Source organism: Monodelphis domestica, chromosome 1 (genome assembly GCF_027887165.1).
Source record: "Monodelphis domestica isolate mMonDom1 chromosome 1, mMonDom1.pri, whole genome shotgun sequence".
In the NCBI taxonomy this organism is placed as follows: domain Eukaryota; kingdom Metazoa; phylum Chordata; class Mammalia; order Didelphimorphia; family Didelphidae; genus Monodelphis; species Monodelphis domestica.
The window spans coordinates 476,797,860-476,942,038 of record NC_077227.1 but is presented as its reverse complement, the minus strand read 5'-3'; the positions used below and the strand labels follow the sequence as shown (position 1 = coordinate 476,942,038).

Sequence of the window (144,179 nt, the reverse complement as noted above, 5' to 3'; positions counted from 1 at the left end):
GGTTTGGGTTTTAAAAGATTACTTTATTACAAAAATTAATAATATGGAAATAGGTTTTATGTGATAATACATGGATAATCCAGTGGAATGGCTTGTCAGTTCCAGGAGAGGGGAGGGAAGAAGGGAGGGAGATAACGTGAATCATAGAACCATGGAAAACTTATGTGAAAATTTGTTACTGGAATAAAGTAAAGAAAAAATTAAAGTTATTTCCCCTCACCAAATGTATGCCCTTGTGCAAAAGATGGAGAAAGTTTCTGGGTCATTAGGGTTAGAGTTGGAGGTAAGACAGCTTCCTAGAGTTTAGAGCCTCCAACAAAGATAGCAAAGCCTGAATGCCAGGTGTGTGGAAGCAGAAAGTTCTCCCTCCATCCAATTTTTAAAGGCAAATTCAGTTGTGAGGGGGATACACTGTGGTGTAACCTTTGGGGAGGAAGAGGGGATAGAGACCCCAGGATAACTCCAGGCTACTTCTGGGAAGATTCTCCCAGAATCCATTTGACCCAATTGATGATTTTAGGATTTTGGCTCCTGCCTACTAAGACTTGTCCCTTTAGGTCAGAGCTTTGGGAAACAGAGATTTGTACTTCCAATGGGTACAAATGACTCGCCTAAGGCCATGAAGGTACTAAGTAGCAGAGCCACTATTTGAAACGAGAAAGTCTTGCTCCAAATTCAATGCTCCTTTTGCTCCAAGAGAGCAAATATACCATGTTTAGTTTAAGGCCAACTCCATCTAGGGATGCTAAAGAAAAACTAGCTGGCCCAAATTCCAGATGATGTTTTCAGTATTCCTCTCTAGCCTAGGTGGTCAAGCCCTGCATCAAAGCATCAGCTCTCTTTCTCTCCTTGCTAGGGTGGGTGAAGCAATTTCCAAGTGTTTGCACTCTTTCCTGAGGACACAGAGTCTCTGAGAGGACCACAAGGCAAGAATAAGGACTCACTCCCACTCCGTGCTGGTTTTATCAGGGTTATGGTCCTGCCTCAGCACAGGGAGAACTTTATGGGTCAGATAAGATGCACAAACATAGTCTGAGCTCTCTCCCTACTTCATTAAACCCTGGAGCCTTTCAAAGTTTATGAATTTCTTAGGATAAGAGGTCCATTGAGTCCAATTTATTGCCAAGTTATCAGACCAGAGCAGCTCAGGGTGGGAGGCTGGGTAGTGAAGCATGACAAGGCTGTCACCATGCCAGACATCCAGCCCAAGCAGCTCCAACTCAGCCTCTGGCCCAAAGACTGAAGGCACCTTGAGAATACAACCAGCCTCAGGCTTGGGATTTAGCCTACTGTTCTCTCTCTCAGTTTCGATTAATTCAATAAAGGATATTTTCCATAGAGTTAGCAGACAACTTTTAAGCATCATAGAACATCATACTGGGCAGCTGGGTGGCTCAGGGGATTGAGAGCCAGGCCTAGAGACAAGAGATCCTGGGTTCAAATGTGACCTCACATACCTCTTAGCTGTGTGACCCTGGGCTAGTCACTTAACCCCCATTTCCTAGCCCATACTGCTTTTCTGCCTTCAAACTAATACTTAGTATATTCTAAAACAGAAGGTAAGGGTTTAAAAAAAAAACAGATCACTCCAGTATCTTGGCCAAGACAACTCTAATAACTCACTTTTATAGTCTCTTTGTCAAAAGTTTTAAAGCAGCAATTTAAGTTTCACAAGACACGTTACTCTGGACAACCCTATAAGAGAGGTAGGATGAGTATTATTATCCTCATTGTATAGATGAGGAAACTGAGGTTCTAATTAAGGCAAAGAACTTGCCCAGGATTATACGGTTACTAAGTGTCTCAGGTAGGATTCAAACCCAGGTCTCCTGATTTTGGGTTCAACAAACCATCCTTTAAGTCTTTCCACAATTCCTGACTTTATAACAGGGTGGAAAGCTGTCAGTAGACAAAAGGCAGGACATTTTCTTTTAGGGTCGTTTTTGCTCAAGTCCTTCCAATACCTGTATGACAAGGAGATAGATGAAAGGCTTTCAAGAAGAAGACCAATCAATGGGCTAGAAAGAAAATCAGAGGATTCCTATTTTTCATCTCTGTGCCTAGAAATACAGAGCCATAACTAAGATCAGAGACTCAGGGCTTTGCCTCAGAGCACTGGAACTTACAGGGTGCTGATAGCATTTGAATTCATTAAACAGGGAAGAAACAACTGAGTTTGGAAAGAGTGATTAGTTAATATAGGAAGCAACCAGATGGTTTGCTCCTCTTCTCCTCCCTCACCTGGGTCTAATAGGCTCCTCCACTCTCTTTCCTTTTTCTGATGCTGGGCATCAACTTCCAAGAGCCTTGAGTGTTCCTGGAATCTCTGATTTCCCCCAAAAGGATGGTGCCTCCGGTTTTCTGTGTCTCAATAGCATTTGTCTTAAAGAGCTGTTTTTCAGAACCCCTGTTTTCTGCTGCTTTTGTTGGTTTGTTGCTGTTTCCAAGCTTGCCCCAGACCCCAGGACTGCTAATTACAGTTCTGCCAAGATGACAGGGCAACATTCAAACTCCGATAAGAGAATTTTTATCTGAAAAGACATTGTTGTGGTTGAGTCGATTTTCAGGTAAGTTGTGACCGTATCTGGGTTTTTGTTTTGTTTTGGTTTTTTGCCATTTGGGATTTTCTTGGCAAAGATCCTAGAGTGGTTTGCCATTTTCCCCTCCAGCTCATTTTACAGATGAGGAAACTGAGGCAAACAGGGTTAAATGATTTGCCCAGGGTCATACCAACCAATAAGTGTCTATGGCCAAATTTGAACTTGGGAAAGTGAGTCTTCCTGACTCCACACCTAAACGTAAAATGGGGACAATAAATAACAGTCACTTCCCAGGGATGTTTGGATCACACGAGATAATATTTGTAAAGAGCTTAGCACAGTGCCTGGCACACAGCAGGTGCTTCATAAATCCTTGTTCCTTCCTTCTTGGCTTAAGGACCTTTGGACTAGATGAACTCTAAGTTCTCTTCCATGTCTCGGTCTAGGATCCTAGGAGCCATAGATCATTCTGAAGATGTGCCTATTGTGGGGCTTAGGACTGAAACAAAACTCATCATCTTCCCAAGACGCGGATCTGGTCCGGTCTGAAACCCCAGCTCCAAAGGAAAAGTTTAGTTCTGAGTAAATTGCAGGTTCATCCCTAGGCAATAGAGGGTGGGGTATTCTCTACCACTTAATAAGGTTAGCCCTCTAAGCCCAGCCCTTTCCAATTTAGGACATTTCTTTCCCAAACTATCCCTGACTGTTCTGGAAACGGTCACCTGACATTCACATGCCTCCTGAGCCCACCCCCCCACCAGCTGTCCCAGAGAGAGGAAGACTCCCTCATCCTTCAATTTGTTCATGGGTTTGGGTCCTGCAGGGCCCAGCAGGCCCAGATGTAGAAACTGGGGAATGTGCTGCCTTTAGGCCAAAGTAAAGAAACTCTACCCTGAGTCTGGCTCTATTTACAGCTCCAGGAGTGAAAATCTGGCTCAGCTGAAGAAGCTGAAAGAGACCGTGGGGATGAGTGGGGTGGGTTCTGACCCCAACACTTAACCTGGATGGCTTTTAGTATACTAAGTCCTGGAGGCCAAGGGATAGAGTGTCTCAGGCCCTGCCCTCATCTGATCCTCTCATAACCCCGATATTATTGTCATACCTTAGAGGAGAGAGGGCTCGGCCTAGAATCAAGAAGAACTAAATTCAAACCATGGGAAAATATTTTAAAATTTCAAAAGTAGAGCTAAAAAAAAAAAAGACCTAAATTCAAATCAGATTCAGTTACTTCCTAGTTATGTGACCCTGGGCAAGTCACTTAACCCTGTTTGCCTCCGTTTCCTCATCTTTAAAATGAACTAGAGAGGGAAATGTCTAACCACTCCAGCATCTTCGTCAAGAAACCCTACACAAAAGGGGTCGCAGAGAATTGGACACGACAGAACAGCCATGTTCTTATGCCAAAGGCTCCAGTGCCTGGTAGGAGAGGACCTATAAGCCAGTTTCTCCCTAGGTTCCAATCTAGAGCCAACCCTAGAAAACTGAGGTTCTGTCTAGCCTTTCTCTTGTCCTTTAGGTCCAAACCCTTTGGGGGTGGGAGGAGGTCATGAAGCTCACATCATTCTCACAGTCGCTATGATGTCTCTGTGGCATCTCCCTAGGATAGAGAGTGAGAAGGGGGCTTTGGTAATGGTCCTCCTGGCGGTGAACAGATCTGAGTCCGGCCCTTCCTTGAGAATCTTGGCTTTGAGCCCTACCACTGTGTTTATTCCTGCATGTCAGGCCTGGAGTCTTTAACTTGCCTTGAAGGACCCAGAAAGAATCCCTGAGCTCTCTCCGTTGTCGCCACATCAGCCATACTCCTCTGGTGCCACACGTCAGTGACATAAAGTGCTTGGATGGCAGCTTTCCCAGAGGGAAGACTATTGGACTTGGAGTCCAGGATAATTTTAAATCTCCGTTTTTCTACTTACCACCTAACCTTGAGTTTATCCACATATTCTCTCTTGCCTCATTTCTTTCTATAAAATAAGACGGTTAGACTAGATGGTCTTTAAGGTTTTAAGTCTAAATCTATGCATCTCTGTGGATGGGTATGTAGTTGGTGCTTATGTTTCAGTCATGTCTGACTTCTTGTGACCTCATTTGAGGTTGTTTGGGCTAAGATATTGGAAAAGTTTGCCATTTCCTTCTCCATTTTATTTATTTGTTTTTTAAATAAATATAAATTTATAAATAAAATTTATAAATATAAATTTTTTATAAATATTTTAATAAATATTGGCATCAATACTGTGTATTGGCTCCAAGGCAGAAGAGTAGTAAGGGCTAGGCAATGGGAGTCAAGTGACTTGCTCAGAGCCATACATCTGGGATGTGTTTGAGGCCAGATTTGACCCAGGACCTCCCATCTCTAGGCCTGACTCTCACTCCACTGAGCCACTCAGCTGCCCCCTCCAACTTATTTTACAGAGGAGGAAACTGAAGCAAACAGTGACTTGCCTGGGGACACACAGCTAGTGTCTTTGGTCAGATTTGAACTTGTGGAGATGTCTTCCTGACTCCAGGCTAGAGCTCTATTCTCTGCCCCACCTTGCTCCCCTGTTGGTACTCAGTGTTTGTTAACTGATTAAGCTAAAATTCCTCAGGGCTCAGCTGGATAAAGTCAAGTTATTAAATAAAGAGTTTTAGGTTTATGGATTTAAAAATTGAATGAATCTTAGAGGTCTTCTAGTCCAACTCTTTCAATTTATACATAAGGAAACTGAGGCCCAGAGAGATTAAGGGACTTGTCCAAAATCACACCAAGAGAAGCAGGTGGGAGAGGTAGACTCAAATCCATGTTTTACAACTAGATTTCTTCTCATCTCCAATGTGGTATGACTCTCAGGCTGGAGAGGAGGAAGGAACATTCAGAGTTTGAGAGCTTGACCAATCATAAGAATGCTGACCAGTTAGTTCTCTTGGCCATCCCCTTTTGTTCCCTCCTTCCTCTACCCATGATCCACACTATGAGTTTGGATATAACTTCTCTTCCAGGAAACTGTATTTATCCATCTATCAATTTGTCCATCTAATTAAAAGATTTGTGGGGGCAGCTGGGTGGCTCAGTGGATTGAGAGTCAGGCCTAGAGATAGGAGGTCCTAGGTTCAAATCTGGCCTCAGACACTTCCCAGCTGTGTGACCCTGGGCAAGTCACTTGACCCCCATTGCCTAGCCCTTACCACTCTTCTGCCTTGGAATCAATACACAGTATTGACTCCAAGACGGAAGGTGAGGGTTAAAAAAAAAAAGATTTCTATTAATCTCTGTTCATGCCTGGGTTTACTGGACACATTCTGCCTTCATCTAAGTGTTTGTTCTTCCTGTCTGAATATCAACTGAAACCACCCCAGTCCACTGGTTAGGTAGCTGAAGGCACCACTTCTTGTCTGCTTTTCATGGTGGCCCATTTGAGGTTTTCTTGGCAAGATACTGGAATGATTGGCTGTTTTCTTCTCCAGCTTATTTTACAGATGAGGAAACTAAGGCAAGCAGGCTTAAGTGACTTGCCCAAGATCCCACAGCTAGGAAGTATATAAGGCCAGACTTGAACTTGGGTCCTCTTGGCTCTAGGGCTGACATCTATGGCATAGCCTATGCTCTATACGACCTCACTGCCCAGAAGACACCTCTCTTAGTGGACACAGAAACATCTGGGACAGGGTCTTGAGTATACATATAAATATATACATATATATACACATATATAATACTTCTGAGGTTTGAAAAGCTCTTTACATTCATCTTATCTGGTGAGGTTCACACTAGAGATATTTTTACCTCCATTTTAAATATAAAGAAACTGAGGCTCAGACACGTTAAAAAAAAACAAACGATCTTAACTCTAAGCCCAGGAGGAATAGACATTTAGGGGCATCTAGGTGCCTCAGTGGATAGAGAGCCAGGCCTGGAGATGGGAGGTCTTGGGTTCAAATCTGTCCTCAGCTGCTTCCTGTGTGACCCTGTGCAAGTCACTTAACCCCAGCTGCTTAACCCTTATTGCCTGTCTGCCTTAAGACAAGAGATAAGGATTTTCTTTTTCTTTCTTTCTTTTTTTTTTTAAGAATTGACATATAACTCATGAGAGGCCAATGGCCGATGGAAGGTGGGTAGACATCGTGCCTCCCTGCCTAGCATCCAGGCAAAGCATATGAAAATTCTCTTTGTGGTATGCCATCTGAGTTGAAAACCATTGCCCCGTCCACACCTTCCTTCTATAGCATGCCCTCTGCCTCTGTACTAGCTCTCTGTCCACCGGCCCCTGGACTAGAGCCGAGGGTGTACAAAGTTACTCCAAACCGGTATCTTTATCCCCTTACTCTACTAACAAGTAAAGCTTGCAGAGCTCCACCTATGGGGTCTGTGTGATGTTAGGGAAGGAGGGCTGTCTGCCTAGGTGTCTTGGAACTAAACCACTTCTCCGGGACTCAGTTTCCCCATCTGTAAAAGGAGAGGGTTGGACAAGATGATCTCTATGGAACCTTCCATTTGTCAATTCTATAATCCTGTGACTCCTCCTGGCCAGCTGGCTAAGGCTGACCGTATGGCCCCCCTCTGGGACATAGGACTACAGTGTTCCCTCCCTCCTGCCTCTAACCCCCTTTCCCTACTTAGCTGACCCAGAGCTCATGAAAACAGACCCACTGATCCTTGATACACTTTTTTTATTCTTCCATTGCTATCAGTTGAAAGGGGGAACAGGTGAGAGGAGTCCCAGGCTGTGGAGTCAGGTAGAGGCTACAAGAAGAGGGAAAGGGGATCGTGCTTGTAAAGAGAGTCGAGAGCGACGGATGGTCAGGGGCCTCCAGTTGGTCGCCGAGAGATGAGTAAAGTAGAAGAAGATCCAATGAACAAGACTGGCAAAGTGAGCCAGGACTTGGACCTGTGGGAAATGTGGTACACAGATGAACTGGACAGACAAAGGGATGGCAATGTGGAGAGGGAGGGTAGAGAGAGAAAGAGACAGAGAATGGAGAGATGATGGAGAGGAGGAGAAGACAGAGGAAAGGAGGTATTGGGAGAGGAAAGGAGACAATGGAAGAGAAGGGAACAGGAGAAAGGAATGGATGAAAGGAGAATAGCTAGAGAGACCGGACAGGGAGAGAGAGAAACAGGGATGAAAAGAGGCAGAAAAGCCCGAGAAATGGGGAGAGACAGAGACATGCACAAAGAGAGAGATGGGAAGACAGAAGGAGAAGAGAGAAACAAAGACAATAAGTGAATCAAAGACAGATAAAAGAATGAGAAATTCAGAGAAAATGGACAAGAATGAAGGAGACAGAAAGAAAAGTAGAAATCAAACCATCAAAGGAAGAGAGGCAGAGACAGAGAAAGGGAAGGGCAGTGGAAATTCAGAGAAATATTCTCACCTTGATATGATCCCTTCCTCCCTGGGAGTAAGGAAGCTGTGTTCAGAGATTCCCAAAAAATAAACAGAATAAAATGGCCTTTATAGCCAACCCAGACTAAGTTTCCCAGCAAGCACCCCAGCCCTCCCCCCGCTTCATTGGTGTTGGCCCATACTCACACCATACTCAGGCCTCATAAATGCACTTATCTGTTGGAAGCAAAATAGAAATAGCTCAGTGGTGGAGGTATATGTGGAGGGAGCAAAATGGGGACCCATGAAGCTATTTTCCCTCTCTATTTTGCCCTATCTGACTGAGAATGTGGGTGGAAGGGGAAATGGAAAGGGGAGAAAGGAGTCTTCTGTGAGGCCTGGAGTTGGTGCCAAAAAGGGATGTATGCTATATCCTTATAAGTCTTCTAGCCTTTGGGGAAAAGGACAAGAGTCCTGAAGAAAATGGCAGGCATTCTGGCTAATAGCCAGGCCAAAGGCCAGCATTTCTTCTTCTATTTGCTCTCCTATAACACTCCCTTTAAAAATCCTTCTCTCTTTCTTTCTCTCATTAACTCTTCCTTTTATTTTTTTGAAAATTTTCTTACTGATTTTTACTGGGAAGACGATGTTTTCATCGGTGAGTCCCAATGACTTGACAAAGTTAGTGAAGTCTTTCTTCAATTCAGGTTGCAGATTATCTCTTCTCCCTATAGTTGAGAGGAAAACCAAATTTTGGTCTCTGAGGACCAACATCCTCCTTGGGTCTTTATTCTGTACCTGTCCAGCCCTTTTGACACTCATTCCAGAGAGTGTCCTACCTTGAGCTCTGGCTAAGCCCTGACCAGATGGTCCTGATGAAATGAAATATCCCCACAGATGCAGGTAGAGCTCTCAGTAGGGTTCCCCCCTCCCCCAGTGCCAGGGACCCCAGGGAGAAGAGCCAGAGTGAGGGAGTGCTATGGTGCTAGGGAACCCCAGTGGCTAGAAACTTGGGGCCAATAATCAGCATGCAGAGGTGGGGCTCAGTAATACAAAGAATTCTTCAGATTGGAAGAGACTTAGCGATCCCTTAGTCCAACTCTTACCTGAAGTTCGAACCCTTCCTTACTGACATCTGGGACAAGTAGATGGCCAGCTCTTAGAACGGCTCCAGTGACTTGCTACTTCCCAAGTTAGACCCCTAAATTTTTGGCCATCTCCAACTGATAGAAAGACCCCTTTAGAATGAGCTGAAACATTTGTCAGCCTGTTTACACTTTGGGTGCCCTCTGGAGCTGAATGGAGCAAATCTAATCTCTCTTCCACATGAAAACCCTGCAGGTATTTGACGATAATCATCACATCCCCTCTCATTCTTCTCCATTCCAGGATAAACAATTTTCTTATCACATGATTCTGAGTCCTCTGACCTGCCTCTCATCAGCATCCTGGTTGACCTCCTTTGGATGTAAATGGAACATAATATTGCAGATGTGGTCTGATCAGTGCAGAGCACCATGGGACTATTACCTCCCTTGTTCTGCACACAATACTTCTATTAATGCAGCCTAAGATTTGGATTAGCTTTTTTGGCTGCCATCTACTCCCCTGGTAGCTCATACGGAGTTTGTCGTCAATTAAAAGCTGCCGGATCTTTTTCACATGAACTATTTGTTGTCACCCAAGTGTGACACTTATCCCTTACATTTCAACTTCTGTTGGATTCATCCTTCCAGTCTTCATCATTCTGTGCCAAGGGATAAGAGCTCAGTGACCAGAGCTCGGGAATCTCTTCCTCCCTTGCTTTCACCACCCTGCCAGGAGTCCTTTGGGGATTCAGGCAGAAGGCCCAGGGGTCTAGCCACAGCGGGGAGAAGAAGGAGACAGAATACCCACCATACAAAGTGATCTTGAAGTAGTCAACGTTATTCACGGTCTTCTTAAAGTACACCACGGCGTAGTTGTTATAATCAGTTTTTACCACTCTGATAAAATAATCCTGCAGACCATAACCTGGGGGGGAGGGGGGGAGGAGGAAGGAATGAGAGAGTTGAAGCTGGCCCTTGGAGATGATGCCAGAAATAGCATCCCTCCCCCTGCTTGCTGGTGGGGTACCTCATCACCCTGCCTCCCATTTTTATTGGTCTGTCCTTTGGACCCGCACACTGGAGTAGCCCCAACCTGACCCAGAGGAACCCATGCTCACTTTTGAGGTTGCCCAAGGTGAACTGGCCCGGTCGATCCTTCTGAACAAAAGTTCTCACAAATCTGTCACATAGATTATCCCTGAGAGGAGAAAATGGGTGAAAGAATGAATGAATGCCATTATATACCCTGGAACTACCATCCGTACCTGCTCTAGCACTCCCTCCACCGATGTCTGCCTTGAACCACACCACCTCCATCTGGGTGCTGGGGTTGGGAAAACGGGACCCTGGGGTTAGAAGAAGCTCTGATACCTTTGCTAGACTCCTGCGTGACCCTTACTAGCCCAAACTCTGAAACTTCTCAGGTCTCTCTGGGAGGACAGGTCGATAGGGCTGGCTTTCTCTTGGTGGTTCTGGAGTTTTGGGGGTACCACCCCAGAAAAACTCCCCAGAGGGAAGTCTAAAGACTTCTAAGCTTCCCTGCTTTAATCCTAGGACCACAAGTCTCCTTAAGAAGTCCCATCCTATCTAAAAGACATTTCCTGAACTTTCTTCCTAAGAGTTTATAAGAAGGGAGATAAAGGGGGAGGCAGTTAGATGGCTCAGTGGGCAGAGGACCAGATCTTGAGGTCCTGGGTTCAAATGTGACCTCAGAGACTTTCCTAGCTGTGTTTCCCAGGGCAAGTCACTTCACCCCAATTACCTAGCACTATACTAACCAATAGTTAGTATTGATTCTAAGACAGAAGGTAAGGGTTTAAAAAAGAAAAAAAATTATAAGGGGCACAAGTTCCTTACCCTGAAAACTGTTTAAGGAAGTTTCAATAGCCCATGAGGGCAAAGACCCTTCTCTTAATGCAAATGGAAAACATTATTGACTTGTGTGTAAGATATTTTTGTTATTGTGAAACTGTAAAGTTAAGATTCAAAGAAATACCCCTAGGGGCCCCTGAAATGCCTTTACCATTCACTTCTTTCCCCCTTCCCCCAAACCTTCAAGCTCACTTCTTTCATTAGGATTTCTCTGATTCAGTCCCAACCTAATCTGTTTCTTTCCTTTACTCTGACCTCTCTTCCCATGTTAAGGACACTAGGCAAACTGATTACAAAGCTGTCACTTGCCCCCCTTACCTGAGGATGGTGGAGGTGACTATGTAGCTATTGTCTTTCTGTAGGTCATAGGCTGTGGTATACATCTTAAACCGTCCCTGCTCTTCGCTTGTGAAGGCATTGCCTGCCACGCCAACAACATACCATTTCCCTTGAAACTGTAGGAAGGATTGATGATTGGTGTTGTGGTATGGGGAGGGAGGTAGAGGATGGAATGCAGGCAGAGGACCCAACTTTGATTCCTCCACAATCTTGAACTCGACTACTTTTCTCTTTCCCTCCTTAACCTCAGAACTAGGAGATTTGAAGTAGGAAACACAGCTTAGTGATGACAATTCTCTATGTCTGTTCTCCATTCCGTTGTATCAGCTGTCCCCCCAAACCCAGAATGCTCTTCCTCCTCCCTTCCTTCCACCTCTTGATTGCGTGGATTTCTTCAAGGATAAATCCCCTCTGAAGCAGGCCTTTCCCCTTCCCCCCAGCTGCTTGTGCCTTCCCCTCTGGGATTACCCTTCATCCATTTGGTATATATTTGGCATATAATTGGTTATTTATAGGTTATAATTAGAAACTGAGCTCCTTGAAGAGAGGGACTATTTTAAAAATGTTTTTGGATCTCCCACATGTAGGATAGTGGCTGCTTTACATATATTATCTCATGGTTGCTACTGTGCAAGTGACTTGAGTTCCTCAGGGCAGGGTTTCTAGGACAGGTGATTCGATGAGGGCAAATGAACCCTTGTGAGGACAGAAACAGAATCTGGGTAGTAGTTTTCTTTCCTAAATTACCTCAGTACTTTCCTTGTATGAGACACCTTAAGTGATGCAAAAAAAAAGACACCAAAAGTGATGCAGACTAACAGAGGTTAAGTTATTTGCCCAGGGTCACACAGCTAGGAAGTATCTGAGATCAGATTTTGAACTCAGACCTTCCTGAATCTGGGCCAGCACTCTTTCTACTATACCGTCTTGTTGCTCCAGGAAGGGGTCCCTCCCCTCAAAGAACTTATAGTCTAGTTTGGGAAATGACACCATCATAGTAACTCTGAAATATAACATTACATGATAAATGTGCTAAAGAATTAGAAACCTGGGGGCAGCTGGGTGGCCCAGTAGATTGAGAGTCAGGCTCAGAGATGGGAGGTCCTAGGTTCAAATCTGACCTCAGATACTTCTTAGCTGTGTGACCCTGGGCAAGTCACTTAACCCCCATTGCCTAGCCCTTATCACTCTTCTGCTTTAGAACCAATACCAAGTATTGATTCTAAGATGGAAGGTAAGGATTTTTAAAAAATTAGAAACCAAAGTGCTCTATGAGTCCGAGGAGACAGGTACAGGAAGGTTAGACATTACCCTCTCTGGGGATCAAGGACAGTTTTTTGGAGAGAGTGGTATTGGAGTCTTTAGATGAGGAATAGTAATTCAGTAGGTGAAAAGAGAAAGAGGGGGGAACTTTAGGAGTAGAAATGGCTTGAGCAACATGTGTAGAGGCAAATGAACTCAATTTATGTTTTGAGCTTAGAGAGTTATCCATTTGGGCTAGAATCATGAGTTATTTGGTTAGAAGTCCTATTAATAGAGACAAGGACAGGATCTGTGATTTCAACAATATATAAGGAACTCTTGGGGAAAAAAAACTCACCTGTGTAGAAATGGAGATTTTGAACCCCAGACTTCAATCCCCAGAAGTCCTTGGTATTTCCCAGAATTCCCTATAATCTTACCTGAGTCTCCACCTGGGTGAGATCACAATTAATATTTAACTGGCAGTAATGCTCCCACACTCTCGTCTCCTTCCTGCCTTTGCAATGATGTAGTAAGTAAGCTAAGCGCGGGGACTATGAATGGGCTAATCAGCCATGGGCATGTGGTTTTATTTTTGTCCCTTTGATTCTAATAATCCTTAATAAACATCATAAATTATAATTTTTTTATTATTAGATACTAATTTAATTTTTACACCTGCAGGTTGGTGCCTTTTCTACAACTTACAGCTTTAGTGAGTTACCTAGAGCCCCAAGAGATTAAGTGGATTTGCCAAGGGCCCCACAGCTAGTATGGGTCAGAGGCAAAATCTGAACTCAGATCTTTGTGGCTCTGAGGCAGCTCTCTATCCATTAGGCAACACCGTTTCTCAATGCTACTATTGCTGCTGGTAACAATAATGATAATAACCACATTTGATGACACATGGTGCCTTTAGGTTTGCAAAGCACTTTATGAACACATTCTGCTACTTGGTCCTCAGAACAATCCTGTGAACTAGGTATTCATGAATGATGTGAAATGAAATTGGAAAGGTGGGATGGTATTGGGTTGTAGAGAGCATTGGATGCCTGGCTGAGGAATCCAGACTTGACTTGGTAGACACAGGGAGCCATTGAAGATTTGGGCACAAGGACCAAATAAACCCCACAGAGTACCCAGCATAGGACTCTATGTCAGAGTTGTTTGGGGAATGTGGACTAGACGTTACCTACTACTATTTGATGGCTAGAATTCTGCATGATTTCATTCATTCAGCAAATATTGATGGTTAAGGCCAATCTTCTAGATATTCCAAAAAAAGGATCTCTCAGAGGTGGGGAGTCTATGAGATTAGGGGTTCCCTGAGGGCCCAGACTTTGTTTTTTTCCTATTAAACCCAAGACTCCATGGCTGTGGAAGTTCTTCCTCATCAGACTAGGGTCTTCCAAAAAGCAGAGATACTTTCTCTACTGTTAAAGGCAGTACTAAGACCAGAAAGTAGATGTCCTAGCTCAGAGGTCAGTGTTCCTCCAGCTGTACCCCATTGCCTTCTGCTATGTGGGTGTCTGTCTCCTTTCCTCTCTCTCTGTTCTCCCATTCCTTTCCCAAACCTTTTTCTAGGAGTCTGACATTCCCCTCTTCTGACCACACCTCAGATTGCATTGTAGGATTCCACTCACCTGGTTTTGTTGGAAGTTATCCTGCAGAGGGACTCTGGACAGGTCTGGGGCAGGGATCTCAGGCGTGGTCTCGGCCTGGGTCTGCAGCACTCCAAGCAGGGACAACCCTATCCATAAGGGACTCACAGCCATCCTTTTTTTCAGGGTGGATTCAACTGATGGTGAGTTGGGCAAGTGATGGGGGAATGAGCTTGGCAAGGAAGGCAGAGGTGGAGTAAGAGAACTGTCCTGAGAACCCATATATATGGACCTGATTTGGCATCCAGACACCCTAGGGAGGATGTTGATTAATTTTATTGCCAAATTCAGGAAGGGTTGGGCAATCCTGGAGACTTCATACAGGAAGACTTGGCAATACTTTGCCCCATTTTTCTTGTTGGGAATGACACAAGATGGAGTAAGGAAAGGGGGGAGGACTTGAACAGGTGGGGGTTGGGGAATAGAAAAAGGACTCTAGAGGAAGATGGATATTCCCCCTCCCTTCACTCAGTCCCTTTTTCATTCTTCTAAGATCATCCTTCTTTCCCCATTTCTTCTCCTTTCCTCACCCTTCCCCAAAGCCAGGCTTTCCTGGTGCCCAAAGTCCTATTCTATCAGGGAGAAGGGGACGTCTGTGTCCAAGCTGAACAGAGAGGTCTGTTCAGAACTGAACTGGCAGCACCAGAAGGAGGACAGAAAGAACTTCATGTTCCTGATAAGATCTGCAAGCTGACAGGATGCCCAGGGTAGGATGAGAGAACTCCTAAACTCTCATTCCCAGATGCCCAACACAGCTGGTATGTGAATGTTCCCCTCTCCAGTGGCAAATGGAAGACCATCAGTCGGGGCTTAAAGAAAAGTTGCCATTTGGGGTCCTTTTCTTATTGAGGAAGAGTCTAGGAGGAAAGACAGTGTCTGAAGGAAGAGAGGGGCGATGGGAACCTTCGCTCCCAACAAGGAGGATGAGAAGGGCCCTTATAATGGAGACCTGGACAGCACCTGTCCTTCCTTCTTTTTCCTTATTCAGACTGTGAACCCCACCAAGCACAGATAGCTGAATGGATTTGTAGCCAGATTCCAGTGAAGCAGAGAAGGGAGAGAGGGAGGCAGAGGGAACAATGAGAAGGTTCTAGGGTAGGGTGAGAGGGGAGGCAGCAGGTAGGCATGTGATGAGGCCACTCTGTAGTCAACATAATGAGGGAGCAGTTTCAGCTAGATAGTCAGAAAACCTTGGGATGGGGGTGGGGAGTGGGTGAAGAGAAGCATCCAGAGCCCTTCCCTCCCCTAAATTCCTAGCTCTCTCCTCCTTACATGCTTTATTCTCGTGGCAAATTCCAATAAAAGAGGCTTCTAGAACCAAAGAGTGCATTTGTGGGTATATATAGTGGGTACTTCATATCCAATGAGATAAGGAATGTAAAAATACTTTTTCATCATAAATAATTCATAATTAGATTCAGTTCAGTTTTTTAAGCCCATGCCTTCTGTTTTAGAATGGATACTAAGGGGAGACTGCTAGGTGACTCAGCAGATTGAGAGCCAGGCCTGGAGGCCAGAGGTCCTGTGTTCAAATGTGGCCCCAGACACTTTCTAGCTATGTAACCCTAGGCAAGTCACTTAACCCCCATTGCCTAGCCCAGTGATGGGCAACCTTTTGAGCTTGGTGTGTCAAAATTTGCCAAAAAACCGAGCATAACTTCAGTAATGTCACTTCAAGGAAAAAAAAAACATAATTTCACAATATTTATAGTTTAAATAACAAAAATGTGTAATTGTAATATATAACTGTATTTAATAAACCCCAAACTAATTATTTAACTTACCTACTTAGTGACTTCTTTGTTCATCTGTCAGTCTGTTTCTTTTGTTGGTCTTTATATTATTTAACTTGTGTGGGATGCCTTGAACTAAGATAAGTGATGGGGAGAGGTAATTCTTTAACTAACCTGCCTATTAGTGACTTTTTTGTTGCTGAATTCCATTGGCTAAATCTTCAAATGAAGGTTGGTATTTTGTACACTTCAAGCCCAAGCAAGCGCCACTAACTTCATCTGTCAATCTTTTTCTTTTGTCGGTTTTGATATTATTTAATGCTGAGAATAAGGTCTCACAAAAGTATGTAGAGGGAAAAATTGTGAGTTAAGCCATTGCTATATTTTTCAGGGTGCTAAAAGTGTCTGGTAACGGGTTCCAGGCACTCTTCTATTGCACATGGGCCATATCCCCAACCAGTCTTCTAGAGGCCAGGCCTCACCCCATCCTGCCCCTCCCCAGCCAGGGGGCCAGCCCCCCCCCCGCCCCCCAGGCCAGACTGGGAAATGGCCACGATTCCAGGCTCCTGGCTCCCTGGGTAGTTCCCAGCCCTGAAGCATGCTGAGCCTGCATGCAGCCATGTGTCATAGAAAATGGCTATGCCTGTCAGTGCTGACACATGTGTCATAGGTTTGCCATCATGGACCTAGCCCTTTCTGCTCTTCTGCCTTAGAACCATACAGTATTGACTCTAAGACAGAAGGTAAAGGTTTAAAAAAAAAAAAAGAATTCATTCTAAGTATCATTCCAAGGCAGAAGAATGGTAAGGGCTAGGCAACAGGGGTTAATGTCTGAAGGCTAGATTTGAAGATATGAAGGCATGTCTTCCTGACTCTAGGCCCAGCCCTTTATCCACCGTGCTACCTAGCTGCCCTGTAGAATTAAGGGTGAGGGAGAAAAGGACAATCAGCTTAATAAGATCACATAACCTTTGGTTGGAGTATGGCATATGAGGAGCACTTTTCTGCAGAGCTAAAATGTATACTCATGCCTTAATAAGAGAACATGGGGAGGGGCAGCTCAGTGGCTTGAGAACAATGTCTGGAGATTGGAGGTCCTGGGTTCGAATCTAATCTTAGACTCTTCCTAGCTGTGTGACCCTGAGCAAGTCACTTAACCTCCATTGTCTAGCCCTTACCACTCTTCTGCCTTGGAACTGATACTTAGTATTGATTCTAAGACAGAAATTAAAAAAATAAAATAAAATAAAAATATAGGAAATTCTTTCAATTGGTCACCAGTGATTACAGGCTGCCTCCAAGATAATGGCTACTAAAGGTGAAGAGGATAGACTTGTCTGAAGAGTCATCCCTTGCTTTGTGGTCCTTATAAAGTGAACTGGCAGGCACACTCTCTTTTTCATCCTAGGACTTATAGACCAGAACCTAGCAGAGTCTAGCTTAGTTCTGAGGGGTGAAGAGAAGATTTCTCTTTTTTCCCTTGGCCCCCCAGAAGTAGTTAGGAACTATTTACAGTAGAAGCACATGGTTTCTCAGGGATTAGTCTGTGGTTCCTGGACTTCAAATACTTGGTGATTTCTGTTTCCGTCAGAGAGTAGCATTCCTGATATTAGATCTCCTTTACCCAAGCATCCAGGGAACTAATAGACTTCCTATTGAAGCTGATGACAGAGACAGATAGGTAGGTCTTTGCATGTAGCCTAAGAGGAGTTATCCTGGAGTGGATTTTCCCAGCCTTGGCCATAATCCTTGCTAATTTATAGTTTGGGCATCAACCTTTGAGAGATTTCCTTAGCAACATGTTTCTTGAAGAAGGAAGGGGATGGCCACTGTAGATCCTATAACTGGAGAACTGGAACCATGTCTTGGGGAAGGTTTGGATTTTGAGGTAGATCTGGACCTAGTCAGCTCTTCTCACTCTTCTCAGTAAATAAATATTTATTAAGTATCTACTATATGTCAGGCACTGTGCCAAGCTATTGCCAGGAGTTGTTCTAATTGGATAGGTCTTATGTGAAGGGGAATGATTTTTAGCAACTCAAAAAATATATTTACCTTCTGGATGATTCTAAAGAGCTAATAAAATGCTTCATGTGTTTCTGTGCAGGAGTTGGGATGTTGATTTTAAGACAGAAAGGTAAGGGTTTAAAAAAATGAGAGAATGGTAGCTGTGGACCCTAGAAAAGTACTGATTATTGGGATTCAGCAGAAATCAATGCCTACAGGGAAATTCATGAGGAATCCACAAAGGGAGAAAAGGATTCCCATTGCCAGACCTTGAGAAGTACCCTTTGCCACACATGTTTCCTGCATGGGTGCCATATTTCTTTTGTGCTAGGGAAACAAGCTAGAGAATGTGTTTGTGCAGGGAAAGAATGTACCACTCTTTGGGGGGGACTGTTTTTGCTGTTATTTCATCTACTTATTAAATACCTTTAACTAAAGTTTGGCTGATTTAATGGGAAGCACATTGCTGGGGATTGGTACATAACAGCACTAGAAACACTAGTTTGTTTAAGGTTACCTCTAGAACCCTGAGAGGAGAAGTAGTCAGCTGCCCTTCAAAGACCAATGTGAGTAAGAATGGGGGAAAGTAGCCCTGTGGAAATTCTCCAGGCCCTGGTCAAATTCAGGCCTCTTTGCCTTTCCTTCCATAAGACTGAGATTGAGTAGACCTCAAAGCCTGTTGTTCTGTCTCAGACTCTTTTGCTTTTTGACCAGAGCCGGAACCTCTGTGGAAGGAACCCTGGAACCCACCTAAGGCAGCACCAACCTGCTGTTTGCCATTGCCCACCTCGCCATACCAACACACCAACTGGAAAACCATGACACTCAAATTCCTTTGCCCAGTTTCTGCTATAAGAGACCCTGCCCTGTTGTAGAGTGGGAAGCAGTTTAATGCTCCAGAGTTAGGCTATCTCCTCTTGTCTAATTCCCTAATGAAGACACCTTGTTTGCTTCTAAATTCTTTTTTTTTTTTAAGTCACCATCCCACAGGGGTGCCATATTGGGAAGATAACTACAGAGGATGTATAGGTAGAAAAAGTTTATGAAAAACCTGACAACATCCTCCAAACCAGGTCAACAATCACTCTGATACTCAATAATTTCAATAGAAAGGTAAGATCAGGGGAGAATTATAAGAAATATACTGGAGAAGAAGGTTTTTATTTGAGAAATGATAGAGACCAAAGACTTGCTGACTATTCATGCCTGCATATCAATTGATCAATAAACATTTATTAAGCACCTACTAAGTGTCTGGTACTGAGCTAAGCCCAGCAGCTGTCATAATCTAATCGTGGAGAGAACATGCAAACATACACAAACTGAGAGAAGGCAATAGAATTAAGAGGGTTGGGGAAGGCTTTCTGTTGAAGGTGGGATTTTAGTTGGGACTTAAAGGAAGTGGATAAGTTTAGTAATCAGAGTGGAGGAGGGAAAGCTTTCCAGGCACAGGGATAACCAGAGAAAATGCCCCTGCTAAGAGCCAGTGTTTTGTTCTTAGAACAGCAAGAAGGACAATGTCATTGGATCCATGGATATGTCAGGGAGAAGGTATTAAAAAAAGATAGGAAGAAGCTAGGTTATGAATCTAAGATCATTGAAGGCCACACAGAGTGTCTTATTTGATCCTCAAGGCAATAGAAAGTTACTGGAGTTTAATGAGTAGGGGTGTGAATTTTAAAAATTCTCAGACCCTACTTCATAAGATTTGGTTAAGACCATTCCCCATTTTAAACAATGAAGGTACTTGATCAGGAATGTGAGAACTCTACTCCACCCATACTTAAGCATACTTTAGGGGAAAATAAAGTTGTAAACTCTTTACTGAACAATGAAAAAGTACTTAAGTCATACTTATAGTGAAGCAAAAGCCTTAAGCTAAGTCTATTTTTAGGAAGGTGCTAAGTACCTATGAAGGTCAGGCAACTTGCAAACTTGTAAGGGACAAGCCTTAACAAAAGAGGTGTGAGGTTTTAGTCTACTCAGGTGTGAATTACTCAAAATTTTAGTCTACTCAGGTGTGAATTAAGAATGGTCAGTCCTTTGGAAAACATCTACTGTGATTGGTAGATGTGAGAACTTAGGGGAGGTGACATAGGAGAAAATTCTCTTTAAAAGGAGAATCAGAAGGCCTCTGAAGAATATTCAACCTTGGAAGCTGAAGTGGAGCTCAGGAGCTGAACTGGTGGGTCTCTCTGAACACTAGAATCTTGCTTGAGACAAATCTTGTGGTGAGTGGATTAAAGACTGACTGATCTCTCTCTTAGGGCTTGGGCCTAGGCTGGCCTAGGCTGGCCTGGGCTGGCCTAGCCCTTTTCTCATTGTTTCCTCTTACTCTCTCCCTTTCATTAATTCCTTATTTGTATTAATTAAAATCTCCATAAAAACCCAGCTGACTTGGGTATATTTCATATTTGGGAATTTTTCCCTGGCGACCACTTTATATTTGATTTAACTCAAGACAATGTCTTGAAACCATACTCTCCAGGTCACAGTTTAAGGCAACCACTCTTTTAATTGTAACAGGGAGGAGGGTAGTAGGAACATGTAAATCACTTTAATGGCTCAATAAAGGATGGATTGGAATGGGAGAGACATGAGGGAGGCAGACCCATCAGCAATTGAAGGCAATAGACTACCCTAAATATGTATAAGGTGATGAAGGCCCACATTAGAGGAGGGGCAGTGTCACAGGAGAGAAGGAGGTTTATTCAAGAGATGTTGCAAATATAAAATCAAAAGGCCTGGGCAGCAGATGGATATGGGGATGAGAGATAGTGAGGAATCCAGGATGATTAGGAGTTTGCGATCCTGAGGGACTGGGAGGAAGGTGTTATGTAAACTTTAAATTACTCCACTCTACTTAAACCTTACTTTAGGGAAAGATAAAGTTGTAATCTCCTGATTGAACAATGAAGGTACTTAGTGCTCACCTTATAGTGAAGTTAGAACTTAAGCTAAGTCTATTTTTAAATCTTAATACAAAAAGGTGTTAAGTAACCCTAAAGGTTAAATTAATCACAAAAAGGTCAAGTATCTTAATACAAAAAGATTTTAAGTAACTATAGAGGTTAAATTAATCACAAAAAGGTCAAGTAACTAACAAAAGGTGAACTTAACAAAGAAGTGTTAAGTAACTCAAAAGATATAATCTATCAAAGAAGGTGAGAACTAAAAGTATGGGTAGTCCTGGAGAAAGCCTTTGATGTGATTGGTAGATGTGAAAGTTTAGAGGAGGAGACACAAGAGTGAAAGATCTATATATTTGGGATTTTTCATCTCTCAAAAAACACTCTCTTTCCCTTATTGGCAGTGGAGAGTTAGCTGAGAGGAGTGTGCTGAGCCTTTTGGCATCTTAGCATGGCTACAAGCTATTGCCCAGTTCAGTGGTGAGTTTCTGGCTGTTTTCCTCCTTTACTTTCCAACTTTATCCTCTTAGAATCCTCTAATCTTCTTCAGAGATCTAGAAGCGGGGATTTTAAACACCCCCTGGCATAGGCCAGGCAAGAGAAATCCTATGTTCTCTTTCCTCCTTCTCCTGAAATTCCTTCCCTCTATGTTAATTAAATTACCATAAAATACCAGGCTAACTTGGGTATTTTATTTGGGATTTCCCCTGGCGACCAATTAAATCTAGATTTTAAGTCACAACTCTAAATTCATCTTTACAGTCAGAGGGGGATAGGATTTAGAAAGAAAGGTCATGAATTCTGTTTTGGACATATTGAGTTTAAGGTGACCATTGGACATCCAGAGATATCTGAAAGGCTGTTGGATATTTGAACTTGATAGTCAGCAGTGAGTTTGGGGAAGGATGGGTTTATATGAGAATCATCAACATAGAGATGGTAATTAAATTCATAGGAGCTGAGGAGATCACCCAGTGAAGTAGTATAGAGGGGGAAGAAAAGAGGGCCAGCCACCCAAGATAGAGCTCTGAGAGACACTTTGGCTTAGAGGATGTGATCTGAAGGAAAAGCCAGCAAAAGATGAAAAAGAGGAGTGGTCATATAGGCAGGTAGAGAAGCAAGGGAGAGTGGTATCTCAAAAACCTAAAGAGAAGGGGGTAGGGGGCAGCTGGGTAGCTCAGTGGATTGAGAGCCAGATCTAGAAATGAGAGGTCCTAGGTTCAAATCTGGCCTTAGACACTTCCCAGCTGTGTGACCCTGGGCAAGTCACTTAACCCCCATTGCCTAGCCCTTACCACTCTTCTGCCTTGGAACCAATACACATTAATCCCAAGATGGAAGGTAAGGGTTTAAAAAAAAAAAGAGAAGGGGGTACCAATGAGGAGAGAATAATCAGCAGTATCCAAGGCTGCAGAGAGGTCAAGGAGAATGAAGACAGAGAAAAGGCCACTGGATATGACAACTAAGAGATCACTACTAACTTTGGAGAGAACAGTTTCCCAGGAAGATAAAGTCAGAAGCTGGACTGTAAGGAGTTAAGAACTGAGTGGAGAGAAAGTGGAGGCACCTAGTATACTCGGCCTTTTTGTGAAGAACTTAGCTACAAAGGGCAGAAGAGAAATAAGACAATAGTCAGTGGGGATTGAAGGATCACGCTGAGGTTTATTGTTTTGGTTTTCAGGTCAGGGGAGACATAGGCATGTTTGTAGGCAGTAGGAAATGAGCCATTAAGCAGGGAGAGATTGAAAATAGCTGAAAGAGGGGGCAGCTAAGTGGCTCAGTGGATAGAGATCCAGGCCTGGAGATGGGAGGACTTGGATTTAAATTTGGTTCCAGACATTTCCTAGTTGTGGGACCCTGGGCAAGTCACTTGACCCCCATTGCCTAGGCCTTACCACTCTTCTATCTTGGAACTAATACTCAGTATTGATTCTAAGACAGAAGGTGAGGGTTTAAAAAAAGAAAGAAAGAAAATAATTGAAAGAATGGGAATGATTGGAGGAGAGTGAAATAGTAAATTGATAAGGAAGGTATGATAGGATTGCCTAGCAGTAGTAAGGGCTCAGTTGAATTGTGTAACATAAATTTGTAATGGACTGTAAGGGTTAAATTTAAGGTTGAGACTGTAAAAATTATTGGTCCCCAAGGATTTAATTTTTTACATCCTAAATGAAACACTCAAATCAGAATGGAACTTTATGGTGATTTAATTACAATAGGAGGAAGAAATTAGGAAAGAGAGAGAGAGAGAGGGAAAGAGTTAATTTAAACTGCTCCGGGTCAGGCTGAGCCAGGCAGGAGTTCAAGGCCTTGGCCAAGGGCGACCTTCCCCTGAGAGCCACGGGAAAAGGGAGTCAGTCTTATAACTCACCGCATGACCGTCTCAAGGAAGCTGCCTAAGGGAGCTCCTCCAGGCTTGAGTTCCAGGATCGAACTGGTGCCCTGCCCTCTCCACAGGAAGTCATGAGAACTCCAAAGGCAGTGCTCTATATCACTTCCTACGTCTCCCATGGGCCAATGGTGGCTCAAGCTTGGCTTAGGACAGCCCAGGAGACAGTTGTTTCTGATTTGTCATTTGCTAGCACATGCCAGTTTAGTGTGGGTGTGTACATCCCTGGGTGCTAGACTAAGCAAGATGGGGAAAATCTAAAAATCATAGGACCCAGTCAGAATATTTGCATGATTTTCTCCACCTTCATTCAGCGGAAAGTGGATAGGAGAAGACTAACACTTGGCCTTTACAACGTGGAGGTTGGCTGGGTCTAATTGGCAGGGCTAGGGATTTAAGAGAGAGAGCTAGTATAGGGTTGAATTGGTTCATCAAGGAGTCAAGGTAGAGAAAAGAGGAGAGAGTAGCTATAGTAGGAAAAAAAATGGCCAGAGAGAATTGAGGGGTTAGACATCATGGTCCAGCTGAAGAGCAGAGTTTGTAAGGGAAGACAAAGGAAACATAGAATGTCGATATATTGTGGAATGTTGCAATGTGGAATGTCAATATATTATCATGGGATAGAGGAATTTCAGAATTCTTGAGCATATAAATAGTACATTTTGTGTGTGATGGCTAGATCGAGAGTATGACCATCTTTATGTGTGGTTGAAGAGTAGCTCTTAAGAGGTGAGTAGGCTGAAGAACTGAGTGGATAGAGTATTTGAGGGACAATTAATATGGATATCGAAGTCCGTCCTCTAGTGTGAGGATAGGAGAAAAAATCTGTGAGCTAAGTACCAAACTTGTTGAGAAAGGAAGGGGAGTGAGTTAGGGGCTTGTATATAACTGCTACAAGGATTTTGATTGGGTGGTGGATGGGAATTTCATGAACCTCAAAGGAAGATAGATTACTGAGGGATGGAGGAAGGGGGAGAACCTGGTAATGGCAGTAGGGAGCAAGGAGTATTCCAATTTACCTGCCTTGATCAGTGAGCCAAGGAGAATGAGTAAAGGTACAGTCAGTACTGGAAAAGGTAGCCAAGGAGACTGTCATCAGTGGGGGAAGTCAGATTTCAGGAAGAGCTGGTAGATGGAAGGATTGGGAAAGGAACAGACTCAAGATGAAAACAAGTTTGTTACTTATGGGACAGGCATTCCAGAAGGCACAATAGGTGGGCTAGGTAGAGTTAAGCTGAACATTGGAGTGGAAGGTTGAGGGGAATGAGAAAGAGAAATTAGGAGGTAGGGGGCCTAGATGAGGTTTGGATGATGAATTTTCAGGAATTCAGACACTAGGATGTGAAGGGTATGATCAGGTGGGAGAATATTCAAATAGAATTCTTTCTTGAATAATTTCATTTTTTAATTCAATTTAGTTTTACTTTGTTCTGAATTGTTCTCCCACTACTTTCTCCCTCACTTATTGAGAAGACAAGAAAAAGAAAATCAATTACAAATACAAATAGTCAAGGAAAATAAAGTTCTACATTTGTCATGCCCAAAACAAAATAAAACAAAGTAGACTTCAAACTGCACTCTGAGTCCAGTGGTGGAGTGCATGTCAATGAAAATTTTCTTCCAGAAGAAAGACAAAACATACTGGGAATGGCAAGCATAGAACAGTATTACAAAAACATGAAGCCGATTACATCTTAATTGACAGGAAATTAATAATTAATCTTGTGGGCAAATCAGCTGTCTGAGTGTAGTGGGGCAAACACTATCGACTAGTCAGAGAGCAAAGCTCAACATTTACATCAACTTTAAAAGACCAGCAAAAAGGAGAAGACTTGCAAATAATCACAACAGCTTCAACCTGATCTCTTCAAAAGAGCTGTCAATGCCAACAAATAGAAATGGAGAAAAGCCAATACTGACTGTATCATCATTTCCCACAAAACCCCAACAGAATGTAAAATAGTTGCCATAAGGTAAAAGTCCAAAGAACCCAGAAACCCTTTAAGACTGCCAACACTGGATCTTTTTGCCCAGCAGAGAGAGGCCACAGCCAAGGGCAACACTGAGTGAAAATACAAACTTATCTTCAAAATACTTCAGAGGCAGATGATGGAAATTTACAAATAACTTTGCCTTATAGAACAATGAAAAGCAGTGGCAAGTGATAAAAAAAGATTAGTAGTAATTTGTATGGGAGTAGGAGTATAGATTTGGTCTACAACTCAAAATGAACCATATCTTCTCAAGAGCATTCATAAATGAAAGTGGCAGGAAAGGCAAAGTGGAACAAATCTATCCATTTCTTCTAGAATGATTTATTTTTATTAGCAAAAAGAGGAACTATTCTATGTAAACACTAACACCCAATCTTTTGACGTAGACTCCTGGTAGGATTCTTGGCCCCTACTATCTGTAGAAAAGACATTTTGGAAACTGAAGTTGGGAAGAGTGACCGGACAAGACCATACCTATACCAGGGAAATCCATTTTGGAAGTGAGAGTCTTGAAAGCTCTGAGGGATTGATTTGTAAACTATCTCAGGGAGAGAAAGGCACCAGAAGAATCGGAAAAAAAATCAGAGACAGTATTAATACCCCAAGAGATCACTACCAACCCATATGCCTTTTCATCTTTATAAAATCTTTATGAGTGATCTACATGCACATTAAGGAAACTCCTAAGTAAAAATATAAGAGAATGATCATGGTTTCACAAATTATTCCTCACAGCAGAGTACATATTTACCATGACACAATTGACTCCAGATGTATGGATGCGTAAAAGTGTATAGAGGTGATGTAGAAAGGCGTATAGATACCAAATCCCACTAGTCTGATTATATATTCATTGTTATTTACCGGCTGTGATGGGGCCAGAGTTCCCCGTTTCCCCTCAATAGAGATTTGCTTTCCCTAAAAGGCAACAAATCTGTCTCTGGGAGCTCTGGCCTAACTCATTTAACACAACTTCCCGATTACCTGAAAGTGTGTAAATCTCTGCTACCCAGACCAATTTCTTAAAAAAAAAAATTTTTTTTTTAACCCTTACCTTCTATCTTGGAGTCAGTACTGTGGGTTGGTTCCAAGGCAGAAGAATGGTAAGAGCTAGGTAATGGGGGTTAAGTGACTTGCCCAGGGTCACACAGCTAGGAAGTGTCTGAGGCCAGATTTGAACCTAGCACCTCCCGTCTCTAGGCCTGACCCTCCATCCACTGAGCCACCCAGCAGCCCGCCAGACCTATTTCCATGTGGAAACAAGGGGTTCAACTCCAGAGAAGTCACCATACCCTTGCTGTATATGTGTTAGAGCAGAAGTAAAACTTCTTTTGATAACTGTCCTCCAGATGCCTTGATTTTTCCCAGCATCTAACTGGGTGCAGGCATTTTGGTGTAGATGGTAACTGGAATGAGGTAAGATGCCCTCCTAGTTAACGTCATCGTCGTCGTCGTGATGGCCTGCAGATCTGTTCAATGAGGTGACTGGGTGGGACCCTGCATGGCTCCTGGTTACAGGATCCCTTCTTACTGTTTTACAGGGAATCCTTTCTGCTTGGGAGCAAGTTCCCAGTGAGGCAGTGGGAGAGAGTAGCTCAATGGATATAAAGGAAGCTGCCTGGGAAGATAAAGAAAACCCCAAGTTTGATATGCTCTGATTGTTGTTGACTGATCTGCAGAAGTTGTAATGTAAATAAGACTGCATCGAACCACCCTGCTACCATATGCAGCCCCTAGAGACAGAGCCCTTGGCTTTCAGGGCCTTTACAGTGAAGGCTATGGGGCTGGGCTTTCTCCTGAAGATAGTGGGACTTACATGCTTCAATTAGAAGCTCATCATATGGTCTCTAAACTGACTGGTTTCCGCTAAGACTGAAATTGTGAGACTAGAGAATAAGAGAGAAAGAGATTGTTCTTGGGAAGAAGGTGACTCTTCCCAGAGAGTCAATCAGTTAGCCAGTCAATAAGCATTTATGAAGCACCTAATATATAACAGAAACTATGCTAAGCACTAGAGATAAAGAAAGGCAAAGGGGACAGTTAGGTAGCTCAGTGGATAGAGTGAAAGGTTTTGGAGATGGGAGGTTCTAGGTATAAATCCAGCCTCAGACATTTCCTAGCTATGTGACCCTGGGCAAGTCACTTAATATCAATTGCCTAGTCCTTACCATTCTTTTGCCTTACAACTGATACTCAGTACCAATTCTACCGTAACTGAGGGTTTAAAAAAAGAAACAGAAAGGAAAAGGCAAAGTTCCTACTTTCAAGAAGTTCAAAGTCTAATGGGAAAACAATACGAAAAAATTATAAACAACATTTCTATCAGACAGATTGGAGATACTCTTATATTTTAGTTCTTTATTTCCCCTTCAGATTGAAACAAATTAGCAATACTAAGTATCAATTCCAAGACAGAAGTGATTAGGGCTAGGCAACTGGGGTTAAGTGACTTGCCCAGGGTCCCATAACTAGGAAGTATCTGAGACCTTATTTGAACTCAGGTCCTCCTGACTCCAGATATGGCAAATTATGACTGTGCTACCTACCTTAAGTGAGGGTTTTTGAGGATAGAGGAGACATGGGCATATTTGTAACAAGTAGGGAAGCAGCCAGTGAACAGGGAAATTTTGCAAATGGAGTAGGAATGATAAGAGAAAGCAATCTGCTGATGAGGATGAAATACAATGGAATCCCATGCATGTAGAGAGGTTTGCCTTGGCAAGGTGAAGGGCTATCCCATTTTATGAGACAGGGGTGAGGGGAAGATGGTAGCAGAAGGCATCTGGGGAATGAGGAGGAGAGAGGAGGATGGGAAATGAGGAGGGGAGAAGAGAGAGCTGTCAGCCTCAATTTTTTCAATAAAATATGAGTCAAGAAGGGGAGGAGAGAAAGAAAACCATGGGAGGTTTAGGAAGGATGAAAAGGTTTGGAAAAGTTCCTGTGGCAAGTCAATTAGGGAAGTATGAAAAGATTGCCCAGCAGTAGGGAAGGCAAAATTGAGGTTATGTTACATATATTTGTAATGTATCTAGCCAACGTGGTCTCATGATTTTTTCCAGTTTTGATCAGCCACAGGTAAGTAGGAACAAAGGCAGTGGATGATGAGAGTAATTCAATGCTTAGAAGTGCAAGATTTAGATAAGGGGGCAAGGGATTGAGAGAGGAATGTGAAGAGTTGAATTGGTTCACCAGAGGGTCAAGATGAAACAGGGAAGCTAGTATAGTGCAGGGGTGATGGCCTGAGAAAGAACTGAGGGGTCAAGGGACTGGGGGTCATGGTATGAATGAAGAACAAGTTTTGAGCAGTAAAGAAGAGAGAGGAGGAATGACAATAGATTGTGATCGGATGAAGAAATTTCAGAGTTCACTCATGTGGAAATGGTGCATTTGTGGGTGATGTCAAGATCTAGGCAATATCCATCATTGTGTGTGGTCGAGGAGTTGCTCTCAAGAGGTGAGTAGGAAATGGCATGGGAAATGAATAAGATGAGGAGCTGTGAGGTTAGGGTATTGGAGAGAATGTCAACATATATGTTGTGGTGCTCTAATATGAGGGTAGGAGCTTGGAGGAGAGAAAGACTATGAAGTAGGCAGTCACTGAGAAAAGATCCTGAAGGTCAGTAGACAATAGCTACGAGATTTTGATTGGGTGGGATATATAGTTAAGCAAACCTCAAAGGAGGAGAGGTTGCTAGAAGATTGAGGTAGAGGAAGAGCCTGGAAGTGGCAGGGGGGAACAAATATTCCAACTCTACCTTGACCAGTGGGTCAGAGGGAATAAGTAAAAGTGCAATTAGTGCTAGTGGCCAAGGAGGCTGTCATCCAGAGGAAGTCAGATCTCAGGGAGTCAAAAATGGAGTTCAACAGAAGAAAAACAACTGCTTAATCACATGGGCTGATGGGAATATCATTGGGGATGTAGACTATAAACGATCACCCGAGTGCAAATATTAATAATATGGAAATAGATCTTGATCAACAACACCTGTAAAACCCAGTGGAATTGCACATCAGCTACTAGGGGAGGGGAGGGAGGGAAGGAAAGAACATGAATCCTGTAACCATGGAAAAATATTCTAAATTCATTAATTAAACAAAATTTTCTAAAACTTGGGGGGGGGGGGGAAATGGAGTACGAAAGAAGGTTTAAGATGAAAGTAAGTTTGTTACCTACTGAGCAGACATGCCAGAGAACAGTGGAAGGAGTTGGTAGCTTTCAAGTGAGACGTTGGATGGTTAGGTTGAGGGGAATGGGAATAAAGAATTGGGCAACAGGGAATGAGGAATGAGGTTTGAATGAGATTCTGAATCACTGGAATGGGAAAGTGGAAGAAGAATTTTCTATAGATGGTGAAATCCTCTAGCTATTTCTCTTTATGGATGATATTCAACTGATTGCATCAAGACGCAGGCATTTCACACTCTCCTCAATAAGATCCATAATTATTCATAACTTAACAATCCACATAGGAAAAAAAGAATGAAAAATGTTTGTAGACAAAGTATGACATACATTAATTACCCTGTGTGTTCTGCCATGGATGCAAGCCCCAACACCTTATACTGGAATTGCAGTCTGAAACTCTTACAACTCTCACCAATAGCTTTGGATTTGTTCAAATTGCCCTCATGGATACCAGGACAAAGACTGAGCAGCTGGCCATGGCCTTGGATGGTACTATTTTCTATTGTAGTAGAAAATGTTTTTCTTAACCAATTAGCAATGCAAAACTGCTACCATTTTACTAGGTTCCTATCTTTTTTTTTTCTGTTACTAATGAAGTTTTTGATGTGGCATGCATAGCTTGGTGATATATAGGAAGGCATATGTCTAGTTATAACAGAACTGACTGCATATGGACATATAAACAGCATTTGTTCATAGATAACAAACTGGGACCAAAATGGAATAATAAGAGTCATGATGAATTATATTTGGGAAAATCCAGATCTCTTAGTAATTCTAAACTTTATTTGGTTATAAAGTCTCATATCTTCAATACATTTATTTTCTTTATACTATATGTTATGAGTCTTAGAAACACAGTCTCTAAGAGATCAAACTGTTGGGTAACTTCAAATGGGCAAAATGGGGCAACTAAATATTTCCACTGATGACTTACAATGAAAAAGTCATGTAAAGTATATCAATGAAGTTATACACTGTCATAAAAGGAGATAGATTAGTCATGTGGTTAGAGTGAGTGAGAATAGAGCCCAATTGCTTGCTCTATTAGTATTGAAAAAGATGGAGAAAGACTTCAACATGTTGAATGGACTCTCCCTAGAGGATTCATGGAGGAAAATGAATCCGACTCTAATAGGATGAGACTGTATAGTTGAGTTGTTATCGGTATTGATGGAGGAAAACTTGTTCCTAATGAGATCTTGGATCCGTTGAAGTATGGAGGCAGCTGAGTGGTACACTGGGACAGAATGCTGAGACTGGACTAAGGAAGACCTGAACTCAAATATAAGCTCAGGCACTAGCAATTCCATAATCGTGGGAGCCTGAAAAAAAATCACTTAATATCTGCCTCAGTTTCCTCATCTGTTAAGTGAGAATAATAAGAGCACCTACCTTATAGGGTTGTTGCATGGATCAAATGAGATAAATTTTATAAAACTTAGCACAGTGCCTAGCCCACAATAGCAATTAATAAATGCTTGTTTTCTTCTTTCCTTTTGCTGAAATAAAAAGAAAGTAGTATAGTATAGCGGAGAAAGCAGTCTATATGGTTCTAGAGATTCGAGAGGTTCTAGTCCCACTTCTACTACTTATTGGCTGCATGACCTTGCCTAAGGAATTTCAAATGTCATAATATGGAAAATCATTTGTGAATCTCAAGATACTATAAATTTTTAGTTATTATTGTCATTGTCATTCCATCTCTCTAGAACTCACAGTCCTTATCTATAAAATTAGCCAGTTGGATTAGAAGATTTTGAAGGTCCTTTTCGCATAGAGTAATGCCTATGCATTGACAGCCAGGATCAGCATTCACTGATTTCAGAATAGACTACCTACAGCTCAGCTCTGCCCCTGCATACTTCTCACAGCCATTTGGCAACTTTTTAGAGGAGAAATTGGCTGAAAGTACAGAGCAACAGGTTTTACAAACTTGCATCAGAACAAATTGTTTCTTCTGGAGAAACAAACACTGTTGCCAGCATGAGACCTTGGTTCCTCCTAGAAAAAGTTTTCGTCTTATTGACTTCACCTTCCTTTCTGCAACTAGGAAAAGATGTTTCAAAATATATGATAAAATTACCCCAGGGTGGAGAGGAAGTTGGGTTTTACTGTTGGCCCTTTGAATACAGAATGAATAAGACCTCTGTCTAAAAGATTCAGACTGAAAAGTGGAAAAGAAATGGGTTGGGAAAAGGAACAATCTTTTTTTATGTGTGCTTTAAAAAAAAAAGTGATGCCCTGTATTTTTCCACCACATTCATTTCTCTCCCTCTTCCCTCCCAGGCAAACCATCCCTCATAGTAAAGATTTTTCAAAGAGTGGGGGAAAGTAGTTCATCAAATCCATTTAAGGATAATGACTTGCATTAGTAGATCTGAAATAAGGTACAATATTCTGCACTCACCCATAGTTCACCATCTCTGCAACAATGAGAGAGATATTCACTTAATTTTGCCATTTCTTTCTCCCAACCAAGACTTATTCTTCCCTCTTGGTTCTGCTCCTGACTCTTTGGATTTTGGCACTTTACTTGTGCATAAGCTTTTCTTTCAGTTCTTCATACCTTTCATCTCCTTTTTCTGTGTTGTCTTGTCCAATTAGAATGTAAACACCTTGAGGGTAAAACTATCTTCTTTTTGCTTGTATTTGTATCTCCAGTGTTTAGCACAATGCCCGACATATCAGAAGCTCTTAGTAAATGCTCTCTCTCTCTGATTTTTCAATCTATCTACCTTTCCATATATGTTGTTGTAGCCTTTGTATGAAAAGAATTGCTTATATTATATAGAAACATTTTAGTTGCTAAAAGGAACACATTTTTGTCAGTAACACTAATAAAATTATTCTTAGAACAAATCTCTCTTAGACAAAATATTGAGGAAAGACACTCTTCTGAGAACCCAAGAGAGAACTGGCCTTTATATGAGGACCTTTTTAAAGACAGTGACTGATGTACAGAGGACTGCAAGGCATTCTAGTCCATCAGCTCATTTGCATGTGACAATTTTCAAATTTTGGAGGACATTGCTGATAAATTATAAATCAAATAACTGGAGACTATGGGAGATTAGATGAGGACTGTTGGGATCTTATTGTATCAAAAGGTAGAATTTTATAGGGTAAATTAGAAATGAGTTATTGCTTACAAGGAAATCCTCATCTGAAGCATTAGAAAGTGGAGAGGAGAGGTGGAATAGGAGATAATCACAAGAATCTAGAAGCAAATGAGGAAATTAAGCTCAGCAGGAGGCAAAAGAGAAAAAGGAAGGCAGAGAGGAGCTGTTTATAGAAGACAAAATCTGTGAAGAAATAGGAACTGATCAAAGTAGGTCATATCTATAGCCATTTTTTTCTGGGAATTGAGCTGATTGGAAGACAGGTATTACATTGCTGAGAGCTGATTGGCTGGAAAAAGACAGGCTTGACCTCTAAAACTATCTACAGCCTGACAAAAAGAAGGTCTCAGGGGTTTTCCCTGTGTTGCTTTTTTTTTTTTAAATAGTATTTAATACAATCTTTCATGCTTAGGTTTTGAAAAAAAAACAGATTGATACAGCTTAGTTTAGGAACTCTTAATTCTGGAAATTTTTTCAATATTTTGATATATTGATTCAATACAAGTCTAATGACTTAATAATGCTGGATTCTTTAGTAATATTTTAATAAGTCATATCTTAATATAATTGGTTTCCTTTGTAATTCTATGTATTTTACTTTATACATTCAACAATATTACTCTAAAAGGAATCCATAGCATCTTCAGACTTGCCAAAGAAGTCCAGGATACAAAAAAGTCCTAAAACCTCATCAGAATAGATGATTGATTATACAATCAAGGGAATTCAGGGCTGATTGATAGTCTGATTCCCAAAAGTAATCACTCACAGTTCAATGCCACTATTAGAATGCTTCAGGGTTCTGTTTTTGATCTATCCCCTTCATTTCAGTTGATAGTGCTTCTCCATGAAAATTACCTTGTATTTATTTTTTACATACATATTTATGTATAATGACAGCAATGGATAGAGCTTAAGGCCTACAGTCAGGAATACTCATCTCCCTGAGTCCCTGTGTTGCTTTTTAATCTCTAGTTTGAGAAAGAAAAATTGGGGGAAAGAAGGGCTTTTTGTTTTCTTTTTTTGTTAGAAGAGGCATGACTTTACTGAAAGCTGATTGAATAAAACCAAAAACTTCTGCTATTTGAAGAGCTCTATCTATAGCTTGAGGGCAACTAAGTAGTACACTGGATAGAGCACTGGGACTGGAAAAAGGAAAGCTCATCTTCTTGAATTCAAATCAGGCCTCAGACACATATTAACTGTGTGACCTTGGGCAAGCTACTTACCCTTGTTTGCTTCCATTTCCACATCTATAAAATGAACTGGAGAAGGAGATAGCAAACTGATCCAGTATCTTTGCCAGGAAAATCCCAAATGGGTTCACAGAGAGTCAGCCACAACTGAAACAACCCAAGAGCAATATATAGCTTGGGGCACCTAGGTTTTGTTTTTTATTTTCTGAAAACAATGGCTAAGTTTTATTCATTTATTTATTTATTTATTTATTTATTTATTTATTTATTTATTTATTTATTTATTTATTTATTCATTCATTCATTTATTTATTTATTTTTTTTTTTAATACCCTTACCTTCTGTCTTGGAGTCAATACTGTGTATTGGCTCCAAGGCAGAAGAGTGGTAAGGGCTAGGCAATGGGGGTCAAGTGACTTGCCCAGGGTCACACAGCTGGGAAGTGTCTTGAGGTCAGATTCAAACCTAGGACCTCCTGTCTCTAGGCCTGGCTCTCAGTCCACTGAGCTACCCAGCTGCCCCCTTATTTATTTTTTAACATAAATACTGTACACTCTCCTTTTAAACTCTAATGTGTAATGGAAACATTTGGTGTAAAGAGTGTTAGACCTGGAGTCAGGAAAACTTATCTTCGTAAATTCAAATCTGGTCTTAGACAATTGCAAGTGTGACAGTTGGGCAAGTCACTAAACTCTGTTTGCCTCAGTTTCCTCACCTTTAAAATAAGTTGGGGAAGGAAATGGCAAACCACTCCAGTATCTTTGCCAAGAAAACTCCAAATAGGGCAAGAACAAAGAACAGGACAAGACTGAAATGACTAAACAACATTATAGTAGAAACTACTAAGATTTCCTGAGCAGCTCTGAAAGAGCTCTACAAATTTCCAATACAGGGTAATGATTTGCCCCTGAAAGAGTGTTACACTTTCTTAGGGCCCTGGCAAGGATGACTGTGTGCTAAAAGAAGTTGCCACCTCTCCAACCAATCAAAGTAGCAGAAAAGTAGTTTTGCCTAGCAAATGCAGACTGTTCTCTATGAAAGAAACCAAGGACATCAAGAACTGGCATCCAGAGTCATGAGTTGCCACAGGGACATGAATTTTCCTGCTCATGTGCCTCTCTGCTGGGTTTCTGTGTGTGTGTGTGTGTGTGTGTGTGTGCACTCATTCTTCGCTATGGATGTGATAAGTTGGTGGGAGAATGTGACCCAAAATTATGAATAATTTGATATATATTTATTATTTATGCCCTGCCTTCTATTGAGTAAAAACCCCATTTTTTTGGCCTGATAACTCAATAAATGTTATCACAACTTATTGATTGGTATACATGGGAAGCACATTAGTAGGGTCTCAGGTGTCAACATGGTAAATAGTATAAGTGAATCTCTCTCCCAATCCAAGATTATTCCTTGGACTCTAAGGAAGAATTTGAATAGAAGTCTTTCCTATCCTCCTTAATGTGATTGCCTTTTCTCTATTGATTATTTCCAATTTATCCTATATATTTATATTTACATACATATATAAATACATATACATATAAATACATATATATATATATATATATATATATATATATATATATATATATAGTTAATACATTTTCATGCTGTCTCCCCTTTAGCCTGTGAGCTCCTAGAGGGCAGGGACCGTCTTTTGCTTCTTGTACCTCCAGCACTTAGCACTCTGGAAGAAGTTTAAGGATTGTTTGTTGATCTCCTTATTGCCCTATTCAATAATTTCCACAGGTTCCTTATAACCTCTAGTATCAAATAAAATTCTTTGGCAAACAAATCTCTTCACAACCTGGCTCCAGCTTACCTTTTCAGATCTATTATATACATCGCTTCTCTTCATAAACACTTTGGTCTGGCCAATTATCCTTCTTTAAGTTCCTCCTATATAGGATTCCATCTTTCATCCCCATTCCTTTGCACTGGCCATCTCCAGTGTCTGCTGTGCCCTCATTCCTCATTCCTTTTCTCCTTAGAATCTGGTTTCCTTCTAGATTTAGCTCACTCACTAGTACCTTTCCTGATCTACCCCAGCTGTAAATGGCTTTCCCTTCAAATGATCTTGTATATTCCTTGTAAACATGTATGAAAAGATGGACAATAAGAGAAGGCAGCAGTCTCCATCATGTCCTTATTGCCATCTTGCTACAGCAGAGACCTCCGGGAACTTGTTTAAGACTCTCTTGGTTGAGCTGTCAATGGAAGAATTCCTTCATTTTATATTATCTGGCATCTATTCATTTACGTATACTTTTTCTGATTTCTATTTTTTTGCTATGGACTTGGGTAAATAGGTTTCTCTGCTACAAGCTATGTTGGTTATTGTAGAACTTGTACTTGGGGTGGAAAAAAAGACAAGCTTGGGATCTTCCTCTAATAATAAAAAAGATTTGAAATAAACTTGAACCTGAAAGCCACATTCCCTCGACTAATAATATTTAAGGAAGCAGATAGACATAATTTTAGCCTGGTATTCCCTATCTCTGAGAAGAGCAGAAAGGCCAAGCTTCTGGCCCCAATCTTCTGCTTCCACTTTTGGCAGAAATTAAAGTTTCCTTTGGAGAGAATTGGGGGGAAGAGAAGAGTCTAACAATGTCTATCCTGCCTCTCTTTGAGACACACAGCCACACCTCCATTCTACCCAGAGGGACATAGCCTTTGCTACATATATAAAAATGGAAAACAACAAAAAAACAAGTCAAACAAAATATTGCAAAAGTATAATAACTAAGCTTGAACCCAAAGAAGAAATATGAGCATCTATTGATTGAAAAGATTAAAGACTATGGATATGTAAGACTACTTACAGAGCACTGGGCTTGGAGTCTGAAAGACCTGAGTTCAAATCCAGCTTTATAAGTTTACCAGCAGTGTGACCCTCAGTTTCCTCTTCTATAAATGGGGATACATAGCACCTGCCTCCCAGGATTGTTATGAGGATCAAATGAGGTAATAGTTGTAAAGCACTTAGTACCTGGCACATAGTAAGTACTATATAAACATTAGCTATTATTATCATTATTATATAACTTTGGACTTTTTTGGTGGGATATGCTGGTTAACTTTATTGAACTTTTATTTTGGGGAATATTATTCTTTGTTATAAGAGATGGTTCTCTGGCAGTGGGAGAAGGGAAGAACAGTGGAATTAGATGATATAAAAACAAGTCAATAAAATTTTATTTTAAAAAGGGAAAGTATAAATCAAAACACACATTTACACACATACATGTGTTCCCCAGTTAGATTATTAGCACCTGGAAGGGTAGAGGGTTTCACTTTTGCCTTTGTATCTCCAGTGTCTAACAGTTGCCTGGGGCATTGGAGGCACCTAATGCTTGTGTATTGATTGACTGATGGATAAAGCACAGTTTGTTTAGCCATTTTTCTATTGACTGGTATCCTCATTTTTCCAGTTCTTTGCTACCATAAAAAGTGCTGTTATGAATATTCTGGCACATATAGAACTCCTCTGCTTTTCACCTCCTTAGATGTATACTTTAGCAGTGGGATCGCTGGTCCCAGTGGTATGAACATTTTGATCACTTTTTTTAAAAAGCATAATTCTGGGGGCAGCTGGGTGGCTCAGTGAATTGAGATCCAGGCCCAGATACAGAAGGTCCTGGGTTCAAATATGACCTCAAACACTTCCTAGCTGTGTGACCCTGGGCAAGTCACTCAACCCCCATTGCCTGGTCTTTACCACTTGTCTGCCTTGGAACCAATACACAGTATTGAGTCTAAGACAGAAGGTAAAAGTTAAAAAAAAAAAGCATAATTCCAACTCGTTTTTCAAAATGGTTGGACCAGTTTATACCTCCACCAATGGTGTATTATAGGATTGTTTGCCTGTGGGCTGTGAGACAGAAGGGATCTAATAATCATTCAGTTCAACTTCCTCACAACTCAGACCTACAGAAGTTAAGGTGATTAGTGTGTCTGTCTTCATATAGCCCCCCAACATTGACTATATCCATCTTTTGTCATTCTTGCCAATTTCCTGGGCATGAAATCTCAAAGTTGTTTTGACTTACACTTTTAAAATAGTTTTATTGAAATTTTTTGTTTTCACAAATATATTTCACAAAGTATTTTTCTTTCCTGCCTCTTTTAGAGAGTATTTTTCAAAGGAGTGAGAAAACAGTTGAGTAAAACTAATCAACATACCAATAAAGACTGTTATATGTAGTTGTTCATTCATTTTAGTCCTGATCCTATTTAGAGTTTTCTTGACAAAGATACTGGAAGGGATTGGCATTTCCTTCCCTAGCTCATTTTATGGATGAGGAAACTAAGGCCAACAGAGTTAAGTGACTTGCCCAGGGTCACATATCTAATAAGTGTCCGAGTGAGGCCAGATTTGAACTCAGGAAGATTAGTTTTCCCAACTCCAGGCTTAGCCGCTGTGCCACCTAGCTGCTCCTTTTTTGTATATAGAGGGCCTTCCTTTTTTATTTTTCATCTCCTGAGGGTATGTGTCTAGCAGTTGAGCCTCTGAGTCAGAGTATGGCTATTTTGTCAGCTTTATTTACGTAACTCTACATTTTTCCCCAATGTTTATGTCAACCTAGAGCTCCATTTACTAATGCCTTAGTATGGCCATTTTTCCTACTCCTCCAATATTGACAACTTCTATCTTTTGTCATTTTTTTTATCAGTTTACAAGAGGTGAAATGAAACCTCAGAATTATTTTGACTTTCATTTCCCTTATTTCTAGTGATTTGAGCAATCTTTAACATGTTTGTTAATAGTTTACAATTCTTTGTTCATAACCTTTGATCATTTAGCCATTGTGAAATGGTTCTTGGATTTACAAATTGGTGTTGAGAGAGAATGTTAATGAGTATGAAAATCATTACTGGATCCCTCCTATTTCTTGCCACCTCCTTATTTTCCTCTATTCCCAATCTATGCTTCCTCTTCCTACCACCTGTCCTACCCCTATTACCTTCAGAGATGATAATGGGTGAATCAATTGGGTCCCCTATTATGAACCCCAGTCACTGATACTTCTCCTATTCTCTCAAAGCCACACTCACCTTGGAGATGTTATCTACCCTTGAATTTGTTCCATACTTACTCCTGGCTGATGCACCATTAGATCTCATCCCTTTTAATCTAGGTGGGGAAGGAAACCTTTACCCTGGACAAGAACCATGTAGGAAAAAATCAAAACAAAACTTTGGCTAGATTACCAAGGACTTCCCAGCTGTGAGGGACGTGAGGGATGGATATGGGATAGAATAAGAGCAGAGATTTTTCTAATTTGTAAGCTTCATGGGGCAGAAACCCTCATTTATTTCTCTCCTTTTCCCCCACTCCACTCCCTCCCTACATAGTACACAGATTATAATATAATAACTGCTAAAGAAATGTTTGTTGAATTGAAAAATTATCTTCTCCCAGTCCCACATGCATCTAAGCAGCCCCAGGAGATGGAGGAGGTAGATAGTTATTTTCTCAGCCACAGGGTCAATAGTGGCACAATGAACAGAGTACTTGGCACGGAGTTAGGAAGACCTGAGTTCAAATTTGATCTCAGACATTTATTAGTTGTGTGATCCTAGACAAGTCGCTTAACCTCCATTTGCCTCAGTTTTCTCATCTGCAAGATGAGGGGATAATAATAGTACCTACCTCCCGGGTTTGTTGTGGGGATTAAATGAGATAATAATGGTAAAGTGCTTAGCACGGTGCCTGGCCCTGTATAAATGTTAGCTATTATTATCAGTGCTCCCCTCCCACAAGCCTTGGGGGCAGCTGATGGTCTCTAAGAACAAAACCATCAGTCAGAGATTTCCTACTCAAATTTCTTCTTTGTGTCCTTGGGGAGACGCTAATCTGAAGGGAGGTACCACCCTCAGGGAGGCGAAAAAGGAAGGCAACATTTAAAAAATAACCAATGTAAGAACAACCGCAATCTTGGAGATTGTAACATGTCTGATGTGGACACACTGTTATGACAGGAATTTTAATGCCTAATGGCTACTATTGAGAAAGAAGCATTCAGTAGCAAGAATGACCAAGTGTGTGTTTGCCCTGAGCTGCCCCTCGGGGAGAAGCTAGTCTGAATCTAAAGGCTGATCCCTGGAGTTTAGACAGAAACACTCCCTAGATTACCAAGCAGGAAATTAATTCATCCATCTAACCCCTTTGATGTCAATAGACTATTGTCACATACAACACCCATTGATTTGGTCCAGTGTTCATCTCTGGCCTGGTCTACAGTGAGAAAAAGGTTGAATGTGGATTCAGAAGACCGAGGTTTAGATGCTGGTGCTGGGTGGCAGCCAAGCAGAACAGACGGAACCCTTTAAATACTTGGATCCAGCTATCATGGCTCCCCTGTCTTCTCTTCTCCAGGCTATACAGCCTGGGCAGATCCTCATGTGTTACTGCCTCCTCTAGAGGTCTTGATATAACTTTTTTTTTAAACCCTTACCTTCTTTCTTAGAATCAATACTATGTTCAATACTATGTTCCAAGGCAGAACAGTGGTAAGGGCTTGCCAATGAGGGGTAAGTGACTTGCTCAGGATCACCCAGCAAGGAAGTGTCTGAGGCCACATTTGAATCCGGGACCTCCTGTGCTGAAGCCTGGTTCTCTATCCATTGAGCTACCTGGCTTAATGTAGCTCAAGAATGAGCTAGGGTTTTTTTTCTTGCTATATCAGACTATTGACTCACATGGATCTTGCCATTCGCTAAAACACCCACAATTTAATCAGAATAATTTCTTTCTGACCTCACTTCTCTTATGTTATGCCAGTGAAGTTGACTTTGTGTACCCAAGTCTAGGACTTTGCCTTTATCCCCTCTTGAATTCCATCTTGTTGAATGCAGTTCAATATTCTTGCTTATCAAGATCTTTTTGGATTTCAACTTTGTCATCTAGGGTGTCCTTTCCAGCTTGGGGTCATCTGAAAATGTGATGCCTTTATCCACAGAGCTAATAACAATGTTGAATAGCACAGGAGCACAGGGCCAAGCACGGATCTCTGGGGCACTGCACTGGAGACCTCCTGCCACATGGACATGAAACCATAAACCAACAAACCAACAACTCTTTGATTCTGTTCAGCCTGCCAGTTCTGAATTGATTTGATTTTATATATATGTATATATATATTTTTTCCATATACTTTCTCCACAAGAAGAGTGTACTTTATCAAATGCTTTGCTAAAATCTAGATAATCTATACCCGCAGCATTCCCCTCATTGACTGGTTTAGTAATCCTTTCCAAAAAAGGAAATGAGGTTAATCTGGCATGACCTGTCCTTGATGAAGCCATTCTGGCCCTCTATAATCACCACTTCCCTATCTAGATGTTCAACAACTATCTCTTTAATGATTTGTTCTCTAATGATTGGATGATCTCTGAGTTGTCTTCCAGTCCTAGGTCTAATGATCTGTAATCTTTTCCATTGAGCAGATTAATTCACTAAGAGAACGGGCCCCTGGGGCAGGCACACACTGAGTCCTGCTTCCCCATTCAGGTGTATCTCTTATTGTAAATTAATATCTGTTTTATAAATCCGTCTCTTGTGAGTTTTACTAGAGACACGGATTTCCTTGGAGCCTGATCATTCCTACGGAAACTGAAGAAAATGAGTTTCTGAACCTGCAAAACGTAGTATGAGAACCTGAACCCCAGGAGGGACCCACTGCAGACAGATGCCATTGTCAGAAGATGAGCAATCAGCTGTTCTTTTAGCATTTTTGTCTTCTCCATCTCCCCAAAAATTCACTCAGAGTCCTTGATATTCTGAATTTATTGTCCCCTGCAAGGGGATCCCAGGGTTAACCAGTAGTTGTGGTAAAAGATTGGATGAGCCCAGGATTGCTATACTGAGAAACAGATAAGAGTGAGGACTAGATGTCCTCCAGTTCTCTAGTAGCAGATGGGCAAAGATGGAGGTGGGCCTGGTAGAGGGAGCCAAGATGGGCTGTAGTCTGTGGAACTTGAGATATCTAGAGAAGGAGCCGGGAAAGGGAGCGTGAGATCTAGGAGGTAGGGCCAGGGCTTTAGGATGGGTCTAGGGACTTGCTTCGCATGGTCCATGGGTGACACAAGAAGAGATAGACACAGAGAAACAAGAGAGAGAGAGAATGGAGCGAGACAGAGAACAAAAGGCATACCCAGGGAGAGAGAACTAGGGACTGAGGCAGAGAGGACTGATATAGAAAGAAGGGGAAGAGAATGGAGAAAGAGTCACAAAGATAAAGTTAGATAAAAATGCAAGGATAGAGGGGATGGGAAGAAAGAAAAAGGGATACATAGAATGAGGATAAAGCTAAGATAGTGATAGGATGATGAGACAGCAAGGAGAATTGGCAGTCACAACAGAAACACGGAGAGATGAAGAATAATAGTGTTAACAATAAGAAAAAGGGTCTTCCAAGGAAGAAGGTGAGATATAGGAAGAAAAATATTTACAGAACAGAGAAGAGAGAGAGAGGAAGATGATAGCAAAGGGAAGAGGTCAAGGATAAAGAGATACTAAGATTCTCCTCCTTGGGGAGACAGAGGTGAGTGCGTGGGGCTCCCATCGGAAGAGAGGAAAATTAAGACTACCTCTGTGCCCAGATCAGCACCCTTCCCTTAAGTATTCCCCTAGGTACTGGGAGGGCTCATACTCACATCAAGCTCAGACCTCATCATTGATACATTCCTCTGGGGCAGATGAAGTTGGGGGAGGAAGGAAAGAAATAGAAGTCTTCAGGGAGAGAGGAGATGGTTCCCTGCCCTCCAAAGACATACTTCTTCAGATCCCTCCCTCCCCTGTCCCCCCACCCCCACCATCCTAGGCCTTACCAACTTTGGGAAGGAAAAGAAGGAATTCTCTAGTGAGGCCTAGTAATTGGGTAAATTCAATAAACTTTTCCTTTAGCTCAGACTTGAGCTCTTTTGTTCTCCCTGTAGCCAAAAAGGACAAGAAAGCTTTCAGGTCCTGAGGTTTTCTCCCAGGGGTCCAACATCCATACCTTTTCCTCTTCCCAGCACTCACCCCAAACCTTCAACCCTTTCTTGAGTGTGGGCTGAGTTCTGTCCTAAGAGACCTGATCACATATCCTTAGCTCCCCAACCATCAAGGGAAGAATGCAGAAACAGTACAAGAAACCATGGAGCAAGAGCAAGGCATTTGGGATGCTAGGATGTGAGCAACATGTAGGTGACTAGAATTTGGGGTTAGGATGCTATCTGGGTGCTAAGTGCCAGGAGGAGAACTCTTAAAGGTAGGTGAAATGGCCTCAGTGAGGGGAATAAAGACTCCTATGGAAGAAGGGAGAGGGGTCAGTCACTCAATAGGCATTTGTTAAGTACCTACTATGTACCAGGCACTGTTTAAGTAAAAGGGTCAGTGAAGGTCAAGGGATTAGAAAAAAAAATGAGGGGGCACATTATTATTGCCTCCAAAAAATTATAACAGTTGGCTTTCTTTCTTTTCCTTTCTGTGTATATACATACATATATAATATACACAAAAAGAAATACATGTATATAATAATAATAGCCATCATTCTATAGTACTTTAAGTTTTACAAAACACTTGACATATGATTTCTCATTGGATCTTCATAGCTCTGTGAGGAAGTTTCTATTATCATCATCTCCATTTTTTTTTAAACCCTTACCTTCCGTCTTGGAGTCAATACTGTGTATTGGCTCCAAGGCAGAAGAGTGGTAAGGGCTAGGCAATGGGGGTTAAGTGACTTGCCCAGGGTCACACAGCTGGGAAGTGTCTGAGGCCAGATTTGAACCTAGGACCTCCCATCTCTAGGCCTGGCTCTCAATCCACTGAGCTACCCAGCTGCCCCCAATCATCTCCATTTTATAGATGAGGAAAATGAGCCTGTGAGAGTTTATGTGGCTTGCTCAGAGTCACAGAGCTACAAATACCTGAGATAGAACTTGAACTCAGATCTTCCTAAATTCAAGTCTAGCGCTCCATCCACTGGGCTGCTAAATAGGCATGTGTATGTATTCAGACATCCCTTCCACATAGCAACTCTGCCCGTTGTGGTTTCGATGTGTCGTGGTTCAGCACAAGAAACTAAACGGGAATTTTTTGAGAGTGTTGCAGAAACCACAGACAACACATTAAAGCCAGCAGATGACCCAGAAAAAGTTTGATAACACATAAATGCATATAAGGTACTGTAAACCTCAAACCACTTCTCTGGTACAAGGGGAGGGCCAAAAAATTTTGTGCAGGTTTTCCAGATCATGGGGGCCCTGCAATGTGGAAGGGAGACCTGTATTTTATCTACATCTATACACAGATACGGGAGTGAAATATACACACACATGCGTGTCTACACACACATACATATGTACACCAGTCCATCATAGGTGCCGAGCCATAGATATCTCTGTGTGTGTGTGTGTCTTTTATAGCTTACAAATCACTCTCCTCACCATACCCCAATGAGATAAGTGGTGTATTATTCACCTCTTTTTACAAATGGGAAAACCAAGAAGGATGGTCACACGGCTAGTAAAGGGCAACACCAGGACTTTGTCTCCTGTCCCCACAACCACAAGGGCCTGTCCACGATACCGATGGGAGGTGGCTGGCTGGTGGGGGACGGGGGCTCATGAAAGGGATGGGCTCAGGAACCGGGACTCAGGAATTCTTTCCTCTTCTCTCACTGCTGCCTCCTAATCAGGAGGAGAGTAACCAGGGAGGCCACTGGCAGAGGAATTGGAAGAGCAACCAAAAACGTACCATACAAGTTCACCATGAAGTTCGCCTTGGTCTTTTTGACACTGTGAAAGTATAATATAGCAAAGTCGTCGTAGTTGGTCTTCACCACTCTGAACAAATACTTCTTAACTCCATAGGCTGGTCATGGTGGGGAAGGGGTGGGAATGCAGTCAGAGACTCGGAATGCAGTCAGAGACTCGGAATTCAGGAGGGTCCGTCTCTATCTGAGGGCCGCAGTTCACCCCTTCAGGCGATGCTTCCTCAGCAGAGGAAGATGCACTAGAATCCTTGACCCCGACCCAAGGCAGGAGATGCTGTTGGACACTGACCCTTTCTAAGCCTGCTGGTAGGACGCCTATTCCTCAGCAACTGGTCTGAGTGAGAGGTCCCCACACTTACCTTTGAAGTTGTCCAAGATATATTGACCTGGTTTACCCTTTGGGACAAAAGTCCTAAGCCCAATGTCACAGAACTCACCCCTAGAAAAAGGAATGGGATGAGAGATGCTCATGTGTGATGGGGTCCCACACACTGGCTCCCCAGGCCCCAGAGCAGACACTTAGATCTGTTACCAAATTTCTGGGTGAGATGTAAGCTGGGCCCCAACATGGGGAAGATGGAGTCCTGGAGCCCAAGGGCCCTGGGCCCGGAAAGAAGAGAAAGGACCCTTCTCCCACTTCCCCTCTCCCCCCAGGGGCATCCCTCACTTGATCACATTGGAGATGACTCTGTAGCTGCGGTCTGCTTGTAGCTGGTAGAGAGTGGCATACATCTTATAGTGGCCCAGGCCTGCCGTCTTGATATCTCTCCCTGCCAGGCCGAGGACGTACCATTTCCCTTGGAACTGAAGGGAAGGCTGATGACTGGAGGTCCATAGAAGCAGAATGCTTACCCTATGTACCTCCTCTGCTGTTCCTAACATCCATTTTCTAGGACCCAAAGGCCAGTACATCCTCAAAGAACAGAGAGCCTGGAAATAAATGGCCTGGTGGGAAGTGGGTAAATGGGGCTAAACTGGAAATAGAAATTCCCAGGTTCTACTCTGGGTGGACCTTCTTTTCACTAGCAGACCAGACATGAAGAGGTCCTTAGCATCTAGGGCTATTCAATTAAATTCTATGAACATTAATAAAGCACCTACTACATACAAATTGCTGTGCTAAGAGCTAAGAAGATGTAAAAATAAAAATAAAAAATAACATAGTCCCTGCAGAGTTTTGAGGAGTGTACGATCTACCATCATGAAAATAATTCAAGATAGAATATGAGAGGGACAGGGAAGAGGTTTAGACAAAGTACCCCAAGAAAAAAGGAAGGAGAGTAAAACATGTATCGGGGTGGTATCAAAAGGCTCCCTACGAAGCTATCTCCTGAGCTGAGCTTGACCACTGAGTATAGGATTCTCAGGATTGGTACCCTCCTGGGTGATGAAAAAGGTACACCATAGAACAGAAAAAAGAACATCAGATTTGGCATCAGGGGACCCAGGTTTGAGTCTTATAACTTTCTGCCTGAGTTATCTTGGGCTTCTCTAGATTTTGGTCTAGAAAAATGAAGAGCTGGAAAAGGTGGTCTCTGAGGTCAATCTATCAACAAGCATTTAGTAAATACCTACTATGTGCCAGGCACTGGGTTAAAAAGACAAAGGTGAAATAGTTCCAGCCCTCCAGGAACCTATGTTCTGACGTGTCTGCACGTAAGTACGGATGAAACATAAGCAAAGTGGATACAAGGTCATTTAGGAGTTTCTTCTAGCTTATGACACTCTGAACAATGAAAACTTATGTGGAGTAACTGCTATATGATGGCATCCGTGGAATGGAGATCAAATCATCAGAGCAGGGACATTTCCAGTATCAGACAAATATAGAACTGGGACCAGAGCTTTGATCTTCTGATCCATAGTTTAGCTTTCTTGGCTTATACCACATTGCCTTACTCTTGTGATACATCTTTATCTCCTCTCTCTTTTCTGTGGTCCTCAAGCCATATAATGGGAATTTGACAGACAATGGCACTCTCCCCCAACCCCCATCATATCTGAAGTCCTATGGAAGGATTTTCACTCACCTGTTCTGCTATGAAATTCATCTGCAGAGGAATATTTGATAGGCGTGGCACAATAGGCAGGTCAGACTTCCTGAGCTGAGACCTTAGGGACCCAAGCAGGATCACTCCTGTCATCATTGGACTGAGAGCCATCTTCTGCTTGGCTACGTCACTGGGGAGATCCTGAGAGGCTGGACCTGGTCAGGCAGGGGAAAAGGACAATGAAGGACTTGGCCTTTTAAGGGCCCACTTTGATGCCCAGCCACTCTAGGGAGGGTGTTGGTTCAATCATCCACTACAAAATTTAGCAAGGGTATTCCTCTTGTACCTCCAGCGCTCTGCCCCCTTCCTCCTCTTGACTGGGATTTCCAAAGATAGAGAAGGAGACAGGGAGAGCAAGAAGGTTCTATTGGTGGAAAGAGATGGCAGAAGAAAGAGACTGAGAAGGAGGCCCCAGGAGGATTTCTGCCCTAGCTCTAACTTTTTTTTGTTTCCCTGAAAAACAGGATAGGTCTGGGTATTCCATTCATTGATTTCCCCAGTTCATTCATTCAAGCAAGTAAAGATGGAGCACCCAACATATACATAACCCTGCCCTAGGTGCTGGTTAAAGAGAAAATGTGGCTGGAAGGCCAAGGAGCCCAGGTGTCCAGCTCTGGACTCTGAGGGTTTCTACCTCTGTCCTATTGCCGTCTTCTTCAGGGTAGAGCCCAGGTGATTCCTTTCTATTCAAGGTGATAGGCAGAATCCAGCCATTAGCAGGTGCTTGATGAGAACCCGAAGTGTATGTGTCCCTGCCAAAAGTAGGATAGACTTTTCTCCATAGCCGAAGGGAAGAATGTAGGTTTGGAGAGACTGGCAGGTAGCTCTCCCTCGGAGGCACCTGCATATCACATGGTGGCCCTAGCACGGAATGGAATGTCCCTAGCATGGAATGTCCTGTGTTCTTGTCCCCAGGCCATCACTGTGAATGGTTTTGAAGAGATAAGGACAGGTCTGCTCTATTCCAAAGCTTCCAGACTCCTGGGGTCCTCCAACATGGAATCCTCTGAGTAGAAATTCCAGCCTAAAGAGATGGGGCAGAGGGAGAACAGAGCAAGACCTGTCCAGCTGACAGGACACCCCCTGGGCAGGATGAGAGAACTCATATCCGCTCGTTCCCAGCTGGTCCACATGAGGGGCTGGGTCCAGATGAACTCCAAAGTCTCCTTCAGCTGTAAATCATCTGGGTCCTGCCCCTATGCTCAAGGTTCCACTGGGAATGTGGCACGTGGACTGCATGTGAGGCGGTAGGGCTGGGGTCCTAAGTAGCTGCTCCCCCTTGAGCTCCAGAGACCTCATATGGGCACTGCCCTCACTTTTGCTCAGGAAGAGCTCAGAAAAGAGCATGCCTGGAGATGCGTGTGCCAGCGAGGGGTCAAAACAACTCTAACTCATTGCACATCCCCACTGTTAGTCCTAGCAGGAACATGGTCAGCAGGAAGGATTGAAGCCAGATTCCTACCATGCTGGGTGGGGAGGGGGCAGCAGATGGACTCCAGATGTAGCCACTCTGAGGATAAACATGATGACAGGGCAGTTTTAGCTGGAATTTCACAAAGGTTGGGGGGAAAGGGGAAAAGGTTGGAATTCCTGCTCACCACCCATCAGACCCCAAATAGGGCCACGTGGAAGATAGAGTAAGAAGATAGAGTAAAGTTAGAGAACAATAGAATCATCATATAGGCCACAGATTCCTAAAATGATATCTATGGATTTTTAAATTTTTTGTTTCTAATTAATTTATTTAAAGATTACTTGATTGATTTATTTTACATTTATTTTCTGTTTTGCTAACTACATTTCTTTTTCTCCCTTGCTTTGCCTCAAATTTATTTTTAATTAAATTTATTTTTTCAATTAACAAGTCTTTCTGTCCATCTGTCTCTCAATCATACCATCCCACTTATCACAAGAAGGAAAAAACAAAAAAGGAAAGACCCTACCGCAAACACCCAAGCAAAATACATTTCCCCATTGTCCATGAATTCTTGTCTCGGTCCATCACCTCTCTGTTAGGAACTGGGTAGCATTCTAAATCACTGGTCCTCTGGAATCATGGCTGATTATTGAATTTATCAATGTTAAGTCTTTCAAAATAATTTGCTTTTACGATGTTGTTATACTATAAATTATTGTCCTGGTTCTTCTCACTTCACTCCATAACAGTTCTAAGTGAGGGGGTACCTACTTCCTTCAGCCCTTCCTTGTTGTATTGGCTTCTACTATGCTTTCTTCATTATAATATGGGATAACCCTCTCATTCCTCCAATTTTCTTCCTAAACTTTCTCCCCTCTCCTTCTTTCATTCCTAGGCCTAGAGACAGAATTTCCTTGGTTCAAATTTGCCCTCTGAAACTTCCTTGCTATGTGACCTTGGGTAAGTCACTTAACTCTCATTGCCTAGCCCTTACCTCTCTTCTGCCTTAGAACTGATACATAGTATCAATTCTAAGACTGAAAGTAAGAAGATTAGGGTTATTTAAAAAATAAAAAAGTAATGTCCAGGCTCTGTTTTTTTTTTAATCTTGACTTTCAGATAGCCCAGTGATTCTTAAATCATCTCCCCTTATTCTGTTTTCCATTTTAGTTGTTTTTTTAATTCTATTTCATATCTTGCATTTTCTTCTATTTCTCAATCTTTTGACTTTGTTCTTGTTGTCTCATGGAATCATTAACTACTTGTTGGTCCATTCTACTTTTTTAGGGAATCTGTTACTTGGGGAAAGTTTTGTAATTCTAATGCCAAAATATTCATTCTTTTTCTGAGAGTCACCTCCATAGCCCTCATTTCTTTTCCAATTCTTTCCTTCTATTGCTTTCATTTCATTTATAATACTATATACTTATTTTAAAATCTTGCATGGAATTGGCTATGGAAAGGGGTTGGGGGAGGGGAGGGAAAGAACATGATTTTTGTAATCCTGGAAAAATACTCTAAATTAATCAATTAAATAAAATTTAAAAAATTCTTGCAGGGTTTCTTGCAAGGATTCTAACTGATCTTCTGACAAATTGTGTTTTTGTTTTTAGGCTTTGTTTATAGGCAGCATTTTGGAATTATTCTCCTTTTCTGGGTTTGTGTATTGCCCATCATAAAGAACTCCATGTTCTTTTTTGTTTACTTCTTTTCCTAATAATCTGCTCTGGGCAATCTGGCATTGCTGGACTACCTGGGGGTTCTTTTAAGGTTTAGGTTTTTTTTTTTCTTTAAGTTTGCCATCCTGGTGCCACTGAAAAACAAGAGCACTGTTGTCTGGGTCTATGATCTGATATGCATGATCCTAGGCTGGGGCATCTGGGCATTGAGTCCATGTTCCAGGATCCTGAAGTGGCTGGCCTGGGCTGAGACTAAGCCCAAGGTCAGTTCTGTGAGTCTGTGCTGCAGGACTAGCTAGGAGCTGTGGGTATGAAATCTGAGCTTCTGGTCCTCTGGGAGACCTTCACTTTTGAGCTTGAATCTGCAGCTAAGTGGTTAGCTCTGGATACCTGCTGTGGTTGGTCTAGATCAGAACTCTGAGTCTGGGATCCTAGTCCACTTCTATTTCAAAGATCCTGCTCTGGCCACTTTCCTATAAGTCAAATTTGGGACCTTGGGCTGGAAAGATGACCCATTGTCCTTTAATTTCCTATTCACTACTCTTAAATTCTTAAATCATTGTAGTAGAGGAGGGGGAAGTGAGGCATGAGCTAGGCTGTATTGCTTCCTTTTATTCTGCCATCTTGACTGTTTTTAAGAGCAGAAAAAAACCCCTATGTTTCAATATAATTGGTTTCTTTTGTAATTCTATGCATTTTGTTTTGTGCATTTAAAAAGAGCATTCTGATTGGGGACCCACAGGATTTGCCAGATTGCCATGATACAATAAAAAGGCTAAGAACCCTTAATCTAGTCCAATTTCCTCATTTTGCAGATTGTGGAATCAGGAGCCTGGAGAAGGTCAAGTGACTTGTCCAAATCTGAGAGAATAAGAAGAGTTTGGCATGAGTTTAGAAGATCTAAATTTTGGGGATGTCAAAGAAAAGAAACTGACAAACTTGTTTTCATAGCTGGAAATAAAGCTGTATTCAGGGGCTACTTCACAGATATTCAGTATCAGGCAGAGCCCAAAGGACCTCAGGGAACTGTCTAGTTCAGTCTATTCATTATTTTATAGATGAGGAAACCAAGATCAGGAGGGAAGTGATTTGCCCAAAGTCACACAGTCAACTGGAGAAAGAGCCAGGACTAGAACCTCCCCCACCCCCACCCCCAACCCCCACCCCCGATTCCTGGCCCAGGCCTCTCTGTCCACCATGCCATATTGCTTCTTCATTCATTATCCTATCCTGGACAGAGAATGGCTTGTGGCTCGCCTCTTCTCTACCTGGTACACAGACATCTCTTTCCCTTGGGTACTAACTGGGTCTTCCCAATGTCATGCCAGTCCCTACTCTGAATCCTCTGCCCTAATATTCTTTTCTCAGGCTCCACAACAGGGCCCTACTGGAAGGCCGATGCTATCTCAGGAACAAACTCTGCTTTGACTGAAAAAACACTGTTGCCACCGTTAGATCTTGATCCTTCTTCTCAAAGCAATCTGAGAGAAAAAGAGTCTTTCCGGCAGATTTTTTGTTTCTTTTCTTTTAATGAAAGGGCTGAGATATTTGCCAAACTAGGGCGTGTGTGTGTGTGTGTGTATGTGTGTGTGTGTGTGTGTGTGTGTGTGTGTGTGTGTGTGTGTGTGTGTGTGTGTGTGTGTGTGTGTGTGTGTGTTGTACCTTGTGGCCTTGGCTCAGCCTTTGCCAGTAACCAGAAATGATGAGTCAGAAAGCCAAAGCCTAGGAGGGGTGGAAGGGCTGTAAGACATTGGACATGAACTCAAGGGCAGACTCAGAAATGAGACAAATGGAAAGAAATCATCAGATGGGGCAAGGAGCAATTTTAATGAAAAAACAAACCACCCTCTTACACTCCAGTCTCGCTAGTCCTGGGGCTCCTTTATGGACTTGGGAAATGCTTTCTGATGGTAGGCAGGCTGAAGAGGCTGGAGTTTATTTGACCCACCTGGAAATCAAGGTCTTTGCTAGAGTTAGGGGCCAGCAAAATCAGAAGTCATTGAAATTAGGGTCATTGGGTTAGAGGCTGGGAAAGTAGCGGGGTCAAAGGTCTAGAGAAAACCCCAGTCCCATACTCATAAGAACCAGGCCCTGATCTCTGAATGGGCAGCAGTCATTAGGAAGCCCTAGCAGCAGCTGACAGCCCCTCCTTGCTCTCACTGGAGAGTGAACTGTGCCAGGCCCGGGCCTCTCCATTCCGACTCAGCTTTTCACTTCTGCAACAGAGAAGACAGACTGGGCACTGTAGGCGATTGTAGCCTTTGCCCCCACCACCCAGACCCAGCGAACACGTAACACAAATAGCTCACATTCATATAAGATGTACATTTAAGATTTTGTGTACAAAGCACATTCTTCATCTCAGCCTTGTGAAGTAAGGCGTGAAAATATGGCTCCATGTTCCAGATAAGGAAACTAAGAATCAGACATTCAAAGGGAGCTTCCTACTCACATGCCTCTCCAAAAAAAAAGAGAGAACTAGAAAGAGATGAATAGCCCTTAAAAAATCGCACAAAAAAGGAAAATCAACCAAAATAGAGAAGGAGCAAAGTGGAGAATATTGACAGCATTGGGGCGGTGGTGGTGGTGGGGGGGTGTTAATAACAAAGTGAAATAGAACAAGTATAAGAAGTAATCTGAATGAGAAAAGATTCAGTGCAAGCTATTCCCAAAGATTGCCTCAATTGGATAAATGACACGTTTAAAGAATTTGAGCATGGAGCAGTGTAAAGAAAATTATAGCTCAGAGGGGAAAAAAACTCAGTGGGAACTGAAGTTAGAATTAGCTTTTAAAATTAAAAAATTTTAACTAACATTTTAAGTTTAAATTTAAAATATTTTTTTAAAAGATCTGGTAGAAGCAATGATAATTCTTAAAAAAAAAACAGTGAAGGGAGAGGTAAGTGGCTCAGCAAATAGAGAGCTAGTCCAGAGATGGGAGGTTCTGGGTTCAAATCCAACCTCAGATACTTTCTAATTGTATGACTCTTAAAAAGTCACTTAACTCTAGTTGCCACTCTTCTGCATTGGAATCTATACATAGTATAAATTCTAAGACAGAAAGTAAGGGTTTAAAAAAAGATGAAGAAAAAATATTTTAAAAATCTCAAAATATCAATTGAAGCAACAAATAAAAGACTGTAACAGAAAGGGCAATAGGGCAACATAGAGTAAAGTGGAAAAATAAAATCAGAAAATGTTTCAATTATTGAAAGAATTGGAAAATATAGTCTCAAGCAATAGTCCCAGAAGATGGGTCAAAACAGAGAAGCAACCACAAATTAAAAAACAAAAGATATGAGTACTATATTTCAGGAAATTGGTCAAGAAAACTTTCCCAAATGAACAAAAATAAATGGCAATCTACAAACAGAAAGAATTCACTAGAGCCCACTAAGGAAACTGAGGCTCAGAGAGGCTTAGTGAAACATGCCCAAGTAGGGTCCTAGTGTCTCAGAGCTCTTTCTACTAAACCACATTGACATAGTGGGGCTCCCAGAAAATGAAAGGCTTCCAGCCTCTAAGGAAACAGAATGAGGTGTTAATTTGGACTGTGTGTTTTGAGTGGAGAGAGAAGTGAACCATAAAGTGCCCATTCTCTTGGGCAGGGGATGATCTGGGATCCTTTTTCTGTATGTTCCCCTGTAGAAACCCCCCAAGGCAAGTCCCCTCTCTGTCCCCTATTCCCAGCCCAACCCAAGGTTGCACTCACCATCCAGGACCTGGAAGTCATGTGAGAAATCACAGAACCCTGTGGGCATAGAGGTTAAGGGTTAGGGCAGTAGAACAGGTACAAAAGGTACCAAGGGACTGAGAGTGCCCATTAAAGCTCTTTATAGTCTCAGTCTCTCTCCAAATAGGGGTAAGGAGAGAGTGTAAGCAGGAGAACAAGTAAGGATTAGAAACAACAGCTTTTCACCCATACAAAGGCTCATAGAGTTCAGGCTGGAAGGGACCTTAAGAAATAATCCTAACTCCGTTTTAAGGTGAGGAAACTGAAGTTTTAAAAGGTTGTGACTTTACATGACTTAGAAATAAAGAAAAATATCATAAATAAATTAGAGGATCAGAGAATACATTAGCTATCAGATGTACCGACAAAGAATTTATAAACAAACTAGAAACAGAGAGTATTGTGGGATGGAAAATGGATAATTTTGATTACATTAAATAAAAAAGGTTTTATGCAAATAAAGATTAGATTAGAAGGAAAGCAGAAAAATGGAAATAAATTTTATAGATAGTTTCCCAGATAAAGGCCTCATCTCTTAAATAGAGAACCAAATCAAATTTATAAGAATGAGTCATTCCCCAATCAATAAATGGTCAAAGGATATGAACAAGCAGTTTTTGAAAGAAGAAATCAAAGCTATTTAGAGTCATATGAAAATCATTATTGATTAGAGAAATGCAAATTAAAACAATTCTGAGCTATCACTTCATACCTATCAGATTGGCTAAAATGATAGAAGGAAAAAAAGATAAACATTGGCAGGAATGCGGAAACTTTAGGACACTTAATCCTTTGTTAGTGGAATTGTGAACTGATCCAACTATTTTGGAGAACAATTTTGGAATTATGCCCAAAGAATTATAAAACTTTTTTTTACACATTGAGTCAGCAATGCCACTATAAAGCCATTTTCCTAAGGTGATCAGGAAGAATGTAGAAAATATTTAGAGCAGTTATTTTTTTTTTGGTGGCAAAGAACTGGAAAGTGAAGGAATGCCTATTAATTAGGGAATGGCTGAATAAACTATGGTATATGATTATGATGGAATTCTATTTTGCTGTAAGAAAGGATGAATAGATTGGTTTTAGGAAAGCATGGAAAGACTTGTATGAAATAATGCAGTATGAAATAAGCAGAACCAAGAGAATGTCATACATCATAGCAAAATATTGTTCAAAGAATAAATATGAGTGATTAAGCTATTCATTTTTTTTTTTAGTCCTTACCTTCAATCTTGGAATCAGTACTGTGTGTTGGTTCCGAGGAAGAAGAGCAGTAAGGGTTAGGTAAAGGGGGTAAGTGGCTTGCCTAGGGTCACACAGTTGGGAAGTGTCTGAGGCCAAATTTGAACCTAGGACCTCCTGTCTCTAAATCCACTGAGTCACCCAGCTGCCCTCTGATTAAGCTATTCTGAGTAATATGATCATTCAAATCCACCACAAAGGACTGATGAAAGAAAATGTTATCCATCTCCAAAGAACCGATATATGGAAGGCTGCATTGTATGGTCCCACATAGATATCTGTATCAAATGTTGGCTTTCTCTAATGTGAGGTTGAGAGGGAAGGAAGGAGACAACTTGGAATTCAAAATGAAGAAAAAAATGTAAAAATGAAATTAAAAAAGAGGTTGTGAGTCATTCAGTGTTGGATTGTATCTCAGAGAGGGTTAAGGACATGAGCCGTGGCAGGCCTCTCTGAGGTTCTGTGAGTCTATAAATGAAGACGTTGGGAAACCATGGTGGATAGGAGACTGGCCCTATGAGCCTAGAGATGGAAAGGTAACATGGGTGGGAAAACTCACCATAGGTGGGGAAGTAAAAGATGAAGTCTTCACTTAAGGTGGCATCAGTGACATGTTGTTCGTACTTGCTCAAGACGTCATCAATTACAGGGAAGGAGCGGGCTGTAGGGAGAAATGAAACAGTCCTCGGAATGGGTCTCTAGATGGTACTTGGGCAGAGTCAAGTCAGAGTTGAATGTGTTTTGGTGTCTATATCCATGCAAGAGTCAGAGGCTAGGGACAGGGATGGAGGGGGAGAGGTACACGAGGCTTGGCTCTTGGCTCTTTTTCTCTTTCTCCACCGCCCCAAGGTAGTACCTCTGTCCCATTGCCATTTCTGTTCTTACCATAGAGTTTTATGGAGAATTGTTGGGCCTTCTGATAGTATAAGATGGCATACTGGTGGTAATCTGTGTCTGCCACCACCACCTCCACACCCTTGCTGCGTCGTTGGCCTAGGAACAGATACCAAGCCATCTCATCATGGATCTGGGGATCTGCAGAAGGGGGCTGAGTACCTGTCACACACTGCTCTGGGGTGCTTCCTCTCTCATGCTCACAGTTCTTTACCACCTCAACTTACTCAATGTCTAGAGTCCTTCCCCCAGATTTCTAAGCACCTACTGCCAACCCCCCCCCCAGTCACTCCCTCCTAATTGGGGCTCATTGGAGCTGAGTACCGATGTAGGACCTCTTAAGGCTCTACTGCTCCCTATAACTTTGAGTTTGGCCCCCTCCCCCAATGCCCACTCTCACCTTGAAGATGGTATCTACCCTGGAGCTTGGTGGACCCATACTTTTGTTTGATTTGCCAACAGATCCCATCCCTAAAAAACAGACAGATTAGGACTCCAGAGATAGGGTAGGCAACCTGTCACCCTGGGTAGGAAGTTACTTAAGAAATAATTTAGCATAGATGTCAAGGAGGACTGAAGCATAATATGTCAAGGGAGACTGGATTGGGATAACTTTGGGAAGATTTCTCATCTGTAAAATGGGGATAATGATAGCACTTACTTCATAGGGTTGTTATTAGGATTAAATGAAAAGGTTACATAATATGTAAAAATTCCTTTCAAATCTTAAAGTTCCAATTATTATTATGATCATAGAGGTGACCTTGGGTTCTTAGAGGCTATGACAGTGGAATGTAACTTTTTAAAATTAATATTTTAAAAAGTATTTTTCCATGGTTACATGATTCATATTCTTTCCTCCCCTTTTACCTCCCCACTCCCAGAGCTGACAAGCAATGGAATATAATTTCTGATAGGTCCTATCAAGCTTGAAAAACTTTGAAGATGATCTGGATAACTGCAGTGTCTCTTGTATGAGGACCAGTCTCAAAAAGTTGAGGTTCATTCATTCAGATTGACTGCTGGGGTATTTGATTTTTTGGCCACCAAATCTCTTGAAGATTTATTTTCTAAAGCAGAAAGGGGTTGTGATCTCCACTAATGAAGAGAGCACCTACATTAACCAAATCTTGGATCCCTAAAATATTAGCATAATTATAAGAATAATAATATATTTATTACCTATTGGATATTGAGCAAGACATGGCTTAATGGCTAGAATTATGCATCAGAAGCTCCTTCTCTTTCCTGGATTGATAGATGACAAATCTCCAAACTACAAATACAGACCTTAAAATATTCTAGAGAACTCAACCAATAAATTCTACAAGAGGTGGATCGTTATCATGGACAGAATTATTGCTCACAAGTTTCTGGAAATAACATCAATTTATAAAAACTTAAGAGAAAATTTTTAATAGATTCTACCAGGGGTATGTGAGAACAGAGCCAAATAAAAATTTTTTAGTGTGAACATTTGCAACTTGGAAATTGGCAAACATGAATGCCACAAATCAGGGCTTTATTTATTTATCATCTTGTTGATTATCTAGAGTTTAGACTTAAGAAAGTGATGGTAAAAAGTTAATAATGTAGATTAATTGTATAAGTAACAGCTGGAGATTTGGGTGTTAAATATTGGCTGGCACCAGATGCCACCATACTCATGATTTCTTTGCTATAGAAATAAAAACATTTCAAAATATTGACACCTAGCAGAGAGGGGCAAAACCACATGGGAATAGGACAAGGTTCACAACATCCCTGTTTTCTTGTCTGCTATTGGAGTTGTACTGAGGATACTTGTAGCCAGCCAGTAGAGGATAAACTTCCACCTAGATGTTACCAAAAAAGCAGCCATTTCATCCCCACGTAAAATTGTCTATAGAACATTATATATACACAAATGCTAGCAGAAGATTCATTTGTCTATCTGAACTACATTGAAAAAGATGAGAATGAGGAGGGCATCTGGGTTGCTCAGTGTATTGAGAACCAGGAGACTAAGTGGTCTTAGGTTCAAATCTGGCTTCAGAGACTTTCTAGCTGTGTGACCCTGGGCGAGTCACTTAACCCCCATTGCCTAGCCCTCACCACTCTTCTACCTTGGAACCAATATGCAGTATTGATTCTAAGATAGGAGGGAAGGGTTTAAGAAAAAAGAAAAAGATGAGAATGGAATAGTGATAGTCATAAATCTTTTTTTCACTGAACAAGCATTTTATTTTCTTTCCCACCCTCCAATTGAAAACAACAACAAAATCTCATAAATGAATGTCAAGCAAAACAAATTCCCACATTGCCTGTGTCCAAAAGTGTAGGTTTCAATCTGGATGATAATAAATCTTCCAAAATAGAAGCAACAAGATACTAGTCCCACTTCAACTCTAGCCTGAGACAGGCCTGACTGCTTTAGGATATATAAGCATGCTAAGAAATAAGATATAGCCTGTTGTAAAAGTCTCGGTCCAGTTCTGAGCTCTTTGGGACACTCTGTGAGTGCATGTATGTATTTTGTATGTGTGTTTGAGTCAGCATCTTACTAGTGCAGATGCAGCACTGGATTTGGGGTCAAGAAGAACTGAGTTCAAATTTGACCTCAGACATTTACTAGTTGTGTGACTTACACTCCGTCACTTTTCCTGAGACTGCCTCAATTTCCTCATCTGTAAAATGGGAATAACAGTAACAGCTACTTCCCCGGGGTTGTTGTGGGGGTAAAATGAGGTAACACTTGTAAAATGCTTTCCAGACCTTACAGTGCTTTGTCATTGCTTTATTTTCATAAAGAAGGAGGCTAGAAGGACAAAGGATGCTGAAGCAAGCTGGAAACCATCTATTACAAAATCCTCTTTACATAAAAAGGCGATTGTCCGCGGGGGGAGGAAGGGATTCTTTCTAGTTACCCGAGGGAGCCAGTCCCACCTTCTGTCACACACCCTACGTTACAAAGTCAATCAAACGCATGCCCTCCGGAGCAGGCTATCCCTCCACATGTCACTCACAGTTTCCTGGATGTGTTGACAGACAGCGCCGGGCCGGACACTGCGACCTGCATCGACGTGGCCTCAGACCTATGGCTGGACTCCAGAAGATGACTGCACTTGGAGGCCACAGCCACGAGGAGCCACGTTCCTGAAAACTGAGGGGACAGGTGGCCCGGGACTTAGGGAGCCCCGGCCAAGGATCCCAGGCGGGGAAGGGGGACCCCTCCAGGCCGCAAGGAGGCAGAGGTAACCCTCCCCTCCCGGCCTAGCTCAGTTTCTAGGGGGAATCGCGGTGTCTACAAGAAGAGACGAGGCTGGGGCCCCAGAAGGCTTAGGGCGGCTGACAGACAGACAGACAGACATGACTGAAGGGTATTCCTTTTCGCATTTCTCTTGGGCTTTGGGGAACCTGTTTTCTAAGGAGGTAGATATGCTCTCTCTGGCCTCGTTCGGACCCGAGTCCCTGGGAAGACTGTGCTTTGGGCAGACGGGTCCTTGAGCTTTGGAGAACAACCCGCCTCGGCTCCGAGGACGATGAACGTTGGGAAGAGACCATCTGAGGGGCCAGCTCTTTCTCTCACCTGATTTGGGTCGAAGTTGGCCTGAGGGTGGATTTTGTCGATGGGGACCAGAGGCAGTGCGGGCTTCTTCTGTCTCTGAGCTGCGGTGCCAGGCACCAGGAGCAGAGTGAGGAGGAGAGCCGTCCTTGGGAGCAGCATGGCAGTGATGACCCAGCTGGGGAGAGGGTAGGCTCGCTGGGGCTCAGAGGAATGGCCCTGGTGCCGGGAAGCTGATCAATAAGTCAGAGTCCATTTGTCCACATGATAGCTTTAGCAGCTCCATATCCCCTAAATAGGTCAGCGGGAGGAGGGAGAGGTACCTGGCCATGGGAGGAGGCCCTGTTTTCAGAGTCCTTGCCTTTGGGGAGTCCCTGGCCTGAACCCTGTCATCGTGAGAGACATGGGATAGGACTATATATTTGTTGACTTATTAAAACAGATAGGACTGTAGAAATGAAAGTTCGTTTCCCTCATTTCAGCATGGTGGTGCAATGGATAGAGTCAGGAAAACCCAAGTTCAAATCCAGCCTCTGACATTGAGTCACTGTGATCCTGCGCAAGTCACTTTACCTCTTTTTATCCCAGTTTACTCAACTCTAAAATGGGGGAAAGCATAGAACTTACTTCCCAGGGTTGTGAGGATCAAATGAAATATCTGTAAAGTGCTCAGCACATCGCAGGTGCTATGTAAATGACAGCTATAGCATTTTGTATATATCCTACATTTCTTTACATGGGATCCCCATGTTATGCACCATAGTTAACAAATAGTATTTCATCTTTTTTTTTTAAATAAACCCTTACCTTCCGTCTTGGAGTCAATACTATGTATTGGCTTCAAGGCAGAAGAGTGGTCAGGGCTAGGCAATGGGGGTCAAGTGACTTGCCCAGGGTCACACAGCTAGGAAGTAGCTGAGGCCAGATTTGAACCTAGGACCTCCCTTCTCTAGGCTTGGTTCTCAATCCACTGAGCTACCCAGCTGCCCCCATCTTTTTTTTTTTTTTTTAAAAATAAACACATATTTTATTAGCATTTCTACATATATTACCAACAAAGTCCAGCAGCAAGAAGTAGAAAGAGAAATTCCATTCAAAATAACTCCAGACAATACAAAATAGTATTTCATCTTTACAATATCATATCTATATATGTGCAAATATACACAAACAGTTTGGACTATGATTATGCCAAAATAGAGGATTTCTAGTGTAGAAACTCACTCTAGCAATGCATATCCGATCCTCAGCTCTCACTCAGTCTGCTATACTGAGAGGTTCAGGTGTCCACAGTTACACTGGCATGTGCCAGAAGCAGATCTAGAATCCAGGGCTTCTGGACTCCAAGGCCAGCCCCTGTCCACTGCCCCATGCTGCCATCAGCAATGCGGTGCACAATTTAAAATGACAATAAAAATTTAAATTACGGCTCACTCAAAGGGAAATGGAAAGACACATGGTAAGCAGAAACAGAGATTATATTTTAGAGGCAGCATAAAAGATAGCATGTAGGGAAGGAACGTGGATCCAGAAAAGGAGATCAGTTGGTGAGAATGAGATAAAACAGACTAATAGGTAGAAATGGACAGACCTGACTTCCTTCCAGGAGCCTGAAAGAGGAGAGACCCCCATGTCTAAGGTACATCTTTGCTGGGGACTTTAGGGGAAAATACAGATACATAGAATCACGTAGAATAAAAAAGTGTAGAGGAAGGGTTATATTCTGCCTCTGGTGGAGGGCAAACCCATAAAGGGAAATGTTGGATTCACTAAAGTATTAGGTATTACATGTTTCCTGGGGTGTCCCAGTCTTCTTGCTGCATTGTGTTAGCAGTAAGTTTCATCTCCTTGTAACATTCCTATAAGGTAGAGAGTGGTACTGGGACTGAACCTGTGATTTCATTGGTCTAGGGAACATCTTGAGGAGGAAACTGCCTCCACCGATTCAGGTTAGTATTTTCATTATAACTTATAATCTTTTTAAAAATCCCTTACCTTCCATTTTAGAATCAATACTGTGTATGGGTTCCAAGGCAGAAGAGTGGTAAGGGCTAGGCAATGGGGGTCAAGTGACTTACCCAGGGTCAAACAGCTAGGAAGTGTCTGAGGCCACATTCGAATGCAGGACCTCTTGTCTCTGGGCCTGATTCTCAATCCCCTGAGCCATCCAGCTTCCCCCATAACTTATAAACTTAAAAAAATAAACCTTTAACTTCTATCTTAGGACCAACACTAAATATCAATTCCAAAAAAGAAGAGAGGTAAGGGCTAAGCAATGGGGGTTAAGTGACTTGCCCAGGGTCACACAGCTAGGAAGTGTCTGAGGTCAGATTTGAACCCCAAACCTCCCATTTTCAGGCCTGGCTCTCTATTCACTGAATCATCCAGCTTCCCCCATAATTTATAGTCTTAAAGAGTTGCATAGGCTGTGGAGCCTTATTAGGTTAGGTCACTGGCCTAAGCTAATATGTTGAAGAAGGAGGACAGGGCTTCCTGTCTCCAAGGTTGACTCTATATCCATTACTATACCACCCTGCTGTTGAGGTTAAAATTACAAATATTATTGTGTCCATTTTATAATGAGGAAAGTAAGAGTCAGAATAGCAAATGAGAAGTTGATTTAGAAACTTCTCTGTGCTTTAGGAGACAGTCTTTAGGAAATGTTAAAAATAATTTTTTTTTTCCTTAGTGACCAAACTCCTGGCGAAGAACATCTCTGAATTAGCTAGGTTATATCCTTGAAAGATAATCACATGCAGTTCCAATCCTGGAATTGTTTCTAGTTCAGTAAGATCTATTCCCTACTTGTACCCCATTAGAATAGCCAACTGAGTCATCTCCATGATAAAATTCAGTTCAATTCATCAAATGTTCATTCATTGTCCAATATGAGCAAAGCAAGGGGGAAACTAAGGTAAATATGACAGTCACTATCTTCAAGAGATTTATAATTTCTCAAGAAGGCATCAAAGAGAACTTTGGCAGAGGCTGTCCACATTACTTGCTGAATTCATCCATTTGATGAAAATTTATTAACCATCTACTCTTGAGCCGTGTGCTTAGCACTGAGTTGGAGAAAAAGAGTTTAGAAAAGTCATGGACATTACAGCCTATTTAGAGAAGATACAAATAAAATAACCATAATTTTAAATGTTTTATGATTATTGCATGAGAAGAGACAAAATGCTATGTGGAAGAAGGGTTCAAAAGTATGGGGAAAATCATTGCTAACTCGGGAAGGTTTCATGCATGAAGCAACATTTGTGTGCTACTTCAAAGACAGGATAGGAATTCAACAAACAAAGATAAGGAGGGGGAATATATCAGGCAGAGGGAACAGTCTGAATAGAATGAATGAAGGCATGCATGCATGAATGAATGAATAAACAGAGAACTCCAAGGGATCAGAAAGAAAACATGATTCAGCAGAAAAGACACTGAATTCAGATTCTCAAGATCAAGTCTACTTTTCTGGGCCTCAGTTTGTTCATCTATAAAGTGAGGAGGTTGCTTTAAATAACCCTTAAAGTCCTTTCCTGCTCCAGCTCCAGTTTCTGTGATCTGGGGGAGACTCTGTCATCTTGGCGTACCTGGAGTGTGTTCTGACACTCTCCCTTCTGCTCTGGTACTAGCCATGCTTGTGTAGACTCACATGAGAGATTTGGTTCCTTCCCTGTGTGGACACTAAAGCCAGAGGAATGTTAGGAATTAGCTCCCAGGATCACTGAAGGGAACTAAGAGGTCATCTAGTCCAATTTACAGGTGAGCAGTCCTGGCAAGTGGTCACCCAGCCTTTGCTTGAAGTCTTCTAATGCAATGATTGGATGAGACTGTCATAGTAGAAAAGAGCTGGGGATTTACAGGCAGAGGTCTTCCATTCAAATCCTTTTGAGTAAGGGGCTATCTATTTTGTCATGCCTCCCACATAGCAGATAACATGGATAAAGGAATGACTTTGAAATAAGGAAGACTTGGCTTAGTCCTGCCTCTGACTTTATCAGGGAGCTAGGTGACACTATAGATGGAGCTCTGGATCTGTGTTCAAATCCAGTCTCAGACACTTAACTGACTGTGACTCCCAGGAATTAACCTAGCCTGTTTGTCTTAGGTTCCTCATTTGTAAAATGGGTGTAACAGTAGCACCTACCTCCCAGGGTTGCAATCAGGATAAAACAAGATATTTCTAAAGTGAGTTGCAAATCTGAAAGCTCGATTTATAAGGCCTAGCATCATCATCATCATCGTTATTATCATTACTATTATTATTATTATTAGCTGTTTGACTTTGTACAGACCACTATGGGTTTTAGTTTTGTGATCAGTTTAATGAATGGGTTGGACTAATTGACCGTGAAGGTCCCGCGCAGGTTTAAGATTTACTAAGATTTGACGGTGCAGAAACGTGGCCTTGCTGTCCCCTGGTGGCCGATGGCAATCATGGTTCGGGGCAGCGTGAGGCTTCAGCGCAAGCGCAGAAGGGGAGAAAGCCGGGCACAGGAACCAGAACGACTCGAGCCAGGGAAGGGGCGGTGGCGGCCGGGTGGAACGACGTGGAGGAGGAGTTATCGATGCCTCTGGGCTCGAGGCATCAGGCCTGAGGAGGACCCACATCATAGAGACGCGGAGGGAGCGACGGCCGCGGCGACTTGGTGCGCGAGCGGAAGTGGGGGGCTGGGGGCAGAGCGGCCCGGCCCGGGGCTTCTCTCGCCTTGCCCCTTGAGCCCCGCCCCCCTTATCGTCCCGGCTCCGGCTCCGGCTTCGGCTGCAGTGAGGTGGCTCCCGCGGGGTGAGTGGGGGAGCGCGTCCTGCGGCTTCGCCCTGCCAGCTGGGGGGGGCTCCCTCCCACAGTGAGCGCACCCCAACAGCGCCCCGCCGAGGCAGGCTTCCCCGAAGGGCCCCCACCCGAGAGGGACCCTCTACGGGGATTCCCCCCTCGGCTCATCCCCTGACACCACCCCGTAAGGACTACCAGGAGGGATCCCTCCCAACCCCCCCAGGGCCTACCTCCCTAACACTTCATCTCCAAAGGATCCTTTCCACCTTTTCCAGGGCCCACCTCCTTGTCAGACTTCTCACCCCCACCCCCCAACCCCCAGGAACCTTCCTCAACAGTTACTTCATCCTCAAAGGACTCTTCCTAGGAAGGACCCCACCCCCACCCCCCAGACCCGCTTCCCCAACAGACACCTTATCTTCAAAGCACCATGGCCCCCCCACCCCACCCCCACCAGAGACCATTCCAGGGCTTACCTTCTCGGCACCTCGTCCTCAAAGGACTCCCCTAGTCAGGACTCCTCCAAGGGAACCCTACCTAACAGTGACCTGAACCCTACTTTCCTAAAGTGCACCTCCTACAAAGGAGCACCCCCCCCCCAATTGCTCCTCTTCCAGGGCTCACTTCCCTAACTCACACCTCACCCCAACTTCCTCCCCTCCCAACAGGGACTCGCCAGGGACCCCAACCCCCCCCCCCCATCCTCCCTAACCATGCTGCTCCCCCAACAAAGACCTCTTCCCTCCCAGGGACCCCTCCTCAAAAGTGAAAATGGACTTGCATTCAAATCTTACCCTTACATCAATCAGTATCATCTTTGTGACCTTGAACAAGTCATTCAATTTCAGTCCTCAGTTTACTTATTTATAAAATCAGGTGGAGGAGAGTGTAGACCAAATGGCCTCCCAACAAGATCTTTTCAGGCTCTAGATCTCCCTTCCAACGATTCCCATGTCACCAGGCCTCCAGTACTTTAAAAAACCTGATATTTCCTTCTATGTTGTGTTCTAACACTGGGTGTGGACCTTCAGGAGAAAGGGAGAGACTCTATCTCCCTACTAAGTTCCTCTGCGAAGCATGAAACTCCTTCCTTAAGGGATCACTTTAAAGAAAGGGAATCAGCCACTACTAGAAATACTGGATGCTATAGCAGCCATACTTGGGAAGCCTGAGGAACACAGGGGTTTCACATCCATTGAAGCTTCGAGGCTTTCCTCATTCGGAAGTCTACCTGAATGAACATCAGACCTTGGAGAATACTGTGATCATATCTGTCTATAGATAGCAAACATCATTACCAACCATTCTTTTAAAATGTCTTATACTTAGGAAAGTGCAGTTTGGATCCCTGTGATAACAATGTATGAGGAATCTCCCAGACTGGAGAGTCTTAATTTCCAGGGATTTAGATCAAAACTCTTAAGGTTAAGAAAATCCTAGCTACTATCCCCAGTTTCATTGCTATAATCTAGAAATATCAACCTTGTATTCTATACAATAAGCATCTGTGTCAAGCATTTGCAAGCTCTATATTTTGCTCACATCTTGATTTCTAATCTTCTGTTGCCTTGTCCTCCCACTGCAGCTACCAGTTCTAGTTTCCTAACCAGGGAAATGTAAATTACATTTTGATGTCTCCTGGGGGAATCCCCACACAAAGTCTTAATTTAGATTTCAGAAGGCTCCCTTCTTTGGCTTTCCACTGAGGAGAATAGGTTGTTCTGACCCGATTCACTTCTTCAGTACCCTGTTTTGTCCCTTTAGTCTATGTGGTAAGAGGCAGTTTGCTTTTCCTGTGTAGGTAAAGGTCATTAGATGGCACCTCTGAATGGAGAATGTGGTCTTAGACTGTAGTAACCCTTCAGAGAGTAAGTCCAGGGACTTGGCTCAGCCTACCCACCATGTTGCAGATTGTTAACCTGGAAGATAGGTGCCTTTTTACCTTATCCATATGTTACTGGTACATCCTTAGAAAATTGTAGTTCACACACAATTCCCAGTTCACACATGGGTGAATTTCCAGGGTGGTGGTTGTTTGGACTTTAGCATTTATTCAGTAAATATTCAGTGTACATTTACTGATATAATTGCTAGCAAGTCTTCTAGTCAGTGCTTAGAATTCCTAATTTCCTTTAAGTTTGACTAATGTGCTAACTTAAAGGCATTTCTGTTTCTCTCAGTGACTAATATCTATCCCACCCTCATTTATCTTTCCATTTTTTATATACATATTCTATGTACACACTTTCCTATTTCCTCTGTTTATTTCTCTCAAATTATCTTCTATTTTCTGTATACACTGGGTGTATATATGCAGAATAATCCAGAAGTCTTTGTGCAACTTTAAGCTTTAGTAGCTTAAGTTTTAGGAGTGTTATCTCCCTTTCTAGCATAGATTATAAGCTTCTTGACTGTAGGAATTGTTTAGCTATTGTCTTTGTATCTTTATCACCTCAGTGCTTGGCTGGTAGCAAGCATTTAATTAATGCTTGTTTGATTTCTGTGAGAAATAATATGCTTAATTGAGTGCCAACAGCCCCAGATCCTCTATTCCTGGCCTTACTTTCCTTACCCATTTTTCCATAGCTCCCTCGTCCTCACCAGGCTAGACTTAAGGTCAGAAAGACTTAGATCAGAAATCTCTCTCAATCTTATTAATTTTATGACCAAAGTCAAGACTTTTGAGACTTGACTTCATTAGTAGATTGTGAGCTCCTTGAGGTCAGGAACTATCTTTTACATGCTGTGTCAGTGCTTAGCACAGTGCCTCACATATAGTAGGTGCTAAGTAAAAGTTTATTGACTAATTAAAAAGTTTATCAACTACAAAATAAGGATGACATCTATATTACCTTCCTCAAATTTTTGTGAGATTCAAATAAGATATGTATATAAATGTCAGTTGTCAATGTCAAATGTATATAAATGTCAGTTTTCTACATGTCTATTTTTATTATACCACTGCCTTGTCCCCCCATTTTTTTATTGTCTGACTCAGGTGCATGTGATTTCAGAGTCCTTGGGGACAGAATGACACGATGGATGATGGGGGCAACCCCTTCCTTCCAGACAGTATTATTTACCAGATCTTCTTGAGCCTGAGCCATGAAGATGTGCTAGCCGCAGGGTTGGTGTGCCGCCAGTGGCAGGCAGTATCTCGAGATGAGTTTCTGTGGAAGGAGCTGTTTTACCGATACTACCAGGTGGCCCGAGATGTCCCCCGTCATCCAGGTCAGTGAATAGATGGTGAAGTTGAGGTTGAGCACCATCTTCCCTGGGGGAATGAAAGAGTTGTTTTGTTTTGTTTTTAGCCTCTGAGCTGAACACACAGGATTGAGACACATGAAGATTGTGTCACAACTTGCTGATAATGATGACTAGTTCTGGTAATAGTGGAATCATTTATTACCCAGGGCCATAGATTATCCTGGTCACAGTGGAATATTTATCACCCAAGGACCATAGCTAGCTGGAAGAGACCTTAGACATCATCTAGTTTAACTCTCTAATTTTTTAGATGAGGAAATTGAAGCTCAGAGAAGGGAATTGATTTGTCCATGGTCCTACAGGTTCTCTAATGCCTTCTGTTGAACAGAGAAGTATATTATTAGATCCCTGGGGAGATAGAATATTTGTATAAGACATGGAACGTCATATTTGTTAGCTTTTATGCAGATTTTAGGGAGACTGGGTTTCTGCCAATAAGAATAATTGAGGAGGGTAGCTTACTTATTTTTCCCTTATCCTATTCAGCAACTGTCAACAGTTGTGCTCTTGCTAGATTATGTTTGCTTCTTAGAAATCACTTATAGCTTGTTCTACTCTTGTCCTTTTGCCTCTAAATGACACTTTGTCTTGGCTTTTTGTGGTACAGCTGCTGCCTCCTGGTATGAGGAGTTTCAGAGGCTCTATGACACCATTCCCTGTGTGGAAGTACAGACACTGAGAGAACACACTGATCAGGTCCTTCACCTCAGCTTTTCACACACAGGATACCTGTTTGCATCCTGTTCCAAGGACTGCACTGTAAAGGTAAGGCTGAGGGCCTATAGAGTGTTACTGTAGTTGCTTGGGACTACTACTGTTCCTATTAAGCCAAGGTACCTTCTTCCTCTTGGGAACACTGGGATAGTGATCTAGCATGTTTGCTATTTTTTTGTGTGTGTCTGAAAATAATAATGGTAACTGGTCAGGTCGTTGTCACAACTGCTATCCTGGCTTTAGCCTTTTGGAGTAGATTATCCTGGGGTTGTAGTAGCCTTCAGGAAAGTGTTAGAAAATAGGCAGGGAGAGGCTGTAGATATAGCGAGAAAGTCAAACTTGCTCCTGGATTCCCTAGAGCCACACATCCTTTCTTTTGTCATAATGGACTCATGCCTTAATTCATCTATCTGCTGGAAATAGGAACTAGCCTGAGAGGATGACTTGAAGCAAACATAGACTTAGATACAAATAGAAGTTTTGGAAGGTCATGTGTCAGTTCTCTGTCTGATTACAAGAGAATTGTATTGATATTAAAACAGAAAACAGTTACAATGGAAAGGATGTGAAGATTTCAGTTCATACTTTTAACTTCTCTAATGATTCCAGGCAGTCAGCATTTTAAGTCACAGTATCTGAATCCAAGGGGAAAGAAAGGAGAGGTTGAAATTGTGGCCACAATGAAAGCCAGCTTGTTATACTCCTTTGAGTTGGAGGTCACTTTCCAGTCTCAGATCACCTTTTAGCCCTAAGAATACTGAGCCATGTTCTAGAGAATACTTAAAGAGAGGGTACTTTGGGAGAGTTGTTCAGTGGATCCAGTTTTAGGATTTCTTATGTATCTTCTGGTGGGAAATCTCTGTCACTACTTACAGCTCTGTTAAGCCAGATAGAACCAAGGTATGTAGCCTTTTTGACTCTCGCTATCACCTCTACTAGCTTGAGCCAAGGCAACTGGGTTTTGAGGTGGGTGGGAGGGGAAAGAGCTCATGAATCCTCAGGATAGCTTTTTCTGGGCCTTTTGCAGCTGGCAAGAATGGGAACCATTCCACACACAGCTGAGTTATTAGTGCTAACCACTTAGGTCCTTGGGATGCATTAATTGGGTAATATTGCGTATAGAACAAATACAATGACTTATGGGGATCAGACTATAGTGATCCAAGTTGGAGTGGGAATCTGGCCTTGGTGACTTTTTCTTCTCTATTCACTACTTACAAGATTTGTCTGCCATGATAGATTGCCACAGTGGACATCTAACTTTTTGGAGTATGCTTTCCCTTTCTGTCCTTCTCTATCCTCCCAGATATGGAACAATGACCTGGCCATCTCACTCCTACACAGCTCCAACATGAGGCCTTATAACTGGAGCTACACTCAGTTTTCCCAGTTCAACCAGGATGACACACTGCTCCTCGTATCAGGAGTCTTCCTAGGGCCCCATAATTCTTCATCAGGAGAGATTGCTGTCATCAGCTTGGGTGAGAGTATACACTGCCATCTTTCATCTGTGTAGCTTCCCCCACAACTTGTCCCTCATTCCCTTTGCCAAATGAGGTATCAGGAGTCTAGTCATATCTGACCAGGAGCTCCTCAGAGAGAGCCTTCTTCTCTCAGTAAGTAGGGAAAGAGATTCCACTCCTGCTCTCCCATTTATCCCTACCTTCTCACCTGGCTTCTTCACCCCATCCTCTACTTCTTTTCTCTCTTTTTAAACAGACAACTTTGCTCTCCTCTCACGGGTGCGAAACAAGCCATATGATGTGTTTGGATGCTGGCTAAATGAAACCAATCTAATCTCTGGGAATCTACACCGAATTGGAGATATCACATCCTGCTCTGTGCTCTGGCTCAACAATGCCTTTCAGGTTGGAAAGATACTTTGAGATTTCTCTAGCACTAAGAGGGGAAATAGAAGCTGTTAGACTTTTTTATGGCCAGGGCTCTTTGATGACATCAAACCTGGAGGAAGGTCTAATGGGAAAGGACCAAGAGTGAGGAGTCAGGAGTCCTGGGCTATATGTACTACAATCCTAATTCCATTCCTGATTTTCTGTGACACCTTTGGCAATTTTAACCTCTCTAGATCTAAATCTTCCCACTTACGAGAATAATAATCTCCGTCTTGGGGTTCTACAAGAATCTTGAAAAAGCAACACAGTCTAAGCCAATATTGGCTTTGTTGTGATAGCTAGAATGTTTTTTAATCTTATAGACTGTCCTTTTCTCTAGGATGTTGAGTCGGAGAATGTTAATGTGGTGAAGCGGCTCTTCAAAATCCAGAACCTTAATGCCAGTACTATCCGTACTGTGATGGTGGCTGACTGCAGTCGCTATGATAGCCCTGACCTCCTGCTCGATGCTGGACCCCAGCTAACTTCTGTCACCACCTCTCCTTGCCGTGTTTTTGACCTGGGTAGTGATAATGAGGAAGAGGAAAGCTGGAACCCACCTCCACTAGAAGCCCAATCCCGAGGGGGGCCCAAGGAGGGACTTCGGCGCTTCCTAGATGATATCATGGAGTGGCGGGCACGACCTGTCTTGTCAGAGCAGGAGTTGGAGAGCAAAGTTGCAGAGTTTCTGGCCCAGAGTCGAACCAAAGCCCCTGAGACAAGCAGAGAAAGCAGCGACAAGAAGAAATATTTGATCTTCACTACTGGCTGCCTCACCTACTCCCCACACCAGATAGGTAACAGCACAGGCTTATATATCTTAGAAACCAACCTGTGGTGCTCAAAGGTGGTTTGGGAGAAACAGTCCAGACAGGCAGTGAAGGGAACTGGGAGATGAGAACTGAAGGATAGAGGTTATCTAGGTATTCAAGAACAGAAAGAACTAACTGGGGATAAAGAATGATTAAATGGAATGGCTAGAGCAGAAGTCATTGAGGGATTGAAGAATGGGGTTAGTGAAGAAAGGCCAGGAACTGAGAATCCCCAGCTCTGAACAATGTTGAGAACCACAAGGTGACAACGTTGAGGAAGTTTTTAAGGAGACATTTCCTAGGAGAGAAATAACTGGAACTTCCTGCCATGGCTTCAGAAAGTGATTCTTAACTGATGGGCTGGCTCTTATTTTATGGAGGTCAGAGATATGACAGAAATTTTTGTGGTTCTGTAAACTGATGGACCTAACTCCATTATTTTTCTTGCCTTGCAGTTTTTGAAGGTACTAATAACCCAATTATCTTTGGTCTGCTCTCAACTAAGGGACAATTGAGTCACTTATATTGTGGTGCTAGTTCTTTTACTTGCCTTTCTTTAGTTTCCACACTAGTAAAATAGAGATTGTGATATAGATCTTTCTGGAGACATTGTGAGGAGGAAATAAGAGACCCTAAGTTCTGTTAACTCTTTGGGAAAAAAGTTAAAAGCCTCAAAGCAATGTTGGGTACCACCAGTGACCATCTGTTATCTTTACTCTTTGCCTTTGTGCTCCTAAGCTGTCATTGTCTTAAAATATGTTCAGCTGCCTTAAGTAATTTCATCCTTGCCAGGGGTGGGATGGGATGGTGGTGGTGGCAGTAGGGGGGGAAGAGACATAGAAATCAAAGCATTTGGGGTAGATTAGTGGGAGTTTTGGACCTGGAGTCAGGAACACTCATCTTCCTAAGTTCAAATCTGGCCTCAGACACTAGCTGTGTGACCCTGGACAAGTCACTTAACCCTGTTTGCCTTAGTTCCTCATCTGTAAAATGAACTGGAGAAAGAAATGGCACACCACTCCAATATCTTTGCCAAGAAAACCTCAAATGGGGCCAGGAAGTCAGACACGATTAAACAACAAATAAAATGGAAAAGATTTGAGACTTATCTACTTTGCTAATATAGCCTATCTTTCACTTTTCCTCTTTCCTCTTCCCTATCAGGGATTAAACAGATCCTGCCTCACCAGATGACAACTGCAGGGCCAGTACTGGGAGAAGAGCGGCGTTCAGATGAGTTTTTTGACTCATTGGATCACGTGATTGACATCCATGGACACATCATTGGAATGGGACTGTCACCTGACCACAGGTGGGGTTGAGGATTGCCAACCAAGCAGGCTCATAGGGGCAAGAATTGGTCATTGACTCAGGCAGGGGTTTCATGGGGAAAATCAGTGGCTCCTGTTTTGGGATCCAAACTCCTCATTCCCCCTACCCAGGTACCTATATGTCAACAGCCGCTCATGGCCCAGTGGCTCAGTGGTGTCAGACCCCATGCAGCCACCACCTATTGCTGAGGAGATTGACTTACACGTGTTTGACCTTAAGACTATGAAGGAAGTGAAGAGGGCCCTCAGAGCCCACCGTGCCTATACCCCCAATGATGAGTGCTTCTTCATTTTCCTTGATGTCAGCAGGGATTTTGTTGCCAGGTACCATATTCTCCACCTCTATGAAAAACCGAAATCAATGTGTTTAATCTCCCTATCATTATTGAGAGATGGGGTAGGGAAGAAGGAAGATATCTCTAGCCCAGCTCAGAGGGGGAATTACTTGGGAAATCTGTTTATTCAAGGAGATCCTAAGAATAGGATGCAGGATGATAGATACTAAGCATTCATTATAATAGAAACCCATTAACAGAGCTTATAGTATGATAAGATAAAGCAGGACAGAGTCCTATTTAAATAACCAATTCTTCCTGATGTCTCTTTAAACTTTGATTATAGAATGGAGTGGAGAGGTTTGGGAAGTCTAGCATGTAACTACTTTGGACTCCTACTACAGGGATCTTGGCCTTTGTCAGACCTATAGTATCTATCCTGGGATGGAAAGGTGGGGTGAAGGATTTGAGGATGACACGCCCATTAGCTCTGACTCATCCTGTCTCACATGTATCCAACAGTGGTGCAGAAGACCGACATGGCTATGTCTGGGACCGACATTATAACATCTGCTTGGCCAAACTCCGGCATGAGGATGTGGTCAACTCAGTGGCCTTTAGCCCCCTGGAACAGGAGTTGTTGCTGAGTGCCAGTGATGATAATACTATTAAAGTATGGCGGTCACCCCGTACTGTGCGTATCCACCAAGCCTCTCGCCCACGGCCCCGTCCACTCTTCTTCTCCTGGCTGAGCAGCCAAAAGAGCTGAAGAACCCCACCTAGCTATCTTGAACTCACAAGTTCTTCTGAGGGGCAGACACCTTGGTTTACAGGAGACTGTTCTAACTACCCAGGCCATCAACAAACCATAGAGAAGCAATAGTCAAGACTTCCCTATCTTGGTGTGGCTGTTCTGATAAACAGGACCAAGTCTTCCACCAAATGATGACTCCTATCTTGATCTCCTTCCAAGCCCAGTCTAGGAACTGACTTTGGAGAGTCTGCCAAGTGACAGTGCCTATCATACCCTTGCTCAGGACTCTTTTGTTGATGGCAACTTGCTCCTGAGCTGAAGAATCTTTTCCCATTCTTGGGCTTGTAGCAGTTCTGCCACAAGATGTCTGGGGGGCACAGCCGTGTGTGACAGCAAGAATTTGTTGGCAGAATTATAGGAGAAAGAAGAGTTCAGACATAGACTGCTTCATTTCCATCTCCCATCCCTACAACTGGGTAGGATTTGTGATTAGAAATAATTTTACAAAATAGATTATTTGAACCTTCCTTTTACTTAGGTTTCAATGTGTTCTATTTCAAAGCTAGGATTTCCAATTTTTGAGGTTTGTAAGAAGCTTAGTTGTATGGGCTTACCAGGGAGCCCTGGGCCCCCTTCTCAGGAGTTAGGGACAGCCATTCTGATCAAGGACTCTCCTTGGAGGTTTTCACTTCACATGTGTGGTTTTTTGGGAGCACTACAGTTTATTTCACATAGGCCATTGACCCACTAAGGATATAATTTGTTTCCTAAATCCAGTTCAAATGAGTTCATTCCTTGAGATTTGTTGTTTTTTTTTTTTGTAACAGCTTCTTGGCCTTGGTTGCACCCAGTTTGGCCCTGAAGCTCTCCAGTTGCCTTGGCCTAGCTGAGGATTACAATAGTCGGGGCAGCAGAGTCAACCTGTTAAAGAATGGTACTATCACTACAGTGTCCAGGAATGGAGGTGGTTCCTACCCCACACTCTGCTTTGCCTCATTCTTTTCCTAAATAACTTATTTTGACACCAGCATCAGTAGCTCCTTTCCTAGTAACTTGGTCAGGGGCCTGTCTGGGAAGCTGCAGGGAGGGGTTGCCGGATCTATCTTGGTGAAATTGTTGGTATAGGTCCTTGTGGGGTCCTGGGGTCAAACTGCATGTCTGCCTTTCCAGTGCACCTCACTCCAGCCCTGAATAAACACTCGTTAAGTACCTCATGTCTCCTTTGTGTCCATATTGTGTTTCCGCTTAAAGTAAGATCTATGAGGGGCATCTAGGTAATACCACATCTAGAGTCAGAAGGGCCTGGGTTCAAATGTAGCCCCGGACACTTCCTAGATGTATGACCCTGGGCAAGTCACTTAATTCCAATTGCCTAGTCTTTATGTGTTCTTTTGCTTTAGAATTGATACTCTGTATTAATTCTAAGACAGAATGTCAGGGTTTGGGTTGTTGGTTTATTTGTTTTTAAGTAAGAGCTGTAAAAGCTGATTATTGTTACCTCAGTGTTGCCAGGCAAAGTTCTGTGGTAAACTTGTGATCTCAAGTTTGATATCCATATGACCAGAAGTTTCATGTGGAAAGGGCCATGAACTTTATCCCTAACACTAGCCAGTGATGAGGTGAATGAATGGTTCAGTAGTATTCATTCTCACACCTTCCTGTCAGAATTATAAAGTACCAACCTAAAATGGCTCATCTCATCTGCTGTGTTTTCAAACAGATCAAGAAATCTTGAGATTCATTAGACTTAAGAATTGAAACTCCTGCTCTTGTGAAATTCATGATTTGAGAAGACTACCTGATTGGCCTTCTATCTTAATGAGGTTCCTTCTATCTTAATGATTTCCCTCTGCTTGAAAGTGCCCATTGGGGGGCAGTTGGGTAGCTCAGTGGATTGAGAACCAGGCCTAGAGATGGGAGGTCCTAAGTTCAAATCTGACCTCAGCCACTTCCTAGCTGTGTGATCCTGGGCAAGTCACTTGACCCCCATTGCCTAGCCCTTACCACTCTTCTGGAGCCAATACACAGTATTGACTCCAAGACGGAAGGTAAGGGTTTTTTAAAAAAAAGAAAAAGAAAAAAAGAAAGTGCCCATTGACTCTTCACTGACCCCTTTGGGGACATAGTACTTGGCACTTCAGTTCAGTTCTAACTTAGGATGCATTTTCTTATGTTGAACCGTAATCTGATTTTCTACAATCAAACTAGTTCCCTCTGTGGCAACTGTTCAAATATCTAAATACTATCATGATCTCCCTAAGATTTTTCTCAACGTTAAAACATCCCCAATATTTTGGTCACCTTTCTCTGGGCATACTCTAACTTCTTAACATGCGTTCTAAAATATAATTTAACAGTTCATGTATTTGAAGTTGGAAAGCATGGAGCTGCACCATAAGCCCCAGGAACTGAGGAAAAGAATAAATTCTAAGCACTTCCTATCAACATATTTTGCACAAAGAGAATATAAAGTAATCTTTACTACAAAGGATATTTTATAAATGAATAAAACTATCCAAACCTGTAAGAAAACAATTGCTTTTCTCTTTTCTACATCTCCTATTGAGGTTGTCTACAAAAGCATAATCAAATAGAGAATTGATTTATCTAAATAATTAGGTTTGAAATTATTTTTGTCTTTAGAACCCTGAGAGTAGAAACAAAACTGACTTGCCTCAATGGGGGAGTGGGAGTGAAGGTGAGACTTCACAGGAGTTGTAAGTAACCACTTCCTCAAGCAACAAGATTTTATTAAGCTAATATGTGTCTGGCATTAGGCTAGTATAGTGGTAAATAGAATACAGGGAAAGTTTTGAAGAATCTTCAAACTTCAGAAGACTAATAGTGTAGCAGGCCTTCCTCCTCAGTGGGAGGATACTGGTGCAAAATTAGCCCTACATTTTCAGATATGGCCGATGTGTTGTATGTTCTGCTTGACTTTACGTATTATAAGGGTGAATTCTATTGTTGAAGAAGTCATTGGGGAATGATAGTGATAAAGAAAGACAAATGATAGATTATAAGAGCTCCATTAGCCTGCCATGTAGAAATGTGGGAATTTGAAGAAATACCACCTCCTTCATTCTTTAGGAAGTCAAGGGTCAAGGAGAACAGGCCAACATTCATCCTGGCTCCCAAGGCCACAGATTATGTCTGTAGGTTTTCCCAGCCCTCTCCTCCAAAAGAGCTTTTTGAAACTCAAGAAGGCTAATCTACCTTCAAAATTTAACTGGTGCTCTAGAACAGCGGTTCTCAACCTCTCAATTTGTAGCAATGAGAATACATAATGCATATTAGGTATTTACATTCCGAATCATAACTGTAGCAAAATTACAGTTTTGAAGTAGCCACCAAAATAATTTTTTGGTTTGGGGTCACTGCAACTGTATTGCAGGGTCACGGCATTAGAAAGGTTGAGAACCACTGCTCTAGAACTTTCTGTCCTGGGGTTGGAACCAGGATCAGAATGGAGGTTAGGGGTCTGAGAAGTTTGCACCATAAATGCTTCTCTAGAATTTTGGCTATTATCCATCTCTCATTTTTTAAATAAAAAAAAACCAACAACAAAAATCTCTTACCTCCTGTCTTAGGATCAAGTCTAAAACAGAAGAGTAGCAAAGGCTGTGCAATCTGGGTTAAGTGACTTGCCCAGGTTCACATGACTAGGAAGTGTCTTGAGGCCAAATTGGATCCCAGGTCCTCCCAACTCCAAGCCTGGAGCTACCTAGCTGCCCCTGCTCATTCCTTATCACACTGTGTAGGGAGTAAATGGCCATCACTCGAAAGGTCCTGGCCATGTTCTAGGGGCCAGAGCAGACATCCCCCATCAAAACACAGGACTTGGGGACTCAGAAGCCATCAGAGATGACCCAATTTCCCAAATTCTTGTACTGAGTCACATTAGATCAGTCATTTAAGAGGGAAAAAACATCCAAATACATACATGTCTTTCTGAACCTAAGAATGGTCTTTCACCTCTACGCCAAAGAGCACACAACTAGACCTCCCTCAACCTCTCTTCCATCTGGCCTGCTTCCTGACAACAGTGACTTATTTTCTTATGCTCAGGCTCCCCACACAAAGGTCACTAAGGAAGTAACCAGATGACTATTGTAAACCTTAAAATTTCTTAGACTTGTGAATGTTGGAAATTTCACCATTGGAATGTGAACCCCCTTGGCATGGGAGGTTCCTCCTCCTCCCTTCTTAAGATTACTTTAGGACAGAAACCTTTTGCTGAACAATGGAAAGGGCTACAGCATAGATCAAAATTTAATTATTCCAATCTCCACCCTACTCAGTCCTAACAGGATTTAGGAAGGGCTGCAGCATAGATCAAAATTTAATTATTCCAATCTCCACCCTACTCAGGGTAACAGGATTTAGGAAGGGCTACAGCAAAGGATCAAGATTTAATTATTTGAGAATATGACCTTCAACAGACATGTGCAAAGCCATAAACCTCTGGGCGGTCCTGGGTTAAGCTAGAGCCACCATTGGCACAGGGAAGACATGGACAGTGATTGGTAGATGTGAGAACTGAGGGGAGGGAACTTGGATGGTTTCCTTAAAGATAGCAGGGGCTGAGGACTGAAGGTTGGTTGGAGAGGTTGTGCTCTGAGAAGCTTGCTCTGAAGGAAGCTGGAGGTGGAGGGCCCTGAGACTGTTTCTCCATTTTGGTCATGTGAGTGATAGGGACTGATCTCTTTTCTTTGCCTCAGCTATCTAAGGGCTTGGGCCTTTTGGCCCAGCCTAAACAGAAGGGGTATTTAAGCCCTATTCCCTTCTCTCCCCTTTCTCTCTCCCTCTCTCTCTCTATCTCTAATACCTTTCTTCCTCCTGTTTGTAATTAAACTCCATAAAGGGTTGACTGCTGACTTGAGTTTTCATTTAGGAATTACATAGCTGAATTCCTTGGCGACCTTAAATTAATATATATCAGTCTTTTAAAGTGATTTCCTTGTCACACTATAACCTGTCTTCTAAGCAGTAACTGTAGAAACAAAGAGTGAGGGGTGGAGGATGGAGGGAGATGACACTGAAAAATCCCAAGTAAACGATGGTTTTCAAGGAGACATGGAGTTCAATGTTCACCAACATGTTAGCATCCACAGCATTTAAAAAAAAAAAAGATTTAATAGTGATTGTTTCTGTTGTTTGATAATATCAACAATACAAATCATTGGCATGGGCCCAGGGGGTGGATAATCCCTACTCACTCTTCCCATCTCCTCCACAACGTGGTATGGCAGGAATTACTCAGTTTAAAACTAGTAGGGATTGACGGACATGATTAATCACATCCCATGTGCTGATCCCTTCCTGTCAGAGCAACCTACCTATGTGGCCACCCAATAGGATAGCCTTGGCCACGTAAAGTGGGAATAAGCAGGGTAGTTAAGAGAATAAACTAACTGACCTTTTAATGAAAGGCCAGACTGAAAAATTCTTTGGCTACCTAACGAGTAGTTACTTCTACAAGCCAATGCTATCCCCCAGGATCATTGCCACCATCTTAAGGTGGCTCTGCATCCCTGCACGACCAGATTTAGATCAAAGTGATACAGAGAAAGTGATTTCCTACAATTGCAGGTGCCAGCAATGGGCACCTTTTGAGCCATAATGGGTCCTTGACCGACTCTTCTTGTTAATTCTCCTGGATCTTTTTCTGCTCCTATGTGCTACTATGGGCTACAGGGTCTAGACTAAGAACCCTGCTGGAAAGAGCCCTTGAAGCAGTACCAGAGAGAAATACTTTCCTTCTTGACTAACATGTTTCCCCATCCCCCCTCCCTTAAAGTAAGTCTGCTATCCCCACCCCCCTTATAACAACACAGATAGTGTATCAAGTATCTTTTGTAGGCAGGAGCTTGCAGACCCACAGCAAATTTCAAACCAATCCTGGATTGAATTGTCTATTTCCTAGAAGTGGCTGCCCATTCACTGACTCTCAATCTCTGTTGACAAGTTTTAAACCAAGTGTCTCTAATATCCAAGGTCTAGCCAGTGCCTTCTCCTCTTGGTCCTGAATATCACTCTTAGCTGAAGGCCAGGGCCTTTCCCTGCAGGCCTGCCTTGGCCCCACCCCTCTGCCCTATGAACTTGGAGTGTGCTGGGAGGGGGCTCTGCCCATAGGTGTGTGGGTGAGACCCCTGCCTGAGACACTTCGAAACCAGGCCAGCACTAGGCTCCCATATGTGGATGGAAAGGTGGCATTAGAGACCCGTCAAATCAACGATGGCTTTGATGAAAATGGCGTCATCGCGCACATAAGAATTCTTTGACTCCATTTTAGAGACAGGACAGAAAAGGGGACAGCCACTGGCAATGTTCATATCACTGACTGGCCTTTGGAAAGAGGAAGATGTCACATCAGGCCTGAAGGCATCAATCACATGTTCCCGGTTGTTCTGATCTAGCAGCATTAATGTCACCTATGAGCAGAGAGCACAAAAAGAAAGGAAGTTAAGCAGTTTCTTAGTGTTAATTCTATCTGAAAGCTCAATTCTATTCTCCTATATAAAACTTCCCCACACCCAATGAAAGCCTGGAAAGCCCCAATAGCAAAGAAACTGTCAGCATGTCATGTCAAATTCCAAGCTTTGCAATCAGTTTCCTGTTTTCCCAGGCCCCAAACCGAAGCAAGACAAGATCATTTACATTCCACAAGGAGCAGGATGAGTCTTGCTTTTTTAGCAACAGAGGCCATGAGATCCCCAACAGTACTGTTTGTTAAATTCTTACTATTAACTTTAAAGAAGCCAAATATTTTCTGTTCATTTGGCTGATTAATGAACTTTCAATACATGAAGCCTGGAAATGAAGGCCTCAACAGTGACTTCTGTGTTCCATCTGCTAATGCTCACCCCATAAAGGTATTTGTTTAAGAATATGGGAAGCATATGTTATTCTCCCTACAGAAACTGTATTTTTCAAGAGGGAAACAATTGAAAAGGTCTACTTTCTTCAGAGCCATTTGCAAACATAAGAATAAGGGAAGGAAAGCTCTTTGTAGACCACCATTACACTAATAGGAGGAGCTAATAAATCCCTTGGCTACCAGATTTAGGACCAAATGCCAAGACTTCCTCTTTTTAGTCCTATGAGGAAGTGGGCAAAAGTTTCTTCTCCTTTGGATCAGCTCCATATTAGGAGAAGAGGCATTGGTAAGCAAAAAAGGATATCACCCTGGCTCCTGCAATGAGATAAAGAATACTTTTCTTATTGGCCCAATGTATGGAACTAATTCAGCTGACTGAAGACTGACTTTAGATAGTCAAAATATAAAATCTATAGGCTCTTGTTAAAGAAGTGTATAATATGATTAATATTTGCTTCAAAGGTCATGTGAGATGGCCTTCTAAAAAGGGGTCTGATTTGTAAGTGGAAGACCTTAGTTATGCTATTTTCCATAGTAGGACTCATGAGAATTAAGCCCAACCCAGGACAGTCCTCTGAGAATTGGTGAGTATTTGTGGAGAACAGGAGGCAAGAAAGTATTTGAGAAGCCCTCACTCCCATCAGAACTGAAAGACAAGCCCTGTGTTTACCAGGTCAGGCTTACCTTTTGATTAAAGGGCCAACGTAGAAGTGCATCATTTGGTCCTTTCATCACGACAAAGAAAAGAGAAAGGTGGGTCCCACGTCCAGTGCCATCCCCATTCAGATAAATTCTCAAACACATCTTATAGCCATATTTGCTCGTGTAGAAGGCTAACAAAGCGATGCAAAATGTACAAAATAAATATCTGGACAAAACTGAGGGAGGAGGAGGGAAGAAAAACCTGGCTTGTTTTTGAGTGGCATTATTCTTACAGGAAGCTCTCTTGGGGGTTTCTCAACCATCAGGCTTCCAATTTCCAAAAGAGATAGAGGGCTTCCTGTCTAAAAAAGGGCTTAGTGTTCAGGGCCAAAGAAAAAAGTGGCTGAGAAGAAAACTGGTTTTAAATAAAGCAACAACTTCCCACCAAACTGGCCTCTAAGGAAAGAGCTATCAGGTCAATAAATGGAAACCAACACTTTTTAGTATATATTACTAGCCCAATGATAAATTCCCAAAGATAGCAAATTTAGATTAAATTTAAAAGGCCAGATAAGGGATTTAGTCTTAACAATCTAACTCTAAGTGTGTAGATTTCAATGCAAAATTTGGAAGGGGAGACAGAAAAAGGCAGAAGTATAGCAGAGATGCAGATGAACAAACAGCTGGTTCAAGAATCATTGGTGAAGCCATGATATTAAAAATAACAAGAATATGACAAGATGTCACAAATGCCATGGAGCCTTTTCCATTTCAATGTTTCTATCACAAAAAGATGTAAAGTTTGAATAAAGAGTTTAAAAAAAAACAGGGAAAAAATAAATTCCCTGTAAATACCATAAACTCCATCCCAAAAGAAATTTATAATCATTAGGATTATACTTAATAAGAGCAGAGTTATGACTGTTTCAAATAACAAATAGCTCTTTTCCCTAATTTATATAGGGAAGAGTTGAGAAATAGGCCCTTTGGTTGGTGTCAGGGGAATCTTCACTAATCTATTGTAACCTCAACTCAAGTTTTGTTGAGAAAAAGATCTTTTGTTACCTCTGCTTTCTCCTAATGACATTTCTACTTTCCCCATGAGAAGCCTGGATTTGTGTGATCAGTTCCCATCTCAATCACTTCAAAGTTCTCGCCACGGTGACTTGAATAGCATCCCCAAAAGTTAAGCACCTGATGCTTTCAAGTGAATATGAACATTTGTGGGAAAGTTGCCTTCTGCTTGAGAAGTTAACCAAGAAGTAGAAGAGAAGGCAAAAATTTTTTGCAGAGATGTCTACTCTAAAAGGAATATCTTAGGGGGCAACTGGGTAGCTCAGTGTATTGAGAGCCAGGCCTAGAGATGGGAGGTCCTGCCTTTAAATCTGGCCTCAGACACTTCCCAGCTGTGTGACCCTGGGCAAGTCACTTAACCTCCATTGCCTAGCCCTTACCACTCTTCTGCCTTGGAACCAATACACAGTATTGACTCTAAGACAGGGTTCAAATAAACAACAAAATAAATAAATAAACAAATAAATAAATAAAAGGAATATCTGAAATCTATATAGTCAAATAAATCTTTCATTTCACCATTAAAGGTCTTATCTTTCACACTTACTCCAGATTAGTTCTTTAGATACTATCAGGATCCATATAACCAAAGATTTATGTTGTCTTGGTATAAAAGCAGGAAAATCTCATTAGGGGCAATTCTTAACTATAGGGGCTAGCAAAGAGAAGTACCACTAAAGAGAATTCAAAACAAGAGAACCTGAAAAACATTTTTTTTTTAGTTCTGGAATAAATTATAAAAATTTTGAGGCAGTAAATTTGCCTTACAAGTCAGGCTGAGAATCTATGATCTCTAAGCTCGCCAGATAACTGATGGTGGTGGAGAATGATCCACCTCTTAGATGTCTGAGAGAAAATAAACCAGAATTCAACATTAGCCTTGGATAAGTCATGTAAGAATAAAAGAAAGATGACTAAAATGCCTTCAGGAAGTGATGTCATCATTATAATAGGACGCTGACGGCAGAGCACCAGAAGAGGGTGAACTCAAAGAAATTCACAAGTCAGACAATAGAGATTTCCCCTAAACAAACTCCCACTCTTTCTCCTCCTGTCTAATCACCCAAGTCATAAGCGTAGTTTTGATTTCTTCAGGGGGGAGGGGAGGGGAAAATAGGGAGGGGCTGGAAATATTCTAAACTTGACCTACTGAACAGCAGGTGACATTTCCACATGCCCACCTGAATAAATGAAATATGTGGAGCACAGAAAAAGATGCCAGTTACAAGGTTATTTTCGAGAGAACAACCTGGAGAGAAGATGGCAGGAGAGCGGCCAGCCATAGCTTCTTGTCGTTTTCTAGCAAAGTCTGTTATCTTCCATATGAAAATTCCATCATAAGTGGAAGCTTCCATCTCAAGGATCTTCTGTTCCATGTCAGCCATTGCCAGGTCTTTTAATCCTATACTCCTTTCCAGCTGCTGGACCTAATGGTTGGAAAACACATTGTAGTCATTAGACCTACGTATCTGCTGCAGCTCCATAGGTATGATTGGGGTTTTGTTGACATCTTCTGACACAAATTCCATCAAGAGTGCCCTCAAGATTATGGGGAAAGCTAGAAAGAATATAATCTGCCACTGAAATCCAACTTGGCAAAACAAAACAATTCCAATTCTTCATGTGAATTTATTATCAATTTCTTGAAAAATAGAAATTTTCAAGAGATTTTTCTGGAGGCATCTCTACGGATTGTTCCTTGAAAGAATGTATTGTATTTAACTAGTGTTTATAGTACAAACCCTTTTCCAAATATCTGGGAATTGAGATTCTAGAGCACTAAGACTAAAAGAGATAACTCAAAAACTATGAAAGCTGGGGCAGCTAGATGGCTGAGTGGATAGAAAGCCAGGCTTAGAGATGGAATGTCCTACGTTCAAATTTAGCTTCAGATCTGTGAGACCCTGGGTAAGTCATTTAGTCCCAATTGCCTCGCCCTTACCTCTCTTCTGCCTTAGAACTGATACTTAGTACTGATTCTAAGACAGAAAGTAAGGATTTTTAAGGGAAAAAAATGAGAACAACACAGAAAACACAACTATGAATGTTGCTTCTATAGAACATCGTCAGACACCCAGCCCCAGGGATATTTCTACCATTGTGGTCAATGAGAAAGATGCAAAAAGTAGCAACAGTAGATTTCTACTTCTTGAAAACAACATAACAATTAAGGTAACAGCTAATGTTCACCTGACAAGGATTTTGGGAATAAGGAAATTAAGTCTTACGACACCTTTTTAGAAGCCTCTAGTCAGATAATCAGCCCCCAAGTTCATCACTGAAGTACAATAGTAACCTGTCACTAAGTAGCTGTGTGACCGTGGTTTCTTCACATATAAAATGGAATGGCTGGCCTAGATGACATCTAGTGTCTCTTCCGGCTCTAAAATTCTATGCTTCTGAAGTCCAAGATTTAAATAAGCAGTATGAATGGTCAGAGCACTAAACATGCAACACACATGGGGACATGCAAGCACAAATATAGTTCCAAAGGAAGAAGACCTTTTTGCAACTCCCCAACTTTACAGACCTTGCTACTGAGAGTTTCAATTTTCTCCTGGTCCAGGCGGTGCTGCCTGCTGCAAGCCTCAGCTGTCATGGACACTCTCTCTACTTCTCGGTTCAAGACACAGACAATGTTCTCAAAAGTGACTGTTTTTCTTTCCAAGGTTTCACATCTCTCCAACAGCTCTGTAGACTTGGACATCTCTGGCCCTAAGGCCAATGAGTTGTTTCCCCAGCCCCCCATGTCACCTTGGCCAAGGAGGGGACCAATGTCTCCATGGAAATGCCTGGCCTCAAGGACAAAGTTTAACAACATGCAGAGGTGCTCAGCTACTTTCTGATTTTCATGATCTTGCTGCTTCTCATTTTCCACCTAGAGAAAAGAGGGCCAGCTGTTAAGTGATTACAGCTTTCAGTAACAAAGATTTACAAAGAAGGGGATTACAATTCTAACTCAAGAAGTGAAATAAAGAAATATATTCACTTAAAGGACCTCAAAGATGCCTTAACATTTTTATTTTGTGATAAATTCTGGAGAAACAAAATTTTAAAACTGACCAATTATGCCCCCCCGCCCCCAACCCTCTTCAAGAATACCAGTATATCTGTTATTATTATTTTAAACTCTTATCTACTGTCATAGAATCAATTTTAAGTATTGGTTCCAAAGGAGAACAATAAAGGCTAAGAAATCAGGGTCACATCTAGATTTGAACCCACAACTTCCTGTCTCTAGTCCTGGCCATTGAGCCAGCTAGCTGCCCCCTGTGTATCCATTATTGATTTACAGGTAATTCAGTTACATTTTACACTCAAGATTCAAAACACATAAAATTCCAATTTGAAGTATCATGTAAAAATTTGAATATAATAAAAACTTATGGCAATTCTTTTTACTTTTCGAAATCAATGTAACTGACCAGATCATCTGTATTTTGAACATAAATATCTCTATCAATGTATAAAATATCTTCTTTTGAGGAGCTCAGATATAACTTTGGGGGCTTATCCCAGCCTTCAACAGAGCTCCTTTGCAAAAGACTAAATTTCTGCAGAGCTGATACTAACCCTCAAGTAAATTAATGTAGAGTACTTTTTCATATCTTAAGTTTCTACACTGCAAGTTTTACTTAAATCCTCATCTTGGTCCATGAAGTTTCCTTAATTGTATATAAATCAGGTCCATGAAGTTTCCTTAATTGTATATAAATCAATTTACCCTTTTAAGTCATAAAATCAGAAGTATTTGACAAATGGATTGGAAAGTTTCTTGTGTTAAAAGATAGATTGTATTATTTATAATTGTGTATACAGCATGCTCAACACAATGTGTTACTGGTGGTATGAGGCCAGATAGTCTCATAGAGGAAATTTTGCTTATTAAACCATTTTGTATTTATTTTTATACTGGTAATTTTATTGCATTATCATGACTATCTCTAAACATCTACATTCGGTGACTCAAACCTTACTTATTCTAGTAAGCTTTCCTGATGAAAAGCAGGTTAGCTCTTGGAACTGAATATTTTAAATTCATTCCATTATTATTTTGAGTCTTTTGAGCTTTATTTCCTAATTGTTTTTATGGCAAATTGCGTATATATTTTGTCTTTCCACCAAGTGTTAAGTTCTTTGGAGGGCTGAAACTGCTTGCTTCAAATTACTGTTTAAATTTTGAAAAGAAGCAATCCCATGACATGACAATCCCTTAGCATATAGAATGTTAGGAACCACATTAAGAGCTGTCAGATTTATTCATGAGAGTGTAAGATAAGGCATACATTTTATCTAAAATAATATGATCTTAACAAATTGAGACAGCAGAATAACAACTTCAGATGTAAGAGTCATTCTGGGTTTTGTAATGTTTTATCTCTTGAAACAGAAAAACCTATAAGGATAGGATTCAGTTATTTTCGATCTCTCTTTAAGAGCTAGACACTCAGCAACAGCCTTCTGCCACTCCAAATAAACTCACCATTTCAGTACAGCCAACAACATGGAATTTGCAAGGGCCTTTGCATTTGCCACAGGCCTTGACATGGTCCTGAAACTAAACAGAGAGAGAGAGAGAGAGAGAGAGAGAGAGAGAGAGAGAGAGAGAGAGAGAGAGAGAGAGAGAGAGAGAGAGAGAGAGAGAGAGAGAGAGAGAGAGAGAGAGAGAGAGAGAGAGAGAGAGAGAGAGAGAGAGAGAGAGAGAGAGAGAGAGAGAGAGAGAGAGAGAGAGAGAGAGAGAGAGAGAGAGAGAGAGAAAGACAACACATAAATGATTAATTCAACAAATATTAAGCATGTAGCATACCAGGTATATTAGCATCTTGAAAGTATTATTGATGTATTGATATTTTATCTTATGTGTTCATATACCAGACTCATGGCCATGTTACTTATTGATTATTGTATTTCCAAATCTTCAGTCCAAAGGACAAAAGAATTCCTGAGCAGGACATTATTTGCCACAGGGTCCTAGCTCCTACCTTGTTAGACCACTTCCATAGCAAGTCATATGTTCGATTAACCTCCTCCTCTTTGATTAAGTGATTGTCAATTGAACCAATGTTGAAACCTATGCCATGTCACATGTTCATTAGCTACCTCCCACTCCACATTCTTAAACTCTCCAATAAAAGTTCTGAGACACATGCAAATCTCTCTCTTTGAGAAGGATCACTGGAGCATGCTGGATCCCTTGTGTTTCAACTCTTTGTCTCTGAATCTTTATGTGCTAGGCACTAGGGAGATACAAAAACATGAAAAAGGAAACAGTCCTGATCCTCAAGGAGTTTTTGATTTCTTACTACAAGAATTGGACAAGTACACAGAAGAGCTTCCTTTCACAGAGGGGCAAGACATCAAAGGAGAAAGGTATCATCCTGCTTCCTCCTCCTTCTCAGCAGAGGACTTTGCCTCCTCCTTTATTGAGAAATAAAAGTTATCTATGAGGAGCTTCTTATTCCTTCATATTTGATACCTCGAAACTCTTTATATTATTTTTCCATTCCTTCTTTCTTCCTTTGCTCCAATCTCTGATAAATACATGACTCCTCTACTTGCTAAGTCCACCCTTCTACTTGTACTCTTTAAATACCATCCCCTGGTATTTCCAATGAGAAGCACATGCCTGTGATTGTTTCTCTCTTACATACATTTTCAATTTCTCCTTATGTATTGATTCCTTTCTTTCACTTTACACAAAGACTCAGGTTTCCTCCATCCTTGAAAAATTTTCACTTGTCCCTTACAACCCTATCATTTCAAAATTTCCCTTCCATTCACATTAAATCTTTTTATTTTTTTAAACCCTTACCGCCACCTTAGAATCAATACTATGTATTGGTTCCAAGGCAGAAAAGTGGTAAGGGCCTAGACAATGGGGGTTAAGGGACTTGCCCAGGGTCACACAGCTGGGAAGTGTCTGAGGCCAGATTTGAACCTAGAATCTCCTGTCTCTAAATCCATTGAGCCACCTAGCCCCCTATATTAAATCCTTTTTGACTGATTCATAGCCAAAAAAAAAAAACTCTCAGAAAAAGCCTTCTACATCTATCTTCTTCACTTCCATTTTAACTCCTTACTAGGTGGCTTTTGACCTAATTATAGAAACTGCCCTTTTTCTTCAAGTCTACCAAACAAATGCTAAAAATAAGTCTTTTTTGATCTTCATCCTTGACCTGCTGATCATTTCTTTTTTCATATTCTCTCCTTGTGTTTTCATAACACTATTCTCTTTTGGTTCTCAACTACCTATCTGAACACTAGTTAGTCCCCTTTGTTGGTTCTTTCCTTTCTTCCCCCTAATTACTGTCTAAGGCTCTGTCCTGGGTCCCTCTAGTCTTCTCTTTCTACATTTTATCTTGAAGAGTTCATCCACTCCAGTAGGCTTAATTATCAACTCTTCCAATTTTATGTATCCAGTCTCTTAGGAGTTCCAAACCCAAGTGTCTACTTGACATCTCTGCCAAATGTCCTGTGGGCATCTCAAAGACATGTCCAAAACGGAACTCATTACCTTCCCCTAATCTGTGTTCCTTTTCCAGTCAATCACTCAACAAGCATTTGTTAAATTTCTACTATATGTGCCAGGTATTGCATGAGGTGCTATCATACAAAGGCAATAATGAGCAGTTTTGGTTTTCAAGGAGCTCACATCCCAAACTACTCTATTTCACTTGAGGGCACCACCAATCTTCTAGGCACCTATAATCTTGGAGTCATTCACAACTCTTTATTCTCCATTACTTTTTATATATCTAATCGGCAACTAGGCTGAGTCAAGAAGATCTGATTTCAAATCCTGCATCAGATACTTACTAGTTATATGACCTGGACAAGTCTGCAAAATGGGGTTAATAACAGTACCTACTTCTAGAGCTGTTGTAATGATCAAAAGAGATGATGATTTCAAAGCACTTAGCACTGTGCCTGGCATAGCATAAGTGCTATATGTTAGTTATAGTATGAATGATGATGCACAGTAAAAATCCTTGATCAGCCAAAGTGAAATTGCATAGCAAATATATCTGGATTGGTTAAGGAAACTTATTAAAAATTGAAAAAAAAAATTAAAACTCATTAGGAGTCATTTCTAAAATATCAAGCCAGTATATGGTCCTGAGACTAGAATGAGCAAATGCCAAGAAAAAGCATTCCCACAACACCCCTGAAGAGGAGCTACTTGGGAGGGAGGAAAATGGCTCAGCTTTTGCCATGGCCTAGGTCATCTTTCCCATTCTTCCACTGGAGGGGGCCCTTACAACTTTCAAAGGTCCTGAGGATTTTGGACTTCCTATCTTCTCATCAGTGTCCTACCAACATTCCCCAGGACAGCAGCAGTCAGTGTGTGCATGGACAGCAGAATAGAGCCTGGATGTGATGCAGAAAAGCAAATTCGTGGTACAAGAAGCCCAGAAAATAACTTACACTAACTATGCCTAAGGCAAACATCTTGAGCACCCCAAGAAGAGGAGAAAAAAACTTTTAGCAACCAAGATGTGATCTCTAGGCTTGAGCCTGCATTCCCTTGTACTTGTGGGAGAATGTGTTGGACTGGTTTGGAAGATGTTTCATATCAACTGTTTTTACCTCACCTTCTACTAAATACTTCTTTCTAAAAGCTACTGAAGTTTGGGCTAAGTAAATGATAGTTACCTTACAATAAGGATGGAGAGAGGCTCTGGAATGGATACTTGCCAACATCTCAAAGTAAATTCTAGAGCGCTGAGAGAACCTTAGAGCCATGATCTGGGAACTAGTCTTATCAGTATGAGTAGAAGTATGCTACATGCATAGCATCTCATAATTATCCCTTTCTCTCCATTTATCTAGCCACCCACCCAGTCTAAAACCCACATCCTATTGGACTACTGAAATCATCTTTCTTCTGATCTTTACCCTCTGCAATTCATCCTCTACACATAGCCAATATAATTTGCCTAAAGCAAAGGTTTGACTCTCATTCTTCTTTTCAAAAATCTTGAGTGATTCCTACTGCCTCTGAGACTTACTAGTATTTATTTGGCATATACCACCTGTCAGGTACTGTGCTAAGTCTTGGGAATGCAAGATAAGTAATGAAAATAGTCCCTGTCCTCAACAAACTTACATTCTATTGGATAAAAGATGAATTCCTTAGGTTTTCATTTCAATAATCTGGCTGGATTTCACTTCACAATCTGGCTCCAGCCAATTTTCCAGCCTTTTTCATATTATTTCTCTTAGCCATCACAATGTTTGATAATACATGTTTTCCAACTACATACCATCAATACTGTTTGCTTCACTAATTATGAAGGTTGGAATGCTTCAATATAAGGGTAAAAATTTTCTCAAAGTTGTATACAGCCAGATATTTTGACAAATTATGATCTAGAAATGAGAAAAATTTCCTCAAAGGTAAATCAGCAATAGTCTTCAATATTAAACACTCCTCAGTTAGAGGAATAAAATATTATTCACCTCCACAGCAAGGGGAAATGCACATGGAACTACAAGATGAAGTAAATGAGTTTAATTTACTTATAAATTGAAAGAATCAATATGAGAATGAGATACCAAGTGAAGCTTTGCTGGGACACTTGAAATAGGTTATAACAACAACTGTTTAATATAGTTTAACTGAGAAGAAAGTAGAAACATGAACAGAAAAGCAAGAACTAAATGACATGATTCTTTCATAGGATCACAGAATTAGAACTGCAAAAGACATTAGAGATCATCTTTAGTTTAGTTTACAGATGAGGAAACAAAAGCCTAAAGAGGTTAATTATCTGCCCAAAAATGGCTTAAAGGAATATGGTCTGTAACTATCAAGGAATATTACCAAGCTCTAATTAAAAAAGAACATAAGAACAGAGATACACGGGAAACTCATACAAACTGATGAAGAGCAAAGTAAGTAGAACCAGAACAATATACATGATGATTTTAATAACATAAACAAAAAAGAAGTGTAATACTAAGCAGTTGTTTTGACCAATTCTGATCCTGGAGAAGGAAAAAGAAATTTCGGTAGAGATATAGGGGACTGTGGGTTCAGAATACTGCATATTTGGCCAGACATGGAAACTGTCAGATCATTTTGTTAAACAGGTACAGCTGGGGATTGAACTCAGGTTCTTTAACTCCAAATATAACGCTTTTCCCACTACTTCTTAATTTTAACATGATTTTATGACACTGGGGCCTTTGTTAAGCATGGTAATCAATCATCAGTGCTTTATTTCTCCATCTTTAAAATGGGAATGTTTACTGGTTTCACTGACTTAGAGGAACACTGTAATAACTATGAAGTAAATACAAATGAAAACTTTTGACCTACTTAGGGGAAAAATGCCATAAAACTCAGTGGATTATATAGATTTCCATCAACATTAATAATGCTATATACATCAAAACTGCAGGCAGAAGTAATGCTTTAGGAGCAAGATTTTTTTTTTTAATTTTACCTGCCATCTGAGAATTCATACTAAGTATTAGTTTCAAGGCAGAAGAGTGGTAAGAGCTGGGCAACTGAGGTTAAGTGACTTTGCCAGGATCACAGAGTTAGGAAGTATGAATCCAGATTTGAACCCAGGACCTCTCATCTCCAGGTCAGGCTCTCTATCCACTGAGCCATCTAGCTGTCCCCAAAGCAATGCTTTTAAAAAACTCCTATTTCCTCTTTTAATTATGGATAATTACCTTTAGTTTAAAAAAAAAGTCTATCCTAGTCAGTAATCTATCTTTTTTTTTTAAAGAATCTATTTCTTCTATTACTTATAAAAGTTAAGTATTTTGGCATACAATAGATACTCAGTAAATATATACTAAATGAATACAGCATTCAAATTCCTAGACAGATGACAGGTCAAAAGACCTCTTCTTCTAAAGGTTTCTTCAAGACATGTCTAGGACAATACAAGTGTCCTAAGAACATCTAAGCAGCTATCAGAAGAATCCCAAGTCTTGAAACAAATGACTATTTCCTAAAGTTTGTAGAACTTATTTGTCACCAAAAAATTATTTTTTTATTCACAAACCTTCAATGCTTTTGTTCCTGCTGTAATTATACTGAATTAACTGCTAAAATCTCACCTAGGATGCAATTCTCTTAAAATGAAATAATATTGTCTGGTAAGTTATCACAGGACTAAAAATAACGCAGGGGCAATAATGAGTAATCAGCCTAGAAAGACAGACTAAAGCCAGTGTATGACTTTAAATGGCAAATATAGGTGTCCTAGAGACAATCAGGAGCTACTAAAGCTTCCTGAAGAGAGGAGTGACATAGTCAGACTTGTGCTTTATGAATATAAATTTGGCAGCCATGTGGAGGATGAAATAAAGAGGATAACCTTCATGTGAGAAGAACAATTAGAGAGGCTATGGCAATACTCGAGTAGAGACAAGTGCATAAAAGATACACGAAACTAAGTGCTAAATAAGGTCCAAGGTAAAATGTAGGAATCACGTAATAGAAAATTTGCTGAAAAAAAATTTTTTAAAAAACATTTAAAGAAAATCATTAGAACAAGTCACTTGGCTATTTGCATGTTATAATTTTTACTGGAAAAATAAGAACTTCTGTTTTTTGACACTGCACTACCAATATACTGCCAATGGAAGGATGATATACATTTCTACTCATTACTGCTCTTATTTGCAAAGCCTGCAAGTGGGCCAATCATTTTTTTTTCTTTTCTGGGTCTCTTAAGGTCTGAGTCTATATTGTTTAAATGTCATTCAATATAAATGAAACATTTACAAGATGAATAACATTCTGATATCCTCAGTCTAAAAATATATGAAAGAAACTCAACTCACTTTCTCTCGAAGAATTTTCTTCTTACCACAGCCTTCACAAGTCAAGGGAAACTTGGGACAGATCTCATCATGGGCCTTCAACAAAAGAAATAACAAGAATCATTAAGGATAACAGTCAGAACTGACCCTGGACTGAATTTCTTCTCCCCTAAATCAGCTTCTCCATTTTCCCCTAATCCTACATAAAATAGCCCACCTGGGAAAGAAGATTAATCAATAAGTCTTGAAAAATTCTTCCATTTATAGCTTGTTTCTTTTTATTTTTATTGACATGCAAAACACACTTCCATATTGGTCATTGTTGTAAGCATACATAACCAAACCCCCAAAATAAAACCAAAGATAAACTGATGTGAAAGACAGTTTCAACAATTCTTTCTCTGGAGGTGGATAGTATTCCCTGTCACAGGCATTTCAGGATTGTCCCAGATTATTGTGTTGCTGAGAATAGCCAAGTTTTCACAGATAATCACCGGCCAATATTGCTGTTACTGTATACAATTTCTTTTTCTTTAAAAAAAAAATCCTTATCTTCTGTTTAAAAATAAATACTAAGTACTGGTTCTAAGGCAAAAGAATGGTAAATTTAGGCAAGTGGGATTAAGTAACTTGGCCAGGGTCCCATGGCTAGGAAGTGTCTGAAGTCACATTTGAACCTAGGACCTCCCATCTCCAGGCCTGCTGCTCTATCCAATGAGCATTTATATAGTCTCTTAAAACCATGAAAAAAGGTCTCTTCCCATGAGACTGATATCTGAATCTTTTAAATACAGAAATTGAAACCCTTTTCAAGGGGCTTCTATTTACAAATGTTGCCATGACTATTTAAGCCTAAATTTAATTTCCCAGGTAGCTAAGTAAGTAGCACAGGGGATTGAGGAGAGGAAGGGAAGTGCGGGGGCAAAGGGTAGAAAAGGAAAGGGAGGGAAGGAAGGAAGGGATGGAGGGAAGGGAGAGGGAGAAAAGGTGAGAAATTAAGAAACTTCCTAGGTCAAAAACTTGTTGGCTCTAAACTAAGAGGTTTAGGGAGTGAGAGCTAAGGAGAGCATTTCATCTTTCCTGTCAAAGCTCCTTAGAAAGCAAGTTTGCCAAAGGTTCTGAAATCAGCATGCTACACCCTACTTAAAGACTTCCCGGGCTAGTCAACAATATTCCTATAGGTTTAGGTGCTTTATATAACCACATTGAAAGAAATATCAGTAATCTAAGGACAATTACTAACATTTTAGCTTGCCTTTACTACAAACACCATATATATAAATGTTCCCAAAAATCTTAGTGCCATTTTAAGCTAATGAATATTAATAGCTTAAAACTACACTAAGACTTTTTGGGGACACCCTTTATATGTCAGGTCTTATTTTTAAGTTAGTTCTCCTTGTACTCCTTTAATGCATTTCTTCTCTATCTCTGCATTTAGCACAATGCTGGGAACATAGTAAAGACTTAACAAATGTTTGGTGATTAATTTATATTTATTAAAAAGTAACTGTGATTAAAGGATTTCAATAGGCAATTATCAAGTAAAGAAATCCAATCGACCTGTAGTCATATGGAAAAAAAATCTTCCAAATCCCTAATAATTAGAGAAATACAAATTAATGAAATTCTGAGGTTCCACCTGACCCCTATCAGATTGATAAATGAAAAAAGAAGATGGAAAAAAGGCACAACAATACACTGTTGGTGGAGCTGCAAATTGATAGTCATTCTGAAATGCAATTTATAACTAGCCCAAAAAGTTACTAAACCTTGCATTCCCTTTAACTCAGCAATACTATTATGATGCTTACATCCCAGTAAGTTTCATAAAAAGAGGAAAAAAATGAAAAATACATAGTACAATATATTTTCAGTAGCTCCTCCTGTAGTGGCAAAGAATTGGAAACTAAAGGGGTGTCAATCAGCTGAACAATGGCTGAACCAATTATGGTATATAAGAATGTATTGAATGGAAATAGGTCTTGATCAACGACACACGTAAAACCCAGTGGAATTGCTGCTTGACTATGGGAGGAGGGTGGGAGAAGGGGAGGGAAGGAATATGATTCATGTATCTGTGGAAAAATATTCCTAAATAAATAACTTCAATTCTTAAAAAAATGAATGTATTGTGCTTTAAGAAATCAAAGAGAAGGCCTCAGAGAGACCTGGAAGATGTGCTTGGATTGATTGAGAATGAAGTGAGCAAAACCAGAAGAACAATTTATACTATACTATCTATTTTATAAAAACCAACAATTCTGAAAGAATTAAGAACTATTTAATGATCAAGTCTGATGGATTAATTGGATTAATATGTAAAAAGAGATATATGTCTTTGGATATTGTCAATATGAAAATATGTTATGCTTAACTATGCTTATATGTTGCAAGAGTTTTGGTTTTTCCTTTTTGTTTTTTCCAGTGGGGGAGGTAAAAGAGTAGAAGGAAAGAAGATAGAAATTCTGATTCATACACCTTGTATTGTCACTCATAAACCTTCAATCTTTCTATTCCTCAAATATTCCTACTAAATGAAACAAAATGGCTAAAACTCTTTGGAAACAAGATGTTTCCTATTAACACTGGTCTAATAAAATAATAAAGTTCATTTGGAAAAATAAAAAGTCAAGAATATAAAAGGAAATAATGAAAAAAATTTAAGGAAGGAAGTCTAGAAGTTACAGATTTCAAACTATATTATAAAGGAGTCAAAACTATCTAGTACTGGATGATAGAATTAATAGATCCGTGACACTGTGTAATTAATTTCTGTACCCTTAAACTACGATTCCCAGCACAAACATGTGAAAGAAAGCGGGGTGCTGGGAATCCTAGTTCAAGGGTACAAAAATTAATTACACAACATAGAAGAGACATACAACAGTTGTAAAAGAGTATAGCAACCTTATATTTGACAAAGATAAAGTTCCAAGTTTTTGGAATAAGAATTCATCATTTGGTAAAAATTGTTGAGAAAACTAGAAAGCAGTCTAGCAGAAACTAGATAAAGACAAATACATTACACCATTTACCAAGATAAGATCAAAATGGATACATGACTTAGGTATAAAGGGAGATATAAATGAATTAGAACAACAGAGAATATATTAATTATCAAATTTCTGGATCAGAAAAAAATTTGAATAAATGATAGAAAGCACTGTGAAATGTAAAATTGATCATTTTGAATACATTAAATTGAAAAAGGTTTTGTATAATTAAAACTAATGTAGCCAAGATTAGAAGGAAAACAGTAAGTTGGGGAAAAATTTTATGAACAGTTTCTTGAATACAGGTTTCATTTCTAAAATATATAGAAAACTGTCAAATATATAAGAATAATGAACCATTCCTCAATTGATAAGAGTCAAAATATATGAGCAGGAAGTTCTTGGATAAAGAAATCAATGCAATGTATAACTATATGAAAAACTGCTCCAAGTCATTATTGATTAGAGAAAAATGCAAATCAAAACAACATTGAGTTATCATCTCAGACTTATCAGATTGGCTAACCATTTTGGAGAGGAATCTAGAATTATACTCAAAGAGTTATAAAACTATGTATATCTTTTGACACAGTAATACATTATTGAGTTTATTTCCTAAGATGATCAAGGAAAAAGAAAAAGAAACTGTGTGCTCTAAAATATTTATAGCAACTATTTTTGGGGCAGCAAAGATCTGAAACCTGAGGGATGCCCATCAATGGTTGATAGTATATAATTGTAATGGAATAGTATACAGTAAGAAATGACAAACAAGAAAAATCTGGAAAGACTATGAAGTGATGAAAAGTGAAGTTCAAAGAACCAGGAGAATGTTATATACACAGTAATAATAATAATAATAATGTATGATAATCGACTGTGAATGACAACTATTATCATGAACAAGGCAAGCATTCAGGACAACCCCAAGAGGCTCATGATGAAAAAGGCTATCGACTGCCAAAGAAGGGACAGAATCTGAATGCAAATTGAAGAATACCATTCTTCACTTTATTTCCTTGAAAATTTTCTCTAGTGTAAGTAATATGTGTCTTGTTTCAAAAAATGATTAACAGGGAAATATGTATCATATGATAATATATGCACAACCTATGTCATATTATGTGCTCTTCTGGAGAGGGGAAAGAGGTGGGAGGAAAGGGAGGAAAAAAAAGAATGATAGATTCTTGGACATAGCTAATGTAAGAATGTATTTCTCTTGGATAATCTTTAGTATCATATCATTGTTACATATCATGTTGTTATATAAAAGGTAACTCCAAAAATATATTAAATCACATCTTTTGGCTACCTGTTTTTATTGTTCCAATAAATCAGTTACCAAGTTAATTAGCAATTGTTTTTGTTCTATATAAATACTAAAAGAGCTTGAACCAAACCCCTAAAAGTATTGCCACCAGAATCTTTTTTTAAAAAACCATTTATCTGCTTTATGACAAAATACTTTTAAGATTATAAAATGTCAGATGTTAGAAAAGAGAACTGAGCAATTTTTTTAACACATTCACTTCTACCACAATCAAAAATAATACCAATGTATCAATGGACCATCTCAAATAATCTTCTATTGCATGTCTATCAAACTCCCCACTCCCATAGATCATTTTCTACTCACTCCATTCAAAATTAAATTTTCTATACAATCACTCAATCTAACAATACCAAATCCAAGGCAACTGAATAGATTTCATGTGCATCTGTTTCAAGTCCAATAACTGACTTTTACAACCAGCACAATGATTTCATATTGAGATCACCTCCAGAAGTCTAACACGAAGTATGTATTTAAATAAAAGTTTGTTGAACTGAACTGTAAAAGACAGGAAAGAAAACAGGAACAAAGGAAAGCTCTCAATTGCACTGCCTTCATCACATAATAGGGCCCATGTTTTTTAAAAATCAACCAGGATTCCTAGTGAAGATAAAGACTGCTTAATCTGAAGGTTGGTTCTAGAAGGCATTGCTCTCTGCTTATGTTCTCTTGCCCACCACCTCCAACTCCAATGTCAGTTTTTTCTGAGCCCCACTGCAGCCTTAAGTTTGGGATCCAAGGAGAGTACCGCAAGATTGTATCAGGTTTTCCAACACAGAATATCATAGATGGTCTCCAACCAATTAATTTTTTCATCTTGAAATAATCACAGGGCATCACAAGAAATGCCAAATGGAGCATGAAAACATTTCAAGTACTACAGTCACTTTTACATATCCAAAACTTAAGTCATGCTGCCTACCACACAACTCACCCACAGTGCAATTCTTTGTTTAGAGAACAAAGATGAATAAAAATAAAAAATAAAACCACAAAAAAAGAATACTTTGCAGATTTAAAAACCATCAAGGTTACTGTATTACTTGCATACTATTAATAACCTACCAGCATTTTATAATTAAAAAATAACTCAGTTTTAGGGTCCCCAAAATTATCATCTCTCTTGTTCTACTGAATCTATCATCACAGATCATCACAGATCCTAAATCAGTAAATTTGGGTGAAAAGGCAGAACTAATGTGATGTGACCAAATGACTCCTGCTTTGGGTCTCGTACCTTAATATCAGGATAGTAGAAAAGAGCTTTGCAGTATCTGCAGTTGAGGCTTCTCTTTGGGCATTCCCGCTCAGAATGATGCTCCTTCTCACCCAGTTTGATCATCCACTTACATGCTGGGCACTCGATTAGCATGAATGAGCAGTGTCCTTCATGGCAGCTCTGTGGCAACAAAGGGAGTAGGTTCAATAGAGCAAACAATGGGAGGCTAACTGGGAGTCACTGATATAGAGATCTGCTGTTTTATCAGCCAACTTAACTAACTCCCTGACAGTGCCACACAAGAAGAGGGTCCTATGTGTATACACCCTCATTTTCTTATTCTGGAATTAGGTTTAAAATGCTGCTCTAAAGACACTAATTGCAAACTAGTCAAGACTGGACTGCAGTGATGGTCATAGGCTGGAGGAATGCTTCTTCTTTTGCATTTTTCAGTAAATCAGAGAATGGACAAAATGAACAAGTTGATCAACAAAAATTCCTTACTGATATGGCTGGGATAGCTGTAGAAAAAATAAAATTATCAAAATATGATCTTATGATACATTGAAAGGGAAAACCAAAATGAGAAGAATGATGAAATCTCCTCCAGACTTTACTGAAGAGGAAACAGAACCATCACCTCTTTTTAAATCCATCAAGTAGATACCTTTAGAGCTGTTGGTTGTGGCAGCAGCTAGAGGAATAAATTCTTTTCTTTTCACATGCACTTTCCCATTTTTTTAGAGTAATAGAACTCTAGAAGAATAGTCCTCAGAAGAAGCATGCCTCTCATACCATCAACAGCCCAGAGAGTTAGGCAAGGGAGATATTCTCCTTTTCTCAGTGTTTGTTTAATTTTCTGTTAGATTTTTCCACTATCTGGGCTCCTCACTTTTATGTTACTCAAACCCTCAACAGGCATACTTTTGATCTGCTATCTAACATTGTCATTTCTTCCTCTAGGTGTTCAGTTTAGCTCACAGTGCCAAGCTACCAAAGACCAAATGCCAAATTCCCAAATGTGTCTGTCGAAGGGAAACATCAAGTTTTAAAGAATGTAAACTATTTTTTACTTTCATTTTATTTATTTATTATCAAAAACCACCACCATTACCTTCTGTCTTAGAATCAGTACTATGTATTGGCTCCAAGGCAGAAGATCAGTAAGGGCTAGGCAATGGGGCTTAAACGATTTGCCCAGGGTCACACAGCTAGGAAGTGTTTGGGGCCAGATTTGAACTCAGGACCTCCAATCTCCAGGCTTGGCTTTCTGTCTGCTGAGCCACCTCACTGCCTCGATGCCTTTCATTTTAAAAGGCTCAACCCACCAATCTGCCCTTATCATCACTTCTGTAAGCCAGAGGCTCCCTTCTAACACCCACGGCAGCTGCTCTGAAGACAATTAATATGATTTTAGCCAGAGTCAAGAAAATGTAGTTGAGTCAATGCAATTTCAATTACTGAGGGGAAAAAAATCCCTCCATATATCTATACTACTAACAATTAGGTTAGTAGCATTAGTTAGAGGTTAGGCACTGTTCCCTACCTATACCTTTGCTGTTCTTCTTCACCTATTCCTGTTTATCGCCTTCTCTTCTCATATTTGCTTTATTTCAAGTATTTTAAAATTTTCTCCATTTTGCCACCAACCTAATTGTCCCTGTATTAATCTTTCCTTAAAATAAATTTTTTCATAAAACTTTTTATTCATTTAGTGTATAGTAAGTGTTTTTTTTTTAAATTGTGATAAGCATTGTGAATAAATTTTTTAAAGGCAGGCTTACTTGTAGTTCCTGTCCTCAAGGAATTTACCATCTTACCAGAGGGACAAGTATACTTATGTGAAAACAAAAACAAAAACAATCCAAGGCAATATACAGGGTATCTCCTAGTCTTAGGGCAGTTTTTAACTTTTAACAGTTTAAAACTTCAAAAACAGCAGTAAGACTTTTAATATTCTATTTAACCAAGTGGAAGACAATGTAGTAATGATTTTAAACTTCTTGAGGACTAGAACTATAAGAAGACTACTTTTTTTTTTGTTTTACCCATAGTGCTTAACACAGGAATGGATACATGGTAATCAATGGAAGATGATCAAAATGATATCACTGGCAATATCTTTTAACTTGTTCATAAACTGGATTTAGGTGAGGCAGAGTTGCACAAGGTCATTGGCTTCACTTTCTCTTCCAGTCACTTAAGTCCAGTGGCAGGACAAAAGAAAAAAGACTGGCAATGGCTTGAAATGCAGAAGATGACCATGGCTTCTTCACTGCCTAATCAAATTTGAAATGCTCCTCAGCACCTTCTTCTGCCACCTTTATGGCTACTGGAACAAATTGTTCTCATCTTCCCTTTCCCCTAAAAATGACTGAATTCAGTGTAAGTGGCCTAATTAAGACATTCTAAAAACATGGCATGTTCTGTGCCAACAAACAGGGATAAGCACTAACTACAGCATCTGAAAGGACAACTGGATATTGCCCTGGACTCTAGAAAGATTATCAAAATGTCTTTCCACGCAAGCTGGCAGAGCTCTTTAATTCTTTTTTTGTTCTAAAAGCTTACCAAACCTCTCTAATAACAGGTCCTGAGTTGGTGGTCATGGTAGATGAAGATTCTGGAGGACCACTAAACCTATAGTGAGCACCTCTCCCTTATGCTGTCTCATGAAAAGTATTCCTTCAGTTTCACATGAGCTTTTAATGCTTTCCAGAAGGTCTGAAGCAATGACAGATGGATAGTATTGCAATTGTATTAGTACAGGCCATACTTTTATATGGATGGCTTTCCGATGACATATCAAGTAGTACCAAATATAAACAGTATACATTTATTTTTTTGGGTCTTTAGTAAATGCTTTTAGAATTTGAAAGCAAATCTTGCAATATCAGTAATCTAAGTAAGACCTAATAAAAGTCTACATAAAGAAAATGTGTTAAAATTTTTTTAATTAAAACATAAAATACAACTATACTGAGTAAGTATGGCCAAAATGATTTCATTATCAAATTTATTAGCAATCTTCCTCCTAAGGCAGTAGTTTGGTGGCTGTTCATTCCCAACACTCATCATATTGACAGCAGGTTTAGTGCAGATACCCATTGTTTACTCTAAGTCAGTTCATGTTAATAACCCAAATTTCTGTATATATTTCACATGCCATTTTATATGATGTAATAATATTGCATTATATCAGCAGTTCTTAACCTGGGTCCACAGACCCTAACGTGGCTGTGAATTTTTAGAAATATAGATACCTAGGGGGCAGCTGGGTGGCTCAGTGGATTGAGAGCCAGGCCTAGAGATGGGAGGTCTGGGGTTCAAATCTGACCTCAGACACTTCCCAGCTGTATGACCCTGGGCAAGTCACTTGACCCCTGTTGCCTAGCCCTTACCATTCTTCTGCCTTGGAACCAATATATAGTATTGATTCCAAGACAGAAGGTAAGGGTTTAAAAAAAAAAGAAAGAAATATAGATACCTATATTTCGATATAATTAGTTTCCTTTGTAATCTTATATATCTTATTTCATGTCTTAAAAAAGTTTAAGAACTCCTACATTACATAAATACACTACGATTTATTTAAACAATGTCCAAAGAAAAGCATTCACTTTATTAGAAGGTTTTTCCTACCATAAAAATTCTGCTAAATATATTTTTGTATATATGAGACCTTTACCTTCCTTGGGGCACATAATCAGTAGTGATGTCATTGGACCACAGGTTATGTGAAGTTTAATGACCTTTCTAATAGAGTTCCAAATTATTTTACAGACTACCTTGTTCCAATTCACACTTCTACCAACAGTACATGAAAGAATCAAGAATTCCAAAATTGGCAGAGAACTTAGCACTTATCTAGCTATGCAGAGTCCTATCTACACCTGAAGAACCATATAACAGAAACATATCTACTACTATAAAACATCTGACAAATTGTTAACCATCTTTTGCTTGAAGACCTTCAAAGACCCATTCTACTCCTGAATAGTTTTAATTATGAATAATAAAACTGCTCAGAAGTAGAATTTTCCTGACATCAAACTTGAGATTGAATCTTTGTCTACCTATCGCTTTTGGTTCTGCCCTCTGGGATCAATTAAACACAGGTCCTCTGACTCCAAATCCTTGGCTTTATTCATAGTATCACAATGTAAGCAAGCACTGAAAAGGGCTGCAGAAAAATTAATTCCAACTCCCTCATTTTACAGAATAGGAAACTGTGGCACAGAGGGGAAAAAATAGTCCCTTCCATATTTATAATTTTGATCTTTTGTTATCTTTGACAATATGATTAAGTGTGATGCAAGGTAAAACCACAAGGATGTTTTAATAGGAATTTCTCTTAATTATTAGTGATTTGGAGGGAAAGGGACCTATATGTACAAAAATATTTATAGCAATTTGTTTTTGATGGCAAAGAATTGGAAACTGAGGGTATGCTCATTATTGGAGAACAGCTGAACAAGTTGGGTATATGGTCAAGATGGAACACAAATTGTGCTATAAGAAATCATAGGCAGGATGGTTTCTGAAAAACCTGAGAAGATTTATATAAACTGATGTAAATTTAAGTGAATAAAACCAGAAGAACATTGTACAGAGTAACAGCAATATTGTAATAATGATCAACTGTGAAAGACTTGGTGATCAGTACAATGATGTGAAACAATTCCAATGAAAAATTTCCATGATGAAAAATGCTATCCACCTTGAGAGATCTGAACATAGATCCAAAACAATTTTTTTCTTTTTCACTTTATGTTTCTTGCTTTTTATTGTTGTTATTTGTGTGTTTTGGCAACAAGGCTATTACAGAAATTTTTTTACATGAACACATATATAATTGCTATCAAACTGCTTGTCTTCTCAATGGGTAGGGAAGGGATGAAGGAAGAGAATGAAATTCAAAGTTCTTAAAAAATGAATGTTAAAATAAAGGGGAAAATTGGTCATTTGGAACTTCTACACAGCATTTTCTTTTATCTTATTTTTTATGTTTTTAGTTTACAATCATATTTATTTCTGAACATATCCCTCCCCTATCTCCTACCAAGCAAACTGTCCTTCACAGCAAAAATTTTTTTTAAAACCCTTCCCTTCCCTCCTTAGAATCAATTCTGTGTATTGGTTCCAAGGCAGAAGAGCAGTAAGGGCTAGGCAATGGGGGTTAAGAGACTTGCCCAGGGTCACACAGCTGGGAAATGTTTGAGGCCAGATTTGAAGGTAGGATCTCCTGTCTCTAGGTCTGGCTCTCCATCCACTGAGTTACCCCAGCTGCCCCCAGAGCAAAGATTTTTAAAAGAGAATCACTTTACCAAAACTAAGCAATACCTTGATTGTGACAGTATATGTAATATTATATACCTATAATCTCCCACCTTTCTAATTAGGAGAGGAAAAGTGAAGTTTCTCAATTCTTCTCAAAAGAGCTTGGTCATTATAGTTATCTGGTATCAAATTTCTTTTTCTCTCCTTTCCAATACTATTGTTTTCCTGCTTTTGTTACAGTTCACATAAATCTTCCAGTGCTTTTCTGAATTTCTCATATTTGCCAATCTTGTAGCAGATACATTTATACACCAAAATTTCTTGACTATCCTTCAACTGATGGGCATTTAGTCTATTTCAGGTTCTTTGTGACTACAAAAAGTGCCATTGACAATTTTGAAACATATGGCATTTTCTGTCTTTTGACATCCTTGAGGCACATACCTATCAATCAGTGGGATCTCAGGGTCAAAGCTTTGGTGAAAACATTTTATCTACTTCTTAAAAGTAATTCCAAAGTGATTTCTAGAATTGTTTTACCAATTCTCAATTCCACCAGCAATGTATCAGTGTGTCTTTCTTTCCACTAACTTCACAAATGCTGACTATTCCTATATTTTTTCAACTCTGCCAATTAATTGGGTCTGAAACTACAAAATCATTTTGATTTGCATTTCTTCTATCAGTGATTTAGAGCAGTTTTTCACAAAGCTGCTAATAGCTTGCACTTCACTGGATAATTATTTGTCTATATGCTTTGACCACTGATCCATTAGGGAATAGCTCTTATTTATTTTGTATTTCAGAGATATCTGATGCAAAGAATTTTCTCCCCAGGCAAGAGTTGCTCTTTATTATTTTTGCACTGATTCTGTGAAAAAGCTTTTCAATGAAATTTACAAAAAAAAATTTATTTTCCCCATTCCTCATTTAGTTAAGAACTTTCCATATTGGCATAAAGTACTTACTCCCTACTAATTTAAAGAAATGGTGTTACTCTTAATCATAGGTCCAGTATTAATACCTATTTTGAATTTATTGTTTTATGTGGCACAAAATATTGGCCCAAACCTAATTTCTGTTTAACTGCTTCCAGTTTTTACACCAAAAAAAGAATATTAATAATTTGCACGTCTTCTTCTGAAAACTGTCTGAGAAGTTAGTTTTCACAGAGACATGAAATTGAGACATCGATTTTAGAAGGTAAGGAAAACAAATCTAATTAGAGAAGGCTTGAATTGGAGTACTGAGAAATAATAAATAGCAAGCTAGTTAATGGATGGTTCTAAATGCAAAAATTAAAAGTTAAACATGGAGGCAGTTAGGTGGCACAATGGACAAAGAGTGCCAGGCCTGGAATTAGGAGGACCTGGGTTCAAATCTGGCTTCAAACACTTCCTAACTGTGGCCCTGGGCAAGTTAAGGAGCAATTAATGTAATCCCTCATTTGGCTAGTCCTTGCCTTTCTATTTAAAGTTGTTATTAAGACAGAAAGTAAGGATTTAAAAAAATAAAAATAAAAGCTAAAATTGTTTTAATAGATAATTTTGGTATTTGTCTTATCAGATCAATAAATCAACCAAACAAACAAAGGGCATTTATTGATTGATTATTATGTCCTAGGTACTATGCTAAGTACTGGGGATATAAAAAAGGAAAAAAATATCCTTTGCCCTCAAGGAGCTTGCATTCTAATATTAAGGACAACATGAACACAAATAAGTGCATACCACATACATGCAGATTAGATGGAAGGTAATTTTAGAAAAGAAGGTTCTAGCAACTGAAAGGCCCAGGAAAGACCTCATGAAGAAAGCAATACTTCAGCTAAGTCTTGAAGGAAGTCAGGGATTCTAGGAGGTAGAGGTAAAGGGGTTTGGGAGACAGCCAGTGCGAAGGCAAAGAGATAGAAGTAGTGTCATGTTCAAGGAGTAGCAAGTAGGCCAGTAGAGCTAGATCACAAAGTGCATACACTGGGGGCAAGTACTGTTTTTATCTATTTTTATATTCTCAAACAAAATATAGTTTGCTATGCATTATCTTTGCATTGAGAATTTAGTAATTAGAGAACACAACCTATATTCTGAGATTGGCGACTATGATAGTATTGACTGGTATGATGTAGTATATAATTATTTATGTAAAAGAAGAGCCAAAAGGTCCAACTGTTCATATGAAGATTGGATATAACACATTGCATTCATGAGTTTTTGCATCATAACAAAGAATTGCTTTGCCAAAGGCTGAAAGAGCTCAATGAAATATGAAAGATCTTATCTAAATCAAAACTATCCCCTGACTATGTTTTCTTTCCCTGATATATAACTTTTACAAAAGTTCAAGAATTAAGAAGCTTTCAAACATTCAAATGTAATATATAAATTGGGAATATAGGAATTTTTTAAAAATCCACAAATTTTAACCAAAGTCATCATTCTGAATTTTGGGCAGTAGCTGGGCTTACATTAAAGAAATTAAGTCTATTACAGGGATGGTCCCTTTAAAGATGGTGGACAGCATTATTTGTTAGATAGAACTTCTCTGACCTTATTACATTTTCATCATTTTTTCTGCTTTCATAAATCAGATTAAGTTTAAATATTGACTATCTGGGGCTCTCCCTAATATTAATATTTGCTTTCCAATGATACCCAATTGGTTCAGTGGTTGTTTTATCACATGAGTTATAAAGCTTTGAGGAATTTTTCAAGGATTCTCTGGAGAACAATTTGACTAAAGCAACATGCCAGAAAATACAGATTTGGTTTACTCTTGTATAGCTCTACAGTTTTAAGTATCCACAAATATGTTTGCTGAGTATTTTCATTCCATGTGAATTAACACAGCTGCTAAGAGCAAAGATTAGATATTTTAGGAGTAAGCAGAAATATATGAAAGTTTCAGAGAATGACTAATACAATCTGTGTTGTAACCTCTTTTCTCAGCACTTGGTCTATTCAATCTCACATACAGTCAGCCCTTGGGGCAAACCTGTCATAGAGAAGGGTTTGGATTGACTTTTCAGACCTTGTATCTAAACACCATTTGCTTTTTTCTTCAGACTACTTTTCCCCTCACATTTAGTTCTGAGACTTTTATCTTTAGGGCCTGAACATCGAATCCACAAACTCATTAACATTAATGAGATAGGTCTACATCTGTTCAACCTCCCTCTCAAGGTATCCAAGTATAACCCCACATAAGGCAAGAGCCCTTTCTTCCAATCAGCCTATCAACAGTAGCTTGCTTTTAAAATCCTGTTAAGGGCGTGTTCAAATAGAAATGAAAGCTTCCAGTAAATCTTTCCTCATAGCACTTAAGGTTCTAATGCCATTAAGTACACACTTAATTGAATTTATAAGTATTCCTAAATTTACAAAAGCAACACTGAAGGCTAATAGGCATTATATTAAAATCTATATTAACAGAAACTTTAAAGGCTGGTCAGAGAATCTCAAAATCAATTTTAGTAATACAATCATTATAAAAAAAAAACCCAAGTCTATAATAGAAGAGTTCAATCTTGCCACAAAAACAGTAAGTAGAAAAATCACTATGGGTCCTACATAAAATGTGGTTAAGTGGGGGTGAGATATCAGTGTGTGAAATGGGAAAATGCTTGTTTAAATATCCTGAGGAAATCCTCTTTTCCAAAACCATTTTTTGCCAATTTCAGAAAAACCCTGGAAAATATTTGGAGTTTCTAAAACAGAAGCATACAATCTAAAATATTAATTCATTTTACTTAGAAAACTTGAATTCCAATACATATGTGAACCAAGACCAATGTTGTCTATGTCTTGAATTTAACAATGTATATTAATTCTCTCAGTCCAATTAACTGGTTTTGTTTCTTGGCTTTAATAAATAAGATTTCATCAACAATTCCAAATGGCTAAAGATTAAGCTGTACAAATCCAATTCCCATTGAGCTGATTTAAATCCTGTATCACTATGGATTTAGATGAACTGCTTTACTGTCTTAATCCCTAGACGAATCTAGAGTTCCTATACTGTAGCAGATACTACTGCCCTGTCCTTCCCAGCTGCCAAGAAACTCTGACTACAATTTTATAACTAAAAGGAAGTTCCTATTTTTCTCTCATCAACCTTACCTAAATTAACATCTGAGTCATCAAATTTTTCATTCAATTATAGTCAATTTAAAACTTAAAAAGTATGAATGAGACCCATCTGACTCAAAGATTTTTAACTTATCTATAGCACATGGATTTTTAAAATTTTGAATTTTCTATCAACAGTTAAAAACAAACTGCAAAAATGACCTTCAAAAGCCAAATGGGATTTTTCTGACTTTAATTCAAGTATTTTATAGTTTTCTACAGCTTACCAAATAATCCATACAACTTGGAATTAAGAGTAGATACAAATGTATTTTGAGCAGCCTAAACAGAAAATGATTTTGCTAGTTTTAAGAAGTAAAAGGAAATGTTAGTGCCAGAGGTAGTTTTGTTTAAACTTTATGGGCATTTCACCTTTTTTCAGGACCTGTGACATTTACTAATTTTAAAAGCCAGTGATATGGCTTTATCATTCATAATCAAAAGCTAACCAGGAGTCCCTACAGAAAAACTTTGCCCTTTTCAAATGAACAAACAATGACTCCTCTTAGGTACTTTCCGACGCTGTTCTCAAATGGCACAACTAGGGACTTTCCACACTGCATGCCTGGCAGGAGTTACGATTACAGCCCACAGCCCACAGCCCACATTTTTTGGCTGCGGTCTGTGGAGTGAATCTATGGAGACACAGTTTCTACAAAGCTGCCCCACCACTAAATACACTTGTGTTCAGGACTTTCAGATATTCTGTAACTCTGGTACAGGCAGAAAAAAACTATACAAGAGAAACTGTGAAACATGGTGATCGGTCTCTTCTCACAGAGCCACCATTTATTTGCACTCATGCAAATGGCAGCCCCATACACCCCTCACAGGCTTTCTGATCAGATAGCCATCTGGGTGGACAAAGGGTTAGGCTATTTCAAAAATCCAAAGTAGGTCGAATTCTATTTCATGAAAGGCCAGATTGTGCCCTAGCTCACTTCCAATTTAAATATATATTTGTATTTAAGCAAACAATCAGAGAAGTGATCCTAATAACCTTTCTATTCTCTGATATTTACTAGCTGCTGATTGTGGGCAACTCACTTAATCTCTCCAAGCACCAATTTCTATATCTGTCAAATGGAAATAACAATAATACTTGTAGTATCTGCCTTATAGAACTTTTGTGAGGCGAGGGTCCAATGAGATATTATATATAAAGCTCTTTGAAAACCTTAAAATATTCTATCCAGTAAATGTCAGTTATTATTATTGTTAATTTAAGACTATTCTTGTATTTCAATCAATGGCTCCCAATTACCATGAGTTTCCCTCCATGTAGGATCACATACCTCTTCACTTCATTTAACTGTGGTGCCTATTAAATAAATACATGGGGTAGGGGCAGCTAGGTGGCACAGTGGATAGAGAGCCAGGTCTGGAATAGGAAGGACCTGGGTTCAAATTTGGCCTCAGACACTCCCTGGCTATGTGATCTGGGCAAATCACTTTAAATGTTTGCCTTGCCCTAGCCCTTCAGTCTTAGAGGTAGTAGATAGAAAGAACAGGCTCAAAAATAAATAAACACATGGGGTAGGATCTTCAACCTCAAGTACAAGCACTTTTAGATTTATACTATAACGTAAAAAGAACTTGAAAATTTCAGATATTAATTGGGGCATAACATAAAAAGTGTTGACTGCTATCATTAACTGATACTAGTAGTCAATTTTAGCATGGTTTCCCAAGACCTTAAAATTATTGATAAACGCACCCTATAACCATTAAATTGTTTATGAACTCTTCTCCATGGGAAGATTTCTTTACGAGGAGGGCAACAGTAAAAGACTATCACTTCCACAGAGCAAAAAATGGGCTAGCCAGGGCCAGACATAGTACCTCATATGTAGCAGGTGCTCAAGGAGACTTCAGATCTTGCTGTGTGGGCATAAGGTAAACTTATTATTGTTTCATGCTCCCAAACAGCAATTATCCCTCCTCCAAAGCAAGTGAAGTATTATTCTCTTTAGAGCAAGAATCAAAGAACACTAACAGAGAGGTAGTATAGTGTCACAGAACAGAAATGGACTAGAATTCAGGACACCTTAGTTGGAGTGGTTCCTCCATTTACTAGTCATGTGCCCTTGGGTAAATACCCTGGTCTGAGTATTAAATTCCATTAATAAAATGACAATCTAGAAAACTGTTCTGTCTGTTTCACAGAGTTCTTGGGAAGCTTGAATTAGATAATGTACATGAAATCATGTTGTGTACAACTATATAATGTTATCATTTATTTAGAAAAATTGGTCAAAATTGCAATAGAAAAATGTGAAAAGCAATCTCATAGCCCAAACTGGGAAGCTGCTCCAAAGTAAAGAGTGGTAAGGGCTACATAGGCAGTGGGGGTTAAGCGACCTACCCAGAGTCACACAACTAGGAAGTACCTGAAGCCACATTTGAATCCAGGACCTCCTGTCTCTAGTTTTGGTTCTCAATCCACTGAGCTACTTAGCTGCTCCTCTCTACATTTAATTTCTAACAAGAAAGTTATGGCCATCTATGTTGTCAAAATTTCATACTTAACTAAAAAAAGAATAAAAATAAATTAAAAAAAATATAAAATATAAAAAAAAACAATCACTAGATTTGGCTTCACGTTAAAGTGTTTCTTGGAGTATTCAAGCTCTAAGCAGTACTGATGGTGATTATTCTCTAAGATCTAAGGGAATAATAAGATTTCAAAGTAATAATTCTTGAAAAGCGCAAGTATCTACCACTTCTAACTTCTTCCTCACTGAAATGAAAATTTGCAGTGTCAAACAGCCACAACCAAGTGAATCCTGATACTACTATATTTTGGTACTTTGTGAGCTACTATTCTACAAGACAGGCCCAATATACCAGCAGCCAATGACTCTATTTTCTCTCTGTTCACCTACAGAGTCAAATACAAAAACGACATTTGATAAGAATGTAAGATCTTTGAAAACAGTTATTGTTTACTATTTGCCTTTTGAATCTACACTCCCCCCCAACCAAAGCACATGGTAAGCATTTGACAAATGTTTGTTTGTTTTGATTAATTTATGAATGTCATTGCTAGTACAAAATTATGCTTCCTTTTAAGAAATAAATATACATATTTCAGTTATACCCTTAATTTCTTATGTTTTCAAAAGACAGAGAAGGTCCTTGTTTGAAACTGCTACTATATAACTAGTGATACCCCACACCAAGAAAACAAAGTTAAGTAATATATAAACAGCCACCAAATTCTTAGGATAAGAAAAGTTATTGCACACATTCCCAACAATTTGAATGCCCTGAGTATGGAATATTTCTTTAGACTCAGATCCTCAAGAGACTGGGAAGTCAAATAACTGTTATACGCTATAAATTCATATTAACCAATTTCAACCAGGCCCTCCCTGCAGCAGGTTATCCTTTTATTTCTATCTGATTCCATCTCTCACTCTCAACAGAAGCTCACCCAAACCTTTTTAGCTATCCTCATGCTTCCCATATTTTCCTTCTCTCCTAAACAACACTTCTACCTCCTGTAAGTCCCAGCTGAGGACTTTGATTCTTACCTAAGAAAAAACCAGGCTATTTGCTGTGAACTGTTTCTTAAGTCTCCTTGTCTTCATCTCAAACCTCCTAGTCCAGTAATGGTGAACCCATGGCACAGGTGCCAAAGACGGCACCCAGATCAATCTCTTTGGGCACATAGCCACCCCAACCTCCAAGAATTCATTACTAAGCAGAGGGTCTCGGGCAGAGCTTCTTCCCTCCCCATTCTCCATCATGTCTGACTGATATTTTTTCACATCCTCCGCCTCTCTGCCCAGCAGCCAATGGGAGCGCATGGTGATGAGGTGGAGGTGGAGATAAGGTGAGCGGCTCACAGGAGGCAGAGCTGGAGGGGGGCAGAGCACTCGGGCAGAGCACTCAGGCCACTTCCCTCCCCCTCTCTACACTAAATGAGGATACTCAATTCACCCGATCCTCCACCCAACAGCCCAATGGGAGTACTTTCTCCCACCCCTGTGTGGGTTAAGCACCACCCAATTTGGTCTGGGGGGTAGGGATGGGGCCTGGCATGCCATCTTTAAAAGGTTCACCATCAATGCCTTAGCTATTCCTCCTTTTCCTCAGTCTCTGACAAAATGGTGAATGGTGGTCTTACTCCTTGCCAAAGCTAACCTTAATGTGTCCTCGATGGCATCATCACCTCTCTTGCTCAGTAGACTGCTCCCTTAATAAAACATATTTCCCTAAATTTCAAACTTTTTTCCATCTCCTAATTCTTTCCTTTCTGTCTTCAAACATGTCTGAGTCTATCCCTTATCATTACAAAGAGAAGGGAAGGAAATAAGCATTTGTTATGCACCAACTTTGGGCACTGTGCTAAATGCTTTACAAATAGTATCTCATTTGAGTCACACAACAACCACAAGAGAGGTAGGTGCTATTAATATCCATACTTTATATATGAGGAAATGGCGGCAAACAGGTAAAGTTACTTGTCCAAGGTCACACAGCTAGTAAGTATCCTACCTCACATCAGAACTCAGGTCTTCCTGACTCCAGACAGACCCAGTGATCTATCCACTGAGCCGCCCAGCTGCCTCATTTTGACCCTACCATCTCCTTCAAATTAATGTCCTAAATCTCACCTCTCTTTCTTAGCTCAACTCCTAGACAAATCATTCTCCACTTTGCCTCCATTTCTTTTTTCCTCATTCATTCCTCAAACCCTTTGCATTTGGCTGCCAATCTCATCATTAAGATGCAATGTTCCTCTTCAAGGTGACCAATTGTCAAATTGTCAAGTCTGATGGTTTTTCCTCAGCCCTCATCCTTTTCTACCTCTTTGCTGTATCTGGCACTGCTGATCACGTCCCTCCTCTTAGACACTCTTCTCAATGGGCTTTTCAGTCTCTTCTGCCTGCTCATTATCCATACCCTAAATGTGATCTCCCTAGGGCTCTGCTCTTGGTGATCTCATCAGTTCCCATGGATGTAATTAATATCTCTATGCAGATGACTCACAGATCTGTAGGTCTAGACCCTACCTTCTTCCCTGAGCTTCAGTCCCACATCACTCTACCTACTGGATACTTAAAAAAATACACCAAACCAGATGTCCTTGTTCATAATAAATTCAACAATGTCCAAAACAGCATTCTTATCCTTCCTTCCAAACTCATTCCTCTTTTTATTTTCCCAATTTCTGAGACACCATCATTCTTTTTTTTTTTAATCCTTTATTTCCATCTTAGAAATAATAATGCATATTGGTTCCAAGGCAGAAAAAGAGTAAGCACTAAACAATGGTGGTTAAGTAACTTGCCCTGGGTCACACAGCTAGGAAGTTACAGAGGTCACATTTGAACCCAGGACCTCTCATCTCTAGGCCTGGCTCTCAATTCACTGAGCCACCTAGCTGTCCCAAAACAATGATTCTTTTAGTTCCCCAAGATTGTAACATTGGATTTATCCCCACTTTCCCACACCACACAAATCTAATTAAACACCAAATTTTGGTGTTTTTATCTTCCCATCTCTTCTATTTAATCCTTTTTCTCTATTCAATATAGCTATTGCTTTATTTGAGGCCCTTATTACCTCTTGGCTAGATAATTGTAAAAGCCTGCTAATTGTTTTCTGTCTTAAATTTCTCCTCACTCTCAAGTCCATCCTCCACATAGCTACCAAGTGATTTTCCTTAAGCATGGATCTTATCAAGTTACTCTCATGCATTAAGCTCCAGTAGCTCCATAGTTCCATTTTTCCAGGATGACTGTACATTATTCTCTATCCCCAGAGTCTGAAATCTAGCCAAATTGGCCTTTTCTCTACTTCTTACACATGGTACTATATCTCCCATTTCTGTACTCTTGCTGGTCACTTTGCATACCCAGAATGCACCCTTCCCTCTTAACTCTAGACCCCCCAGAATCCCTGAATTCTTTGACAAAGATCCAACACTCCTTCCCAAAAGAAGCCTTTCTTGATCCCAAGGACTAGTGCTCTTCCCTCTTCCTACTTATCTTATACTAAACTTGTTAGTATTTATTATTATATTTATTCTGTAATTACTTATATGAGAGGCAGTGTGGTATAATGAGTAGAGCTGGCCTTGTAGCCAGGAATACCTGGGTTGAAGTCTTCCCTCTGACTTATACTGACTGTGTGACCCTGGGAGAATGACGACTCTCAGAGCTATATGCAACTCTACAAAGAAAATGCCAACCTCCATTAGTAGGCATTTTCTCACCCAGGAACTACTTATCAAATACTGGGTCCAATCCATATCCCCATCTGTAGTCTTTAGGGAAGAGAAATGCCAGTCCACCAACTCCCTCTCTGGTCCCCTCTCATGATGCTGAGGGATACCAATAATCTCCTTGAATTCATTCTTCAGTGACTAACAAACTCTAATGTGGTTATACTCCCCCCACTAACCCAGTGATTCTTAAGGCTTCTCCTGCCATTGTTCAAATCTCTTTTCTGTCCCCAACAGCCAACTCCTTCATTTCCATTTTCCTCAATTCAACACCCCAATATGCCACTCTACAGCAACTCATCCATAGGTGACAACCTGTTTTTATCTTAAATTTTCTTTCCTACTCTATCTTCTGGCTCTCATTGAGTTCTGGACTCCCTCATGACTCAGCCTTCCTGGTCATTCATTCTTCCATGCCTCTACTTCTTTTCTTCTCATTCTTTTTAACTCTACAATCTGGCTTCTAATTTCATCATTCAAATGAAACTTCTCTCTCTGAATTTACCAATGATCCTTTATCTAAAGGTCTTTTCTCAATCTTCATCTTTCTTGATTTCTCTGCAGCTTCTGACATAAGCCCTCTTCTCCTGGATACTTTATTCTCTTTAGGTTTTTCATGACACTACTTTATTTAGGTTCTCCTACCTGTTCAACAGCTCCTTCTCAATTTCCTTTGCTAGATCTTCTTGCCTACTAACACTCTATCCAGGCCTTTTTTCTTTTCTCCCTCTAAACTATTCTTGGTGATCTCATTGCCTCCTATGGTTTCAATTATCATCTTTAGACTGATGATTCTAAGATCTCCTTATCTAGTCCTAACCTCCAGATTTTCATCTCTAACTGCCAACTAGATATATGAAATTGTATGTTCTGTAAGCAACCACAAACTCAACATATCCCAAACTGTACTCATTATTTCTGCCCCCAAGTTTCTCCCCCTTCTTAAATTTCAATTACCATCTTCCCAATTACCCAGGCTCACAACCTACGTGTCTTGACTCCTTACTCTCACTCTATGTCCAATCCATTTCCAAGTCCTATTAATTTTACCTTTATAACACCTCTCATATATGTTCCCTTCTGTCTTCTGACAGTCACTATCATGGTACAGGCCCTCATCACTTCTCTTCTGGACAACTACAATAGCACGCAGCTAGTCTCTCTCCTTAAGCCTCTTCCCAGTCTAGTCCATCTTCTACTCAGCTATCAAATTAATCTTCCTAAATCACAGGTCTGATCACATCCTCTCCTTATTTAATCAACTCCAATGACTCCACATCATCTCTAAAACATCTCCTGGTATTCAAAGTCTTTTATAACATGGCCCCCTCCTACCTTTCCAGTTTTCTTATGTCTTACTCCTTTTCACAAACTCTTCTATCCAGTGATGATGGGTTCTTTGCTATTCCTTGCACAAAACACTCCATCTCTTGATTCTGAGCATTTTCACTGGCTTGTCCTCATCTCCAGAATAATTCAACTCCTGCTTCCCTATTTTCCTATTTTCTACAAAAAGCTTTCCCTGGTCACTCTTAATGCTATTCGCTTTTCTCTGATGATTATCACCAATTTATCCTGTATATAGCTTATTTATACAGAGCTGTTTTCATGTTGTTTCTCCATTAGACCATGAGCTCCTTGAGAGCAGGGACTGCCTTCTGCCTTTCTTCTACAATGTCCCTAGCACTTAGCACAGTGACTGGCAAGGTGTAGAAGCTTAAAGAATTGATTTATTGGTGAAATGAATAATCCTATCAAGATCAATCAACTTCACCAAATACACATTCAATAGTAACAATCGTTACTATTATTTAGGGATGATAGAATTTTAACTATGAGGTACACTTTGGTCACCTTTTGCCACAGTGTTGTAGTCCATGCTCTACTTTAGCTTTTTTTTTTAAGCTACCTTTTCTGGATTTGTAAGAGTCCATCTACTTAGCAGGCAGATCCCAAGCCCACCAGTTAAAATGCATACAGGCCATTCCTGCCAAGTTGGGCATATTTTGTTCTCCCTGAAACTCCCAACTTCTTTCTACCTCTTATTCTGAGAACATTCCTATAAAGGGCATGTCAATCAATCTACTCTCCATCCAATTGATTTCTATATCAAACACGCCTCCATGGTCACCATTCTTCTATGAATAGTTACCTACACCCCCTTAGAATATAAACTCCTAGTTTGAATTTTATTATTTGTTTCTTCATTGTTTAGTAAGCACTAAAGGCAGCTAATTTAGTTCACCTGTAAAATGAGGATAATATTACCTACCTAACAGAGTGTTGCTAATGACATTTAGCACAGTGCCAGGCACATAGTAAACACTAAATAAACGCTAGTAGTAGTAGTAGCAGCAGCAGCAGCAGCAGCAGCAGCAGTAGTAGTAATAATGTTCCTACCACATAGTAAGCATTTAATAAATACTTTTTCAGTTCAATTGTGTATTCACTGAGACATGCATAGGAAAAGACTATATAAAAGAAAACACCAATCTTTACCTCATATTCTTTTATAGTGCCTTTCCATGTACAACCATCATTGACACAGACAGCTGGTAGGCTTTCTACCTCTCTTCGGGCAGCATTATCTGGAAAAGCCTTAGAAAAAACAGAGAAATTCCTATGAGATTACAATTTCCTCTTTATTATATGTCTTCTTATAAATATCAAAAAGTCACCTCTCAGTCATAGATGAACCAAAATAATGACATGTTATAGAAGTCAGAGATGAATATTCAAGTAGGACTTTATAAACATATTCAAAGAATGACTTTCATAGAAGAAACACTAACAAACCCACATCAGTAAGACTATAAGCTCCTTTAGCATAAGAATTGTCTACTTCTGTCTTTGTAACTTTAGCTAAGCCAAGTTTCTTGACAGTGAAGTCTTTTCCTTCCTTTCCCCTCCCCCTTCCTCTCTCTTCCTCCCTCCCTCCCTTTCTCTTTCTCTCTCCCCTTTCCTACTTCTTTCCTTTAAAACTTATTTTATATCTTAGAATGAATACAAAGTATTGGTTCCAAGGGAGAAGAGCAATAAGGGCTAGGCAACTGAAATTAAGTGACTTGCCCAGGATCACACAGCGAGGAAGTGTCTAAGGCTAGATTTGAACCCAAGACCTCCCATCTCCATGTTTGGCTCTCTAGCCAGCGAGCTACCTAGTTGTCCCAACAGAGAAGTTTCTTAAAAGTTAAATGACTATGTTAAGAAGTAATTTTACAGCTTTCTGAAACTTTATTCTATGACCTCTGAAGCCAAACCAAATTTAATTTAGCAATTATAATATATTCAATTTAGGAATTCTTTACTTACCGAACTGCTTTCTAAAATAGAAATGCCTTCTTCATATATTCCCTCCTGAATGCACGCAGCACAATTCTGAGGCCCAGTGCTTATGGAAATAGAGAAGAAACATGCCCTTACAAATATTCTTTGATGAGGTATAATATCCAACAATGAATGCTGCCAAAACCATGATTTAATGTTTACTAAAACAAAACATCATCTTTACGTGGCTTAAATGAAACCCCTAGTCTTCCGTACTCATCATTTTATTTGTTTTATTCAGCAGTCAGATCCTACATCCCTACAATAATGACAGAAGAATATGTATAATTGACACTAGTCACTTTGCTATTCCTCACACAAAACATTCAGATTCCTGACTGCGCATTTTCACTGGCCCTTCCTGATCTACCTTACTGCTAGGGTTTTCCCACTGATTGATATTTCTCAATTTATCCTGTATACAGTTTGCTTGTACATAGTTGTTTGCATGTTGTCTCCCTCATTAAGACTGTGAACTCCTTGAGAGTGTGTCTTTTGCCTTTCTTTGTATCTCTAGTACTTAGCACAGTGCTTGGTGCATATTAAATAGGCATTTAATAAATGTGAACTAATAATTTCTGCACAAGCAAAGAATACACTATTCCTACTATGCTTAAAGTTTCAAAAATCACAATCAGTACCTTATGATGCTGGTCAGACAATAAGAGCAGTACCGATGTCCACACTGAGCTTGAAATGGTCTTCTCAAAATGTTCTTGCATGCAGAACAAAGATATTTATCTTCTAATTTTGTTCCTAAGATATCCTTTGAAAATCCAGGCTGAAGCAAATCTAAAGAGCCTGGAGGAGTAGAGTTTGCTGTTGCCATGTGAGCCACAACCCCCAAATGAACTTCAAGACCCTGTAAGAGAAAACAGTGAGTTATAGTTTAGTTGAGATTTTTTTTTCATCTGTGAGGTAAGCAGCCCCAAATAGTACAGAAAAGAGCACTTGCGCTCATCCAAAATTTAAGAGTTAGAGGTTTATGACTATCAATCCAGAATCATAGAATTTTAGGGATGACAGAAACTCTAAAGATCACTAAGTCTAACTTCCTTTAGAGATCAGGAATTTCAAGGAGGTTAAGTGACACCTTCAACGTTCTATAGTTAGTGAGGGGGAAGAACTAAGGCTCCCAGTCCAATATAATTATACTAGATGAGGCTCCCCTTCCCTACAAAAGAAGCCTCAACTTCCACTCAATTTAGAATGTTCTCATTTAGTAGTGTCCAAAGCTTTACAGGAAAGGAAAACTCATTTGATTCTCTCACAACTCAAGTTTCAAGGCTACATTCCTGGACAAGCTAAAGCTGCCCCATACCTGATGGAGGGCAATCCAAGAATAGAACTCCCAAAATAGATAGGCTAAGATTGCCCTCATATACCCTACCTACATAGCATCAATTTACATATAGTACACGTTTTCTGCTACACATCTAAAAGTTCAATGTAGAGAGTCCTATATTAGCCTGGCCTAACCAACTCAGTGAAAATGTTTATTAAATTAGCTCAGAATGAAGTAAGAAGAACCTGGAGAACAAGTTATACAATCACAGTATTATAAAAACAACTCTGAATAACTTGATAACTCTTACTGATCAACTGATTCCAAAGGACTGATGATGAAACATGCTATACACCTCTTGACAGTGAGGTAATAGACTCAAGATGAAAAATAAGATGTATGTTTTCAGAAAGACAATGCATCTTTTTGTTCTACAATGTATATGGAAATTCTCATTTTAATTGGTATTTATTAAGGTCAGAATTTTACAAATTAATGATAAGGTTCTTTCTGGAATAGAAAGACTGCTTTTAAAAATAGGCAAGGTGGGGGAAGCTGAGTAGCTCAGTGGATTGAGAGCCAGGCCTAGAGATAGGAGGTCCTAGGTTTAAATGTGACCTCGGACACTTCCCAGCTGTGTGACCCTGGGCAAGTCACTTGACCCCCATTGCCTAGCCCTTATCACTCTTCTGCCTTGGAGCCAATACACAGCATTGACTCCAAGATGGAAGGTAAGGGTTTAAAAAAATAATAAAAATAAAAATAGGCAAGGTAATATAATAAATCCTGACTATCCAAGGATGGTTTTAAAGGCCTTTTGCTTCAACTGTCAGGTTTTCTTTTAGCAGAGGAGGCAAAATTAAAAACCAATATTATTTTTTGTTCAAAGTTTTTATAAAGTGTGAGGAGGAATCAGGCCAAAAGTCCTAGCTAAAGAGAGATATTCGATTACATGTATGTGAAGGTCCTTTATATATATATATTCTCTAATTACTCTAATAGAAGGTAAAGTCCTTGAAGGTAAGAACCCCCCCCCCCTTTTTTTGTCTCGAGGCTGGATCAAAGCAGGTACTTAATAATTATCTATTGGACTAAGGTGAATTAGGTTGGTTAGGTCCAGTAACTCTGTCAAAATAGGATATGAGGTTAGCCTGGCATGACTTCTTGCTGAAGTTATACCAGTTGTGTATGTGATCACCATTTTCTTGTCCAGATGTTCACTAGCCATTCCTTTTATTAACATTTTCTAAAATGTTAGGAATATAATTCAACTATTCTAGCCCATGGCAGATAGATGGCATGGTGGATAGAGCATCAAGCTAAAAATCCAGAAGATATGAGTTCAAATGTGACCTCAGACAGTAGTTTTAATAAAATGAGCTGGTGAAGAAATGACAAACCACTCCAACATCTTTGCCAAGAAAATCTGAGTTGGACATGAATGAAAACAATTGAACTACAACATACTAGCTCATAGTTTGAAGACTCTTCTCTCTTCCTTTTTTGGAAAACAAAAACAAAACATGCACTCCTCTAGAGTCTGTCTGTCTGTCTGTCTGTCTGTCTGTCTGTCTGTCTGTCTGTCTCTCATTCTTCAATCTCCCAAAAGATCATAGGCAATGGAACTAGTATTTACTAGTTTTTTAGTTTCAAGTATCTATGACTTTGTTGGTATGGGTTCTTCCTTCTACCAATGCAATTTACAACCAGAATCCTTCATGAGTTTCCTCTTGTCTAGAATGCTTGGCGCTCACTTCTGTATCTTTTCCCCCTGATTCTTATAAGGGACGCAACTAAAATCCCATTTTTTGGAGGAAGCCTTTTCCCATTACACTCTTCTACCCCTAATGCCTGTGCCTACCCCTTTGAGATCACTAACTTTTTTTTTAAAACCCTTAACTTCTGTCTTAGAATCACTACTATGTATTGGTTCTAAGGCAGAAGAGTGATAAGGGTTAGGCAATAGGGGTCAAGTGACTTTTTCCAAGGTCACATAGCTAGGAAGTGTCTGAGGCCAGATTTGAACCTATGCTTGGCTTTCAATCCACTGAGCCACCTGGCTGCCCCCTAAGATCACTATTTGGATATAACTAGTTTATTTAGTGCTGTCTCCTTCTGCATAGCATAGGCTGTTTTTAACTTTGTTAATAACTCTGGCACTAAGCATAACATTTAATGAATGCTTATTAATTGACAGACCATTTCCTAACTGAATGGCATCTTTATTTCCATTTATTTGTTACTATAAAAAAGAGCTGCTATAAATATTTTCAGGTTGAGACCCTTGGATCTTTGACCTCATTAAGGGTACATACCAGTGATGGTGAACCTATGGCATGAGTACCAAAGATGGCATGCAGAGCTCTTTCTGTGGGCACAAGGCAGCCCTCCCAGCCTGCCCCACCTGGAAAGTTCTTACCAGAAAGGCAGAGGGCCACAGGCAAAGCTGTTCCCCTCCCCCTCCCTACACTTGCTGAGGACATTCCTCACTTCACCCACCCCTCCACTGAGTAGTCCAATGGGAAGGCTTCCTCACTCCCCTGTGAGGGGGAGGGGCACAGCACTTGGTCTTGGGTGGGGTGGCAAGGCCCAGCACTCCACCTCTAAAAGGTTTGCCATCACTGGTATTAGGTCAAAGGGTTCAGCCACTTTGTTAATATAATCAAGCCAATTCTTGGCTCCAGTGATAATGCATGTGTGCTTTTCCTACCAAAGCAGCTACAACCCTAACAATTTTTTTCTTTTTTCTTCATCTTTGCCAATTTACTAAGCATGAGCTAAAACTTCAGAAATGTTTTTATTTGCATTTCTCTTTATCACTGGCAATTTGATTCTCATTTGGAGTATATGTAATTCATCTCTAATACCAAATTAAAATCATGGTAGCTTTGTCTGTAGACTTCCCAGTCACAACCCTTCTTTCCTTAATGAGTTCAATTTGAAATTTTTCTCTTCTCCTCAACTCTTGCCCTCATACTAGAGCTTCAACATACATACTGATGTTCATTGAAACACTAACCATTCAGTTCCTCAGCTGTTCATTTCCCATGAGTCACTTCCCAACCCCACTTCATCCACACATAAAAATGTGTCATCACAAAAAGTACCACCTCCATATTTGAGAATTCTGACATCTCCTTATCCAAACATAATCTATTGGCTTTTCACCCCATCCCTTTACCAAACCCTAATCTTTGTTCACACTCTGATTTCCAAACCCTTAATTCCTCAATTCTCTCCCAGGTCATCTCTATTGCTCTAGCTACTTTTCCCTGTCTTGACCTCTTAGTGATCTAATTCAGCTCTACATCGTTGTTTCTTAAATCCCTTATTTCACTGAATGTGTTTTGCCAAGTTTCAGACTTGGATCCCTCCTACTATTCACTGCCTTAGCTTCTATAACATGTGCTGCTAAATGAAGGTAGAGAAAATCTTACAACTGTTCTGACTGGTTCCACTACAAATTTATGGTACACAAATTCAATAGGGCCCTCATTGCTTCTAAGCAATCCTCTTATAAGTCACCATTCTCCTCTTCATAGTGGTTCTTCTAAACCTTTTCCTCTCTCCTCAAATCTGTCATGGCTCTCTCCCTCCACCCTCTCAGATGAGAACCTCACCTCATATTTTACAGAAAAAACTGAGGCCATTTACTGTGTGCTCCCTCTTTCTCCCCCCCCTTCCATTTTATATCACCCATATGCCTTCTGTTAATATCTTTTCCCTTCATTCCTGCCTCACATGATAAGGTTGCCTTAACTCCTTGCCGAATTCCTCTACTTGCTCAAATGATGCAGTTCTATCCTAGTTCCTCCAATATTTTCAGTCTCTTTCTGTTTAATGATTCCTTCCTGACTGCCTCTAAACATGCCCATTTCTCCCCCATTCTCAAAACACCTTCACATATTCTTTCCATCTCCACTAATTATCATCCTATATCTTCCTTGTAAAACCCTTATCTTCCATATTAGAATCAATATTGTATGTTGGTTGTAAGACAGAAAAGCGGTAAGGGCTGGCAATGGGGGTTAAATGACTTGCCCAGAGTCACACAGTGAGGAAGTGTCTAAGGCTAGATTTGAACCTAGGACCTCTAGGCCTGGCTCTCAATTCACTAAGCTACCTAGTTGCCCCATCCTATATCTTTTCTGCCCTTTGTAGCTAACCTCCTTGAAAAAGCATCTACAACAAGGACCTACTTATACCAAAATATTTATAGTGGCTCTTTTTTCTGGTGGCAAAGAACTGAAAACTGAAGGGATGTCCATCAATTGGGAAATGGCTGAACAAGTTGTATAGAATTGTAATGAAATACTATTGTGCCACAAGAAATGACAAACAAGATGATCACAAAGAAACTTGGAAAAACTTCTATGAAGTGATGCAAAGGAAAGTGAGCAGAAACAAGAGAATACTGTACATGGTTAACAGCAATAATGTATGATGATCAACTGCAAATAAATTAACTATTATCAGCAATGCAAAGATTCAGGAATCCCAATGGCTTTTTCTCTATTCTCATTCTCCTTGATCCCACTACAGCCTTTAACACTACTGATCATCTTCCCCCTTCCTTTATATTTACTCTCCTCTCTTTAGATATTCAAGATATCACTCTGCTTGATTCTCTTACCTATCCAATTGTTCCCTCTTCTCCTTTGCTGGATCATTATTCAGATCAAATCTGTTAACTACAGGTATCCCCGAAAGTTGTGTCCTGGGCCTTCTTCTCTTCTCTCTATATATTCCCATACTTGGTGGTCTCATCAGTTCCCATGGTTTTAATTTCCAACTCTTGTGTTGATGACTCTCAAAACTACCTATCCTGCTCCAACTTTTCTGTATGAGAATTTAAGACTAATCTGTATCCTTTTTCCCTTTTTAAAAATAAAGTTTCATACTGAGTTTGAAAACAGACCATTCTCTGAGATTGCAATTCAATCCCACACTTTGATTGAATTAACAAGGTCTGGGGTTTATTATCTGTATAAAAAGGCCCCATGAACCTCTGGTCCCATGTGACTCCTGGAGTCTTAAAGACCAACCTCTGACCAGTGTTAGATCAAGTCTGCCAAATCAGAAAGACACAGAAAAGTGCTGTCATGGAAAATATAAGTTTTGGGCCCAGGAGGGAAGAGTTCTTTTTTTGGGGCCCTGGGCTCATGGTGTGAGAAAGCATATATGTAGTAAGTAGAATAGCACAGCAAGCTTGGGGAAGGTGGCTAGGTAAGGAGGCTTGCAAAAGGAACAGCTGGCCTCATGTGGCTGGTGCCCTTTCTTTCTCTGACCTGCTCTTTTAATTTATTTAATAAATTATAAATTAAGATATAATCTCCAGAGAATTTTCATTACAATCTCATACTTCCAATTAGAAGGAAAACAACAAACTGGAATAAAAAATTTTATATAAAATATCTCTGATACAGGTCTAATGCCTCAAATATATAAAGAACGAAGTCAAATTTATAAGAAACCAAGCCATTCCCCAACTGACAAATGGGCAAGGGATATGAAAAGGCAGTTTTCAGTGGAAGAAATAAAAGCTAGTAATAACCATATGAAAAAAATGTTCTAAATCCCTCCTGATTAAGAAATGCAAATCAAAACAATTCTGAGGTATTACCTTATAACTAGCAGAATGGCAAATATGACAGTAAAGGAAAATAATAAATGTTGGAGGAGATGTGGCAACATTGGCACACTGTAAACCTTAAAATTTCTTAGACTTATAAATGTTGGAAAAATTTCATACTTGAAAAATTTCCTACTGATAGTCAATTGGAATGTGAACCCCCTTGGCATGGGAGGGTCCTCCTCCTCCCTTCTTAAGATTACTTTAGGACAGAAACCTTTTGCTGAACAATGGAAAGGGCTTTGACCTATGCTTAAGCATAGAACAGGAAGTTCTTTTCGAGTCATGATTGATTTTAGAATTGATACAATAGAGATACTTGGAATAACAGAACCAGGTCTTGGAACTTACAATCTCCACCCTACTCAGTCTAACAGGATTTAGGAAGGGCTGCAGCATAGATCAAGATTTAATTATTTGAGAATATGACCTTCAACAGATATGTGCAAAGGGGCAGACCTCTGGGCAGTCCTGGATTAAGCTAGAGCCACCATTGGCACAGGGAAGACATGGACAGTGATTGGTAGATGTGAGAACTGAGGGGAGGGAACTGAGATGGTTTCCTTAAAGATAGCAGGGGTCTGAGGACTGAGGAGGAGGTTTTGCTCTGAGCGAGGTGGCTCTGGAGGTGGTTGGAGAGGTTTTGCTCTGAGAGATTGTGCTCTGAGAAGCTTGCTCTGAAGGAAGCTGGAGGTGGAGGCCCCTGAGACTGTTTCTCCATTTTGGTCACATGAGTGATAGGGACTGATCTCTTTTCTTTGCCTCAGCTATCTAAGGGCTTGCCCAGCCTAAACAGAGGGGGTATTTAAGCACTATTCTTCCCTCCCTCCCTCCCTCCCTCTCTCTCTCTCTCTCTCTCTCATACTTTTCTTCCTCCTGTTTGTAATTAAACTCCATAAAAGGTTGACTGCTGACTTGAGTTTTCATTTAGGAATTACATAGCTAAATTCCTTGGCAACCTTAAATTAATATATATCAGTCTTTTAAAGTGATTTCCTTGTCACAACACTAATGCACTGCTGATGGAATTGTGAATTGAGCCACCATTCTGGAAGATAATTTGGAATTATGATCAAAGGGCTTTAAAAGAATAAATGCCCTTTGCGATAAAAGAATGTCTACCCTTTGATCCAGCCATAGCACTGCTGGGTTTGTACCCCAAAGAGATAATGGACAAAAAGACTTGTACAAAAATATTCATAGCTGCGCTCTTTGTGGTGGCCAAAAATTGGAAAATGAGGGGATGCCCATCAATTGGGGAATGGCTGAACAAATTGTGGTATATGTTGGTGATGGAATACTATTGTGCTCAAAGGAATAATAAAGTGGAGGATTTCCATGTGAACTGGAACAACCCCCAGGAAGTGATGCAGAGCGAGAGGAGCAGAACCAGGAGAACATTGTACACAGAGACAAACACACTGTGGTATCATCGAACGTAATGGACTTCCCCATTAGTGGTGGTGTAATGTCCCTGCACAATCTGCAGGGATCAAGGAGAAAAAAACACTATCCAAAAGCAGAGGACAAACTGAGGGAATAGAAACACCAAGGAAAAGCAACTGCCTGACTACAATGGCTGAGGGGACATGACAGAGGAAAGACTCGGAGCGAACACTCTGATGCAAATACTAACAACATGGCAATGGGTTCAAGTCAAGAACACATATGATACCAGTGGAATCACACGTCGGGCCACGGGGGGTGGGAGGGAGGAAAAGAAAATGATCTTTGTCTTTAATGAAAAATGCATGGAAATGATCAAATAAAATACTATAAAATTAAAAAAAAAGAAGAAAAAAAAGAATAAATGCCCTTTGATCCAGCAATACCACTCCCAGGTCTCTATCCCAGAGAGATTTTAAAAATGGGGGATGGAACTGTTTGTACAAAAATACTTATAGCTATGCTTTTTGTGGTGGCAAAAAAATTGGAAACTGAAGGAATGTCCCTCGATTGGGGAATGGCTGAACAAATTGTGGTATACAATGCTGATAGAATACTATTGTGCTATAAGAATGATGAACCAAATGACTTCCTAAAGAACTGGAAAGACCTACATGAACTGATGCAGAGTGACATAAGCACAACCAGGAGAACTTTATATACAGTAACTGAAACATTGTGGGATGATCAAATGTGATAGACTTTGCTACTAACAGCAATACAATGATCCAGGACAAATCTGAGGGACTTGTGGAAATAATGCTATCCACATCTAGAGAAAGAACTGTTGGAGTAGAAATGCAGGTGAAAAATATGATTTATCACTTGGTTTATTTGGGTATATGATTTGGGATTTTGGTCTTACAAGATTACTCTCTTACAAAAATGAATAACACAGAAACAGGTTTTAAGTGATAATACATATATAAAACTCAATGAAATTGTCAGCTCCAGGAGGGGAGGGAGGGATACAACACAAATCATGTAATATTGGAAAACATGTGTACATTTGCTAATGGAGTAAAATAAAGAAAAATAATTTAAAAAAAAAACAATCTCATATTTCCATCTACTTTTCAGATATCTTAAACCGAATGTCTAGTAGACATCTTAATCTCAATATGTCCAAAACTGAACTTGTTTTTCTCCCTAAAAATCCTCCCCAACTCCTACTTTCTGTATTACTGTCAAGGGCAAAACCATCCCTTCCAGTCCCTAAGGCTTGCAAACTAGCTGTCATCCTCAACTTCTCACCATCTATTACTCCTTATATCCAATCTGTTGCCAAGATCTATTGATTTCACCTTTGGGACATCTCTCCAATACATCCTCTTCTCTCTTCTGACATTGCCACCATTCCGGTGCAGGCCCTTATCCATCTTACTCTTGGGCTACTGCATGAGCTTGCTGGCTGGTGGGTCAACCTGCCTCAAATCTCTCAGCTCCAATTCATCCTCCAGACAGCTACTAAAGTGATTTTCCTAAACTGCAGAACTGATCTTGGCACCCCTCTAACTCAATAAACTCCATTGGCTCCCTATTATTTCTGAGATCAAATACAAAATAAACTGCTTAAAGTTCAAGACCCTTCATAACCCTTCTACTATTCTGATCTTCTAATACCTTACAATCAATCTAGCTCTCCCTCATCTCTGGCTCCTAACAAGTCTCAACCAAAATTCCATTTTCTGCAGGAAGCCTTTACCAACCCCTTTTAGTTTTAAGTGCCTTTTTTAATTATTTCATATTTATCTTGTATATAATTTTCCAATTCATCTCTTTAATGACCTCCTCTCTGATGCAACCTTTTTTGTTGATATGATGCAGTCTACTCACACTCATCATTGCTTTTTGGATGAAATTGAACTTTAATTCTTCAGAGATTATGGGAATTAGCCATGCAAAAATCTCACATACACAGAAGTCAGACATCAATTTAAACTTAATCAGAACTTTAAACTAGAATGCATCTTTGCTTTTAGAGAAGCTGAAAGTAAAGAATAAGAAGTCAGTGTTGAAGATGGCCAATTAATTGTTGATAATAATAAAACAAAGATGTCAATGTTTTTTTTCACCCCCAACTTTAGTAAGCTGCTCCATCATTTCTACTGAATGACACCAAAGGGTGCTTTTAAAAAGTCTTAATACTGTATTAATTAAGACTCCCTTTTTTCTAGTTTCCTTTCACCATTATCTCATTTTTTCACTTGCCTCACTATACTATATTCCTACAAAGAAATCACAATAACTTCAAGGACCTAATTTTCCTAATTTTGAAGTTATCTGGGAAGCTTAATATATAGTAAAAAACACACATGCACTTTTCATACTATGGTATGCAAAGCCACGTAAAAAGATCTCGACTTGCAAAACAAATAAATTAGGAGGGGGAAATTATATTTAAAAAATAATGATTTACCTTACAAAAGAATTCTCCACTAGATTCCTATAAATAGTGAACTACATAAATTTACAGTCTTGGGAAGGGGATTTAAACCTCATTCTTAGGTAAAGGAGGCTTTAGGGAACTTTACACTTGATTCACTAAGTTTTGCATCCAATCCATATAATCTCCCTAGGAAAGCAGAAAAATGTTTCCACTCTGCTTGTGAAAAAGTTGACAGCAAAACTCCAAAATATAGGCATTTTAACACCTCAAGGATAAAGACTAGTTCTTTTTGCAGAGGTCATCAGAAAAATTTCCTATCTACACTAAATGTTCTCCTTTATCCTACTCTTTCACATAATGGTATCCCTACTCATATGGTACATATATATGCCTCACAAGTTATGTTGACCCTGATGACCATATCACTTTTCACTGGCTTTATATAAGAAGCAACCAATTTTCAATTCAATTAGAATTAATTTTAAAATAAGCTGTATTATTATTATAAAATAATCTATATAATTATATTATGCCTCTCCAGGGCATGTCAAAAGGTTCAAAAATATTAGTAGAACTGTTTTAATTTAAAATCATTGGATGTGATCCTGAAATATACAAGTATTCACATATTTTAGAAAAAAAATATTTTAACTCTCAAACTATGATTTACAAATGAACACTGCAAAAGATTACTTGTTAGATAATCTCTAGTAGCCTTTAAGAAATTCCAAAAAACTAGCTATATATTCCCTCAAAGTCTGACTATAACAGTTCATAAACTCATCAAAACATAAAATTGGAAGGGCTCTTGCCTTTAGGCAGTCTAACACTTAAAGAACTCTATCTAGGGAAATGGGTAATTTTAAAGACCTAAGAAAAGAAACTACACTATCCTTTTTATTTTATTTTTTTTAAAATCCTTACCTTGTGTAGGCTACTCCCTTTGCTGGATCATTATCTATATACTACCTCCTTAACTCCAAATATACCCAAAGGTTCTGTCTTGGGCCCTCTTTTCTTTCTCTGTACTTTCTCTCTTGGTGATCAACTTCCACAAGTACTGAACATTTCTAAGCAGATGATTCCTAAATCAATATAGCTAGCCCTAGTCTAGTGATGGCAAACCTTTTAAAGACAGAGTGCCAGGTCCTGCCCCCCCACTGGGTGCTGCACCATGCCCCCCCCCCCCTTACCCCAGACAGAGGCAGGAGGAAGCACACCCACTGGGTAGCTGGCAGAGGAGCTAGTGGTGAGAAAGAATATGGCCTGAGCACTCTGCTCCCCTCCAGCTCTGCTGCCTGTGATCCACCCATCTCACCCACTGTGTACTCACATTGGATGCTGGGCAGAGGGGCAGGGCACGTGAAACAATGTCATTAGATGTGGTGGAGAGGGGGAGGGGAGTAGCCTCCCCCCAGTCCCTCTGCTTGGTGGGGGAGTGGGGTGGCTGAATGCCCACAGAAAACACTCTGCATGCCATCTTTGGCACCTGTGCCATAGGTTCTCCATCACTAAACTAGTCTGTCTCCTGAGTTGCAGTTCTACAACAGTAACTTTCTATTAGATATTTCCAACTGGATGCCCCATAGGCATCTCAAACTAACATGCCCAAAACAGAATTCCATGTTTTCCCCAAAATGTACCCTTCCTTTCTGACTTCCTCAGTTCTGCCAAGAATTCCACCAATCTCTTAGTCTTTGGAATTATTCTCAATTCTTTAGTCTTCTTCGCTACTGATTTCCAGTCACCAAATTTGTTATTTCTAAGTTCACAACATTTTTCCCATCTGTCTTCTCTTCACTAACTTGTGGGTATATCATTTAAGTTCATATTCTTTTGGAGTTCACTTTAGTTCAGATCCTCTTAACTTGAACAATTGACAGTCTCTCAACAGACTGTCTTATCTTTAGTTTCCCCATCTTTGATCCATACTCCAAAAAGCCATCAAAATGAAAGTCCTAAATCACAGGTTAGATCATGTCAATCCCCTTCTTAAAATGCTCCAGAAGGGGAAGCTAGTTGGCTCAGTAAGTAGTCAAGCCTAAGGATGGGAGGTCCTGGGTTCAGATTCTTTCTAGCTGTGACCCAGGGTAAGTCACTTAACCATACTTGCCTAGCCCTTACCTTTCTTTTGCCTTAGAACCAATACTTAGTCTTGATACTAAAATGGAAAATAAGGGTTTTTAAAAAATGTGTTTGACTGCTGGACCACCATCTTTACACATCTCTCTGCCTCTTCTCAAGCCTCCATATTTCCTCACATAAACTTAATTAAGCAGCAGCAGAGTTTGAGAGGATTGACTCCAATTTTGAAAGAAGTTCTAATGTGGGCAAAATACTATCAATGCTATCAAACAGCATCACATGCTACAGAGAAATCTTTTGTGAAAGGAAGTCTATCGATGCAGATGGAGAAATTTGTTTATTGCTTTCTTTGTAAGAAATTGCCACAACCACCCCAGCCTTCAGCAACCACCACCCTGATCAGTCAGCAGTCATCAACACAGAGGCAAGTACCTCTACCAGCAAAGATTATATAAACTTACTGAAGGCTCAGATGATGGTTAGCATTTTTCAGCAGCAAAGTATTTTTAAATTAAGGTATGTACATTTTCTTAGACATACTACTACTGCACACTTAATAGACTATAGTACAATGTAAACACAGCTTTTATATGTACTGGAAAACAAAAAAATTCATGTAACTTGCTTAATTGCAATATGAACTTTTTTGAGGTAGTCTGGAAAACTCTCAATATCTCCAAGGTATGCCTGTACTTCATTGTAGCATATTTATATCATTTTTCTATCTTTAGTTCAGATAGTAAAGTTGGTATGAATTTAATTAAATGCCTACCAAAGATATTAGACTGAAACATCACATGCAATATTATTTATGGGATTAAAAATGAATTAAAAAGCTTTGGAACCTATTTACAATGCAACCAGTTAGCCTAAAGTAAATCAGGCAAGCTGATACTGCTAGGAGAATTTCCAAGTTTATAATTTCTGATTCTTGTTTATACATGAAACCATAGCATAACATGGGGGTGGAGAACAAATACTCGCCTATAGCAACTGCATTATTTTGCAATGCTATTATTTGTGTTGGTTACATTTTAAAAAGTCCATTTACCACACTCAATTCTAGAATACTGGATTCACTTTTGTAATCTGAAACTACAAATAATGCTATCAGTTATTAATTGATAATGTCTGGTATTTTCAAAGTACTTTCTTATTATCTAGCATTGCATTATATAGGACTAAGCAGAGGATTTTTATATTTAATCTTAGAAGTGATGGGGATCCACAGCTTAGTGAACAAGTGACAATGTCAGACCTGCAATTTGAGAAAATCACTTTGGTGGCTAACCTTTAGTTGGGTGTCTGTGAGCTGAGTCCTAGATTTGGTGCCATTGCCACATGTTTCACTGCTCTCTTTAGTTAAATTTTTAACTGTGGTTTTAAAGAATGGATAATTGCACCAAGGAAACATGCAAAAATTATAACTCATTAGAGCACACTTTAGTGACATATAATGGGATAGTTGATGAGGAAAAGTTAAGTGTTAAGATCCTACAAAGGAAAGTTAAAATAAAAGAAAAATGCCAAGAACTGATAAAATGCCAAGAACTTCCAGTTCTGTCACATGAAACAGCCTAATTAATACACACAAAAACAATCAAAGGCCTTCAGAGAAACCTAACAGTGAAAAGGATTATTACTGATTACTCTAGAGCTGTGATGGCAAACCGATGGCACTCAGAGACCTCTCTGTGGGCACACCCTCACCTGCCAGAGCTGCTCCCTTTCCCCTCTCCATATTACCTCCCCACCCCTTTGGCCAGCAGCCCAATGAAAGCTCTTACTCCCTCCCCTGAGTGGAGCACTTGGGCCACTCCCCTCTCTTTCTCCCTTCCCCATCTGGGGTAGGAGACTTAATGCGGGTGGGGCATAGCACATTGTGTCTTAAAAGGTTCACCATCACTGCTCTAGAATATGGCATAGTCTTCCTGAAGTTGGGAGAACAATTAAAAAAAAACAAACTGCTAACCATTGCTGTTTTTTAAAAATGCTTATTATGGGACACATTACGGGCATGACATTACAAAGTCTGGAGTACTAAAAATTTTTTTTAATTGATGAATCTCACTTTCTTATTCAATATTATGTCAAAAACCCAAATAAGCCTCTAAGTCCTGGGCATCTTCATCAGAATGTAAAATAGCCACTATTTTAGGGGATTTTTAAATTTTGGTGTGTCTAGAAGTCTTGCCTCCTAGAAGGAAAGATGAGCTCTGATAAATACAGCAACATATAAAATTATTTCAGAATTATAGAAATTCTTAAATGGAGTAAGACTATTTCAACATGATATACCATACTATATATCACAAAAAGTTAAAAAAGTTTAACCATGAAATGGAGATAAAACACAGAAGTTGCCCCCCCCCACACACACACAGTTATGTAAGATATCCTTTAAACCCTATTCAAAACTTATATGATTATAAAGGATAGATTTGGAAAGATGGAATGTTAGTCAAAGCTGTGCTTAATATCCAATGTGATATGGGATTTCATATTGAAGAATTAAAGAATAAATGTTAAAACTTTGTGAACTCCATGCTATAAAAACAAGTGACTGAAGCAAAAAGAAAACATGTTATTAAAAGTGTTTTTGTTTTTTTAATGTAAATTTTACCAAGGTAATTTGTACTGCAACATACTAAGAACTTTTTTTCTAGGTAAAATTAGATTATTGTCACCTTTGATTTTTCCCCCTCTTTCCTTTCTCACTTACTATAAATAACCAAGATTTCCTACACCAGAATCTTCTAGCCAAAAAGGCAGGGAGACAGTCAACAGAAAATGGGCAACAATTATTGGAAATCTCAACTAGACCACAGGGGAACCCTGTAGATATTTCATTAATTTCAAAAAATTTCTGTGATATAAGTCATGGGTAGTTATCTCTATTTTACCAGAAAAGGAAGTAAGATCAGAGCCTAGCTCTAATTAACTCTCTAGAACACAGTTTAGATAACACTCATCTTAGATATAATTTAATCAGTCCTCATAACACTGCAATAACATAAGTCATGGGTAGTTTTTATCCTGATTTCATTAGAAAGGAAGCAGGAACAGAGACCAAATGGAAGTCTTTAGGTCATAGTTTAGAAGATTAACTAATTATTTTAATTAATCCTTATAAGACTCAAGTGAGATGGGCCATGGCCAGGTTTCAGCTTCATTTTAGCAGAAAGAAGAAAAGACCTAAGTAACAACAACAACAAAAAAACACCACCTTAAATAATAGATATTTAGTATTCTTAAGAGAAAAATCTTTTTTCTAACTACAAATTATTGTGCATACACACAGTTATGTAATATATTTATCTATACCAATTTTAATGCTCAAATCCCAAATCCCAACTTCTAGAGAAAGCCTTTCCCAGTATATCAGTTCTAGTATCTTCCTTCCCATATTTATCCTATTATATTGCTATTTGTACATATTTGCTTGTTGTCTTCCCCAACAGATAGTGAGCTTCTTGAGGGTAGGGCCCATCTTTTATCCCTTTTTGAATCCCCAGTGCTTAACATAGTCCCTGACATATAAAGTACTTAATAAATATTCCACTAAATTATATTTAATAATTCTATAGTTAATTCCATACATGATGAAGGATGAATAGTATCCATATTAATTTTTGGAATGTTTTAAACTATTATTTTAAAAAATTTTAATGCCCTAATAAATACCAGCTGGATCATAGAATTAAGTCTAAGAAAATAAACTATGAAATGTTAGAAAAAAGGAAATAATCTTTATTTCAACTGAGGCCAGATAACATCAATTATTAACAAATAGAAGAAATTATAAAAATTTTAAGTTCTGGAAAGTAGAAACAATATACTCAAAAGAAAAATAACAAGTTGGGGAAAATATTTGAACCGTAGTTCAAATAAAAGGTAAAATCTTAACAGATAAATTTATAAAGACTAATAAAAATAATCAAAAGCAACACCTAATCTTCACTTTTCTGTGAAGTACATTTCTGCCTTCTACTTCTAGGACTGAATTCAAATCCAACTTTAGGCACTTACTAGTTGTGGGTCCCTGAGCAAATGACTTAATCTCTGTTTACCTCATTTTCCTCAACTGTAAAATGGGATAACAACAGCACCTCCTTCCCAGGGTTGTTGTGAGGATCACCTTAGAAAATATTTGCAAAATACTTAGCACAGTGCCTGGCACATAATAGACATTATATAAAAGGTAGTTACTGTAATCATTACCATTCATTATTATTATTATTACTGCCTAGGCTTAGTTGAGTGCAGGCACTATTGTTATTTTTCTTGTCTCACTAACCAGTCATCTTTCCCAAGCCTTCCTCCATATCATAATCAAGGGAAAAAAAATCAAATACATATTATTATTATTATAATCACTGTTATTATTGTTGCTGTTGCTGCTAATAAAAGGATATGACAATCTACTGCTCTTTGGCATCACTCACTATCCCTGAGTCTGCCTACACTCTAACCCTCCAGAAGAAGGGCAAGTCTGTCTCATTTTTGTATTTATACAACTAATACCTAGCTAAGTACCTATTACACCCGGAACATAGTAGGTTAATAACAAATGTTATTGGTTTTTTGACTACTTTTATAACTATCAAATTAGAAAAAACAAAGTGATAAAACAATGTTGGGCAGAGCTGAATACACCCATACATTGCTGGTAGAATTATAAACTGGAAGGATCTATTAGGAGAGCAATCTGACAATATTCAAGAATTACAAAAAATTATATCTTTTGACCCAATAATCCTTAATTGTTTTGTGGCCATGGAAGTTATTTGACTCCTCTGAGCTGCAATTTATTCATCTATAAAATGGGGAGACCTTTATGGAATATGACAACTACATTACTAGATATACAACTATACTGCCAGAATCTAGTTCCTCTGTACTCTCAAAAACTGGCCACGTTGTTTCATCTATGGGTTATTATTTTTTTTTAAACCCTTACCTTCCATCTTGGAGTCAATACTGTGTATTGGCTCCAACGCAGAAGAGTGTTAAGGGCTAGGCAATGGGGGTCAAGTGACTTGCCCAGGGTCACACAGCTAGGAAGTGTCTGAGGCCACATTTGAACCCAGGACCTCCTGTCTCTAGGCCTGGTTCTTAATCCACTGAGCTACCCAGCTGCCCCCGGTTATTATTTTTAATCAAAGCATCATATCTAAATGTCACAATTTTCAAAAATATTCTCCCACAAAATTAAAACCAAAAACAGTGAAACTCTAAGGACTACTCTTAGCTCCAGAAAAAAACCCAAAAAACTAAGTAATGTACCTCTTTTCTCAGAGAGGTGGGAGTCTATAGACACAGATACAACTACTATAGCATAGATCTTAAACTAGAAATTGATTTAGTTCAATTCCCTCATTTAACAGATAAGGAAACTGAGGTCCAGTGAAGTAAAGTGATTTGCATAAGGTCACACTATCTGGAGTGAACAGTTGCACAGGTGCTATGTCAGTGGGGTTTGCTTAAATGTTTTTCTTTGTCATAAGGAGTGGTTTATATGTGGAAAATAGTGGAATATATTTGAAAAATAGATAAAAGGTATCAAAATAAAAAAATATTTAGTAGAATAATTGCACATATGGAGAACATTTAACAGCAATCTTTTCATAAAGGCTGTCTGGATTCATAACAATATGAGACAAAACTCCACAAAGTAGAAACTAATAAATTATGGTAAAATATCAGCTTGTATTAAAAATACTTACAAAATAATTTTTTCATAGTATGAAATATGACATATTTGGGGAAAAAACAGTATCTTTCATTTACATAGTATTTTTACCCCTCAATGTGATTTTAAAGCTTATTTTATCTTTATAATAATCCTCTAAGAAAATAAGACATTGTGCTTTAAGGTTTGCAAAGCATTTTACAAATATCATCTCAAATTATCCTTACAGTTGTAAAAGGTACTCCAAAATGAAGGTGCCATCATTATATCCATTTTACCAATGAGGAAACTAAGCCAGGCAGAGGTCAAATGACCTGCCCAGGGTCACTCAGCTACTAAATGTCAGGGGTTAGATTTGAATTCAAGTGTTCCTGACTCCACTGAGCCACTCAGTTGTCTCTAATAGGCAAAAAGGGTAGATAAATTGCATAGCGGATGAAGGGCAGGCAGAAATTTGACATATCTTTCCTCCTATCAGGGGTTATAGTTACATAGCAGGAAGGAACCTCAAAAGGCACCTAGTCTCATTCTACAGACAAGGAAACTGTGTTCCAAGGAGGGCAAAGGATGATCATAGCTACTACACAGTTAGATAGGCCTTGAAAGGCCATCTAGTCCAACCACACATCTTATAGATAAGGAAATTGTTAAATGATTTGCCCAAGGCCATGTAGGTAGTGTCAAAGACAGGATTTTAATTTTATTACAGCTGCCATCTAACTCCTACCCATTTTCCTCTTTACCACTTCCAAAAATCCTATGAGTATTGTCTTGTCCACTTTCCTCTCTCATTTTACAGATAAAACCACAAGGGCCTAAGTCAAAATGAATTGCCCAAGATCACATTTTCATCAAACAGAGGAACTAAGATTTGAATTCAGGTTTCCAGACACATAGTCTAGTGCTTGTTATACTATGTGACAGAATGGGTACTCAAAAAATACCTGCTGATTAAATAGATTGCTCAAAATGAGAGAGCCTGTTAGTAGTATGGCTGAAACTAGAAACCAGACCCAAGGCTGCAAATGACTAGAAACTAATTTCATTCTAATTAGACCATGGCATTAAGCCCTGGTAAATGACAAAATGTGCTGTCCTTGATCTATAAAGCTGGCACTCCACCAAAGGTAGAAAAAACATTTTGAGTTGCTTTTCCAACAGTGATAAAAGGTTACATTGAGCAAATCACACTCTTGTCCTGTGACCCAGTAAGAGGCAGTTTGCTGGGGTTAGTAATACATTCTGTGGCCATGAAATATAGTGAAATCTAAATGGCCCTAATGGAAATAAAATATGATATTAAAGAGCAGAGTGCTAGGAGTCTGAAGACTTGTTATAAAGTCTTAATTCTGCCACACATTAACTATAGTAGTACTGTATGAATTTAGGCAAGAAATCTCTTAAAGTTTTTGAGATTCTAAAAGTTTCATCGTCTGTAAAACAATAAAAACATTTGCCTGGCACTAATGGATATAAAGCGTGAAAGAGCAGTGAGTTAGGAGTCTGAAGACTGATTGGAGGTAAAAGTCTTGTTTTTGCCACAAATTAACTATAGTACCAGTATGAACTAGGGCAAGTAGTCATTTAAAAGTTTCTAAGATTCTCAAGTTTCTTCATCTATGAAACAGTAAAAATACTACTTGTACTATTTATTTCACATGGTCACTGTGAGAATCAAGTGTGGTAAATTCTTTGTAAAAGCATAAATGTGGATTCTAAAGGTTGGAGCCTTTTTTGACCTATCCTGAAGCCCATCACTATGAAAAGTAAAAGCTTAAAACGAATCTGTATATCTTCTATCCAAACTGAACACTTTAGGCCTGACACCAGAAAAGGTATGAATGCATACATACATAAGTGAGGAATCTTTGGATCACTTTAAGAAGGACAGAGCCAAGCCAGCCCATAGAATCCATTCATGAAGTAAATAGATAAAACAATCAAGATAACAAAAAACTGGCTTTCAGTTTTAGGACGATTCCCAAGGAAAAGTCCCCTCCCAGAGGGGCATCCATAAAAGGCCGGGGGGTGGGGGGAGAGAGCAGGGGTTGCACCCATTTGCAGAGCTCCCCTCCTCCGCACAGAAATAAGCCAAGGGCTCCCAGCAAAGCCCTTCCTGTCAAGCCCTGATCCTAAAGAAGAGCTGGAAATTCCCCTCCACCGGCTCCTTCCCCGCCTACCCCCCACCGACTTCCTCTCTCCAGGACTCGATGTAAATAAGGGCAAAACGGAGTTTGGAAATATAGGTTCTCCACGCCCCCAGGGTGGCCTCCCCACACCTTTCCCGCCCCCGGCCCAATTTCCGCAAGAGTGAGGGTCCTCGGGCTGTGCGAGCAGGAGAAGGCCGAGGCCGAGGAGCATGCCCTGGCCCAGGCCGGCCTGCCCCTAGGTGGAGGTGGGCGGACAGGGCCCAGGGAGCAGGAGGATCCGTCCCGCGGGGTCTGGAGAGAGCGCCCCTCCCCCCGCCTCGGGGGGCCTGAGAAAGAGGAGACCCAGGAGACCGGGCTCCCAGCTCCCAGTCCGCCAGCCCCCCTCGAGAAGGCTGCGGTCGCAGCTGCCTCCCTCGGCTCGGGCCGGCTCAGCCCCGCTAATCGCACCAGAATTCTCCCTACTCCTCCCCTGCTCCCGCTCCTGCTCCGAGCTTTGGCAGCCCCGAACCGCCTTCAACTCACCCCAACGGCCGCCGCTCGCCCCGGAACTGGAGCCCGAGTCTCCGCCGCCGCCACCGCCGCCGGCCCCACCCCCCCACTCCTGGGGTAGTGACTGACAGGCAGTAGGAGGGCCCGAGAGGCGGTGGTGGCGGCGGCTGGGGTGGGGTGGGGGGACGGTACGGTGAGGGGAAGGGAGGGAGCCGCAGCCGCCGTTGATTGGCTGGCTCGGCGGCGACCGTTACTACTTAAGCTGGCCTCCCGCCTTTTCCGAGCGCAAATGGGGGTCCTGTCACCGCCTAGAGAGTGTGAGGGGGAATCCTTGGGGACTTGCTTTGTCTGTGGCTGACGCGTAATTCCACTTGGACAGTTCGGATTTGGGGGACAGCAGAGAGGCGCTGCCCTGTTTGGAGACCCCCGCCCGACCTGGACGCTCTCTACATCTCAGTTACTTATACTTCTCAGAATTCTCATTTTCCCACTAAATTGAAATCAGACAGTAAAATTGTAATGACCAATTTTGGCCCCAGGGGAAAAAATGAAAAAATGCTGCTCTTTTCCTTGGAGTGGAGGAGCACTACGAATACACACAAACACCCAATACCTCATTGATATGGGAGGCGGGGTGGGGGTGGGGGAAGAACCTCTCCTCCCCGGGCCTCGGGGTCAAGGGCGTCAGCTTTTCTCTTCAGTGTTACTCAGCCAGAGGAAATTCGACAATATCACACAGCTCCATCACGGTCTTACTGAAAAATGATTCTGAAATTCTCAAAATTTTCAAATCTCCCCTTTTCCCCTTCTTACCTTCTTTTTTTATCATACTTATTCGCGTCTATGGCCTATCCTTTCATCCCTCCATTACACTGTAAGCTACTTATGATCAGTAACTTTTTAAAAAATCTTTATATCTCCAGTGTAGAGTACCTAGTAGGTGCTTAAAAATATTGAATTGAGATGGGATTCCTGAAGTCCAAAAGGAGTTTTTTTAACTATGATGACCCATTATCTTCCAGGGTGTACTTTCCTGACCTATAGGGTCTTACATTAAAACTAATGAGGTTGAAAAAATCACCCTTTGTCCCCAAAACACGGTGGTTTCATCTTGGATGAAGTGTGATATAAGTCAGTGTATCCAAAAGCCAGGAACACGTAACCTCAAATCCAAATCATCACTTTATACCTCTCACAAAATTCTCCTATTTGGGAGGCAGTTTGGGTAGCAGGTGTTTTAGGTCAGAAGGTTCTCCATACCAAAAAAAAAAAAAGATAGTGAAATTTTGACTAAAAAATTTTTCAAAATCAGCTTTTTTCAATTAATTCATTGAGTCTGTTTCTGCACCTGTCTAAGCTTTTTGGTCTCTAAAACTCAGACTCTAGTGTTCTAAACCAATACAGAGGATATTAAATATAAGTACTTCAAGCTAATGTTAGTTTTCCTTGAAACCTGGCACTTTCCTAAGAATATTAAACTAGAAGGGATCTCTAAGCTACTTTAAATTCATTTTTGAAAGCCTACCCAGTTGAGGACTCCTGTTATAGATCTATATGAAAGATACAATCATTACTAGATAACAACATATTTAAAGCGAGAGACTAGATATGTCATAGAAATATCTATAATTAAAACAGGACAGTCTAATTTAAATAGAAGAAAGGTAAGGAATCTGGAGTTCCATAAACCCAAGACTGCCACTAACTAGCTATGCAATCTGCACTCCCTCATTTGCCTCAACATTCAAATAAAGAGAACTGAACCTATTTTATCAGATTGGTGGGATTTAGTTTTTTTCTTGGGGCGATAGGTGGAAGGGGAGAGAGGAAATCTGCACTTACAATTCTTCAGGCTAGGCAATTCCCCATGCAGAAATCCCTCTATCAATGCTTCTCAGCAAAGCAATTTCCTTGTAATTTACAATCTTAGTTGTGTGAAACACTGAGAGTTTAAATGATTGGCCTAATGGTCTCACAATTAATAGGTGTCACCAAACAAGACTTGAACCCCCTTCTTTCTTGACTATAAAGCCAACACTAGCCACTTGCTGCCTCTCATAGAATTGTTATGAGGATAAAATTAGATCAACAGATGTGAAAGTTAAAATGAGAGAATTGTACACAATTTGATCTCTAAGGTCCAATTCAACTAACATTCTTTGATTCTAGATAGCTTATAAGGATATTACATAATTAAGTTAAAATACCCTAAATGGTAAAGAGACAGAGTAAGGAATTATCATTCAATTGGGTTTTACTTAGAATAGAAATTTCCCTAAGTCTATGCCTTTTCTGTAATAATAAGACCTTTTGGGTTGTTATTGAAGACAGGTCTCAATTTAATTATATTAAATTAGACAAACCCCTAGAACGAGTTTTATGCCATTAAAAGTAAAAATTGTTTCTATAACTAATCATCGGAAATAGTCAAGGTCCCTTCCCCAGGGCTTTCTTTTAAACCAAATAGATATCCTAACTCTCAAGCATTTTCTTCTGTATTATAGAATATCAATGATATGACAGGCAAAAAATGAAACTGTTAGTATACTCAGTGTACTTAACAGAAAGCCTGTATGACCCTGGATACAAGGAAGTAGTTCAACCTGACTTACATAATTACAATAAAATTTCAGACCCACCCACCACCACCCCCCTTTCAAAATTTAAATAAATTGTGAATGTTTTGTTCTGAAATTTGACATTAACATGGGAAATGAGGTGGCTGGATTCTTGGCTCTACTTATCTCTGTTTTACCCTCAACACATTCATTCCATGACTACTCTTTGCCTCGGTTTCTACAGCACTTATTTATATTGTTCTGAATAGTTAGAATTAGTTTATTAATAATGGATTTGTAATTAGGAAAAACCTGAGTTCAAATTCTGCCTCAGATACCTGCTTAGTTGTGACCTGTGCCTCAATTTCCTCAGCTGTAAAATGAGAATAATAATAGCACCCCCCCCATAGGATTGTGAGGATCAAATGAGATATATGTAAAATGCTTTGTAAACCTTAAAGAACTATACTAAACAATATAAAAAAATATTAGTTACTATTATATGTTTCTCAGGATTCTGCCATAAAATTACCTAGATTACAGTAGAATAGTTGATAGAGTACTGAACTTGAAGTTGGAAAATGGCTATATTCAAATCCTCCTTGCTCTGAAAGTTTTAAAGTGCTATGTAAATCTTAACTATTTTATCACATTTCCTGAGTATCTGGTCCCCCTCCTATTATACTGCTTGACATACAGTTGAAAATGTTTATTTCTCCTGTAAAATCCAAATCAGATTACTTGCCAATTCAGGGAGTGGGGAGAGGAAGGAGGGAGAGAAATTGGTTCAAATTTTTTTTTAATGGTTAAAAATTGTTTTTACATGTAATTAAAGGAAAAAAAGTTTTATTTTTAAATAATATTTTTTTTAAAAAGGAATTGTGTAATTCTATGTTTCCCAGTCCAAATATTAACACACACTGTTGCAACATTCATATCCAACCGCTTAACTTGGATTAACTATGCTCCAAGGCAGTCTCCGTATTAGGTTTAGATTAGGAGGGGTTTAAGAAGGTATACACTGGCAGGGGCTAACCACTGAGTCCTCTGGGTTTGATACTATGGGGGAAATAAAACTTTTTTTCCTTTAATTACATGTAAAAACAATTTTTAATCATTAAAAAAAATTTTGAACCAATTTCTCTCCCTCCTTCCTCTCCCCACTCCCTGAATTGGCAAATAATCTGATTTGGATTTTACAGTGGTTAGCCCCTGCCAGTGTATACCTTCTTAAACCCCTCCTAATCTAAACCTAATACGGAGACTGCCTTGGATTAGGGTAATTTCCACCATCTAATAGGAACTTCCTTCTTTTGTCTGCTGGCTTCTCTCTTTTCTCTTTACCTTATTGACCAATCTCACCCTTTTCAAAAGCAATCTTCACCCCTCCTCACTTTACTAATATGGCCCTGCCAAAGAAGTCCTTTTAACCCCTGGACTTTCAGGCCAACCAAGATAACATCTCTTTACCTTCCACCAGTCTTCCACAATACAAACTGTGGAGTCCCTTCAGATTATAAAGATAATTAAAACTTTTAATTAACAAAATTCCCAATTCCATAAGATAAAATATATAGGAAAAAAACAAGGATAGGATTATGGAAAGGCTTAACAAAATTATTTCTTATAATAAAATGTGGCAACTATATTGTACTCCCTGTAGTTAGGCACAAAACTACCAGGTGGTTTGATGAAAATGACTTCAGAAGGGTTAAAGAACGTCAAAACATTTTACCTTCCTCCCATCGCTTTCACATTTAAGAGCATACCAAACCACCATCAGGACCCTTCACATTATCAGAAAAGCTGTGCAAGGAGGGGATCTCCCAGCTTTTCAACCCAGAAGTGAATCTAGGGGGTTCCCTCATTCAGGCCACACACTCATTTCCCGAATAAGCAGCCCTGGAAACCCTTATCTCTAATTTTACTAACATTGTCATCCCAAAGGGTGACCTAGCAGCTTTCACTAGCTAGAGGCCCCAGCTGAATTAAAGGATTTTCTCTCTTACTACCCAAATTGTACCTACCTGATCCAGAGCCTGACTGTGAAGTTCAGTATCAGAGACGGGCTGTCCAGGGTCTTGCCCAGCAGTCACGCACACTGGCACTTCAGTTTGCCCATGTCCCATTGATATCAGGCTCCAGGGAGTGTCAAGCTGTCTCTGCTCTCCGGAAGAGACTCTCCTGAGAAGAAAAGAAATAATAAGCTAGAACATCCAAACTTGAACAAAATACTACATGCCAATTCTGAAACACACAGAAGAGATCACCAACCATCAGAGAAATATGTTACAGTTCCAGATGTTACCTGTTATTGAAAAATAATTTCCCCATTGTTACAGAAGGAGAAACTGAGGAACAGAGGGGATTAGTGACTCCACCAAGGTCACATAAGAGATTGGCTGAAGAATTGGGAAGATGATCCAGTAGCCCAGAATCAAGATCCATGCTAACTCTAAGGAGAATTGTTCCAAATCCACAGAATCAGCACCTTTGGTCTTCCTCCTTAGTAGCCTATGAATTCAGTGGAGTAGTTGGGGCTTGCAGATGTTAAAAACCCAAAGACTAGATTCTGACGTCATGATACTTTTAGCACACTGGGAGGAGCTGCTTACTGGCTTAAAAAAGAGGGTGACTCATTCCAGGTCCCTTAGCAGGCTTTGATTCTCAGTAATCTTTCCCTCTTTCTCCTTTACTTTTCTGAAACAGAAAAGAAAGTAAAACCTGCCTTGCCAAACCTTGACCAGGAAGTTTCAGCAGCAAAGAAGTTTTGAGCCACAAATAAAAATCATGAAGTAGACGTCTCACTTGTTGGACAGGTTTAGAGGAAATGGCTTTGTGAACTTTAAACAGGAACAAAAAACGAACAAAATGAAAATGAAATAAATGAAAAAATTCTCTGAGAAGTTTAATGAGGATAAGTAGTTTAATTATTGACATTTCAAGGGCCAAATTTCAACCCACCAACCATGTTCTTTCCAGAAGTTCGATGACGTGATATTTTGATTTTTCAAAAATTTAAGCCTGAGGAATTGAAGATTAGAATGTTTGAGTATATACCTCAGCACAGGGTAGATTCTGTGCTATGCCAGATTCCCAAGGGTTTAAGCTTCCCCATGTAGAAGTTGATTAGGGAAAATAAACAGGATTTCTACAAGGACCAGTCACCATACTTGGGTCTCAGAAATACCTCTCCAAAAAAAAATATCAACTGGGGTACAAGATATGTGTGATATGGGGGGGGGATCTTGCGTACCCATATTGAGCCTCACTTGGCTTTTCTTTATATGGAAGTTTCAAAGGAGCCTGCTTCTCAGGGAGTTGTGATGATACAGAGTAAAAGTGCCTTGCAGAGACACTGGAGTGTGTTGGGACCCCTGCAGGATATAGTGTGACTTTAAGGGCCAGGTAAACTACATCTCTCCTTCAGGGCTCTAGGGCAAATACCGGAGAGGTTGAACTCTCTCTCTTCTCTGCTACCATGGACTGAAGCTCCATCAGTGTTGCCCCCATTGTGAGGTGCCTATAATACAACCATCTCTATTTCATTTAACTACTTAAGCTCTGACTAGAGGGATATTTACTTCAGTGATATGACAGGAACAGCATAAAAATATTTTCCGCAATACGTTGAGATTATAAATTCTCCCCGATACCACTTCAGTCTCTAGGAAGAATAGACTTGACACATCTTAGTTCCTACATAGCATTTATTGTTATTCAGTTTACCGGAATGGTTTGCCATTCTTTTTTTTTTTTAATTTAAATTTAAAAAAAGTTTTTTTGGGGGGCAGCTGGGTAGCTCAGTGGATTGAGAGCCAGGCCTAGA

The 144,179-nt window shown here is 40.1% G+C and overlaps 4 protein-coding genes across 10 annotated transcripts; 1 reads left to right on the top strand and 3 right to left on the bottom strand.

Moving 5' to 3' along the window:
* Positions 1 to 7,170: 7,170 nt before the first annotated feature.
* On the bottom strand, positions 7,171 to 47,831 carry LCN12 (lipocalin 12). 2 transcript variants are annotated; one of them, XM_056812731.1, is made up of 9 exons: positions 47,033 to 47,831; positions 46,378 to 46,553; positions 11,122 to 11,258; positions 10,050 to 10,129; positions 9,740 to 9,856; positions 8,470 to 8,571; positions 8,051 to 8,080; positions 7,893 to 7,928; positions 7,171 to 7,405 (listed from the first exon to the last, which is right to left on the bottom strand). In XM_056812731.1, the coding sequence occupies exons 2-7, from the start codon at positions 46,507 to 46,509 to the stop codon at positions 8,058 to 8,060; spliced, it is 591 nt and encodes a 196-aa protein (XP_056668709.1). In that variant the 5' UTR covers positions 46,510 to 46,553; positions 47,033 to 47,831; the 3' UTR covers positions 7,171 to 7,405; positions 7,893 to 7,928; positions 8,051 to 8,057. The 2 variants fall into 2 exon arrangements, with proteins under 2 accessions (XP_056668709.1, XP_056668708.1); XM_056812730.1 differs by lacking the exons at positions 46,378 to 46,553; positions 47,033 to 47,831 and adding an exon at positions 14,028 to 14,645 and having other exon boundaries at positions 8,053 to 8,080.
* Positions 47,832 to 51,297: 3,466 nt separating this feature from the next.
* C8G (complement C8 gamma chain) lies at positions 51,298 to 59,158 on the bottom strand. Its single transcript, XM_007475395.3, has 7 exons — positions 58,935 to 59,158; positions 58,372 to 58,508; positions 55,767 to 55,837; positions 55,358 to 55,465; positions 55,032 to 55,133; positions 53,207 to 53,245; positions 51,298 to 51,710 (listed from the first exon to the last, which is right to left on the bottom strand). Exons 1-7 carry the CDS (start codon positions 59,070 to 59,072, stop codon positions 51,697 to 51,699), a joined length of 609 nt encoding a protein of 202 aa, XP_007475457.1. The 5' UTR covers positions 59,073 to 59,158; the 3' UTR covers positions 51,298 to 51,696.
* Positions 59,159 to 63,556: 4,398 nt separating this feature from the next.
* Positions 63,557 to 73,938, top strand: FBXW5 (F-box and WD repeat domain containing 5). Of its 2 annotated transcripts, none has more exons than XM_007475394.3 (9): positions 63,557 to 63,696; positions 66,699 to 66,915; positions 67,559 to 67,716; positions 68,972 to 69,146; positions 69,385 to 69,533; positions 69,898 to 70,354; positions 71,534 to 71,681; positions 71,812 to 72,024; positions 72,498 to 73,938. In XM_007475394.3, exons 2-9 carry the CDS (start codon positions 66,723 to 66,725, stop codon positions 72,742 to 72,744), a joined length of 1,740 nt encoding a protein of 579 aa, XP_007475456.1. In that variant the 5' UTR covers positions 63,557 to 63,696; positions 66,699 to 66,722; the 3' UTR covers positions 72,745 to 73,938. The 2 variants fall into 2 exon arrangements, with proteins under 2 accessions (XP_007475456.1, XP_016283617.1); XM_016428131.2 differs by having other exon boundaries at positions 63,562 to 63,696; positions 66,683 to 66,915.
* A 3,907-nt stretch (positions 73,939 to 77,845) lies between these two features.
* Positions 77,846 to 142,876, bottom strand: TRAF2 (TNF receptor associated factor 2). 5 transcript variants are annotated; one of them, XM_007475391.3, is made up of 12 exons: positions 142,659 to 142,872; positions 142,378 to 142,534; positions 117,266 to 117,486; positions 116,610 to 116,688; positions 115,797 to 115,895; positions 97,677 to 97,838; positions 92,132 to 92,206; positions 85,809 to 85,883; positions 83,856 to 84,203; positions 82,575 to 82,752; positions 80,294 to 80,442; positions 77,846 to 79,163 (listed from the first exon to the last, which is right to left on the bottom strand). In XM_007475391.3, the coding sequence occupies exons 1-12, from the start codon at positions 142,796 to 142,798 to the stop codon at positions 78,945 to 78,947; spliced, it is 1,902 nt and encodes a 633-aa protein (XP_007475453.1). In that variant the 5' UTR covers positions 142,799 to 142,872; the 3' UTR covers positions 77,846 to 78,944. The 5 variants fall into 5 exon arrangements, with proteins under 5 accessions (XP_007475453.1, XP_007475454.1, XP_007475455.1 ...); XM_007475392.3 differs by lacking the exon at positions 97,677 to 97,838; XM_007475393.3 differs by lacking the exons at positions 142,378 to 142,534; positions 142,659 to 142,872 and adding an exon at positions 137,826 to 137,982.
* Between the last annotated feature and the right edge of the window lie 1,303 nt (positions 142,877 to 144,179).

Coding starts and splice junctions, on each gene's coding strand:
- C8G (XM_007475395.3), bottom strand. CDS start 59,072: ATGCTGCTCCCAAGGACGGCTCTCCTCCTCACTCTGCTCCTGGTGCCT. Junction 55,838..58,371: donor GTCAACACATCCAGGAAACT/GTGAGTGACATG, acceptor TCTGTTTTTTAG/GGATGGGATCTGTTGGCAAA. Junction 53,246..55,031: donor CTTTTACTTCCCCACCTATG/GTGAGTTTTCCC, acceptor CTATGCCCACAG/GGTTCTGTGATTTCTCACAT.
- FBXW5 (XM_007475394.3), top strand. CDS start 66,723: ATGGATGATGGGGGCAACCCCTTCCTTCCAGACAGTATTATTTACCAG. Junction 69,147..69,384: donor GATTGCTGTCATCAGCTTGG/GTGAGAGTATAC, acceptor CTTTTTAAACAG/ACAACTTTGCTCTCCTCTCA. Junction 69,534..69,897: donor GGCTCAACAATGCCTTTCAG/GTTGGAAAGATA, acceptor CCTTTTCTCTAG/GATGTTGAGTCGGAGAATGT.
- TRAF2 (XM_007475391.3), bottom strand. CDS start 142,798: ATGGATCTTGATTCTGGGCTACTGGATCATCTTCCCAATTCTTCAGCC. Junction 142,535..142,658: donor AAATTATTTTTCAATAACAG/GTAACATCTGGA, acceptor TTTTCTTCTCAG/GAGAGTCTCTTCCGGAGAGC. Junction 117,487..142,377: donor ACAGTCAGGCTCTGGATCAG/GTAGGTACAATT, acceptor TTTCTCTTACAG/GGTCTTGAAGTTCATTTGGG.
- LCN12 (XM_056812730.1), bottom strand. CDS start 14,267: ATGGGTTCTCAGGACAGTTCTCTTACTCCACCTCTGCCTTCCTTGCCA. Junction 11,259..14,027: donor ATAACTTCCAACAAAACCAG/GTGAGTGGAATC, acceptor TCCTTCCTACAG/TTTCAAGGGAAATGGTATGT. Junction 8,572..9,739: donor CTTCAAGATCACTTTGTATG/GTGGGTATTCTG, acceptor TCTCAACTATAG/GGAGAAGAGATAATCTGCAA.